The 101,506-nt window shown below is 43.8% G+C and overlaps 1 protein-coding gene across 8 annotated transcripts; it reads left to right on the forward strand.

The window, feature by feature from the left end:
* The first annotated feature begins 3,098 nt into the window (after positions 1-3,098).
* GCNT3 (glucosaminyl (N-acetyl) transferase 3, mucin type) lies at positions 3,099-83,509 on the forward strand. Of its 8 annotated transcripts, none has more exons than XM_073995921.1 (5): positions 3,099-3,343; positions 80,176-80,364; positions 80,678-80,770; positions 81,308-81,585; positions 81,678-83,509. In XM_073995921.1, the coding sequence occupies exon 5, from the start codon at positions 81,738-81,740 to the stop codon at positions 83,052-83,054; it is 1,317 nt and encodes a 438-aa protein (XP_073852022.1). In that variant the 5' UTR covers positions 3,099-3,343; positions 80,176-80,364; positions 80,678-80,770; positions 81,308-81,585; positions 81,678-81,737; the 3' UTR covers positions 83,055-83,509. The 8 variants fall into 8 exon arrangements, with proteins under 8 accessions (XP_073852022.1, XP_073852023.1, XP_045251491.2 ...); XM_073995922.1 differs by having other exon boundaries at positions 81,308-81,354; XM_073995920.1 differs by lacking the exon at positions 3,099-3,343 and adding an exon at positions 75,385-75,535.
* Positions 83,510-101,506: the final 17,997 nt, after the last annotated feature.

The following is a 101,506-nucleotide window of genomic DNA, read 5'->3' on the forward strand; positions in this document are numbered from 1 at the left end:
TTCTGCTCTGGATGAAGAAACTAGAAACAGGAGACAAACTCCATCCCAATGAATGAGCTGCTTTCTGGCTGCTCAACTGGACCATGGCCATGCTGCGGGATGCTAGAAGGTCTGCAGATTTGGGAGCCCTAGTCGCTTAAAGAAGCAAATGCCAGAGTGGGTCTTCTCCAAGATGGCAGGATCATCCTCCTTTAAGGCAAGAACTGGGCAGTATCTTCTCACCTGCTTGTTCTTAGGTGTGAGAGCATGAACCTAGGAAGGAGGAAGTCAATCAAGCAGGAGCGGTGTTGGGTATTTCTTGAGAAAGCAGACATGGTTTCTTCTACATGGATGTGTTCTGGAGGCTAGTTTGGGGACTAAGCTGGCAAATGTGAGAAAGAGATTCAGGTGGCTGAAAGAGCAGCTGCTTAAAGTGCAAAGTGGCTGGTTGAACCAGTCCCTGGGCAGATGCTGATTAGAGAAAGCCCTGTAATGAAAGTGGGATTAGGGGCTGGGCGGGGTGACTCACGCCTGTAATCTCAGCACTTTGGGAGGCTGAGACGGGTGGGTCACAAAGTCAGGAGTTCAAGACCAGCCTGGCCCAAGATGCTGAAACTGTATCCCTACTGAAAATACAAAAATTAGACCTGGCGTGGTGGTACATGCCTATAATCCCAGCTATTCAGGAGACTGAGGCAGGAAAATCGCTTGAATCCGGGAGGCGGAGGTTGCAGTGAACTGAGATCACGCCGCTGTACTCCAGCCTGGGTGACAGAGCAAGATTCTGTCTCAAAAAAAAAAAAAAAAGAAAAAGAAAAGAAAGAGGGATTAGGTTAGAGCTATGAAGAGAAGACTCCATTCTGTGTGTGTGTGTGTGGGGGGGGTTTAAGACAGAATCTCACTCTGTCACCGAGGCAGGAGTGTAGTGGCACGAACATGGCTCACTGCTGCCTTGACCTCCTGGGCTCAAGAGATCCTCCAACCTCAGCCTCCCAAGTAGCTGGACTCACAAGCGTGTGCCACCTCGCCCAACTAATTTTTAATTTTTTTGTAGACACAGCGTCTCTCTATGTTGCCCAGGCTGGTCTCTAACTTCTGGGCTCAGGAGATCCTCCTGCCTCAGCCTCCCCAGCTGGGACCACAGGTGCATGGCACCACACCCAGTTAATTAAAAAAATTTTTTTTTGTAGAGACAGGGTCTCACTGTGTTGCCCAGGCTGGCCTCAAACTCTTGGCCTTCAGCAATCCTTCCACCTCTGCCTCCCAAAATGCTGGAATTACAGACATGAGCCACTGTGCCTGGCCAATAACAAGTTTTGATGAAGATGTGAAGAAATTTGGAAACCTCATATATTGCCAGTGAAAATGCAAACTGGTGCAGCCCCTTCAGTTTCATTTACTTATTTTTGAGATAAGGTCTCACTTTGTTGCTCAGGTTAGAGTGCAATGATATAGCTCACTGTAGCCTCAACCTCCCGGGCTCAAGTGGTCCTACCCACTCGGACTCCCAAGTAGCTAGGAGTACAAGTGCATGCCACCACACCCAGCTATATATGTGTGTGTGTGTGTGTGTGTGTGTGTGTGTGTGTGTATATATATATATATTTTTTTTTTTTTTTTTTCTTAGTAGAGGCAGAGTCTTACTATGTTGCTCACGCTGATCTCGAACTCCTGACCTCAAGTGATCCTCCTGCCTTGGTCTCCCAAGGTGATGGGATTATAGACATGACCCACTGTGCCACACCCTGAAAAAGAGTGTGGTAAACAGGTAGTTCCTGAAAATGTTACGTATAGAGTTACCATATGACCCAGTAGTTTTACCGCTAAGTTTATACACCAAAGAATTGAAAACCTAGGTCCACATAAAGACAAGAATATTCATAACATGGCAAAAAGGAATTTGAGGAAATCTAAAAAAAAAAAAAGAATATTCACAGTTTTCACAGTAACATTTTCATAGTAGATAAAAGGTAGAAACAACACAAATATTCATCAACTGATGAATGGATAAATAAAATGTGGCACATAAATACCTGGATCACCTGATGTCAGGGGTTCGAGACCAGCCCTGGCTAGCATGGCAAACCCCGTCTCTATTAAAAATACAAAAATTAGCCAGGCGTGGTGGTGTATGCCTGTAGTCCCAGTTACTCGGAAGGCTGAAGCCTCAGAATCATTTGAACCCAGGTGGCGGAGGTTTTAGTGAGCCAAGATTGTGTCACTACACTCTGGCCTGGGAGACAGATTCTATCTCAAAGTAATGACAGTTAAAAAAAACAACAGCCACTAACCATCACTAAGCACTGTGCAGACAGGGCTGCAGCACTGTTCTACACACTGTATATGCTTTTCCTAATTTAATTCAACCCTTTCAGTAACTTTAAGAGATACTACTGCATCCTTCCTCCATTTTCCACATGACGGAACTGAGGCACAGAGAAATGCGGTAAATTTTCTGAGGTGACACGGTTAATAAATGCTAGAATTAAGATTCAGATCGAGGTCTGACTCCAGAATAGAACTCCTAACTGCTATTCTGTAATGCCTCAAGCTGATAATGTGGATGGCTGCCCAGAGTGGTTAGGACTTAAGCCTATGACTAGAGAAGCTTGAAGGAATAGACCATGTCCTGTCTTTCTAAGACCATGGTTTCAAAGGTAGAGCCTGCATGTGAAGGCTCTGCCGCAGCGCTCTCAGCCCTGGTTGCACACTGGAATCACCTGGAGAGCTTTACAAGGCTGCCGACGCCTAGACCACACTTGCTGATGTAATTGGCCTGGGGTGCTGGTGGGCCTTGGGATGGTTTCCAGTTTTCCAGGTGATTCTAATGTGCGGCCGTGGTTGCCAACCTCTGCTCTAATTTTTCAAACATTAAAGAGTATACGGTGCATCTGTGGATCTTGTTGAACTGCAGAATCTCATGCAGGTGGTCTGGGCTAGGGCTTCTAACAAGCTCCAGGAGATTCCAAGTAAAAGGGCGATCCGAAGCGGAAGCTTTGCTACTCAGTGGCAGCAGACCTGCAGCATCGGCCTCACCTGGGAGCTGTCAGAAACTCAGACTGCCAGGCCCCACCCCAGACCTGAGGAATCCAAAAGTGAGTACTGATGAGAGCCCAGGTGATTTGAAGGCATGTTAAAGCCCGAGAAGCAGTGTGAGCCCAGCACATGATTAGAGAGGAGTGAGTAAGATAGTGAGGGGATTGAATGCGGATGTGTCTGAGCAGAGGTGAGAGGAACTGGACATGGTTAGTCTGGAGGAGACAGGAAACAACACAGTAGCTATGCCCAAGTGCCTTAACCCTGGAAGGGCTGTGCCGAGGAAGAGGCGGGGGACTGACTGCGGTTCCAAGGGCAGGACAGGAAGGTAAGGAGGACTCATTTCCGTGCCCAGGAGCTGTGGTGGGGTCTCCCTGGGCTGCAGGAGCTTCACCTCCTTTCTAGTCAGAAAGGACAGACTCCACTAACGGCGGCAAAGGGGATTCAAGCATTGTGAGGATTCAATGACACGTATGCTCCCTGATGACTCTGAAATTCTGAGGGTATAAGGCTGCAGGGGGAGGATGATGGGGCCACTGGGGACACCATCAACGGCTATGGAGCTGAGTAAGATGAAATGCAGCTGAACTTGGGTTTGAGGTCAGGAAAAGTGCAGTGTCTAGAGTTGAAACTGATAAAAACTGAATGTCGAGGAGACGCCCATAGAGGAGAGTCAAGTACTTTTCACAAACGTGCATGGGAGGAGACTCTGGACATGCTGAAGTTCGGCATATGTGACCCAAAAGACCCCTCAGCCATTGTGCTGTTATCTGATATCTACGGTAATGACTGAGCAGAACACCTTTGGGGCATAATGAGTGTGAAAAGAGAAGCCAGGAGGCTAAGAACGGGGTGGGGTATTCATCCTGCACAGGCAGAGGAGGTCAGGTGGCCTGGTGTTGGTCCTTCAGATGGAAACTGGAAATGAGAGGGTGAACTCACCCAGGGCTTCCTTGGGTGGAAGGACTAGAGTCAAGTTATTTCAAGCAATGCAGGATCATTATGAGGGAACCTTGAGGAGAGGTCTGGGCCCCAGGTGCCTCCACTGATGTCAGCGGCCTGACTTAAACATTTTTCTTTTTTTTTCTTTTCTTTTTTTTTTTAAATACAGACAAGGTCTTGCTCTGTTGCCCAGGCTGATCTCAAATTCCTGGCCTCAAGTATCCTCCCTCCTCGGTCTCCCAAAGTGCTGGGATGATAGGCATGAGCCACTGTGCCTGGACAACAGCCTGACTTTCTAGATCCTTCTTGGCTTTGTCTTTCGTGTGACTCGGTTTTTCTTTGTGGCTCTCTGATCTCTGTCAGTTGGTTCCCCAGCCTTTTTCCAACTTCCACAGCCCTGGGAGGTGGCTGGGAGAGAGTGGGGGAATCAGCAAAGGACCCCCACAGCAGTGTGTCAAAATCCTCTTCGTACCGGGAAAGTGACCTATTCCCAGCTCTCCCAAACTAGATGGAGACCTTGGGCAAGTCACATTCTTTAAACCCAGAGGAATTGCCTGCATGTTAAACACCCAGGACAATTGTTCTCTTCCACAGAGGAATTTCCTCTTTATTTTTCTTGAAACATGAAGCACTCTTGGGAAACCACGCACCTTATTTGGTGGAGAGGGAAATTGAGAGAACTTTTACTAAGTTTCCAGGCACCTGTGTCCTCATGAGAGCTCAGCCAGGCCTGGGCCTCTTTCTGGAGCTTTCTCTGCCCTCCTGCCATGGAGGCTTCTCCGGGCTTTCTCCTTGGTCGGGGGTGTATTTGGGCAAGGGCCGGGCACTGAGGGGCGTCGGGGGCACGGATGCAGCTGACTTTCCTTAGAAACAAGTGAATGGAGCCGTGGAGTAGGTTTCACTGGCCTTGTTCATGGACAGAGACGTTTTGGACTTCCTCAGGCAGTACCTTTGGACTGACAGGCAAGTCAGAAAGCACAGCAGTCAAGTGTGCTGGAGAGACGGCAGGCTGCCCTTGGTCAACTCGTATGGAGCAGGGCAAAGGACAACATGAATTGAGTCCCCATTATAAACTGGGCTGTGTTCCTCACTTCATAATTTCATTGACTCCTCATAAAATCCTCAACTGAAGGCCAGGCACGGTGGCTCACGCCTGTAATCCCAGCCTTTGGGTGGCCAAGGCGGGTGGATCACCTGAGGTCAGGAGTTTGAGACCACGCTGGCCAACATGGTGAAACCCCGTCTCTACTAAAAATACAAAAAATTAGCTGGGTGTGGTGGCACGCACCTGTAATCCCAGCTATTTGGGAGGCTGAAGCAAGAGAATTGCTTGAACCTGGGAGGTGGAGGTTGCAGTGAGGTGGAACCCCGTCTCTACTAAAAATACAAAAAATTAGCTGGGTGTGGTGGCACGCACCTGTAATCCCAGCTATTTGGGAGGCTGAAGCAAGAGAATTGCTTGAACCTGGGAGGTGGAGGTTGCAGTGAGGTGGTCTCTCGTGCCATTGCGCTCCAGCCTGGGCAACAAAGCGAGACTCTGTCTCCAAAGCAAAGTAAAACCCTCAATTGAGAGATGAGTAACTGTGACTCCTAGAGGAATGACTTGCCCTGGGTTACCCGCCCAGTGGGTGGCAGCGCTGGGGTGCCTGGGGCCCTCTTCCATTCTATACCAGTCCTTCTTAGATACTTGGGCCACCTGTTGAGGGCACTGCCTGTACAGGTGCCCTAATTGCTGGGATGAGTGGAAACACTTTCGGGCCAGTAAAAAAGGGCTATTGTTCTCCAGGGTCCCCTGGCTCTTAACCATTTTTTCAGTGGATTATGATAATCACAGGAATTGGTTTAGTTACTTTCCGGTGACTTCTGGAACTAGCCTTGCAGCTAATTTATCTTGGAGGGCTTACGAGGAAGTGGTTGCGCTCAGAGCTGTGTTCGGTGCGCAGCTAAAAAGGAATGGGATGACAGTTCTATACCTGCTGCTTGCATGTCTTCCGGCCAACAGTTGCTGTAGCCCTGCTCAGGGAATGCCCTGTTGAGGTTTTATGTATTTTTCTTACGTTCATTGCAACACTCTTCATGCCTTTGTTTGTTTTAGAGAGGGCTAGGGGAGGGGTGACTGTGTCCTCAGGCACCGGTCGTGGCGCCTTCCTGAGCAGAAGTAAGTTGTAAAAGATTCCAAACAGGCATGCTTTTGACATGCCCTCCTGGTGGATGAAAGTTCCAGGGCAACTCCTAGAGGGTGGAAGTTCGGAGGCCATCCCCACAAGGTGAAAGTTCTGAGGCCTGGTCCTGGAGTCGAAAGTTCCGTTGCAGGTCTGCCTTGGTGGTCTGCCCATGGACTATCAGCTCTCAAGGAGAGATCTGTCTTGGAGCACAAGGTTAGAATAACTTGCTGCATAGGGAATCTTTGGTGAGGATAGAGGTGAAAGTTTATATTTGCATTTCTGAAGGGCTTAGGTGGGAGACAGGGAGCCAGGGAAGCAAAAGAAGAGAGAGAAGAATAAACCACCTCTTAGATAAATTGGGGTAGTCGGTTACAGTTCCCCAACCCCAAGTTCCCTCCCATTTCTATGGGATCTGGATGCCATATTCATTCTGGCTGCTTTCTGCTGAAAGGAGGGTGTAGCCATTGGACATCAGAATGGAACTGATCTACTTGGAGTTGGGAATATTCACAAGTACATGAACTTACAGATGATACTGTTAGGAGCATTATGGTGTGAGGTCTAGAACAGCGGTCCTCAGCCCTTGGGTCACAGACCAGTACCTGTCTGTGGGCTGTTAGAAACCAGGCTGCACAGCAGGAGGTGAGTGGTGGGCTAGCGAGCATCACCGTCTGAGCTCTGCCTTCTGTCAGATCAGCTGCAACATTAGATTCTCGCAGGAGCACAAAACCTACTGTGAACTGTGCATCCGAGGGATCTAGGCTGTCTGTTCCTTGTGATAATCTAATGCCTGATCTGAGGTGGAACATTTTCAACTCAAAACCATCCTCCCCTCCCCTTCACCCCATCCTATGGAAAAATTGTCTTTCATGAAACCGGTCCCTGGTTCCAAAAAGGTTGGGGACTGCTGGTCTAGAAGGTCTCTGAAAGAGCTTGCCTTGTTTTCCCATATAGAAGATGCAACAGCAGTAAGCTCCACAATGGAGGGATATGCCGATCCTTGCAATTGGGGCCACTGTTACAAGTAGCTTTACCACCAGAATGGTCCTGTCCTGAGTCAGGATGCTAATCCTTGGTCTAGCGCCAATGTGGGGTCAGACATAACTTTAATTTGTTTGTACATGTCTTTCAGGGCTGTTGGAGGCATTTCCCAAATTCCTAGTTGTCAGGTATGTTCCCCACTGCCAATCATAACCAGATACGACAGGCTGGCTAAGTATATATGTTTAACAGGCTACAGAAAGAGCTATGAGTACTCATGAAGGTGGTCATAGCCCTGTCCAGTTTTTGAGAATGGATCAGCTTAAACAGTAATAGCTGTGTCTCATTCAGGAGGTGGCATTGCAGATGGGCTAGACTTTTGCCTGTGATAAGCCTCAGCACCCCAGGTCTAGTGGGATGGGTTCCTCTCACCTCTGCAAGTTGCCAGTCAAACTGAATTGTTTCCAGCCAGAGGGAGCAAGGGGTGCCTGCTGCCCAGAGGAGTAACACTGTAAGTGACTGATAGTGTAAGTAAAGCTGATAATGTGAAAGGAAAGTATCTTGGGCCCCTTCAAGCTGGGAACTGCTCCAGGCAAATCTGTCCTCCATTCTATTCGAAGTCATCCCTCTGCTCGCTGAGATAGATGCATATTCTGATTGCCTTCTTTGGAAAGGCTTATCAGAAACTCAAAAAATGCAGCCATTTGTCACAGGGACCCGAGACCTGGAAGCCCCCTCCCTGCCTTTCTGGATGGAACCAATGTACTTCTTACATATATTGATTGATGCCTCACGTCTCCCTAAAATGTATAAAACCAAGCTGTGCCCCGACCATCCTGGGGACATGTTGTCAGGACTTCCTGAGGCTGTGTCATGGGCCTGTGTCCTAAACTTTGGCAAATAAATCTCCTAAAATGATTGAGACTTGTCTCATTTTTCTTGAATGACAGTAATTAGAAGGGTGAAGTTGAAGATAGAAAAGAAATCGGGGCCCATACACAAAGCCATACATTCACACAAACAAATGGTGCACTTCAAAACAAAATCCCTGGCTGGGTGAGAGCCTGAATCCTCCAGTCCATTTCCAAAATGGCTCCATGGACATCTGAGTCCCATCTGAGCAGAGCTTCTATGGTGCTACATGATAGAGCAGGAGCATCACCATCTTGGACAAACACTGCCATTTTAAGTTCCCCTCGATTAAAAACCACCTAAATCGAGCCCCCAAAAATCAACCTAATGGCTCATGCTGGCAAGATCATAAACCACAGATGATACCTCTGACCAGAAACATTCTAAACCCGAAATAAACCCCCCTAAAACTGGAAATATGCCAACCCTGCAATAAAACTTTCTTCCACCCAGAAACATTCTGAACCTGTGACAAGCTCTCCCTCACTAAACCCTTAAATACCCTTAGTCTGTAAGAGAACGCCCTGACCTACATTGGCCAGAAGCCCCTCTCAGGTTTATTCTCCATGATAAACCTGTCTTTGACTGTTGAGCCACTTTTTGTCTCCTTTCTTTAACCCTTACTCTGTATATACAAACAAAAATATTCAAATGGTATCACTAGCAGCCAGGTCCTAAGCATGTCAGGGTTTCAGTGACATCCCAAAAGAGGCAGAGGGTGGTCGGGGGCACTCCTGACCGAAAAAGAGGCAGAGGGTGGTCGGGGGCACTCCTGACCGACTTAGTTCTGAAGTTTACCAGCTTTTTGTTTTTCTTTTTTGGAGTTCACTTGCTTTGTATCAGCAAAGTGTTGAAGGCAGCAAATATCATGCAGGGAGGCAATAGGGAGGTGCCCCCAAAACAAAAGCATTTTTGGTAGGTGCTGGGAAATTCCCTAATGTTCCCATCTTGGGGTTCACTAGCCACCAGCAGCTGGTACTCCCAGGTAACCTCATACCTTGCCCAGTAGCTCAGGAACAGGCCGACCTGTAGTGCACAGTGCTTCCCTGTACAGGCTACCAACATCATAACTGAAAGGTGGGTTAGTTGTTGACATGCAGAGTCCAGTTAACAAGAACGAGGCCTGATACAAAACAAATGAATTTATTCTGAAGCTACTATAGCTTGGGGGAAACGTACAGATGTCCTGCTCTGTGGCTTCACTTGTGGAGCAGAAAGCAGGCATTTTTAAAAGGTAAGGAAAGAAATGGGCAAGGGTGGGGTTTCCCTGCTAGCTTGGTGTTTTAGCCATGGGGCAGTTGAGTTGGCGCTTTCCTAGGCAGAAGTAAGTTGTAAAAGTGGCCACAGCAGATACGCTTTCAAATGCCTGCTTGGAGGGTGGAAGTTCCCTGGTGAGCATGCTTTGGTTTGCAAATCTGTCAGCTCTCCAGGAGAGATCTGTCTTGGAACATAAAGTTGGAAGAACTTGCCCTGTAGGGAATGTCTGGTGGGACAGGAGGTGAAAGGTTATATTTGTACTTCTGAAGTACTAATTAGGAAACAGGGAGCCAGAGAAAGGGTGGGGGAGGGGAAGTAATGAAAGCTTTGTGAACCATTGTGAAGTCAATGAGACAGATCTCAATTTAGCAAGTTTACTTTGTCAAGGTTAAAGATGTACTGTGACAGCCTCAGGAGATTCTGATGACAGGTGCCCAAGGTGGTCAGAGTACAGTTTGCTTTTACACATTTTAGGGAGACATAATACATCAGTCAATATGTGTAAGATCTACGCTGGCTGGATCTGAAAGGGTCATAGGTAGATTGGTAGTTGGTTGAAAGAGTTATCAGTAGAAAGGAATGTCTGGGTTCCTATGAGGGATTGTGAAGACCTAGGTTTTATGCAGATGAGCCTCCGAGTATCAGGCTTAGTGAGAATAGACTGTAAATGTTTCTTGTCAGACTTAAGGTCCGTGTTGGTGTTAATGCTGGAGGGATATAATGAGGCATATCCTGCCCCCTCTTCCATCATGGCCTGAACTAGATTTCCAGGTTAACTCTAGAATGCCTTTGGCTGAGAGGAAGGGTCCATTCAAATGTTTGGAGGGGGCAGCCTTAGAATTTGTTTTTGGTTTATACTCTAAAAAAATGGGGGGTACTTGGAGACAGGGCACAGTGACTAATGCCTATAATCCCAGCACTCTGGGAGGATCACCTGAGGTCAGGAGTTCAAAACCAGCCTGGCCAACATGGTAAAACCCTGTCTCTACTAACAATACAAAAATTAGCCGGGCATGGTGGCGTGCGCCTGTAATCCCAACGACTTGGGAGGCTGAGGCAGGAGAATCGCTTGAACCCAGGAGGCGGAGGTTGCAGTGAGCCAAGATCGTGCCATTGCACTGTAGCCTGGGCAACAGGAGCAAAACTCTGTCTCAAAAAAAAACAAACAAAGTGGGGGTGCTTGGTCACACTCTGAAGTACCTACAGTGACCCTATAGGGTCCATGTGATTTGTCTTGCCCGTCTACCATTTCCTCTTTCTCTTAGCACTTCTCCACTCCTCCTTGCTGTTTTGCTCTGGGCAAGTTAACTCCTGTGCTGTTCTTCCAGCAAGGCAAACCACTCCTTACGCCAGCGCCTCTGCTCTTGCTGTTTCTTCAGATAGCTACAGTTCCCTGACCTTTCAGGTCATTACTCAAATGTGACCTCAGTGAGGACTTCACTGGCTCCATAAAAATTTCCTTCCTCTAGCACTCTCTTGCCTTTTCTTGCTTTATTTTCTGTAATACTTACCGATCTGATATACCATATAATTTTACTTATCTATTGCCAGTTTCATTCTCCTAGAATTTAAGCTCCTGAAGTAGGATGTGTTGTTCGTTTATGTAGAAGAGTGCAATAAAAGGTGCTCAAAAATATCTGTTGAATAAATAGATGAGTGTCTCGGGTCTCTAGTGCAATGCCTTTAGGACCCAGTTATGTAACATTAATGTAGGAAGCCACAGTATTAAGAACAATAGAGGAGGAGGAATGGAGGCATGCTGACCCCTCCTAAGTGTATTGACTTTAAAATAACAGCAGTGGCAAAATTGCAAACACAGTCCCAGCTAAACAAACCTTGCCTATGAGTTACAAGTTTGCATAGGATATGCCAGAGCAGCAGATGTCTGGGGCCTGGACTTCCATAGAATTGCTGATGATAAATGGCTCTGGCAAGATGTGGTGCCTCATGCCTGTAATCCTAGCACTTTGGGAGGCCGAGGTGGGAAGATGACTTGAGCCGAGGAGTTCAAGCCTAGCCTGGGCAATAAAGTGAGACCCTATCTCTATAGAAAATAAAAAATTAGCCAGGCCTGGTGGCATGTGCCTGAAGACCCAGCTCTCCAGAGGCTGAGGCAGGAGGATCGTTTGAGGCCAGAAAGTTGAAGCTGCAGTGAGTTATGATCATCATGCCACTGTACTCCTGCCTGGGCAACAGAGCAAGACTCTGTCTCAAAATAAAAGGCTCTATGGAGATAAGCCTATGGTTTTCCTTGAGGAATCTTCGAAGTTCTGTGACACCTGTCACTTTACCCATTCTAAAGACATTGTTAATTGTTGAGATATTGTTCATTTTATCTAAAAAAAAAAAATCTATCTTGGGTTGGCATCAGGTCACGTATGTGTTTCTCAGTTTTTTTTAATCAGACCCTGAGATGTATGTTTTCATAGTTTTAAGCTACAAAATTTATAGTTGAATTTGTGGCCTGCTTTCTTAACCCATTTATGCTGGAGGTTGCGATTTTTTGAATTGCAGATGTGAAAAATCAGAGCTTGGTGGTGACCTTGAGCAGTAGGATATCAACAACTCCCACATGCTTAGTGTTCCAATAATGGAACACCAGGCATACATGGGTTAACGGAACACCACTTCTTGGTATGTGTTTTTGCATTAGCCACATTTTTTATTCCGTTTTGTATTCTGTCCCTATTGATAAAAACTTCAGCTGAATTTAAAGGAGTTTAACTGATCAATGAACACTTCGTGAATCGAGCAGTCCCCGGAATCACAGCAGATTCACAGAGACCCCAGCGCCGCCACGTGGTGGAAGATTCATAGACAAAGAGAAATGGCGTACAGAAAGTGGAAGTGAGGTACAGAATGGCTGGATTGGTTACAGTTCGGCGTATGCCTTATTTGAACACATTTTGAACCCTCAGCAGCGTATGAATGGTTGAAGTATGGCCGCTTCTTGTCACACTTGGATTGGCCAAGACATAGCTATTGTTACAGGCTCCGACTCCTAAGTTAGGTTTTCAATTCTGTCTGTTAAGCTAGGTTACAGTTTATCCACAAGGACTCAAATATAGAAGTACGGTGTCCTTGGGCCATATTTAGTTTGCTTTAACACTTTTGTTCCTTTGTTTCATCTTTCCTCTGGGTTTTGTTGCCTTAGTGTATTTTATGTATATTTTAGTTAAATCTTCTTTTTAGATAAGCTTGGATGTAAGTAAATTAATTAACTAAATGAATACTAATTTGTTCAGACTCCAGAAATGGAAGACGCCCAGAGGAAATAGTTTCCTTCCTTCTTCCGCTTTCCCTCTCTTGCCCTACGTCCCTCCCTCCCTTCCCCCTCCTTCTCTTCTCTCTCTTTTAACTAATGTTTCCAACTCAAATGTGTCGCATGCTGTGATCGTCGCTGGAAATGGAGAGAGAATTAGAAGTGAGAGAGGAATATGACTGGACCTGAGAGGGAGGAGAGGAGATGGAAGAGGCCAAAGAGGAAGGTGGACATAATGGTGAGAAAGGGGGAATGCATGACAGATTTTTCTTTCTTTCTTTTTTTTTTTTTGAGATGGAGTCTTGCTCTGTTGCTCAGGCTGGAGTGCAGAGTGCAATGGCGTGATCTTGGCTCACTGCAACCTCCACCTCCCAGGTTCAAGTGATTCTCCTTTCCCAGCCTCCCGAGTAGCTGGGATTACAGGCACCCACCACCACACCCAGCTAATTTTTGTATTTTTAGTGGAGGCGGGGTTTCGCAATGTTAGCCAGGCTGGTCTTGAACTCCTGACCTCAAGTGATTCATCCTTCTCGGCCTCCAAAAGTGTTGGGATTATAGGCGTGAGCCACCACACCTGGCCAGACACAGCTTTTTCCAAAGCAGACCCCAAGCAATACAAAAACTATTCCCACAGTGACCTGGCTGTGACCATAGGTGCCGTGTGCGCATGTGTTGAAGGAAGGGTAGCTTCCTATTGGGTTGTTTAGGAGTGTCTGAATTGCCTTTCCTCATAATGCACATGGGTGGGGCGCCTGCACAGTGGTGACCGACTACACCATCCCAGGAAGACACTCACTCATTAATGACTGCCATAGGCCCTCCCATTGTTCATTTCTCAGGAACTTCTCAGGGACTTCACTGGACTCCCATTGTTCCTTTCTCAGGTACTTTATATTTGTGGTCAGAGCAGATTCAACTGTGTGTCCTGCCATGAGCTAGGCAAACAGAGTTGTGAAACTGAAGGCAACCCTGACACCAGGGATAGAGTCCAGTGGAGTTAACAGAGGAGAGGCAATAATTGCTCGTAATCTGTAATCTGTGTGTACACAGCAAAATCCCTAGTGTCTCCCCAACTTCTGTGCTCTGCTAATGCATGTATTGTGAGCACAAGGTAAATATTTAATCTTGCCTTCTTTATCCTCCTCTATATCTGTGTTTATTCTAATACCTATATTGATTCCGGGATCACTGAAATCAACAAATGTTCCTCCATTCACGGATATAGCTCCTGAACTTTCCTGACAGCTGGAAGGCCCCCCCTCTTTTTTTTTTTTTTTTTTTTGAGACAGTGTCTTGCTTTGTCACCCAGGCTGGAGTGCAATGACGCGATCTCGGCTCACTGCAACCTCTGTCTCCCGGGTTTGAGCAATTCTCCTGCCTCAGCCTCCTGAGTAGCTGGCGCCACCACACCTGACTAATTATTGTAGTTTTAGTAGAAACGGGGTTTCACCATGTTGGCCAGGCTGGTCACAAATTCCTGGCCTCAAGTGATCCACCTGCCTTGGCTTCCCAAAGTGCTGGGATTATAGGCATGAGCCACCACGCCAGGCCGATTATAGGCGTGAGCCACGATGCCAGGCCTGGAAGCCCTTTTTCACATTTAGTGGCAATTGTCTGGCTCACATCTGCCTACAAACTCTTCTCAGCTTAGGTAAATGATTATATTACCTTTTCTGTCTAGCTTCTCTTCCTGTTTTCGTTAAACATGTGTGTGCAGGCAAATGCACCCCTCTGATTTCAAACAGCAGCCCCCAAAGTGTGGTGTCACACCAACCTACTCAAGTTCTTACTCTCTTTCCTTTGTGCAGGTAGTTAAGTAAACTAGTTCAGTTATGTTAGTCAATTTCCTTGTGGCTAGAATTTAGTAAAAAAAAAATACTTTTTTTGAGACAGAGTCTCACACCGTCACCCAGGCTAGAGTGCAGTGGCACGATCATGGCTCACTGCAGCCTCAGTCTTCCAGGTTCAAGTAATTATCCCACCCCAGTCTCCCAAATATCTGGGATTAGAGGTGTGGGACCCCATCATCTGGCTATTTTTAAACATTTTTTTTTTTTTTAGTAGAGATGGGGTCTTGCTATGTTGCCCAGGCTGGTCTCGAACTTCTGACCTCAAGTGATCCTCCTGCTTCCATCTCCCAAAGTACTAGGATTACAGGGGAGTAATCTGCACCCAGCCCAGTAACAAATAATTGTCAAGTACCTACTATGTGCTACATACTGTTCTAGGCACTGGGGATACAGCAGCAAACAAAACCGACCATCCCTGCCCTCATGGAGCACATTTTGCAGTGAAGCAAGACAGGCAATAAACAAGGAAAATATAAGTGTTATGGAGGTAAATGGGGCAAAGGGGATAAGGGGTGTTTGTGTGTGTGTGTGTAGGGAGGTAATTTTAAAGTGAGTAATCAGGCGAGGCACAGTGGTTCACGCCTGTAATCCCAGAACTTTGGGAGGACAAGGTGGGTTGATCACTCTGAGCTCAAGAGTTCAAGACCAGCCTGGGCAATATAGCTAAACCCCGTCTCTACTAAAAACACGAAAAAATTACCTGGATGTGGTGGTGCACGCCTGCAAACCCAGCTATTTGAGTGGCTGAGGCACAAGAATAACTTGAAGTCAGGAGGCAGAGGTCACGATGAGTCAAGATTGTGCCACTGCACTCCTGGGTGACAGGGCTGGACTGTCTTATAAATAAACAAAATTACAGTGAGTAATCAGAGCTGGGTGTGGTGGTACAATGCACCAGTGGTCCCAGCTACTCTGAAGGCTGAGGTGGGAGGATTACTGGAGCCCGAGAGTTCAAGGCTGCAGGGAGCTGATCGTGCCATTGCGCTCTAGCCTGGGGAACAGAGCAAGACCCTATCTTAAAAACAACAAAAATGGTGAGTGGCTCAAGCCTGTGATTCCAGCACTTTGGGAGGCCGAGACGGGCGGATCACGAGGTCAGGAGATCAAGACCATCCTGGCTAACACAGTGAAACCCCATCTCTACTAAAAAATACAAAAAACTAGCCCGGCGAGGTGGCGGGCGCCTGTAGTCCCAGCTACTCGGGAGGCTGAGGCAGGAGAATGGCGTGAACCTGGGAGGCGGAGCTTGCAGCGAGCCGAGATCCGGCCACTGCACTCCAGCCTGGGCGACAGAGCGAGACTCTGTCTCAAAAAAAAAAAAAAAAAAAAAAGGTGAGTGATCAGTGAAGGCTCTCCTGTGAAGGTGACATTTGAGTAATGATGTGAAGGAGCCATTTGATAACCGAGGAAGACTGTTCAGGTAATGGGAGCACATGTGTGTGCAGAGGCCTGAAGAAGGTGCTGGTGTGGCAAGAATAGTCAAGAGACCCATCACTAGACCCAATGGGGAGAGGAATAGAAGAAAATGTCTGAGAATTGGAAGAGATGGAGGGCAGGTCATGTAGGGCAGGTCATGTAGGCCCTATAAACAATTTGACTTTGGCTGAGGTGGGAGCCATTAGAAGGTCCTGAGCAGAGGAGCAATGTGATCTGACCTCTTTTAGCTTGTTCCCTGTAGCTGCCTTGTGGAGAACAGCCAGAGACAAGGCTAGAAGCAGGGAGCCCAGTTAAATGGTGGCAAGGCCTCAGGGCAGTGAGGTTTGATAGTAGTGGTAATATCTTCAGTGTCAAGAGAAGAAACTTGAATTTGACTTGGTCCAAAGGAATGAGAAGCCATGGAAGATGAGGGTTGGTTTGGAAATTTAAATAATCAGAAACACCTGTTCTGTTTCAGGTGGTAATGGGGGGTGTGTGTGTGTTTGCAAATTTGCCTTAATATTTTAGGATATTGCCTGAAAGGCACATAGAGCCCATGTTGTCCAACCCTTTAAGTTTGATAAGGAATCCAGAGCTGGGCGCAGTGGCTCATGCCTATAATCCCAGCACTTTGGGAGGCCGAGGTGGGTGGATCACCTGAGGTCAGGAGTTCAAGACCAGCCTAGCCAAAATGGTGAAACCCTGTCTGTACTAAAAGTACAAAAATTAGCCAGAAGTGATGGCAGACACCTGTAATCCCAGCTACTTGGGAAGCTAAGGCATAAGAATCGCTTGAACCTGGGAGGTGGAGGTTGTAGTGAGCCAAGATTATACCACTGTACTTCAGCCTGGGTGACAGAGCAAGACTGCCATCTAAAAAAAAAATGGAAACCAGGGCCCAGAGGGAGGAGAGGGACCTTCTTGCCTTAGGTTACATCGGTGGCACACAGAGCTGTGGACTGGACCTCTCGTCTGAGCCCAACTGGGGCATGGGCCATGCCATACCAGTGACTGTCTGAGCAATGCTCTTGCCTCACTGTCAGCTTCCCAATGGCCTCTAACATTGGAAAGCTGGGGAAGAGCAGTGAATTCTGCATCAGGAGGTCAGAGTTCTAATTCCATCCTGCCCCTGCCTGAGGCTCTCAGACTGGCAGTTTTCATATAGTGAAATGAAGACATTCGCTTAGAACCTTTGTGTTTCTCCCCTACCTTGACAATCTGACAATCTGAATCGTATTTTCGTATATTTTTGAAAAGCCCTCTTGTACATATTAACTCATTGAATCCTAAACAGTGAGTGTAGATGGATGAGATGTTCCTTGATGTTCTAGATAAGGGAACTCATTTAAAAAAGAATTGAGTGACTTTTTCTGGTGTGTTCAATGAGTAAAAAGCAGAACCCAAGTTTTCAAATTCTTCCAGTGCCTTTACACTATCCTATACCACTGAAAGAAAATGATTTCTCTTTAGCTGTCTGTTTATTAATTGAAAATTCTTCCAAATGAGATCCACCTACACCTAAATAGGGGTTAGCATGGGCTTGACCCATAGGAGGGACTCAGCAATGGGGTTAAATAAAAGAGGAAGTGAAAAATACGTTTTGGAGAAAATTAGCCACTTGGCTCTCTGGCTTTACGATTGATGTTCTTCCTGCGTTCCTTTCCAGTCTGTGCATCTGACCCTGTTTATGTGCCATTGTTTGTTACTCTGCTTGTGTCCATTAAATTCAATGGAAAAATATATTTGTAGTGTCGTCACAACCTTGTTTAATAATATGTCTCTCTCGTTGAAATACACTTTCATTGCCTTTGGATGGGGCAAAGTAATACAGTGGGGGAAAAATACAACGCAAGAATAAACTGAAGGCTGGGTGCGGTGGCTCACGCCTGTAATCCCAGCACTTTGGGAGGCCGAGGCAGGTGGATCACCTGAGGTCAGGAGTTTGAGACCAGCCTGGCCAACATTGTGAAACCTGGTCTCTACTGAAAATACAGAAATTACCTGGGTGTGGTGGTGCGTGCCTGTAGTCCCAGCTACTCGGGAGGCTGAGGCAGGAGAATCGCTTGAACCCGGGAGGCAGAGGTTGCAGTGAGCCAAGATCATGCCACTGCCCTCCAGCCTGGGTGACAGAGTGAGACTCAGTTTCAAAAAAATAAAAAATAAATTGAAAGTGTTATTAGGTATTACTTGCAAACCAACTTCTTGGTTCAACTAATTTTAGAATTTAGTGGAACTTCATAACCAGCACTTTTTGGTACAAGAAACATGCATCTTTAGTTGACTAATCTGAAAACCAAAGAACACAGTACTGACCTGGGGCCTCTTAGAGATTCGAGGCTGATCTGTGACTTGGGTTACACATTTCCTGTTCTTCAGCAGAGGAATCAGGCTCTCCTTACTTTCACTGAGGGCAGAATGCATTGCAGAAAGAGAAATACTGTTTATCAGGACACAGAATGAGGTTAGCTTGAAATAATCTCCTCTGGGCAATAAATTATTAACCTTGCTGTTGGAAAATTCGAATTGAAATGCAAAGCAAAACTAGCAGGTAACCAACAAGAGACTATCAAATAAATGGTCAGGAAACTGGGTTATGCTCAGGGAGAGTATTAAGTTGGATCCACATCTTACGTTATTGACCAAGATAAATTCCAAATGGATTGATGATTTCAGTGTAAAAACTGAAGTTGTAAAAGTACTAGAAGACATGGGAGACTATCTTCCTCCCACTCCCCCTTCTTTCCTACAGAGTTACCTGCCAAGGGAGAATTCCTGTATATGCTTAGAATGGGGAAGACCTTTCTAGCTATGACTCAAAAGCTAGAATCTGAAAGTGAAAGTTTGTAAATTTGACCACATTGCAAAAAAAACCAAAATCCCTCCGCTTGGCAAAACAAAATATATACCATAAGGTAAAAAGCAAATGGCATAGCTGGGTACAGTGGCTCACACCTGTGATCCCAGCACTTTGGGAGGCTGTGGATTGCTTGAGACCAGGAGTTTGAGACCAGCCTGAGCAACATGGTGAGACCCCATTTCTACCAAAACAAAACAAAAGCAAATGGCATCCTGGGGAAAAATAGCTGTAACTCATCATAGAGTATGGAAGAAGAGCTAATCTTCCAAATACAGAAAAGAACTAGAAACAAGAAAAGAACCAAAACTCCAAAGAAAGATGTGCAAGTAATGTGAACAAGGCTAGGAATGGTGACTCATGCCTGTAGTCCCAGCACTTTGGGAGGCTGAGATGGGAAGATCGCTTGAGACCAGGCATTTAAGAGCAGCCTGGGTAGCATTATGAGACCTTGTCTCTACAAAAAAAAAAAAAAAAAAAAAATTAGGTGCGGGACTGAAAAAATAATCCCAGCTACTCAAAAGGCTGAGGAGGGAGGATAGCTTGAGCCCAGGATGTCAAGGCTGCAGTGAGCTATTATCAGAACACTATACTCCAGCCTGGCTGGCAGAGCGAGACCCTGGCCTCGAGAGATCCTCTTTCCGTGATCTGCCCGAGGTGCTAGGATTATAGGCATGAGACACTGTAGCTAGCTTGGTGTTGCCTTATTTGATCATGATTTGAACAACTGGCCATTTTTGATTAGCTGAAACTTGGTGATCGGCACAAGAGCAGGTTATAGTCTGTTTACACACCCAGTTAGGTTACAGTTCACTATGAAGGAGGCAGCTTTAAGCTAAACATTTTATTATTATTTTGAAACAAGATCTTGCTCTATCTCCCAGGCTGGAGTGCAGTGGCATGATCACAGCTCACTGCAACCTCCACCTCAGCCTCCTGAGTAGCTGAGACTACAGGCATGTGCCAGCACAACTGGCTAACTTTTGTATTATTTGTAGAGGTGAGGTCTCACCATGTTGCCCAAACTGGTCACTAATTCCCAGACTCAAGTGATCCTCCCACCTCGGCCTCCTAGGTAGCTGGGACTACGGTACGTGCCACCAAGCCTGGTAAATTTTTTGTATTTTTAGTAGAGATGGGGCTTCACTATGTTGTCCAGGCTGGTGTTGAACTCCTGGACTCAAGCAATCCGCCTGCCTCAGTCTCCCAGAGTGCTGGGATTACAGGCATGAGCCACTGCGCTCAGTCTGACAATATCTTACAAATGTACCCATGCTTTGTCACAGCAGTCTCATTTCTGGGGGCTTATTCTACTGATATATGTGCTTTCATATAAAATTATGTATATGAAAACTTACTGATTGTATCTTTGCAATAGTGAAAGAACAGATACAACCCAAATGTCCATTAATAGAAGAGGTCTAGCTATGGTAGATAAAATGGAAAACTATGCAACTGTAGATGTGTAAAGATCTCCAAGATCTATTGTTGACTAAAAGACAAACCAAAAAAACCCAACCAACCCTCAAAAAGGTAGAGAAAAACAATATCCTTATATCTTAGGTATAAGAAAAGATGCAGGGTGGCAGTGGTAAGAATATATTTGCTTGAGCCCAGGAGTTTGAGGTTATATAGTAAGCTATGATTGTGCCACTGTACTCCAGCCTGAATGACAGAGCAAGACCTGCAATTAATAATAAATAATTTAAAAAATATAAATATAGATAAGTACCTATAAATATAAAATTTAAAAAACATTGGCCTAGAGCAGTGACTCAAGCCTGTAATCCCAGCACTTTGGGAGGCCAAGGTGGGCTGTTCCCTTGAGATCAGGAGTTCAAGACCAGCCTGGCCAACATGGTGAAACCCTCCCTCTACTAAAAATACAAACATTAGCTGGGTGTGGTGGTGTATGCCTGTGATCCTAGCTACTTGGGAGGCTGAGGCAGGAGAATTGCTTGAACCCGGGTGGTGGAGGTTGCAATGAGTCGAGATCAGGCCATTGCACTCCAACCTGGGAGATAGAGGGAGACTCTGTCTCAATCAATCAATCAATCAATCCTTACGTGCATTTAAAACATTTTGGAAGGATAGATAGCAAACCAATAAAAGTGGTTTTATGTCAGGGAGGATGTAGGAAACGGATGGTAGGAGAAAAGGGTAAGGGGCAGCAGGATTTTTCACTGTATACCTTAATACAACACCTTTTGGTGAAATAGACGTGGGAAAGAATAGAACATATAGTGCTTTGCTAAATAAATTATTAAGTCAACACTATAAAGCCATTATCCAGATCAAGAAATAGAATGCTGCATGGCTGGGCATGGTGGCTCACGCCTGTAATCCCAGCACTTTTGGAAGGCCGAGGCAGGAGGATCACTTGAGGCCAGGATTTGATAATAGCCTGGGCAACACAGTGAGACCACATTTCTACATATTAACTTGGTGTGGTGGTGCCCAACTGTGCCTGTAGTCTCAGTTACTTGGGAGGCTAAAGTGGGAGGATTGCTTCAACCTGGAGTTGGAGGTTGCAGTGAGCTATGATCACACCACTGAAGTCTACGCTGTACTACAGAGTGAGACCCTGTCTCAAAAAATAAAAAAGAACACCGTATCACCCCATAAATCATGTCCTCTCTATCACAACCTCTCCCCAAAGGTAAATTCTATCCTGATTTATGGTCATCGCCTCCTTGCTTTATAGTTCGGTCACCTAGATATGCAAATCCAAAGACCATTTTTTGCATGTCACGTTACTAGATTCATATTCCATGTCCTTTTGTAATGGTTTCTTTTTGTTTAATATTTTTTGGGTTAGATTCATCCATGTCGTGGATGAAATGTGTGTGCTTATTCTCCAAGATACATGTTTAAAAAAAAAAGTTACAAGCGCCCTTATCATTAATAGCCCCAAACTAGAAACAACTGAAACGTTCATCAATAGTAGAACAAGGGCCAGGTGCGGTGGCTCATGCCTGTAACCCCAGCACTTTGGGAGGCCGAGGTGTGCGGATCACCTGAGGTCGGGAGTTCAATATCAGCCTGGCCAACATGGAGAAACCCCATCTCTACTAAAAACACAAAAATAGTAGTTCTCTCGTTTGTGTTGCTGGGTATACTCTTGTGTGAATATTCTGTAATTTATATATCTGTTCTGTTTTTGCTTTTCTTTTTGTTCTGTTTTGTTTTTGTTTTTGAGACAGAGTTTTGCTCTTGTTGCCCAGGCTGGAGTGCAATGGTGCAATCTTGGCTCACTGCAACCTCCACGTTGGGTTCAAGCAATTCTCCTGCCTCAGCCTCCCAAGTAGATGGGATTACAGGCATGCACCACCATGCCTGGCTGTTTTTGTGTTTTTAGTAGAGATGGGGTTTCTCCATGTTGGTCAGGCTGATCTCGAACTCCCCACCTCAGGTGATCCGCCCACCTTGCCCTCCCAAAGTGCTGGGATTACAGGCATGAGCCACCGCGCCTGGCTCTTGTTCTTCTATTGATGAACGTTTTGTTTGTTTCTAGTTTTGGGCTGTTAAGGATAAGGGCGCTTGAAACACTTATTTTTTACATGTATCTTGGAGAATAAGCATACATGTTTCTGGTGGTTATATACCTAGGAGTAGAATTGCTGGGTCTCAGAATGTGAATCTCTTTGATTTCAGTAGGTGCTGCCACCTGTTTTCAAAGTGGCTGTACTAGTTTATAATCACAGCAGCAGTGTGCTAGAGTTTCTATTACTACACATCCTCTCTAACACTTGGTTTTGTTGGTCTTTTGTACTTTTACCCCGGCTGACCTGTAATGGTATATCATGGTGGGAGGTTTTAATTTACATTTTCCCGATTACTAATGAGATTGAGCACATTTTTATGTTTATTGGGCATTTGAATTTTCTCTTGTAAATGCCTGTCTCTTTCCATATTTTTTTAGTTTCCCTTTTTGCATTGCAAAAGAGTGTTTCTTTTCCTCCCATGGAACTCTGCTTGATAAAGTGTTTTGTGATATGTGTTGCAAATATCATGTCTGCCTCTAACTAGTCTTTTCATTTTCATTATTTTACTCTCACTTTCTTTATCTAGTGACATATACATACTGTTCTTTTAAAATATATCCTGAAAATCTTTTCAGTATCTATACATAAAGAGCTCCTCCTGCCTTTTAAAAAATAGTTGCATTGCATGAATTTCCTATAATTTTAATTAACTTTCCCTATTGATGTATGTTGAAGTGACTACTACTTTGCTATTGCAAACCATGCTTCAATAAATAATCCTTATACTAACATAGTTTTAAATACATTCAAGTACTTCTATAGGGAAAATTCCTAGAAATGGTATTGTAGGTCAGAGAGTAGGCACGTTTGTTATTTTGACAGCAAGGGTCATATTACTCTCCATGGATGCTCGCTCCTTGCCTGAGTACCTGTTTCTGCATAGTCACATCTGTGTGGCTCTGTCAGACTTTTCTTTTTTCTTTCTTTTGTTTTTTTCCTCCTTTTTTGGAGACAGAATCTTGCTCTGTTGCCCAGGGTGGAGTGCAGTGGTATGATCTTGGCTCACTGCAACCTCTGCTTCCCAGGTTCAAGCGATTCTGGTGCCTCAGCCTTTTGAGTAGCTGGGCTTACAGGCACCTGCTCAGCTAATTTTTGTATTTTTAGCGGAGGCAGGGTTTCACCATGTTGGCCAGGCTGATCTCAAACTCCTGACCTCAAGTGATCCACTGTCCTCAAGTGATCCACTTTCCTCGGCCTCCCAAAGTGCTGGGATTACAGGTGTGAGCCACCACATCCGGCCTAGGAGACTTAATTTTGATTAAGTCCAATTTATCTATTTTTTAATGTATTGTGTTTTTGATGCCATACTTAAATTTTTGCCCAACCCAAGGTCACATTCTTCTGTGATTTCTTCTAGATATGATAGTTTATATTTTCAGTTTAGTTCTATAATTCATTTTGAATTAATTTGAGGTATGTGTCCAAGTTTTATTTTTCTTTTTTTTTGCATATGGAATTCCAGTTGTTCCATGATTGTTGAAAAGACTTGCCTTTTTCCAATGCACTGACTTGTGTTAACTGACGTGTATAAAAAACATCAGCTTCTCATATGTATATGGATTTATTTCTGGATGCCATTCTATTTCATTGATCTATTTGCCTATATTTATACTGATACTATGTTGTCTGGATTACTGTAACTTCATAACCTTGTAATCAGGTACTGTTAGCCCTTCAACTTTCTTTTTCAAAGTTGTTTTGGCTAATATGGGTCCTTTAAATATATTTTATCAATTTTAGAGTAAATTTCAGAATCAGCTTGAAAATTTCTACAGAAAAGGCAGCTGAGATTTGGATTCAGATTGATTGCATTGAATCTATGTATTAATTTGGAAAGCAAATTTTAATTGATGCTTTTATTCTTCTGATAATCTTAGGATCTTAAAACACTTCGAGTTCATTTTATATCCCACTCAACTTATATGCTATTGTTGTCAAGCATTTTATTTTATTTATTTTTTTAATTTTTATTTTTTTGAGACGGAGTCTTGCTCAGACGCCCAGGCTGGAGTGCGGTGGCATGATTTCGGCTCACTGCAAGCTCTGCCTCCCGGGTTTACGCCATTCTCCTGCCTCAGCCTCCCAAGTAGCTGGGGCTACAGGCGCCCACCACTGTGCCCGGCTAATTTTTTTGTATTTTTTTGGTAGAGACGGGGTTTCACCGTGTTAGCCAGGATGGTCTCGATCTCCTGACCTCGTGATCCTCCCACCTCAGCCTCCCAAAGTGCTGGGATTACAAGCGTGAGCCACCGCACCCGACCAAGTATTTTATTTCTTGTGCATTTTAAACACCACAAGACATTGCTATTGTTTGATATTCATTTAGATTTCTGCCTTTGTTTCTCTTTGTTCTTTCCTTTATTTCTGTACTTCTACCTGGGATCTACCTGGGATCAATTTTGCCTATCTGAAGATTACTCTTTAGAGTGTCCTTTAGTACAGTTTGCCAATACCATTCCTTTAATTTTTGCCTAGAAATTATTTTACTTCCATTCTTGAAGGAAAATTTTATAAGTTATAGAATTCTAGTTTGGCAGCTATTTTCTTTCAGAAGTGTGATATTTCTCCATCATCTTCTAGTTTCTATCATTTAGGTTGAAATGTTAGCTCTTGGTCTAATTGTTTTGAAAGCAATACTTCTTTTTTTCCTCTGGTTGCTTCTAGATCTTAAGATTTTTCTCTTTGCCTTTGGTTTTCTGCAGTTTTCTTTTTTCCCTTTATTTTTTATTCATTTTATTTTTTGAGACAACACTTTGTTGTCCAGGTTGGAGTGCAGTGTCATGATGTTGGCTCACTGCACCCTCTGCCGCCTGGGTTCAAGTGATTCTATTGCTTCAGCCTCCCAAGTAGTTGGGATTACAGGTGTCTGCCACCACTTCTGGCTAATATTTGTATTTTTAGTAGAGAGGGGGGTTTTACCATGCTGTCCAGGCTGTTCTCAAACTCCTGACCTTAGGTGATCCGCCTGCCTTGGCCTCCAATAGTGCTGGGATTACAGGCATTAGCCATTGTGCCCCAACTGCATTTCTGCAGTTTTCTTATGTATTTTGATAAAGGTCTCTATTCTGCTTGGAGTTTATAAGACTTCTCAAATCTGTAGATTAATATCTTTCATCAGTATTGGAGGATTTTAGGTAATACCATTTTGAAGATTGTTTCTCTTCCATTCTCTCTCTCCTCTCCTTCTGGGACTGCAATTAAACATGTGAGACCTTTTCACTGCATCCTTTATTTCTCTTACCTCTCATCTGCACTTTCTATCCTTTGACTCTCTGTGCTTCAATATAGATATTTTCTTCAGAACCAGTGGTGTTGTATAGCTTGATTACACAAGTTTGTGAGAGCCTATTACTAAATTTTTTATAAAGAAAATTTATGAGATCATTGTTAAACCATTGGTAACTTGAAATGGGGGCATGATAGGAGTATTTATACTATGGAAACTGGCAAATAGTATAAATTAGGGGTTCTACCCCTTAGAGCTGCTTTACCAGCAGCATACCATTACTTCAGACTAACTTCTGATTTACAAATTATCTCTTCAGCTATGCCTGATCTAATGGTGGATCTATTCATAAGTTCTTTTTTTTTTTTTTTTTTTTTTTTTTTGAGATGGAGTCTCACTTTGTTGCCCAGGCTGGAGTGCAGTGGTGCGATCTTGCCTCACTGCAACCTCTGCCTCCCAGGTTCAAGTGATTCTCCTGCCTCAGCCTTCCAGGTAGCTGGGATTACAGGCATGTGCAACTGAAAATTAGCCTGGCTAATTTTTTGTATTTTTAGTAGAGACAGGGTTTCACTGTGTTAGCCAGGATGGTCTTAATTTCCTGACCTCATAATCTGCCTGCCTTGGCCTCCGAAAGTGTTGGGATTACAGGCGTGAGCCACTGTGCCTGGCCCCGTAAGTTCTTAATTTTAACTGTTACATTTAGAAATTAGAATTTCTAAGTCTAATTTTTTCAATAACAGGTTTTTTTGTTTCAGTTTCCAGGTCTCTGCCAACATGTTTAATTTGTCTTTTATCTCCATGGTCAAGATAAGCAAAGCAACTTTATAGTCAGTATTTGATAGTTCCAATATTTGGAGTCCTTTGTACATCATTTTTAATTATTTGTAACTTCTGATAATTTTTTAAAAAATTTTTATTTTTGAGATGGGACCTAGCTATCTTGCCCAGGCTGGAGTGCTGTGGCTCTTCATAGGAGCAATTATAGTACACTACAGTCTTGAACTCCTGACCTCAAATGATTCTCCCACCTCAGTCTCTTGAGTAATTGGGAATACAGGTGCATGCAACCATGCCTGGCTTCATCTTCTGCTACTTTTTGTGTACGTGTTCTTGGCTCCTTGTATGCCTGGTCATCTTTGATTGTGCCACTGGACTTTATTTGTTAAAACAACTTGAAGCCCAGGAAAATGTTATTTTTCCCAGGCAGAATTTTAATTTGCCTCAGTCATCTGCCTGGGGCTTTACCTTTATCCAGTTCCAGAGGATTTCATTATCTGGATCATTTAAATGACTCAAAGATAGCCTGCAATGTATGTGTTAACTCTTACAGTTAAGATGTAGCTCTGAAGGGCCACAACCAAAATCACATAAGAAATTTTGATCAGTCTCTACTTTTGTCATATTCTGTTCCCCTAGTCCTGAAAGTTTATCTCTGTGTCTCAGATTCTGCACATGCCACCTGGGTGGAAGCTGTCCCAAATGATAGGCTCACCTTGTAGGCTATTCATCCATTCCTGATTCCTAGTCCAGTAATTCTTCACTATGTCTTTAGCTATTAGATGTTTTAAGCAGATTGAAAAAAAAATTTTGTTCATCTTTTCTAGTTGTTCTGAACAGAAGGGTTAGTTCAAATGGTCGAATTTGCCATTACCACATATGGAAGTCTTTGTAGGCTTTTTGTACTGTTAAAATTTTAAACTGCGTGTATTATTTTTTTTAATTAAATTTTAAAATTCTTTAAAAAAGAAAACTAATTTTCTCAATGAATTCAGGTGTATTTCTCTGATTTATCAGCCTTCAGCAAAAGCTCTTGATTGCATTAAATGGCTGTTTCAAGTCCAGAAATTCTAAAGGGAATTAGTCATGTACTGCTTTATGATGGAGATACATTCTGAGAAATGTATTTTTAGGTGGTGTAATCATTGTGGAAACATCACAGCATGTACTTACACAAACTTAGATGGCATAGCCTACTACACACTTAGGCTTTATGGTATGGCCTATTGCTCACAGGCCTATTGATTCTGGTGGTACATACCTGTGGTTCCAGCTACTTGGAGGCTGAGGCAGGAGGATTGCTTGAGCCTAGGAGTTCAAGGCTACAGTGAACTAGGGTTGAGCCACTGTACTCCAGCGTAGGAGACAATGAGACCCTGTCTCAATTGAAAAAAAATTTGAAAATGGTACACCTGTATTACAGGGTACTTACCATAAATAGAGCTTGTAGGACTGGAAGTTCTTTTTTTTCAGAGGTGGAGTCATGCTCTGTCACCTAGGCTAGAGTGCAGTGGCACTATCTCAGCCCACCCGGGTTCAAGCAATTCTCACGCCTAAACTTCCCGAGTAGCTGGGATTACAGGTGCTCGCCGCCACACCCGGCTAATTTTTGTATATTTAGTAGAGATAGGGTTTCACCATCTTGGCCAGGCTCGTGTTGAACTCCTGACCTCATGATCCACCCGCCTCGGCCTCCCAAAGTGCAGGGATTATAAGCGTGAGCCACCGCGCCTGGCCAGAACTGGAAGTTCTTTGGGTGAGTCAGTGTGCCAGTGCGTGGTGAGTGAATGTGAAGGTCTAGGACATTGCTGCACACTACTGTAGGTTTTATAAACACTGTACACTTAGGTCACACTAAATTTGCACAATTTCTTTCATTAATTAACCTTAGCATACTCTAACTTTTTCCTTATAAACTTTCAAATAAAAAACTTTTTAGGCTGAGTGCAGTGGCTCACGCCTGTAATCCCAGCACTTTGGGAGACCGAGGTGGGCAGATCACCTGTGGTCAGGAGTTCAAGACCAGCCTGGCCAACGTGGTGAAACCCCGTCTCTACTAAACACACACACACACAAAGCTGGGAGTGGTTGTGTGTGCCCGTAGTCTCAGCTACTCTGGAGGCTGAGGCAGGAGAATTGCTCAAACCGGGGAGGCAGGGATTACAGTGAGCTGAGACTGCACCATTGCACTTCAGCCTGGGTAACAGAGCAAGACTCCGTCTCAAAAAAAAAACTTTTTGATTCTTTTGTAATAATACTTAGCTTAAAACACAAACACATTGTAAAAGTGTTAAAAAAAAAAAAAAAGGTTTTTAAAATATCCTTTATAAGCTTTTTTCTATTTAATTTTTTTTCTTTTTAAACTGTTGTGTTAAAAACTAAGACACAAACACACATATTAACCTAGGCCTACACCGGGTCAGGATCATCAGTATCACTGTCTTCCACCTCCATATCTTGTCCCACTGGAAGGTCTTCAGGGGCAAAAACACGCATGGAGCTGTCCTCTCCTATGATAACAATGCCGCCTTCTGGAACACCTCCTGAAGGACCTGCCTGAGGCTGTTTTACAGTTTTTTTTTTTTTTTTAATAGAAGTACATGCTAACCTAACAATACTAAGTTTTTTCTTTTAAAGCAGGAATGCCACTAGGTCAGAACTCATTCAGTCCAATCTACAGTGTGTTTAGGTACAGTTTGTACAATGATAGTTGATGTTAATCATCAGGATTTTAACACATAAGATCAAAGAAAGATGTGCCATTTAATTATAATATAATGTCATTCTATTTTGATAGATTCATTGTTGAAAAATAAATTACCAATGTGTAGTGAACATAGGAAATCTCCATTAAATAGAATTTGTAGAAAACCAGGGCACATGTGGTTTTCTCAAATTTCTAAAAAATTTTAAACAGATTAGTGTATTAACAGTGTTAATGCACCAAGTAGAAATTAATAGATTGGTCTGGTGTGGTGGTTCACGCTTGTAATCCTAGCACTTTGGGAGGCCGAGGCAGGTGGATTGCCTGAGTTTAGGAGTTTGAGACCAGCCAGGGCAACACGGTGAAAACCTGTCTCTACTAAAAATTCAAAAATTAGCTGGGCGTTGCAGCCACGTGCCTGTAATCCCAGCTAGTTGGAAGGCTGAGGCAGGAGAATCGCTTGAACCTGGGAGGCGGAGATTGTAGTGAGCCAAGATTGTGCCACTGCACTCCAGCCTGGGTGACAGAGTGAGACTCCGTCTCCAAAAAAAAAAAAAAAAAGAATAGATCACCAAAAGACAACTGTAAGGGAAAGAAAAAAAGAACAATACTGGAAAGTCAACTATAATCCTGTGCCACACAACAATGCCTGAGTCAACAAGGGACTGCATCTACAATGGTGGTCCCCTAAGATGATAATGGAGCTGAGAAGTTTGTATCACCTAGTGAGGTGATAGCTGTGGTAACATCATAGCACAATGCATTACACAGGTGTCTATGGTGACGCTGGTGTAAACAAACCTACTGCACTGCCAGTTACATAAAAGTATAGCACACATAATTATGGACAGTACATAAAACTTGATAATAAATGATATCATCAGTTTATATATTTACTATACTTTGTATTGTTAGTTTAGCATGTACTTCTATTAAAAAAAAAACAAAACTGTAAAACAGCCTCAGGCAGGTCCTTCAGGAGGTGTTCCAGAAGGCGGCATTGTTATCGTAGGAGAGGACAGCTCCATGCGTGTTTTTGTCCCTGAAGACCTTCCAGTGGGACAAGATATGGAGGTGGAAGACAGTGATACTGATCATCCTGACCCTGTGCAGGCCTAGGTTAATATGTGTGTTTGTGTCTTAGTTTTTAACACAACAGTTTAAAAAGAAAAAAAATTAAATAGAAAAAAAGCTTATAGAATAAGGATATAAAGAAAAAACTTTTATAAAAAATACTTTTACAATGTGTTTATGTTTTAAGCTAAGTATTATTACAAAAGAATCAAAAAGTTTTTTTTTTTTTTTTTTTTAGACGGAGTCTTGCTCTGTTACCCAGGCTGAAGTGCAATGGTGCAATCTCGGCTCACTGTAACCCCTACCTCCTGGGTTTGAGCAATTCTCCTGCCTCAGCCTCCAGAGTAGCTGAGACTACGGGCACACACAACCACTCCCAGCTTTGTGTGTGTGTGTGTGTGTTTAGTAGAGACGGGGTTTCACCACGTTGGCCAGGCTGGTCTTGAACTCCTGACCACAGGTGATCTGCCCGCCTCGGCCTCCCAAAGTGCTGGGATTACAGGCGTGAGCCACCGCACTCAGCCTAAAAAGTTTTTTATTTAAAAGTTTATAAGGAAAAAGTTAGAGTATGCTAAGGTTAACTAATGAAAGAAATTGTGCAAATTTAGTGTGACCTCAGTGTACAGTGTTTATAAAACCTACAGTAGTGTGCAGCAGTGTCCTAGACCTTCACATTCACTCACCACGCACTGGCACACTGACTCACCCAAACAACTTCCAGTTCTGGCCAGGCGCGGTGGCTCACGCTTGTAATCCCAGCGACTCCCTCGTCCTACAGCCTCATAGTCCCTGCGCGCTGGAGTCAGAAGGATGGCATCGTCTCTTTGCTCTCCACATCTGCTTTCAGACAGTGGTTTGATCGCTTCCTCTTAAGCCACCGCCAGCCAGCCCTGTTGCCTGCTGTGTATACTTACTGCCACCGCCTCCGGGTCTCTTCCGGATGCCCTGAGCATATTGGTCCCTGGATCTCAGGCTTGCCCAGTACTCAGTCCCTGGCAGTCATCCGGAGCATCTCCAGTGTCCAGATGAGTGACTTATCCAGCATCTGGCCTTACGGTGTCTTGACCCTCCTCCCCGCTTCACATTAGTAACTCCTGGACAGGTCCTTTTGTAGAACCTAGAATTATAAACCCTGGAGTCTTCCTTTCTCCAACATTGACCTGAAATTACAAACCCCGAAGCTCCTTTCTCTGATGTTGATCTTTTATAGTTTCTGTATCCTTATTTCTACTAAACCTGCCTTGTGATAACATCTCAACCTCTAGGTTCCAACCTTTCCTTATTCTCTCAGCGCCTTAGTGACCTCTGGCTTCATTTGTTTCCCTGTCCGGGTCAACCATTTCTCTGTCTCATAAACTTCCTCCTTTCTTCTCACCCTTGATTTTCTTTTCCAGAGCCAATCTTCAACCTCATGTAAACCTAGCTGCAAATTTCCTGTACATGTGTACCCAAGCTGTCTAAATAGTGCTAGCAACACAGTAACCAAAAAACAGAACCATGTTGCTTGACTTCATTACAAAATTGTGCGATCAACCTTTAGCTGGATCCTAAAGACTGCTTGATTATTTATTCATCCCTGGTCTCTCTCTCATTCTCTCTTGCTGTTTGGAATTATATTGATTTGCATCCTGATTCTTGTAACATGATTCTTTCGATCTCATTCTTCTTTGTGCCGTTACTCTCACTCGGTGATCTAGCCTTCCACCTCTGTGAGAAGATTGTGGCATAAACTTTCCCATGGCTCATTGAAATGTCACCACGCCTTCATGTATTCTTTACGAGCACCTCTGTATCTCAAATGAGGAAATAACCCTCTTGCCCAAGACTGTCCTGCTTACCCAAGCCCTCGTTTATCCTACCTGTCCTCAGTAATCACCCCTTCTTTATCGTGTCTTAAATTCACCCCCATTCCTCCAACTCTACCATAATTGAACCCAATCACCCTCATCTTTCTTTTCTTTTTTCTTTTGTTTTTTCCTTTTGAGACAGTCTCACTCTGTCTCCCAGGCTGGAGTGCAGTGGTGCCATCTTAGCTCACTGCAACCTCTGCCTCCTGAATTCAAGCGATTCTCTTGCCTCAGCCTCCCGAGTAGCTGGGATTACAGGCGCCCACCACTATACCTGGCTGATTTTTGTATTTTTTGTAGAGGCAGGTTTTGCCATATTGACCAGGCTGGTGTCGAACTCCTGAGCTCTCAAGCAATCTGCCTGCCTCAGCCTCCCAGTGTGCTGGGATTATAGGTGTGAGCCACTGTGCCTGGCCCATCTTCGTTCTTAAACACAAATAAAACTCTCTTTCTCTGTTCAATTTGCTTTTCCAGAGCACATTGCTTGGACTTTTATTTAGCATCTATTTTCACTCTGACTTTATTATAATAAGCTGATTTTGTTATCTAGATCCCCTATTATATTTTAGCTTCTTTTTTAAACTTTTTTTTTTTCCCCAGAGAGAGTCTTGCTCTGTTGCCCAGGCTGGAGTGCAGTGGTGTGATGTTGGCTCACTGCAGCCTCTGCCTCTTGGGTTCTAGCAATTCTCCTGCCTCAGCCTCCTGAGTAGCTGAGATTACAGGCCCATGCCACCATGCCCAGCTAATTTTTCTATTTTTAATAGATATGGGGGTTTCACCATGTTGTCTAGGCTGGTCTCGAACTTCTGACCTCAGGTGATCCACCCGCCTCGGCCTTCCAAAGTGCTGGGATTATAGGCATGAACCACCATGCCTGGTCATGTTTTAACTTCTTGAGTACAAAGATTTTATCAATTTTGTATATTTACCATCTCCCTACCTCAGACTAGATCATGGGAATATCATTTATATTTTCCATGAAGTGCTGGTGCTCTGAGTGTGGCCTTGATATAAAACAATCCAAGGTCACCATGCTGCACTGGAAGCTGCTGAGGTTTGTCTTGAGACCTAACTGTTGTGTGACAGCAAGTCTTACGGGGAGAGAGGCAGTAAAGCTTATTGTTCGGAGGACATTATTGCAAGAAACAGCAGTGAAGTACCATTTTTATCCTGGAATCATCATGGAACAGGAATGCTAACAAGGGACTTGATAACAGTTTTCAAATATTTAAAATTACTGAGTGTCTATACTGGCTACTTTTTTTTTTTTTTTTTTTTTTTTTGAGACGGAGTCTCGCTCTGTGGCCCAGGCTGGAGTGCAGTGGCGCGATCTCGGCTCACTGCAAGCTCCGCCTCCCGGGTTCACGCCATTCTCCTGCCTCAGCCTCCCGAGTAGCTGGGACTACAGGCGCCCACAACCGCGCCCGGCTAATTTTTTGTATTTTTAGTAGAGACGGGGTTTCACCGTGGTCTCGATCTCCTGACCTTGTGATCCGCCCGTCTCGGCCTCCCAAAGTGCTGGGATTACAGGCGTGAGCCACCGCGCCCGGCCCCTACTTTTTTTTTTTTTTTGAGATGAAGTTTTGCCCTTATTACGTAGGCTGGAGTGCAATGGTGTAATCTCGGCTCAATGCAACCTCTACCTCCAGGGTTCAAGTGATTCTCCTGCTTCAGACTCCCGAGTAGCTAGGACTACAGGCACCCGCCACCATGCCCGGCTAAGTTTTTGTATTTTTAGTAGAGACGGGTTTTACCGTGTTAGCCAGGATGGTCTCGATCTCCTGACCTTGTGATCTGCCCACCTTGGCCTCCCAAAGTGCTATGATTACAGGCGCGAGCAACCGTGCCTGGCCTAATTTTGTATTTTTAGTAGAGATGGGGTTTCTCCATGTTGGTCAGGCTGGTCTCGAACTCTTGACCTCAGGTGATCTGCCCACCTCAGCCTCCCAGAGTGTTGGAATTACGGACATGAGCTACCTTGCCCGGCCTACTTTTTATCCTCAAGCAGAGGAAAGAATGGGTCATATCGCAGTGGGATTCACTGCAGACATATGCTTCACAAGGGGCTATGTATGTATGTATGTATGTGTGTATGTATGTGTGTATGTATGTGTGTGTGTTTGTTTGACAGAGTCTTGCTCTGTTGCCCACACTGGAGTGTAGTGGTGCTATCATAGCTCACTGCAGCCCCAAACTCCTGGGCTCAAGTGGTCCTCCCATGTTGACCTCTCAAAGTTCTGGGGCCAGACAGCAAGGATTGTTTATTTAGACAGAGGAATCTCAGTAGTGAGAATAATTCACATTAGCACATTTGGAAAGGATGGGCTTTTAAATGCTTCACGGAGGCAGCTGTGTTGAGCTGGAGGGATGTAAGAAAATGCAATAGGTTATGTATTCTGTTCAATGAAGAAATGTAAATATCTGGCCGGGCATGATGGCTGGCGCCTGTAATCCCAGCACTTTGGGAGGCCAAGGCAGGCGGATCATCTGAGGTCAGGAGTTCGAGACCAGCCTGGCCAAAATGGTGAAACCCCATCTCTACTGAAGGAAAAAAAAAAAAAACCGGGCATGGTGGCAGACACCTGTAATCCTGGCTACTCAGGAGGCTGAGGCAGGAGAATCAGTTGAACCCGGAGGCAGAAGTTGCAGTGAGCCGAGATCGTGCCATCACACTCCAGCCTGGGGGACAAGAGCGAGACTTCATCTCCAAAAAAAAAAAAAATAAATAAATAAAAAATAAAGTAAATATACTGCATAAACAGGTCTTTTTATTGTGAGGATCAAATTACATGAAGTAGGCTGAGCATGGTGGCTGACACCTGTAATTTCAGCACTTTGGGAGACTGAAGCAGGGAGGATTCATTGAGGCAAGGAGTTCAAGACCATTCTGGGCAACACAGCGAGACTCTGTCTCTACAAAAAATATAAAAATTAGGTGCAGTGGCACATGTCTGCATTCCTAGCCACTCAGAAAGCTGAGGAGGCAGTGGGATCACTTGAGCCCCAGCGATCAAGGCTGCAGTGAGCTATGATTGCGCCATTGTCCTCCAGCCTGGGTAACAGGGGAAGACCTTGACTCAGAAGCAAAACAGATCACATGAAGCAATTGATTAATAAATGAATCCTATGATTCAACAAGATTTTGAGTTCCTATTATAGACGGGGCTCTGCTCTAGGCATTAGGGACACAGCAGAATCAAAACAGAGTCCCTGACCATAAGGCCTGGGTGCAGAGGGGGCGTTTGTTGACAGACCTCAGTGAAATGGGGAATCAAGCAAAAGGGTATGTGGGGCAAGAGCATCCAAAGGAAGGAAACTGCATGTGCAAAGGTCCTGAGGCAGAAGATGTTAGTTTTTGAGTAGCAAGGAGACTAATGAGCGAGGAGGAGGAAGAGGGTCACTGGAGACGTAGTTGGAGATGTGCGGGAGCAGCCAGGCCCGCAGGCCAGCCTGAGCATGTCATATGTGTGAAAGCACTTTGTAAGTCCCAGTTGCTGCTAAAGGGATTCAAATAGAATTAAGTTGTTCAGTCATTAATTAAAATCAAACTGATTTATTCTGTTTATCTTATACATCCACTCAATGACTTTCTCACAACCCTGGTACCCATATAACCCCTGTACCCATCTGAAGACAACAGTATAAGCAGGTCTGGAGACATATCCCTGTAAGTTTCAGCAGGCCATGACAAGCTCTAATTGTCATACAGAAGTTCTGTTTATTATGAACAGTAAGTGAACATTTTCTCCCTGGGTTACTGTTTATCATTTGAATCTACTTGGGTTGTCTTTTGCCATATTGAAACGTCTAATTTTTATACTGTCAAATCTCAGGGTTTATTTTGTGTTTACAGCATCTGTGTGTCTTGCCTTGCTTTATTTTTATTCTTATTTTCTTTAAGCTTATAGCACCCAGTATTCCCAGGCAGTATCCCACCGAAGTACTAACCGGGCTCGATTCTGCCTAGTTTCTGAGATGAGACAGAGATTGAGTGCGTTCAGGGTGGTATGGCTGTAGGATCTTGTCTTGCTTTGAAAGATCACCTAAACCCTTAAGCAATGTAAACATTCTCCATTTTCCCTAACATTTTCATAACAAAACTATAGTAGATTCTAAATTTATTTTGACCATGGCATGAGGTGGGGACCTAACTTTAATTTCTTCAAGAAAAACTATTTATTTGGTAAATAAATAGCTATTTATTAGACAAGTCTCTTGCTGGATATATCAATATGTATTATTTAAAAAGAAAAAAATGATAACGTTTCGGTTTACTTAAAGGCCAGGCTAACCACACGCTAATAATCACTCCAAAAATACTTTTGAGAACCTTCTCTTATTTTTAAGTTTTATTTATTTTGAGACAGAGTCTCACTCTGTTGCTCAGGCTGGAGTGCTTGGCTCAACTGCAGCTTCTGCCTCCTGGGTTCAAGCGATTCTCCTGTCTCAGCCTCCTGAGTACTTGGGACTACAGGCATGCGCCACTGCACCCAGCTAATTTTTTGTATCTGTAGTGGAGACGGGGTTTCACTGTGTTGGCCAGGCTGGTCATGAACTCCTGACCTCAAGTGATCCGACTGCACCCCTCCTCAGCCTCCCAGAGTGTTGGGATTACAGGTGTGAGCCACTGCACCCGGCTGAGAGCCTTCTAGATGTAAGCCTCTGTGAATGATACAGTTGTCTTCCTTTATCCACCAGGGGCTACGTTTCAGATCCCCCCATCCGCCGCCCACTGCCCAGTGGATGCCTGAAACTGCAGTTAGTTCTGAGCCGTATATTTAAAAATATATGCTATGTTTTTCCTTGACCTGTGGTCAAGTTTAATTTACAAATTAGGTACAGCAAGATATCAACAACAATAACTAATAATAGAAGGACTATAACGATGTGCTATAATAGAAGCTGTGTGAGTGTGGGCTCGCTCTCATGCGCTCTCTCTTACAACATCTTATTGTACTGATTCACCTATTTTCGGACCTCAATTGACCAAGTGTAACTGAAATCGTAGTGAGACCATGGATGAGCTGTGCCTCCCTGTGCTAAGGAACTTAGCCTGTCATTGGAAATGGGGCATGCATTTAAATGGCTCATCCTTGCCTCTTTTGCTGGACCCTCAACTATTGGGTCCAGGGATTCCTTTCTCGGCTTTTGTACTTTAGAAACTCTGTGGACCGTTAATCATGGCCTCTATTCCCCATCTCTGCAGATAAAACCCCAAACCATTCCTTCCCCAGGCCCACCTGCATGTTCCACTTCAGACTCCAGGGAGCACATCACCTACCCTCCTCTCCTCACTGCCTCCCTCCTGCCTGTTACTCCTCTTGTATTTCCTTATGTCTTAGCCCATTTGGACTGTCAAAATACCATAGACTGAGTAGCTTATACAAGAAATTTCTTTTTTCTTTTTTATTCTAAAGAGCCAGTCAAATTTAGCAGTGGGGGGTTGTATAGCAATTTCAGTGACACTAATATTAATATGTTCTGATAACCCATTACCTGTGGACCAGGCAAGAAATGTATTTCTCATAGCTCAGGAGGCTGGGAAGTCCAAGATCAAGGTGCCAGCAGACTCAGTATCTGGTGAGAGCCCAGTCTCTGGCTCCTAGATGGCACCTTCTTATTGTGTCCTCACGTGGGGGAGTGGATGAGCTAACTCGCTGAGACCTTTGATAAGGTTATTGACCCTAATCATGATGGTTGCACCTCATGACCTAATCACCCTCCAAAGGCCCAACCTCCTAATACTATCTCCTTGAGGTTGGGGTTCCAACATGTGAACCAAATTTGGATTTATATAGATTATATGTGCCTTATTTCTCTACCAAACATCCGAGTAGTTAATACTGGACTTGGTCTATCCAACGTGATTAAATTCAATCCCTACCAGAACTGTGAGTTATAGATAGTCCCACATTGAAATAAAAAGGGGGAGGTAAAAATTTATTGCATTTTTTTCTTACCTATTCACATGGGCCCCATGTGTCAGTCTCTCAAGCAAGTGCTTAACACACAGTACTTAGACATCTGAACACTGAAGTTAGAAAACCAGAATTCAAATGCCAGGTCTGTACCATTTAATACTTCTAAACCTCCATTTTCTCGTCTGTAAAATGGGAATAAAAATAATAACTTCGTAAGATTGCTATGGAGCTAAATGAGAAAAGCATTTAGCAGCAATGTTCAGTCCATAATAAGCATGCAGGAAGATTTAGTTAACACACAGATTTTTTTTTTATTTATTAGCAGGATAGGAGTCTATAGCCTGCTAATAGCCCCTCAGATTCTGAAAACACTTGGTCAGCAATCAGAAATGATTTGTGAATGATCAAATGAATGGTGGTTTCTCTGGGATCACTAATTCTTCCCCAGCATCAGAAGTTTCTTTGAAGAGAAGAGTTGGCCAGGTACAGTGGCTCATGCCTGTAATCCCAGCACTTTGGGAGGCTGAGGCAGGAGGATCACTTGAGCCCAGGAGTTTGAGACCAGCCTGGGCAACACTGCAAGACCTCATCTCTACAAATTAAAAAAAGAAAAAAAAAATGAAGAGTTGAGTTAGACTTCAAAACAGTATCTGATTAATAAAGACCAACATTTATAGAGCTGTTACTTTTGTCCAGGGGCTGATTATATTACATACACATATTAATTTTATTTTTGAGACAGAGCCTTGCTCCATTGCATTGGCTGGAGTGCAGTGGCATGATCTCAGCTCACTGCAACCTCTGCCTCCTGGATTCAAGTGATTCTCCTGCCTCAGCCTCCTGAGCAGTAGGGATTACAGGTGCATGCTACTGCACCTGCCTAATTTTTGTATTTTTAGTAGAGACAGAGTTTCGCCACATTGGCCAGGCTAGTCTTGAACTCCTGACTTCAACTGATCCACCTACCTTGGCCTCTCAAACTACTGGGGTTACAGGCATAAGCCACTGTGCCTGGTCGTATCTTTATTTTTTTACTATAACTCGGAAGTAAGAACTCATTCTTTTTTATTTTTAGACTTTGTTTTCAAATTGTTAAAATGTTTTGTAGAGATGGGATCTCACTATGTTGCCCAGGCTTGTCTTGAACTCCTGACTTCAAACTATCCTCCTGCCTCTACCTCTGGAAGTGTTAAGATTACAGGCATGAGACACCAGGCCCAGCAGGGAACTATTTTTTGTTTGTTTGTTTTGTTTTAAGATGGAGTCTTGCTCTGCTGCTCAGGCTGGAGTGTAGTGGCACCATCTCGGCTCACCACAAACGTCGCCTCCAGGGTTCAAGTGATTCTCTTGCCTCAGCCTCCTGAGTAGCTGGGATTACAGGTGTGTACCACCATGTCCAGCTAAATTTTGTATTTTTAGTAGAGATGGAGTTTCACCATGTTGGCCAAGGCTGGTCTCAAACTCCTGACCTTATGATTTGCCTGCCTCAGCCTCCCAAAGTCCTGGGATTACAGGCGTGAGCCACTGGCCCAGCCTTGCTCTGTCATGCAGGCTGAAATGCCGTGGCAGCGTTACAGCTCACTGCAGCCTCAACCTCCTAGACTCAAGTGATCCTTCTGCCCCAGCCTCCCAAGTAGCTGGGACCACTGGCAAGTACCACCACACCCAGCTAATTATCTTTAGTAGAGATGAGACCTCACGATGTTGTCCAGGTTGTTCTCAAACTCCTGAGCTCAAGCAATCCTCCTGCCTTGGCCTCCAAGATGCTGGGATTATAGGCATGAGCTACTGTACCTGGCAGAATTCATTCTTGGTAAGGAAATTGAGGCACAGAGAAGTTAAGTCGCTCATCGAATTAAGTTATACTGCTAAGAAGTAGCAAAGTTGGGATTTGAGCCCAGGGCCTATGGTCCCCTGTGCCTGCGACACCACATTGCATTGAATAAGGCTGCAGTGTCCCCACTGTGGCCAGGGCTCTGAATCTCCAGAAGGTGCTGCATCAGAAATGATGATTTGGCTGGGTGCAGTGGCTCACACCTGTAATCCCAACACTTTGGGAGGCTGAGGTGGGTGGATCATGAGGTCAGGAGTTCGAGACCAGCCTGACCAACATGGTGAAACCCAGTCTCTGCTACAAATATAAAAATTAGCTGGGCATGGTGGCATGTGCCTGTAATCCTGGCTACTCGGGAGGCTGAGGCAGGAGAATCACTTGAACCTGGGAGGCAGAGATCGCACCACTGCACTCCAGCCTGGGCAACAGAGAGAGACTCCATCTTTAAAAAAAAAAAAAAATTCACATGTCATTTTGGACTGGGGAAACTCCATTGGAAAGGCTTAAACTGGACTTGAAGGAAGTACACAGTGTGGGGAGTCAGTGAGGGAAGGAGGGACAGCTGAGTTCGCCCCCAGCCTGGTGCTGGGATCATCTGTTGGACTGACTGAGAATGGAATAAGCAACATTTTGTTTTGGGTGGGGGAGGTGAGGAGCAAGGCGATGAGGAAGAATTCCTACCGCATTATGGGAGGGTGAGATCTGAGTGGTTGTATTTATAATTTCTTATCTGACTGGGAGATGCCCTGATTAGCCATCAACCACGGAACGTTAAGCCTGTCAACGTATTTGCTCAAGGCTGGGAAGTGCAACACCTTAGTTTGTGCAAAATTCTCACCCAGGCCAAACCCATGGTCTAAAAGGAAATAAAAACAGTTATTGACTCTTCTGAGAAACCTGGAAATAGAATAGAGAAATTATAATCCTTGAGTAGTCAAACTTATCTTTTTCTGCTGGTTGTTTTTTCTGTATTAGTGCAGTAAAATTCAAGACCAGCTATCAAAAGGAATAAAGGAATTGTACTGTTCAGAGGATGAGGTCCTCATTCCTCTTAACTCCAACTCCTGGCCCCTGCCTGACTATGCAAACAAGCATGTAGTAAGGAAATACTGTCCAAGAGTGGATCTGTGGATGAGTCCTGTGGGCCATAGGATATCTTTGGACTGGAATCCTCATGTTTCCATTCAAGTGATGTTTACAAGGGACTCTTCATGGCACGAGTAATTGCCTAGCATGTATTACAAAGTGAAAAGAACAGGCCACATAGTAATATACATAGCATGACTTCTTTTTTTTATTATTATACTTTAAGTTCTAGGGTACACGTACAGAATATGCAGTTTTGTTACATAGGTATACACATGCCATGGTGGTTTGCTGCACCCATCAACCTATCACCTACATTAGGTATTTCTCTTAATGTTATCCCTCTCCTAGCCCCCCAACAGGCCCCGGTGTGTGATGTTCCCCTCCCTGTGTCCATGTGTTCTCATTGTTCGACTCCTACTTATGAGTGAGAACATGTGGTGTTTGGTTTTCTGTTCTTGAGATAGTTTGCTGGGAATGATGATTTCTAGCTTCATCCATGTCCCTGCAAAGGACATGAACTCATCCTTTTTTATGGCTGCATAGTATTCCATGGTGTATATGTACCACATTTCCTTTATCCAGTCTATCATCGATGGACATTTGGGTTGGTTCGAAGTCTTTGCTATTGTGAATAGTGCTGCAGTAAACATAGTGTGCATATGTCTTTATAATAGAATAATTTGTAATCCTTTGGGTATGACTTCTTTTTATTTTATTTTTTTTGAGATGGAGTCTCGCTCTGTCACCCCGGCTGGAGTACAGTGGCGCGATCTCGGCTCACTGCGAGCTCCGCCTCCCAAGTTCACGCCATTCTCCTGCCTCAGCCTCCCGAGTAGCTGGGACTACAGGTGCCCACCACCACGCCCAACTAATTTTTTTGTGTATTTTTAGTAGAGACGGGGTTTCACCGTGTTAGCCAGAATGGTCTTGATCTCCTGACCTCGTGATCCGCCCGTCTCAGCCTCCCAAAGTGCTGGGATTACAGGTGTGAGCCACCGTGCCCGGCTGGGTATGACTTCTTATGCATTAAAGATTGAAGCCTGCCTGTAGTCCCAGCACTTTGGGAGGCCAGCAGTGGGACTACAAGCAGGACCCAGTGGAGAATTGCTTGAGCTTAGGAGTTTGAAACCAGCATGGGCAACATAGACCCCCATCTCTATGATTTTAAAAACAAGACTGGAAGGAGACCAAGTATGATTTTGAGTTATGAAAAAATGGGTGAAAATTTTCTATTCCTTTGTCCTGAATTCCAAGTTTTTACAATAAGATCATCCATGAACCTTTCAAGCTCTTTCTTCTGTGAACTTCTAGCAGCATTGGCCACTCCTTTTTCTTGAAATGCCTTCTCTAGGCTTCCATGACATCACATTCCCTTGACTTTTTATTTTTATTTAGTTTTTTTGAGACAGGGTCTTGCTCTATCGCCTAGGCTGGAGTGCAGTGGCACAATCTCAGTTCACCGCAATCTCTACTTCCTAGGCTCAAGTGATCCTCCAACCTCAGCCTCCAGAGCAGTTGGGACTACAGACATTAGCCACCATGCCTGGCTAATTTTTTGTATTTATTTTTTTGTTGTAGAGATGGGGTTTTGCCACATTACCTAGGCTGGTCTTGAACTCTTGAGCTCAAAGTGACCCACCCGCCTTGGCCTCCCAAAGTGCTAGAATGACAGGCATGAGCCACCATGCCTGGCTTACATTTTCTTGACTTATAAGAAAATCTTCTCAAAAGCGTCTTTTAAAGTTCTCCCTAGAGTCCTCTTTGTCTGCCCTTCTTCAAAATAGCTAATGCTATTCTCCGTCTCTTTCCCATGCCCTCCATGAGCATTCTTACCCAGTCGCTCTTATTTCTATAACTCCTGTCAAGGCCTGTCTCCTGGGCTCCAAAACTGTACATTCAACCCCTTACTGAGCATCTCTACTTGGATTTTCTTTTTTTTTTTTTTTTTTGGAGATGGAGTCTCGCTCTGTCACCCAGGCTGGAGTGCAGTGGCGCCACTGCAAGCTCCGCTGCCTCCCGGATTCATGCCATTCTCCTGCCTCAGCCTCACTAGAAGCTGGGACTACAGGCGCCCACCACCATGCGTGGCTAATTTTTTTGTATTTTTAGTAGAGACGGAGTTTCACCATGTTCGCCAGGATGGTCTCGATCTCCTGACCTCATGATCCGCCCGCCTCGGCCTCCGCCTCCGCCTCCCAAAGTGCTGGGATTACAGGCGTGAGCCACTGCGCCCGGCCTCTACTTGGATTTTCTACTGTCCTCTCAAACTCAGCAAGTTCAAAACTCTGCTCGTCGTTTTGTCCACACAGACACTAACCATCTTCTGTGTACCTTTGCTCAGTGAAAGGCATTGTCATCCATCCAGTTTCCCAAGCTGGATATTTAGGAGTCATTCTTTGTTCTTCTCGCCGTCATACCCAATCAAGCACAAAGTCCTGTGGGTTCTGCCTCATAACTATCTTCAGAATCTGTTGTCCATTTTTCTACCTTCAGGAAAGGACATATAATGGTTAAGAGTGCAGTGAGTGAATGTGACTCTGTCCTCACTGCTGTGTGACCTCAGGCAAATTGTTTAACTTCCCTCTGCCTCACACGTAGAATGTCATAATGCTTCTCATGGGTGTCTTTTTTTTGAGACAGAGGTTTGCTCTGTCGCCCGGGCTGGAGTGCAGAGGTGTGATCGCGGCCCACTGCAACCTCTGCCCACTAGGTTCAAGCAGGTCTCCTGCCTCAGCGTCCCGGGTAGCTGGGGTTATAGGCGACTGCCACCACGCGTGGCTAATTTTTGTAGTTTTAGTAGAGATGCAGTTTCATCATGTTGGCCAGGCTTCTCTCAAACTCCTGACCTCAGGTGATCCACCGGCTCTGGCCTCCCAAAGTGCTAGGATTACAGGCATGAACTACCATGCCCGGCTCCTCACAAGCTTCTGTGAGGGTGAATGATCAATACATGTAGAGTGCTTAGAACTGTGCCTGCCTATGCAAGTGTAAGTGTTAGGCAAATGCTGATCGTGTTACTCTCGCAGGTGGTTTTATTTCAGTGTGAGCTAGCTCACTACACGACCACTTGGTCTCCTTGCTTCTAGTCTTACCCCAGTCTATACCCAACCCAGCAAATGGGTGGATCATTCTAAAGCTTGTATTCTGTCCTCTCCTGCTAACTGCAGTCTGGGAAAAAATGTCCAAACTCCCTAGCTTATAAAGGTTTTTTGTACACTGACCACCTATTCACCTTTTCACCCTTATCCCTTGCTGTTGTCCCAACTTGAAGTCTGTACTCCATAATCTACTGGAGTGCAGTGGCGCGATCTTGGCTCATTGCAACCTCTGCCCCGTAGGTTCAAGCAAGTCTCCTGCCTCAGCCTCCCGAGTAGCTGGGATTATAGGTGCCCGATTGCGCCACTGTACTCTACTGTAACCTACAATCTGTCCTATTTGAAGCTTCCATCTCTCCTTTCACCTTCAAAGCTTTCTATATGCTCTCCCTTTATCTAGAAAATTCTTTTTTTTTCCCCATTTGAGACAAGGTCTTGCTCTGTCACTTAAGCTGGAGTGCAGCAGTGCAATCTTGGCACACTGCAGCTTTGACCTCCTGGGCTCAAGTGATCCTCCTGCCTCAGCCTCCTGAGTAGCTGGGACTACAGGCATAGGCCACTACACCTAGTTAATTCATTTTTATTTTTAGTAGAGATGAGGTCTCACCATATTACTCAGGCTGGTCTTGAACACACTGCTTCAAGCAGTCCTCCCATCTTGGCCCCCCGAAGTGCTGGGATTACAGGTGTGAACCACTGCACCCATGATTCTTTCCTCCTCTACTCAGTTAATGCCCCCTTTCCCTGGAATGCTTCAGTTCTCAGTTTATGTCATTTTCCTGGGAAGACTTTCCAGGTTCCCACCTCCTTACTCCCTCCTACCTCCTTTCTTCCAAATAAAACTTAGCATGCTTACAAAGTTTCTGTGAGGAACACAGAATCCTTGTGTGTCCAGGAAAGTGCCACCCTCTAACCCCCAGCCCATGCTGCACCTGAAGGGGTGATAATAGGACAGGTATACCTTGTGGGGAGAGCTACTTGAGGGATTTTGACCTCCATACTCTTTGTTTTTTTTTTCTTATAGAACTCCTCAGTGGGGCCGTGCTATTTCTCTGTGACTAACTGGACATTCCTTGGACACCCACTCTGTTATGTGAGGCATTTTGGGGTTCCCTTCCAGCCAGATACACAGCAGTGCAGCACAAATCTTGGTCTTGTACTGCTGCAGGAGACCCATTCTGTAACTAGCCTGGTGATCCAATCTGGGGCAGGAGTTCAGATAATTTGGGGTTGTCTCTTCCTTCTGCCAGTTTCTTGAGCCCAAATTCGGCTTGGTCTAGGGGTTGACCTAGTCCAGCTCTTCCCAAATATAGGGGCAGATCTGCTCACATGTAGATTCCCTTCTTCATTCCTGAGTTAGAGATTGTGTATGTAGATCCATTGATAGAAGCCAGGCAGGGGAAAACTAAGGGCACCGACTGTGCATATCAAACCCACAAGCTATAATGGGGCCCATGCCACCCTCTGTCTAGATAACCCAGAACCATGGCTTGAAGTTGGTGTTCAGTCCCTGACTTAGGCACTGGGAAGGGCCAAGGTTGAGCGCTGGAAGCAGCATGGACGCAGTGTCCCTGAGTCTCTGCTTGTCCTGAGGGAAGCACTCCCAGGTCCCACGGGGCACTTTTATCATAGTCATTGCAGAAAATAGCACCAGAGCACAGAACTGCTGACACCCAGGAGCATGAAGTACATCTCCTGGCCTGGTCTTTTCTACCTGAGGGTTGGCCAGTACCCACTGAGGTTCTGGCTGGCACCTGCAAGCACTGCAGACAGGTCTTAGAGACATTTCCCGGGTAAGAGAAGGGGCCAGAGTCAGGGCCCAGTCTTACTCCCTGCCCATCTCACTGCTATCCTCATCTTCAATCAAGTAGCCATATTCAGTAAAAAATTAAAAATGTGATTGCTTTGCAGAATAATGTCTGCATTTATTATATTGCCATGTATTTTAGAGTATAATTTATGGCTACTAAACAGTGTAAAGTTTGGCTATAAGTTACTTAATTGACTATCAAAATGGCTATTTAGTTATTGATAATATTCCTGAATATACCATCCATGTCCTTGCAGAGGACATGCTCTTGTTCCTTTTTATGACTGCATTAGTATTCATGGTGTGTATGTACCACATTTTCTTTATCTGGTCTATCACTGATGGGCATTTGGGTTGGTTCCATGTCTTTGCTATAGTGAATAGTGCTACAGGGAACATTTGCCTGCATGTGTCTTTATGGTAGAATGATTTTATAGTCCTCTGGGTATATACCCAGTAATGGGATTTCTGGGTTGAATGGTAGTTCTGTTTTTAGTTCTTTGAGGAATGGCTATACTGCTTTCCATAATGGTTGAACTAATTTACACTCCCACCAACAGTGTGTAAGTGTTTTTTTTACTCTACAACCTCGCCAGCATCTGTTGTTTTTTGGCTTTTTAATAGCCATTCTGACTAGTGTGAGATTATATCTAATCATGGTTTTGATTTGCATTTCTCTAATGATCAGTGGTATTGAGCTTTTTTTCATATGCCTGTTGGTCCAATGTATGTCTTGGAACTTTTTAAGAACCTCAGATTAGACTTTGAAGAAGCCTCTTGAAGGCCAGGCACGGTGGTTCATGCCTATAATCCCAGCCCTTTGGGAGGCTGAGGCGGGTGGATCAGTTGAGGTCAGTTGGAGTTCGAGACCAGCCTAGCTAACATGGTGAAACCCCGTCTCTACTAAAAATACAAAAATTAGCCAGGCATAGTGGCCCTCACCTGTAATCCCAGCTACTCAGGAGGCTGAGGAGGGAAAATCGCATGAATCCAGGAGGCACGGAGGTTGCGGTGAGCTGAGATAGAGCCACTACACTCCAGCTGGGTGACAGAGTGAGACAACATCTTCAAAACAAAACAAAACAAAACCTCTTGAGGCTTAGGAACCAAGGAACCAAGTCAAGAACGTGCAATCAGATTGTGCCTGTAATGCCTGTATGGATTGAGTGATTTTCTCTCTTTCCAAGGTCCCCCAAATATCTTGAGTTTCATGGGTATTTGAGAAAGTGATATTATTTACTTACCACAAGGCCAGGAACACTGTAAGGTAGACATGTGGACAAGATATAAGGCCAGTTTCTCCAAGGCCTTCTATAGGCTTTATAAAATCAACCTCTGTTCCTTATAATTTTCTGGTCGTGGTCTGGGCATGATGGTTCATGCCAGTAATCTCAGCACTTTGGGAGGCCAAGGTGGTAGAGTCACTTGAGGCCAGGAGTTTGAGACCAACCTGGGTAACATAGTGAGGCTCCATCTATACCAGAATTTTAAAAAATTAGCTGGGCGTGGTGACAAATGCCTGTAGTCCCAGTCTCTTGGGAGGCTGAGGTGGGAGGATGGCTTGGGCCCTGATGGTTGAGGCTTCAGGGAGCTATGATTGTACTATTGCCCTGCAGCCTGGAAGACAGAGTGAGACTCTGTCTCAAAAAATTGTCTGATTATATTCAAAGATATGACATTTCAGGGAAAGTCTTGATAATATAACTAGTGTTCTCAATTTCTTCTACAGGAACAGATTCTCATGGAATGTATGGAGATAACTATAATGCCATAAAAGGAGAATAATCATGAATAGTTTCCAAATTGTGTAGGAATCAGGTAGGGAGAAAAGCAAATATCAAAAATATACTTCAAATTGCTGTAAGCTATAGATAGCTTAAAAGAAAAAAAACACATAACAATCAGCAGTATTTCAAATAAAAAGTCAAAAGATCATCATCTTTCCTTAGTTTAGTCCCATGTAATGAATTCTTATCTTGCTTAATGTCATGTTAGCATTTTTGAGTCCAGATTTTATTAGAGTTCTGGAAGTTCAGGCCAATGGTATGAACTCAAAATTACTAGAAACCTGTTATTTGTCAGAGTTCTTTTTGTTCTTTTTACATATCTTCTGAAGACATAACACTTTAGGATTTGTAAAGGGCTTTCAGGAACGAAAGCATCAGAATGAAGTAATTGTGGACATGCTGATTTAAAATGACCATGTTTAAAGATCTGATGAGAGCTCATCATAATAACATAATTGACAAGGATATTTGGTTATTTTTGTGGCCTGTAACAATTTAACATAACCAGAAGTATGATCTATAACGTATACCAAGACATAAAAGATTTCTAGGCATCTCAGTTTTGGAACACATATGTTAACATTTCCATACAAATATAACTCAAAAAAAGTTAAACCTCATCTTTTATTTGACAGTGTTTCCTACATAATTTTAACATATCAAATATGCCTATTGGTTTAATGTCCTCCTTTTGCACTTTTAGGGGTCCTTCTGGAATGTTTAAAAAGTTAGCTTGAAGTCAAAAAGACGATTTTGATTCTGGGAAGTTTGTCAGAAATAAAGGTTTAAAACACTGTATCAAAAATAGGATCACAGATCATTATGAAATAATCATTTAACTAAAGTGATAATTAAAAGAATTTAATAGCAAATCTGGGAAGCTACACAGTTGTAGAAACACCTTTATTCTTCTAATATTTAGCTGCCCTAAGTAATCAAAGACCCAATAAAGAAAACATAGGCTGGGTGCAGTAACTCATGCCTGTAACCCCAGCACTTTGGGAGGCCAAGGTAGGAGGATCACTTGAGTCCAGGAGTTTGAGAACAGACTGGACAATGTAGCGAGACTCTGTCTCTACAAAAAATAAGAAGAAAGAAAAAAAGCCAGGTGTGGTGGTACACAACCTTAGTTCTAGATACTTGGGAGGCCAAGGTGGGAGGACTGCTTGAACCCAGGAATTGAAGGCCGCAGTAAGCTGTGATCCTGCCACTGCCCTCCAGCTTGGGAGACAGAGGAAGACCCCATCTCAGAAAAAAAATAGGAAGCACAGGAAGCAATCTTGATAAATATACTCTTTCTCTGTGTAGTTTACTCAGAAGGTGAACAAAATTCTTTTACTTACCCATACTGCACAAACATCTTATTTTTTTATTTTAAAAGTTTATTTTTAGGTAGTAGACAGGGGAAGTAGAATATACAATTAGCAGGGACTCAAGAAAAGGGATTCAGTGTACTGGGACGTTCCCTGTGGGAGAAGCACATCCAAGAGAGAAATACAGAGGTCTTTTTGAAAAAGCACAGGGTTTCTTTCTTTCTCTCTCTCTCTCTTTCTTTCTTTCTTTCAAATATACCTATTGGTTTTTTAATATATGTAGTATATAGTATATATTTATATACTATTTAGTATACATACATGAAATATATATAGTATACTAAATATATCAATATATAGTATAGTTATATATACTAAATTATAAGTATACATAGTATATATATAGTATATAGTGTATATATGTGTGTATTTATATATATATAGAGAGAGAGAGCGTGCACGCGCGCACTTTGGGAGAGACAGAGGATTGAGAGATGGGTTCAGAGAGACCTTGAGGCTGCTGCTTTAGTTCAACATGTCAAAATGTCAAATTTCTGAGCCCCAGCAGTTACCATTCCCATCATCCATCTCCACAACTTTGTCATCATCCTGCCTGGTACAGGTAGGAGGAAATGATGACTCACCAGAATGATCAGGACACTTGTGGTTGAGACTTCTTTGTACAAATCAATATTCAAACTCGCTCTGGAACATTTTTATGGGCTTTTCCTGCAATGTGATTAACAAGGTTACATACCTAGCCCTTGATAATTTCTACCACGCAAGAGAGTTTTACTCTCATATATCAATAAATGCTTATTGCTTCCCGGTTCATTTCTGAGATTGATGCACAGCACTTGAGGGAAGATGATGGGTTCAGATTGCATCAGCTGGGCCTGTCATTGGCACCTGTCTTCTCCCTGCTGTCCTCCCTGTAACCTGTACCTCTGCCCCTCCTGCCAGCTTTCCCCAATTATATATGAACTACTTAAAAAAAATTTTTTTTGTTTGTTTTCTTTGACTATCCTTGTTTTGAAGAAATCTATGGGCACTACCACGCTTCCTGGAAACATTGCAGCCTTTGAGTAACTACTGCCGTAAGAGCTCAGTAAGATAGACTTCCCAGGAAATGGGGGTGGTTGTCTTGCTGAATCGATTTTTTTCTGATGTCCTTCGGATTAGGTAGAAAACCTTTTAAAAAATAATCAGGTGAGGGCTGAGGGGATGGTGGCTCACTCCTGTAATCTTTGCAGTTTGAGTGGCTGAGGTAGGCGGATCACTTGAAGTCAGGAATTTGAGACCAGCCTGGCCAACATGGTGAAACCCCATTTCTTCCAAAAAATACAAAAATTAGCCAGGTGAAAAAATTAGCTGGGCATGGTGGCACATGCCTGTAGTCTCAGCTACTCAGGAGGCTGAGGTGGCAGAATCTCTTGAGCCTGGGAGGAGGTGGAGATTGCAGTGAGCTGAGATCCTGCCCCTGCACTCCATCCAGCCTGGGCAACAGAGTGAGATCCTGTCTCAAAAAACAAACTAACAAAAAAACAAAACAAAACCCCAAACAAACAAAAAACAAATAAAAACTCAGGTGAAATATTTGTGAAAGGGAGATATCTACTTTCCTTGGAAAACAGATGGTTGAACATTACCATTAAGAAAAATTATTTAAAAGCCGGAAATAAGAAAGCTGGGCAGCATAGCCTAGTCTTGCAACATCATGTAAGGGCATCTAAGGATTTTTTTTTTTTTTTTTTTTTTTGGGACAGAGTCTCCCTCTGTTGCCCAGGCTAGAGTGCAGTGGTGTGATCTCAGCTCACTGCAAGCTTCACCTACCGGTTTAAGTGATTTTCCTGCTTCAGCCTCCTGAATAGCTGGGTTTACAGGCATGCGCCACCACACCTGGCTAATCTTCTTATTTTTAGTAGAGATGGGGTTTCACCATGTTGATCAGGCTTGTCTCCAACTCCTGACCTCGTGATCCACCCGCCTGGATCTCCCAAAGTGCTGGGATTACAGGCGCACAACCATTATTATTATTATTTTTTAAGATGGAGTCTTGCTCTGTCACCTAGGCTGGAGTGCAGTAGTGCACTCTTGGCTCCCTGCAACCTTTGCCTCCCAGGTTCAAGCGATTCTACTGCCTCAACCTCCCGAGTAGCTGAGATTACAGACACTTGGCATGATGTTGGGCTAATTTTTGTATTTTTAGTAAAGATGGGGTTTTGCCATGTTGGCAGGCTGATCTTGAACTCCTGACCTCAAGTGATCCACCCACCTCGGCCTCCCAAAGTACTGGGTTTACAGGCGTGAGCCACTGTGCCTGGCCCTAAGGATGTTTTAATTATCTAGAGCAAAGCTTCTCAGTCTTCACACCAGTAACCTTTTGAGCTGGATAATTCTTTGTTGTAAAGAGCTATCCTCTTCATTGTAGGATGTGCAGCAGCATCTATGGCCTTCACCCACAATATGCCAGCAGATACCACCTCCTACCCTGAGCTGTGACCACAAATGTCTCCAGACAATGTCAAATGTACCCTAGGGAGGCAAAATCACTGCTGGTTGAGAACCATTGATCAGGGAGAACGCACCTTTGACTTTGCTATTTGTTAATAAGAAACATGTTAAATGGCCAGAAAGCACTGTGTCTAGCTTAAAAAGCTAGCTCAAACTCAGTAAAATACATGTGAACTTGCAGATCTTGTTTGGTAGAGATACAAATCATGTATACCCAGTAGAAGAGAAGTGCTCAAATGTTACGATTTTGTCTTGCCCTATAAGGCATTAGCCCGTTCTATGTCTAAGCTAGGAACTCTATTCCAATGTTCTTTAATAATTGACTACAAGTACTTTGTTTCTCAAGGTGCCCTTTGAATCAGCTTTACTATCTTACTGCTTCCCTCATTAATTAGTAAGTTGAGTAAGTTTTTGACATCTTCAATGTATATTTGTAAAGAGTCAAGTTTTAAACTTTTGTGAAAATTATAATTTAGCATGATTGACTTCTTCTCTCTGGGCTGACATGAGCTGGGGCTCCCAGTCATAATAGTTGCACATTTCTCTTCTGGGCATACATTATTTGTATCTCTCCCAAACAAGATCTTCAAGCTAACATGTAATGTTGCTGAGTTTGAGCTGACTAAAGCTGGACACAGTGCTTTCTGGCCGTTTAGCATGTTTACTAACAGCAAACAGCAAAACCAAAGGCACATTCTCCTTGATTAATGTTTCTCAACCAGGGGTGGTTTTGCCTCACTAGGGTACATTTGACATTGTCTGGAGACATTTGTGGTCACAGCTCGGAGTAGGAGGTGATATCTGCTGGCATATTGTGGGTGGAGGCCATAGAAGCCGCTGCACATCCTACAATGAACAGGATAGCTCTTTACAACTAAGAATTATCCAGCTCAAAATGTCATTGTTGGCCAGGCACAGTGGCTCCCAGAACTTTGGGAGGCCAAGGCTGGCAGATCACTTGAGATCAGGAGTTCGAGACCAGCCTGGCCAACATGGTGAAATTCCACAAAAATTAGCTGGGCGTGGTGGCGTGTGCCTGTAATCTTAGCTACTCAGGAGGCTAAGGCAAGAGAATGACTTGAAGCCTGGAGACAGAGGTTGCAGTGAGCCGAGATCACGCTATTGCCCTCCAGCCTGGGTGACAGAGCCAAAAAAGAAAAAAAAAGTCATTGTGAAACTTGGATCACAAGGCTCGTACCTTTCAGATTTGGCTTTCAATTTTTCTGAAATCTGTGTGGTGCTTTTACATTCTTCTTGTCTGTCACAGCCCTCTCAGCTCATCCCTAGCATCACTGGTCTGGTAGGGTCCTTATCATTTCTACCTGGACTATTGCAGTATCTCCCCAACTGGCCTCTTCACTTCCTGCCTTTATTTATTTATTTTTTTTTGAGATGGAGTCTCGCCCTGTCACCCAGATTGGAGTGCAGTGGGGCTATCTCGGCTCACTGCATCCTCCGCCTCCTGGGTTCAAGCAATTCTCCTGTCTTAGCCTCCCAAGTAGCTGAGACTACAGGCATGTGCTACCATGCCCGGCTAATTTTTATATTTTTAGTAGAGATGGGGTCTCAGCGTGGTGGCTCATGCCTGTAATCCTAGCACTTTGGGAGGCCAAAGCAGGTGGATCACGAGGTCAAGAATTTGAGACCAGCCTGGCCAATATGGGTGATACCCCGTCTCTACTAAAGATACAAAAAATTAGCCAGGCATGTGAAAGCCTATCTCTACTAAGGATACAAAAAATTAGCCAGGCGTGGTGGCATGTGCCTATAATCCCAGCTACTGGGGAGGCTGAGGCAGGAGAATCACTGGAACTTGGAAGGCGGAGGTTGCAGTGAGCCAAGATCGCGCCATTGCACTCCAGCCTGGGCGACAGAGCGAGACTCTGTCTCAAAAAAAAAAAAAAAAAAAAAAAGGTGGGGTTTCACCATTTGGGTCAGGCTGGTCTTGAACTCCTGACCTCAGGTGTGGTCTACCTGCCTGGGCCTCCCTAAGTGCTGGGATTACAGGTGTGAGCCACCACACCCAGCCACTTCCTGCCTTTTGTGCCATTCTTTCATCCCAGCTGAGCTCTGCTACCAACTAAGGATTCTCAAACCATGGTTCTGACATGTTTCTCCCAGACAAAGATGCCAGGCAGCAGCATCACAGAATTTCTGATCTGAAAGAGCTAATCTTTTAGATTTAGGGTTAGGAGTTCCAGTTTCTACGCCCTGAGGAAACTGAGACCCAGAGAAGACAAGTAGCTGATTAAAGTCACACAGGGAAGAATATTGTATAGTCAGGTTGAAAGTGCCCTAGACAGTCCTAGAAATTGACATTGTGCATAAATCCCAGATGTTATTCTGCTCCCCATTCATTTTGGTTGGAAAGTACAAGGCAGAAAATGTTTCCACTAAAGGAGTGTGGAGAAAGGGGTGCCAACCAATTAAGGCTTTTCTGGTTTCAATCAACACCTCCTAGATAAGTTTTATTATGAAAAACCACACACTGCTTAATCTGTCTTCCTTTGGCCTTAGGATCCTGCCTGCTTTAACCTCAACAAGCTCTGAGTTCCTTATTCTGCCACTCATTTGATTGTGCAGTTGGTTTTTCCTGATACTCCCATAATTAATTCTGTTTGCTTTTCATTGTATGTTCCTTCTTTCTTCCGGCTCTCTGGCCTCCCAGTCTATTTCTGTCTTTCTGTACTAACAATGCCTGCTAACCTCTGCTTTTTTGGGTTTTCCCACAAAGAACTAACAAGTTAAGTCCCTTAATTACTTAATTAACATTTTTAAAATCTACATATATAATTGACTCAGCTTGGTATTAGATGCACTTTATTTTTGCACAGTTGCACAGACTGTAATAAGTATCCCATTGGATTGCTGGGGAACAGGAAGCTGACTGGAGCCCACAAGTGTATCTTATGTAAATAGCACCCAAAGTATGTGGACTCTGCCACTCAGAATGTGGCCAAGATTAGATGTTTCCCATTCGAGGTCATAAAATTCTATGTATACATCAATTAAGATTGGGTGGTTTATAAATGAATTAGATGATTTTTTTCCCCTACAAAATCACTGGCAGCGTGTGGTTATTCAAAATCAATGACTGGTGTTTTACATTATCCAAAAACAAATGTGTTTTTGGAACCTAGTGGCATGTCAGGGCAGCTCTGTTTCTTTAGGTCTGCATCCTTCTCTCCACTATTGGTATTTGGCATTTTCTGGAAGTGCCAAGCTAAAAGGCCAAAAGCTTTATTTCTTTTTCTTTTTTCTTTGCTTCTTTCTCTCTCTCTTTTTTTAATTATTATTTTTTATTTTTATTTATTTATTTTTATTTATTTATTATTATTATACTTTAAGTTCTAGGGTACACTTTCTCTCTCTCTCGTTCTTTTTTTTTTTTTTTTTTACAAGGTCAACATTAAGTGAAATTTATTAAAAGTAGACTAAATATCCCAAATGGATTTAAATATGAAAACAAGACACATGGCATATATTAACATATACTGAATTGCTTCTGAGATTGATATTCTGTTTTTTTTTTATGATTATACTTTAAGTTCTAGGGTACATGTGTACAACGTGCAGGTTTGTTACATATGTATACATGTGCCATGTTGGTGTGCTGTACCCATTAACTCGTCATTTACATTAGGTATATCTCCTAATGCTATCCCTCCCCCCTACCCCCTCCCCACAATAGGACCCGGTGTGTGATGTTCCCCTTCCTGTGTCCAAGTGATCTCATTGTTCAATTCCCACCTATGAGTGAGAACATGTGGTATTTGGTTCTCTGTTCTTGCAATAATTTGCTGAGAATGGTTTCCAGCTGCATCCATGTCCCTACAAAGGACATGAACTCATCCTTTTTTATGGCTGCATAGTATTCCATGATGTATATGTGCCACATTTTCTTAATCCAGTCTGTCACTGATGGACATTTGGGTTGATTCCAAGTCTTTGCTATTGTGAATAGTGCCGCAATAAACATATGTGTGCATGTGTCTTTATAGCAGCATGACTTATAATCCTTTGGGTGTATCCCCAGTAGTGGGATGACTGGGTCAAATGGTATTTCTAGTTCTAGGTCCTTGAGGAATCACCACACTGTTTTCCACAATGGTTGAACTAGTTTATAGTCCCACCAGTAGTGTAAAAGTGTTCCTATTTCTCCACATCCTCTCCAGCACCTGTTGTTTCCTGATTTTTTAATGATTGCCATTTTAACTGGTGTGAGATGGTATCTCATTGTGGTTTTGATTTGCATTTCTGTGATGGCGAGCGATGATGAGCATTTTTTCATGTGTCTGTTGGCTGTATGAATGTCTTCTTTTGAGAAGTGTCTGTTCATGTCCTTTGCCCACTTTTTGATGGGGTTGTTTGTTTTTTTTCTTGTAAATTTGTTTGAGTTATTTGTAGGTTCTAGATACTAGCCCTTTGTCAGATAAGTAGATTGCAAAAATTTTCTCCCGTTCTGTAGGTTGCCTGTTCACTCTGATGGTAGTTTCTTTTGCTGTGCAGAAGCTTTTTAGTTTAATTAGATCCCATTTGTCAATTCTGGCTTTTGTTGTCATTGCTTTTGGTGTTTTAGACATGAAATCCTTGCCCATGCCTATGTCCTAAATGGTATTACCTAGGTTTTCTTCTAGGGTTTTTATGGTTTTAGGTCCTTACTCCTTATACGAAAATTAATTCAAGATGGATTAGAGACTTAAATGTTAGATCTCTTTCTTACTTTCTCTCTCTCTCTCCCTCCCTCCTTCCCCCCTCCCCCCACTTTCTTTCCTTCCTTCCTTCCTTCCTTCCTTCCTTCCTTCCTTCCTTTTTTTTTGAGATAGAGTCTCACACTGTTGCCCAGGCAGGAATGCACTGGCACAACTCCGCTCACTGCAACCTCTGCCTCCTGGATTCAAGCGATTCTCCTGTCTCAGCCTCTGGAGTAGCTGGGATTACAAGCGCATGCCACCATGCCCGGCTAATTTTTTGTATTTTTAGTAGAGACAGGGTTTCACTGTGTTGGCCAGGCTGGTCTCGAATGCCTGACCTCATGATCCTCCCGCCTTGCCTCCCAAAGTGCTGGGATTACAGGCGTGAGCCACCATGCCCGGCCTCTTTCTTTTTTCTTTCTTTTTTTTTTTTTTTCAAATGAGACAAGGTCTCAGTCTGTCACCCAGACTGGAGGGCAGTGGCATAATCACAGCTCACTGCAACCTTGACCTCTCAGGCTCAAGTGATCCTCCTACCTCAGCCTCCCAAATAGTCAGGACTATAGGCATATGCCACCCTACCTGGCTAATTTTTTAGTTTTTTTTTTTTTTTTTTTGTAGAGACAGGTTTTTACCATGTTGCTCGGGCTGGTCTCAAACTCCTGGCCTCAAAGGGTCCACCCACCTCAGCCTCCCAAAGTGCTGAGATTACTAGCATGAGCCACTGCACCCTGCCCCAAAGCTTTATTTCAAAGCATAGCTGTTTTGTTCTAGCATAATCATTGCCTTTCCTACTTCATTTCATACATCAAAATATACTCTGGGTGGATCCAAAATTTCAGTATTAGAACATCATAAAAATTGTTAAAAGAAAATGTGAGTGAATACGTGTATGACTCTGGAATGGAAACGGGTTTTCTAAGCATTATATTGAAGCTCAGAAGCCGAAAGGAAAGTATGGATACATTTGACTACATAAAATCAGTGCAATCTTCTCTATATTAATTGTTGCCCCTAGGAAAGAACCCCATAAAACATAGTCAAAGTTGAACAGTACACTAGGATACAATGTCTACAAAACCAGAACAAAGAGGGAATAGCCATGAAACTGAAAGAACTCTCACAAATTAATAAAAAACAGCTAACAATCCAATAGAAAAATATGTAGTAAAAAGTCAATAGTAAAGAAATTTAAGAGGCCAAGGTGGAAGGATTGCTTGAAGCCAAGAGTTCTAGACCATCCTGGGCAACATAGCAAGACCTCGCCTTTGCATATATATATTTTTTAAATTAACTGCGTGTGGTGGTATCCACCTGTAGTCCCAGGTACTTAGGAGGCTGAGGTGGAAGGATGGCTTGCGCCCAGGAGGTCGAGGCTGTAGTGAGCTGTGATCTTGCCACTGCACTCCAGTCTGAGAGACACAGTGAGACCCTGTCTCCGAAAAGAAAAAAATAAGAAATGCAAATGGTCCCCCAAATTATGAAAAAATGCTCAAGCTTACTACTAATCAAAGAAACATAGATTAAAACTACAACGAGATATCATTTTTTAATTTATTGATTGTGGAAAGACAAAAGTACAAGATGATACCAGAGGATGACAAGGGGTAAATAGGTAGTTTATTTTTATTTATTTATTAAATATAATTTTTTTTTTTTTGAGAGAGAGGGTCTCATTCTGTCACCCAGGCTGGAGTGCAGTGATACAATCTCAGCTCACTGCAGCCTTGACCTCCTGGGCTCAAGTGATCTTCCCGCCTCAGCTCCCCGAAGTAGCTGGGATTACAGTTGCATGCCACCACGCCTACCTCTGCCTCCCACAGTGCTAGGATTACAGGTGTGAGCCACCATGCCCGACTAACAGGTACTTTTGTATTAAGTGGATAAAACCTTCTGAGAAATATCAAACATTTTTAAAGCTGTGACCCAGAAATTATACTTCTAATAATTCTATAGAAGCTGCACAAATATATATACACATGTATTTTATAAAATTTAAATGTTGACACAGCTTTCAATATATGTGTATATTTTAATACAGCTATTTTTGTAATTAGAAATGCACTGTAAATAACTACTTTTTATTAAAAACAGGATTATTTAAATACACTGTAACTCAAGCATAACCAAAGGGATAATCTGTGGCCATTAAAAGCAAGGTAGTTTTAGTGTGTTGTCCAGCATCTTGAAAAAATGACAAAAGAAAAAAAGAAAAATGTAGCTTTCAATGTACTACCATGGAATGACTTTCAGTATATTGTCAAGAGAAAAAGTTTCAAAAAAGCAGGTAAAATACTGAGTTTTTGCAAAATGGTATGTTGGCTGTTGTTGACGTGCTTTTTTCTGTAAGTTTCTTCACAAGGAGAGCGTGAGTCACTAGGATACTGAATGAAATGTGTCTTAGAATTCAGTGATCCTTCCTCCTTCAGAAGCTGGGCAGGCTCATCCATCCAACCACTTCCTCACACATTCCACAAACAGTTACATGTTCCCCAGGCAATGAGTGTGAGGCTAAGCAAACTGACCTTGAATCCGGAGTTCCTGAGCATGAATTCATCACTGTTACTTTGGGCAAGTTACTTTGTCCCTTAGACAGGATCCACTTTATCTATCTTTATGGTTGAAGAAACAGGCCCAGAGAAGAAGAAAGATTATATCCAAGGGAAGTTCCCCAGCCAGAGCCTGATCTAGAATTGTACTAGGAGTTGGCCAGCCTGACGAGGAATTATTTTACTTGTAGTGTGGGCAGCTGGAGTGGAGTGGAGAAATGGGTAGGCCTAGCGCTTATCTGCCAGGGTATAAATTCTGGCCCTGCCACCTACCGGTTGTTATAACCTTGAATAAGTTACTCAGTGTCTCTGTGCCTTATAGGATTTGCTATGAGAACTAAATGTTAGGTGCTTGGAACAGCATTTGGCACATACTCAGCCTCAGCATATCTTAGTTGTTATTTGTAAGATACTAGGGATTAAAAAGTGAAAAAGGAAGCATAATCCTTGTACTGGAGGAACTGACAACATAGCCAAGAATAGAGTGTGGGTAATACTATGATGAGGAAGCATTTCAGGATGTTATGAGAGCCAGGAAGAGGGGTCGGGCATGGTGGCTCAGGTCTGCAGTCCTAGCACTTTGGGAGGCTGAGGCGGGTGGATCGCTTGAGCTCAGGAGTTTGAGACCAGCCTGGGCAACATGGTGAAAGCCCATCTCTACAAATAAAACAATTATCTGGGCATAGTGGCACACACCTGTACTCCCAGCTACTTGAGGGGCTGAGGCAGGAGGATGCTTGAGCCCAGGAGGTGTGGAGATCGCTGTGAGCTGAGATCATGCCGTTTCATTGCACTCCAGCTGAGTGACAGTGAGACCCTGTCTCAAAAAAAAAAAAAAAAAAAAGAAAAAAAAAAAAGAGATGCCTCCAACCTCCAACCCAGGAGAGGGTCATGGGAGGCTGCCCAGAAGAAGTTGCAGGCAAGCTGAAGCGGCAGAGGGAACAGCCTGAATCAAAGTCCGGAGATGATGAAGAGCCTGGTTATTTTCAGAAGCTGAAAGGAAGGCGAGATAAATACCTGAGCACACATTGAGACAAGGCCAGGCATTGTGACTCGAGGCTGAGGCCATTGTGTTGGACCTTCAGCTCAGTGGTTCCTGCTTCTCCTGCTGTTTGTCTGGCTGATCTCTGCTCACCCATCAGGTATTAGCCTAAATGCCACTTCCTCCAGGATGTCTTCCAGGAATCCAACCTTCCCACAGGGCTTTATGTCTTTCTGCTGCAGGAATCATTGGTACTTTTGGTGCTTTTTGTACTTTACTGTTTATTGCTTGATTGTTGCTCTTCCCCTCTACGAATGCCTACACAAGTGTATTTCATAGCACTTGTTTACTAACACATACCCATTAGTATTCTCAAGTCATAAGTGAGATAATAGAGGCAGAGGGAGAATCTAGGAGTTTCCCAGGGACAGGATTTTCCATAACCGTTCTAACATGGGCTCTAGTCCACAACCAGGCCAGACTCCAGCTGCTGTTCTAGAGCCGCCTGGGCAGGGCCATGGCAGGAAACACTGCTCAAAGACAAAGCTCATCTCTGATGAGCTGAAACTATATTATTTGACAGCTGGAAGGTACTGAGAACTAAATCAGTCTGTTCGACCTCCCACCTGTGCAGTCTTACCCTGTGCCTCCCCGGCAGGGAGAGAAGAGAAGTAGGCCCATGATTGGCCCCTATAGGTCTGCCCTCTTCCTCCTCACCTTCTTCTCCTCTGTTCCCCACCTAGAAAGGTAGACTGTCTGCCCATGCCCAGCACAAGGTCTTGATCCATGCCTGAAGGATGGCAATGACCACAACCACACATATGCACCTTTCCAGGGATCCAGAGTGAGCAGTTGATACGACATTACAGGTTGGGGAGCACTTTTCTTGTTTGATACTGTAGGGGCCTTGGGAAAGGTTTCCTTCCACCCACTAAAGGTTTGTGGACAGTGAGCTGACAAAAGGTAGATTAATAGGAGAAAAAGGCACATAAAACATTTAATGTGTATATGGACATAGAAGCCATACACAATGTATGAGACTCAAAAAGGGGCCAGATAGTTGAGGCTTAAGTAATGTCTTCGTAGGGGAAAGACGTATGGACCCAAGAGGAGATATTTTATGAATGATTCTCTTTGGGAGCTGATTGAGACAAGTTAGGGGAAGGTGAGGGGTGGAACTGCAGAGGAACAAAGGTTGTCTTACTATGCAGATGAAGTCCCCCAGTTGACAGCTGGAAGGTACTGAGAACCAAATCAGCCTGTTCGACCTGCCACCTGTGCAGTCTTACCCTGTGCCTCCCTGACAGGTAGAGAAAAGAAGTCTTCCACTGGAGGACTTTTTTCTTTTTCTATTTTATTGTATCATATTTTTAAATTTCAATAGGTTTTTGGGGAACAGATGGTGTTTGGTTACATGAATAAGTTCTTTAGTGGTGATTTCTGAGATTTCAGTGCACCCATCATATGAGCAGTGTACCGTGTACCCAATGTGTTGTCTTTTGTCTCTCACCCACCTTCTACCCTTTCCCAAGTGCCCAAAGTCCATTGTATTATTCTTCTGCCTTTGTGTCCTCATAGCTTAGCTCCTACTTATAAGTGAGAACATACGATGTTTTGTTTTCCATTTTTGAGTTACTTCACTTAGAATAATGTTCTCCAAGTACATCCAGGTTGCTGCAAATGCTATTATTTCTTTTTTTTTTTTTTTTTTTGTGATACATTCTCCCTCTGTCACCCATGCTGGAGTGCAGTGGCACAATCTCAGCTCGCTGCAACCCCTGCCTCCTGGGTTCAAGCAGTTCTCCTATTCAGCCTCCCCAGTAGCTAAAACTACAGGCACATGCCACCACACCTGGCTAATTTTTGCATTTTTAGTAGACACGGGGTTTCACCATATTGGTCAGGCTGGTCTCAAACTCCTGACCTCGGGTGATCCACCTGCCTTGGCCTCCCAAAGTGCTGGGATTACAGGCAAGAGTCGCTGCACCCAGCCCATTTCATTCCTTTTTAATGGCTGAGTAACATATATACACACACATACACACATACATATCTATATATACATATATACACATACATATATACATACACATACATATATATACATATATACACACACGTTTTCTTTATTCACTTATTGATTGATGGGCATTTGGGTGGTTACATGTTTTTGCAATTGTGAATTGTGCTGCTATAAACATGCATGTGCAAGTATCTTTTTCATATAATGACTTTTTTCCCTCTGGGTAGATACCTAGGAGTGAGATTGCTGGATCAAATGGTAGATCTACTTTCGGTTCTTCAAGGAATCTCCATACTGTTTTCCATAGTGGTTGTAATATTTTACATTCCCACCAGCCAAGGTAAAAATATTCCCTTTTTACCACATCCATGCCAACATCTATTTTTTGATTTTTTTTTTTATTATGGCCATTCTTGCAGGAGTATCGCATTGTGGTTTTGATTTGCATTTTCCTGATAATTAGTAATATTGAGCATTTTTTCCATATATTTATTGGCCATTTGTATATGTTCTTTTGGAATTGTCTAGTCATGCCCTTAGCCCACTTTCTGATGGGATGTTTTTTTCTTGCTGATTTATTTGAGTTCCTTGTGTATTCTGGATATGAGTCCTTAGTTGGATGTATAGATTGCAAAGATTTTCTCCCACTCTGTGGGTTGTCTGTTAACTGTGCTGATTATTTCTTTTGCTGTGCAGAAGCTTTTTTTTGTTTAGTTAGATGAAAAGTCTATGTGGGTGTGGCAACAACTCCCAATGTCTTCTCCCCGGTTGATTTTTTTTTTTTTTCTTGGTTATTTGATGAGATTCCTGGGATGGGGATCTTAAGACAACTGGATTTCTTTTGGGCAGAACATTTTTCTTTCCTTTTATTTTGTTTTCTTTTTTTTTTTTTTGAGACAGAGTCTCGCTCTGTCACCCAAGCTGGAGTGCAGTGGCGCGATCTCGACTCACTGCAAGCTCCACCTCCCGGGGTCACGCCATTCTCCTGCCTCAGCCTCCCGAGTAGCTGGGACTACAGGCGCCCGCCCCCACGCCCGGCTAATTTTTTATATTTTTAGTAGAGACGGGGTTTCACCGTGGTCTCGATCTCCTGACCTTGTGATCCGCCTGCCTCGGCCTCCCAAAGTGCTGGGATTACAGGCGTGAGCCACCGCGCCCGGCCTTGTTTTCTTTTTTTAAGATAGAGTCTCCATATGTCACCAGGCTAGAGTATGGTGGCATGATCATAGCTCACTGCAGCCTCCAATTCCTGAGCTCTCAAGAGATCCTTCCTCCTCAGCCTCCAGAGTGGTTGGGACTATAGGTGTGCACCACTGAGTGCTCAGCTAATTTTTAAAATTTTTAGTTGAGATAAGGTCTTGCTTTGTTGCTCAGGCTGGTCTTGAACTCCTGGCTTCAAGTAATCCTCCTGCCTAGATCTCTCAAAGTACTGGGATTACAGGTTTGAGCCACCACAGCCAGCCTGGAAAGATTTTTTTTGGTTTGTTTTTTGAGGCGGAGTCTCGCTCTGTCACCCAGGCTGGGGTGCAGTGGTGCGATCTCGGCTCACTGCAAGCTCCGCCTCCCGGGTTCACGCCATTCTCCTGCCTCAGCCTCCCGAGTAGCTGGGACTACAGGCGCCCACCACCTCGCCCGGCTAGTTTTTTGTATTTTTAGTAGAGACGGGGTTTCACCGTGTTAGCCAGGATGGTCTGGATCTCCTGACGTCGTGATCTGCCTGTCTCGGCCTCCCAAAGTGCTGGGATTGCAGGCGTGAGCCACGGTGCCCGGCCGGAAAGATGATTTTAGATAAGGAAATTGCAGAGAGAGAGCGCGTTCCTCTCAGTGCTTCAGGAAGGAGAATCAGAAAGACAGGGAGGCAGGGAAGGTCAGAGGGAGACCTTTGTTCTGGGACTTATATATCAATTTTCAAAGCACTCAGTATGTCAAGGGGCAATAGTTTGGGGAATCATTTTCTGTGCCCCAACACTACCAAAACGGATGGCATGAAGAGCCAGTATCTGTTACTTGTTTTAATATCAATAAAACTAATATGGTGTCACATGTTATTTCATTCAATGCATTTTTATATTTTTATATAATGGTTGGCTTGGTGATCATTTTCCCTTAAAAAAAGACAATATCCTTTTTTTTTGAGATGGAGTCTCACTCTGTCACCCAAGCTGGGGGTGCAGTGGCACCATCTTGGCTCACTGCAACCTCTGCCTCCCGGGTTCAAGTAATCCTGCCTCAGGCTGTGGAGTAGCTGGAATTACAGGTGTGCGCCACAACACACAGCTGATTTTTTTGTTTTTAGTAGAGACAGGCTTTTGCCATGTTGGTCAGGCTAGTCTCAAACTCCTGACCTGAAGTGATCCACTCACCTTGGCCTCCCAAAGTGCTGGGATTACAGGCGCGACCCACTGCACCTGGCTCAATATCCTTTTGATAAGATGAGTGAATGAAGTGGCAATTTGTGAGTGCTAGGTGACGCAAATGTTTGAATTGCATTAAGTTGCTATCATTATAAAAACACTTGATTTTTTACATTCATAAAAATCACCTTTGCAACTGCTAGAGTAACTGCCCAATGGGTTCTTCTTGCCTAGAAACAGCTGATTTATCAAGACAGGGAAATTGCAACAGAGAAAGAATAATTCATGTAAAGACGGCTATACAGGAGACTTCAGTTCAAAGTCAGTCTCCCTGAAAACTTGATGATCTGGGTTTTTAAGGATAATTTGGTGGGTAGGGGCCAGTGAGTCAGGAGTGCTGATTGGTTGGGTTGGAGATGAAATCATAGGCAGTTGAAGCTGTCATTTTGTGTTGAGTCAGTTTCTGAGTGTGGGGGAGGGGGAGCAGGGGAGCACACCAGGAGACCAGATGAACCAGTTTATCAGTCTGTGTGGTGCCAGCTGATCTATCAAGGGCGGGGGTTACAAAATATCTCAAGTAATTATCTTAGATTTTACAATAGTGACAGTATTCCCAGGAGAAATTTGAGAAGAGTCAGAATCTTATAGCCTCCCAGCTGCATGACTCCTAAACTATAGTTCCTAATCTTGTGACTAATTTGGTAGGTCTACAAAGGCAATCTAGTCCTCAGGCAGGAAGGGGGTTTGTTTTGCGAAAGGGCTGTTACTATCTTTGTTTCAAAGTTAAACTATAAGTTCGTCCCACAGTTTGGCCTCCACCCAGGAATGAACAAGGACAGCTTAGAGATTAGAAGCAAGATGGAGTGAGTTAGGTCAGATCTCTTTCACTGTAATAATTTTCTGAGTTACAATTTTGCAACAGCAGTTTCACTAGTATCCAGTTAGATATAAATACACTCATACACACTGTGGGGGCCATAGGCCCTTGGTCCCCTAAAGGTTCACTGAAAAATTACTGATGAGGCAGATTGATTAGAAGGAGAAAAAGGCATACAAGTTTGCTTAACATGTATACATGGGAACCTTCAGACTGAAGATCCAACCTTTTAATAAACCACAGAAGCTTATATACCATCTTGAGGTTACAGAAGGAATAGGGGCTTGAATCCTGGTAAAAAAGATTATGGGACAGGGGAGAAGAGGAATTCTAGGGAGGGTCAAGAATGAATGGATTTGGAACAGAGTTTAACTTGTAGTTTTCCTTGGAGGCTGGGTGTGGTGGCTCACACCTGTAATCCCAGCACTTTGGGATGCCAAGGCAGGTGAGTCACCTGAGGTCAGGAGTTGAAGACCAGCCTGGCCAACATAGTGAAACCCCGTATCTACTAAAAATACAAAAAATTAGCTGGGCATGGTAACAGGCACCTGTAATCCCTGCTACTTGGAAGGCTGAGGCGGGAGAATTTCTTGAACCTAGGAGATGGAGATTGCGGTGAGCTAAGATTGCACCATTGTACTCCAGCCTGGGTAACAAAAGCAAAACTCTGTCTGAAAAAAAAAAAAAAAAAAAAAAAAAAAAATATATATATATATATAGTTTTCCTTGGAATTTAAATGATCCTTGGATACAGTCATTATACTTTTAAAAGGGTATGCTCATTTGTGGTCACATCTAGAGAAAAAAATGTATGTACATTCTAGATAAGTTGTCCAGTGGATTTATTTTTACCTGCTGCCCAGATACAGCCAATTTATCAAGACAGGGGAATTGCAATAGAGAAAGAGTAAAGTGTGTGATGCACATAGAGCCAGTTAAACAGGAGACTGGTGTTTTATTACTCAAATCAACCTCCCTGAAGCAGAGGCTAGGGTTTTTCAAGGATGGTTTGCAGGGCAGGGAGGTTAGGGGAATGGGTGCTGTTGATAGATTGAGGATGCAATCATAGGGGTGTGGAGAATGGCCCTTGTTGCTGAGTCCACTGCTGGGTATCAGCCAGAGGAGCAGTTAAATCAAGATTCTTGGGTCTTTTGTGAAACCAAAAGACAATCTTTGGTTTTATAATACTGATGTTATACTGCAGGAGTAATTGGGGCAGTTGCAAATCTTGTGACCTCTTGAATAATGGCTGGTAATCATTTACACCTACATCTTAGCAGAATCCAGTCTCCTTTCATCCTGCTAACCTGGTATCTTTCATTAGTTTTACAAAGCTGGTTTAGTTTTGGGAAAGGGCTGTTATAATTTAAACTATAATCCAAATTTCTCTGAAAGTTAGCTTGGCCCAAGCCTAGGAATGACCAAGGGCAGTTTGGAGAGTAAAGGCAAGCTGGGGGTTGGTTAGATCAGAGCTATTTCACTGTCATCATTTTCTCATTGTTATAATTTTTGCAAAGGTGGTTTCAAAAATATTTTGGGGGTACTAGTTTCTGAGCTCCAACACACACACACATCCACTTACACACAATTCTTTCTTTAATAAAGACTAGATGTGTTTGCATAGGCCTGTGAAGAGATTTAAGAAAAAAAAGTTGACTCCTGTAATCAAAGTACTATTTTGTATTTTCTAAAATGATTTTAAAATAACTTAAACATAATGCTAAATGATGATGTAGGGCTAGAGAACAAAAAGCATGTGCATTCTAGATAAGTTGCAAAACTGATGAAACAGGCAGTAATCACAGAAGTCAGTGATTAATGTTTTGACGCATTACTTTCTGGACTTTTTCCTGAAATGTGTTCTTAAAAATAAGAAACAAAAGATGGTTGTAGTGAAACTGCCTTTGCAAAAATTACAGGTAGTAAGGGAAAGCAAACAAAATTTACTCCATCTTGCTTCTACCAGGCTAAATTGCTTTTGCTCATTTTTTGTGGAGCCATAATAGTCCTTTCCTTAAACTTATCCCCTCTTGGTTGAAAGATTGAAATCGTATTAGTAAAGACTAATAAAAGGCCACAAGATTAGAATTATGGTGTTATAGGAAAGGGCTCCCAATCCAGACCCCAAGAGAGTGTTCTTGGATGTCATGGAAGAAAGAATTCAGGCGGAGTCCACAGTGCAGAGCGAAAGCAAATTTATTAAGAAAGTAAAGAAATGAAAGAATGGCTACTCTATAGACAGAGCAACCCCGAGGGCTGCTAGTTCCCCATTTTGATGGTCGTTTTGTGATGATATGCTAAACAAGGGGTGGATTATTCATGCCTCCCCGTTTTAGACCATATAGGGTAACTTCCTGATGTTGCCATGGCATTTGTAAACTGTCAGCACTGGTGGGATTGTAGCAGTGAGGATGACCCGACCAGAGGTCACACTCATTGCCATCTTGGTTTTGGTGGGTTTTGGCTGCCTTCCTTACTGCAACCTGTTTTATTAGCAAGGTCTTGATGACCTGTATCTTGTGCTGACCTCCTATCTCATCTTGTGACTTAGAATGCCTTAACCGTCTGGGAATACAGCCCAGTAGGTTTCAGACTCATTTTACTCAGCTCCTATTCAAGCTGGAGTTGCTCTGGTTCATATGCCTCTGACAATGGTAGGGCCTGAACTTTGCTAAAAAATAGGAATGGTTAAACAATGCCCATTAATTGTTGCTTAGCTTTCTTTTCTATAGCTGCCTGCTGTCCCAGAGTCATAAACCAGAGGTCACAAGATTGTGACTTCCCAAACTGCTCCTATAGATAACATCACTATTTTGAGACCTAAAGGGCTGGTCTTTGAGATATTTTTCAGATTTAGTATTTTGGTAGACCAAGAGATATCACCTGGACCTGTGACCAAGAAATTAACTCAGCTGGTTTTGTGACCTACAGCTGGGAATTGACTCAGCTGTAGCTTTGATACCCCTATAATTTCATCCTTAACCCATCAATTGTTTCAGTTCCCCATCCCCCTACCCACCAAAATACCTTCAAAAACCCTGTGATAGGGTTTGGCTTTGTCCCCACCCAAATCTCATCTTGAATTCTCATGTGTTTTGGAGGGACCCAGTGGGAGAAGATTGAATTATGAGGATGGATTTTTCCTGCACTGTTCTCATGATACTGAATAAGTCTCATGAGATCTGATGGGTTAAAAAGGGAAGTTTTCCTGCACAAGCTCTATTCTCTTGTCTGCCACCATGTGAGACTTGCCCTTCATCTTCTGCCATGATTGCGAGGGCTCCCCAGCCACACAGAACTGTAAGTCCAGTAAACCTCTTTGTTTTATAAATTGCCTGGTCTTGGGTATGTCTTTATCAACAGCATGAAAACAGACTAATACAACCTACCTCTGAATTTTTGGGGAGATGGATTTGAGAAATATCTCCTGTCCTCGTGTGGCTGCCCTGCAATTGTTAAACTCTTTCTCTATCTCAATACTTGCTGTTTTTGGTGTGTTGACTTTTTCAGAGTAGTAGGCAAAAGCAACCCATTGGGCTGTAATAGTGGTGTAGAGTGGAGGAAGTAGTGGTAGAGAGAATGAGAACTAGAGTCTATGTTCTATACTCCATAGGCCTCACTCTAGGTACTCTTTACTCCTCTGAAACGTAATCACCCAATGGCTTATTCCTGCCTACTGTACAGACAAGACCAATTCACTGAGACCATGGCACTGCAGTAAGGGAAGCATTTAATTGACACAAGGCTGGCCATGCCATGCAGGAGACACAGTTATTGCTCAAATCAACCTCCCTGAAGGCTTGGAGGTTAGGGTTTTTCAAGGATAGTTTGGTAGGCAGGGGGCTAGGGAATGGGGAATGTTGATAGGTTGAGGATGCCATCATAGGGTGTGGAAAATGGTCCTCATGCGCTGAGTCATGAGTTGTGGGTCTAGGTGGGGAGTCAGCCAGTCATCAGAAATGCAGAAGTCAAAAAAGACATTTCAAAAGGCCAATCGTGGGTTCTATGATAGTCATGTTATCTACAGGCATAATTGGAGAAGTTACAGATCTTGTGACCTACAAACAATGGCTTGTTAAGTACACCTACTTTTTAGCAGAATTCGGGCCCCTTTCATAATCCTAACCTTGTGGGCTTTCGTTAGTTTTACAAAGGTGGTTTAGTTTTTGTAAGAGCTGCTGTCCTTACTTTAAGGTTAAACTATAAACCAAATTACTCCCATGATTAGCTTGGGCTACACCCAGGAATGGGCGAAGACAGCTTGTGAGGCTAGGTGCAAGATGGAGTCAGTCATATTTCATTTCTTTGCAAAAGCCGTTTCAGAAACATGTGCTTTTTTTTTTTTTTCATACTTGTGATTCTAAATGTCCCTGCATTAGGACATGGCATCTCTATGATTTAGGTACTTATGAATGACTGCTCATGTCAGAGACCTGACAATGTAATGGTTCCATCAGGGAGTATTAGGTTTAGCCTAAAACTGCCTTCTTACATGGTTAAGTTTACCCTGAAGGTTTCTCTGTACATAGTGAACTGTAACCTAACTGAATGTGTAAACAGACTATAACTTACTGTTGTACCCATCACTGAGTTGTGGCCAACTGTTCAAACCGTATTCAAATAAGGCAAATGCCAAGCGGTAACCAATCTGACTCTTTCTGTAGCTCACTTCCGTTTTCTGTAAGTCACTTTGTTTTCACTGTCCGTAAGTCTTCAATGATACAACAGCGCTGGCGTCTCTCGAAGTCTACTCTGGTTCAGGAAGCTGCCTGATTCGTGAATTGTTCTTTGCTCAGTTAAACTGTTAAATTTGTCTAAGGTCTTTATTTTAACAGTAAGAATTGTTTCTCTCTTACCCAAATAAAGCCTAGGAGGAGGCAGTTCAGAACTGGTGAAGTGGCTCTATGGCATTACTATCTTTTAGCTCATGGCTTCTTTTTTTTTGAGGTGGAGTCTTACTCTGTTGCCCAGGCTAGAGTGCAGTGGCGCAATCTTGGCTCACTGCAACCTCTGCCTTCCAGGTTCAAGCAGTTCTCCTGCCTCAGCCTCCTGAGTAGCTGGGATTACAGGCACCTGCCACCATGCCTGGCTAATTTTTTTTGTATTTCTAGTAGACATAGAGTTTCACCATGTTGGCGAGGCTGGTCTCGAACTCTTGACCTCAGGTGATCCATCCACCTTGGCCTCCCAAAGTGCTGGGATTACAGGCATGAGCCACTGTGCCCGGCCATGGCTTCTATTCTTAATGTTGCCTCATGGTCCTAGATAGCTGCTGGAGTTCAACCATAACGTCTGCATTCATGGTAATGAAAGAAGGAGGGAAAAAGAACTTAGCCTCTCGCTTTTAAGGAGCTGTCCCAGAAGTCCCACTGTATACTTTTACTTTCAACTATATTTTGTTTCATGATTTCTAAACAGTTAAATGTCTCTCTCTCTCTCTCTTTTTTTTTTTTTTGAAACAAGGTCTCGGTTGGTTGCCCAGGCTGGAGTGTAGTGGCAAGAACATGGCTCACTGCAGCCTCGACCTCCTGGGCTCTAATAATCCTCCTGCCTCAGCTTCCTGAGTAGCTGGGACCACAGGCGCATACTACCACCTGTGGCTAAAATTTAAATTTTTAGTAGAGACAAGGTCTCACTATCTTGCTCAGGCTGGTCTCAAACTCCTGGGCTCAAGCAATCTTCCCACCTTGGCCTCCCAAAGTGCTGGTATTACAGGCACAGGCCACCATGCCTGGCCTTCTCTTTTGTTTATAACTTTCTGATCTTGGTATAATACTAAAAGGACCTTCCCAACTTGGGTATCATAAAACTATTCTATACATTTTACATTTTCTTTTTTTTTTTTTTTGGAGACAGAGTTTCACTCTTGTTGCCTAGGCTGGAGTGCAGTGGCATGATTTTGACTCATTGCAAGCTCCACCTCCCAGGTTCAAGTGATTCTCCTGCCTCAACCTCCCAAGTAGCTGGGATTACAGGCATGCGTCACCACACCCAGCTAATTTTTGTATTTTTAGTAGAGACAGGGTTTCACCATGTTGACCAGGCTGGGTCTTGAACTCCTTACCTCAGGTGATCCACCTCAATTGGCGTCCCAAAGTGCTGGGATTACAGGTGTGAGCCACCATGCCCGGCCTATTCTATACATTTTCTAGAAATTTCAGAACTGTGTTTTTAGATTTAAACCTGAAACTTATTTATGTTTATAGTGTGGGGTAAGGATACAACCTTCTTTTTCCAAATGGCTGCCCCAAGCGGGTATTTTCTTAACCTCTTATAGCTACTAGCCAGAACTTTTCCCTAGAAAATGCAGGAGGCACCTGCATTTAAGTCTTACTCTTTCTAGACTTCACAAAGACCTACGTTCATTTGTTTGCACTATTTTTTTTTTTTTTTTTTTTTTTTTTTTGAGACGGAGTCTTGCTCTGCCGCCCAGGCTGGAGTGCAGTGGCCGGATCTCAGCTCACTGCAAGCTCCGCCCCCCGGGTTCCCGCCATTCTCCTGCCTCAGCCTCCCGAGTAGCTGGGACTACAGGCGCCCGCCACCGCGCCCGGCTAGTTTTTTTGTATTTTTTTAGTAGAGACGGGGTTTCACCGTGTTAGCCAGGATGGTCTCGATCTCCCGACCTCGTGATCCGCCCGTCTCGGCCTCCCAAAGTGCTGGGATTACAGGCTTGAGCCACCGCGCCCGGCCAAGTTTGCACTATTTTTTAATGATTCCCTCTGGGCTTTCAGTATATTCAATGCATCTCTCTTTGCATTTGTAAGTGGCATCATAAACACAGGTGGCAGCTGGGTGTGGTGGCTCACACCTGGAATCCCAGCACTTTGGGAGGCTGAGGTGAGTGGATCACTTGAGGTCAGAAGTTCTAGACCAGCCTGGGTGATATAGCAAAACCCTGTCTCTTAAAAATTTAAAAACTAGCTGGGCATGGTGGGGGGTGCCTATAATCCTAGCTACTGGGGTGGCTGAGGCAGGAGAATTGCTTGAATCTGGGAGGCAGAAGTTGCAGTGAGCTGAGATCATGCCATTGCACTCCAGCTTCGGTGACAGAGCGCGACACTCTGTCTCAAAAAATAAAAATAAATAAATAAAATATAGGTGGCATCATAATGACCTTTTTGCAAATATCTTTTTCCACACAAGGCTGTCAACTGCTTGAGAGTAGGAACTGCCTCTATTAACTTTGTATCTCTGGTATTCACTATTTAGTAGTTTCCTCAATAAACAATTGTGTGTTTTGTTTGTTTGTTTTTGAGATGGAGTGTTACTCTGTTGCCCAGGCTGGTGTGCAGTGGTGTAATCTCAGCTCACTGCAACCTCTGCCTCCCAGGTTCAAGTAGCTGGGACTACAGGCTCCTACCACTATGCCTAGCTAATTTTTATATTTTTAGTAGAGATGAGGTTTCACCATGTTGGCCAGACTGGTCTCAAACTCCTGACCTCAGGTGATCTACCAGCCTCAGCCTCCCAAAGTGCTGGGATTACAGGTGCGAGCTACCGCACCTGGCTAATAAATAATTGTTAAATGGAATTTATAAATTAATAAAACATGGCACCATCTTACGTACCATTTGTTATTGGTTGCATTTAGAAGTTGATTCCTAATGACACAATAGGAGGCATCTTTTTAAACAAAATTTGTTCTATTTTAAAAGATAGGAGTCTTGGTATGTTGCCCAGGCTGGTCTCAAACTCCTGGCCTCAAGTAATCCTCCCACCTCAGCCTCCCAAAGTGCTGGGATTACAGGGGTGAGCCACCACACCCAGTCATCATGAGGCATCTTAATTTCATTAGCATGTCTGTAAATCCCATCTCAAACTGAGAATGGTTCCTAAACAAAATTAATCCCTTTAAAAATGTTGTTTGGGGGCCAGGCACGGTGGTTCATGCCTATAATCCCAGCACCTTGGGAGGCTGAGGTGGGTGGATCACCTGAGGTCGGGAGTTCGAAAGCAGCCTGACCCACACGCAGAAACCTGTTCTCTACTAAAAATACAAAATTAGCCGGGCGTGGTGGCACAAGCCTGTAATCCCAGCTACTGGGGAGGCTGAGGCAGGAGAATTGCTTGAACCCGGGAGGCAGAGGTTTCCGTGAGCCGAGATCACGCCATTGCATTCCAGCCTTGGCAACAAGAGCAAAACCTCTGTCTCCAAAAGAAAAAAAAAAAAAAAGTTGTTTGGGTTTCTATTAGCTTCAGCTCTGTAGCATCACATTTTTGCATATAGTTTACTTTAGGGAACTTCTATCCATTAATTCTAGTAGCTTCTGTGAAGGCCAAGGGAAAGCTCCCTATCCTTTGAGGGTTCACTGCAAAATCATCTCACAGCTCACAAAAGGCAGGTTCATTGGGGTCTGCAAACGGTATTAACTCACACCTGGGGAGAATCACAGAGTGGTTAGCACCCTGCAAGGAGATTCTGAAGATTATATGCCACCCTGCCAACATAGGTTATGGGAGGGGAGAGGAGAAGAAGAATTCTGTTGAGGGGTTTACTAGAGAGAATGAATGGATCAGGGAACAGAGATTAACTTGAGCGTTATCGTGTGAACATGTCTGTTCAGGTGTGGTTACACCCTTGGTCTTCAGGGAGGGGAAGAGAAAAACAATTGTTCTTGGTGGGCCTGGATTTTTGGCAGATAATAGAAATTCAGCTTCAGAGATGGTGGGAGGGTTGGAAATTGAGGCTCCTTCAGTAGGTCAGTGTGTCATTTTTGGAACATCAGCTTCTGACCCCCAACATTACCAACAATCCATATTTCCACGATTCCAGCACAGTAGTCCCCCCTTATTCTATTTCACTTACCATGGTTTCAGTTATCCGCAGTCAACAATGGTCCAAAAACACACACATAACTTTTACTACAATATACTGTTACAATTGTTTTATTAGTTATTGTTAATCTCTTGCTGTGCATAATTTATAAAGCTTTATGACAGGTATGTATGTGTCAGGCTGTTCTTGCATTGCTATAAAGAAATACCAGAGACTGGGTAATTTATAAAGAAAAGAGGTTTAATCGGCTCATGGTTCTGCAGGTTGTGCAAGTGTGGAGCTGGCATCTGCTTAGCTTCTGAGGAGGTCTTAGGGAGGTTTTACTTATGGCAGAAGGCAAAGAGGGAGCAGGCTTCTAACATAGCAAGAACAGGAGCTTATGTATTACGTGGAAAAAGCAGGAATGAGTGAGAGAGAGGTAGAGAGGTGGGGTAGGTGCCATGTACTTTTTAACAACCAGATCCAATGAGAACTCACTCACTATTGAGAGGATAGTGCCAAGCCATCACGGAGTAACCCTCCTGACCCAAACATCTCCCACCAGACCCCAACTCCAACGTTGGGGATTGCAATTCAACAATAATTTGGCAGAAACATATGTTCAAACTATGTCAGTATGTATAGGAAAAAAACAGTATACATAGGGTGTGGTACTAGCTGCTGTTTCAGGTATCCAACTGGGTGTCTTGCAGTGTATCCCCCGTGGATAAGGGGAACTTCTGACTTAGACGACCTTCCCAAGGACAGTGAGGTAGCTTTCTTCCCTCCTCTTTCCCTCCCTCCCTCCTTCCCTCTTTTCCTCTCTCCCTCTCTCCCTCTCTCCCCTCTCCCCCTCTTTCCCCTCTCTCCCCTCTCTCCCTCCTTCTCTCTCCCCCCTTCTCTCTCTTCCCCCTTCTCTCTCTCCCCCCTCCCTCCCCCTTCCCTCCCTCCCTCCCCCTTCCCTCCCTCTCCCTTCCCTCCCCCTTCCCTCCCTCCCTCCTCCTTCCCCCTCCCCCTTCCCTCCCTCCCTCCTCCCTCCCCCTTCCCTCCCTCCTCCCTCCCTCTTCCCTCCTTCCCTCTCTCCCTCCCTCCTTCCCTCTCTCCTTCCTTCCCTCTCTCCCTCCTTCCCTCCTTCCCTCTCTCCCTCCCTCCTTCCCTCTCTCCTTCCTTCCCTGTCTCCCTCCTTCCCTCTCTCCCTTCTCCTTCCCTCTCTCCCTCCTCCTTCCCTCTCTCCTCCTTCCCTCCTTCCCTCCCTTCTTCCTTCCTTCTCTCCTTTCTTTTGTTTTCTATCTTTTTTCTCTCCCCCCTCCCCTCTCCCTCCCCTCTCCCTCCCCTCTCCCTCCCCTCTCCCTCCCCTTCTCCCTTCCCTCTCCCTCCCCTTCTCCCTCCCCTCCCTCCCCTTCTCCCTCCCCTTCTCCCTCCCCTCTCCCTCCCCCTCTCCTCTCCCTCCCCCTCTCCGTCTCCCTCCCCTTCCCCTCCCCCTCCCCTCCCCTCCCCCTCCCCCTCCCCTCCCCCTCCCCTCCCCTCTCCCTCCCCCTCTCCGTCTCCCTCCCCCTCTCCCTCCCCCTCTCCCTCCCCCTCCCCTCCCCTCCCCTCCCCTCCCCTCCCCCTCCCCCTCCCCTCCCCTCCCCCTCCCCTTCCCCTCCCCCTCCCCCTCCCCTCCCCCTCCCCCTCCCCTCCCCCTCCCCCTCTCCCTCCACTCCCCCCTCCCCCTTCCCCTCCCCCTCCCCCTCCCCCTCTCCCTCCCCCTCTCCCTCTCCCTCCCCCTCCCCCTCTCCCTCCCCCTCCCGCTTCCCCTCCCGCTTCCCCCCCTTTCTTCTTTAGTGCCTTCAGTCTTTTTCAAACTCTAGCTCCAGCCTAATCAGTGACACATTAACTGGGTTTTCCTGTTTATCCTCTCTCATTGCTTCTCTGAGTCAGAGCCTCTTCTCTATAAGTCACTGGAACTGCCCTTGTACTTGTGACCTGCCCTGTACTCAACAGTTTTTGTTCTGGGAAGCCCTGGGATTCTGCTAATACCGATCACTGTAGTTGCTGAATGGAAACAGATAAAGAACATGACCTCAAGGAGCTTCTTGTCAATGAGAAGACCAAGCTGATGCCTGGCAAAGGTAAATGCCACCATCACAAAATAAGTAAAAGCATGCATTAGCTAATTTGTAAATTCAGCTTAAGATGAATCCTACCTCTTGGGCCCTTCTCTGATGCTGGTGTTGGGACTGTAGAGTTCCTTGAGCCTCCATCAAGGTCAACATCAAATCCCACTGGCTTCTGTCAGCACCACCTTGATGACCCTAGCTTAATTTCTCTCTTTCCCGTGACTGGAACTCTTAGACCGTTCCACAGACGTACAAGGATTTATCATTCAAAGCTAAAGGGATGAAGTTAAAGCTATTGGCCCATAGGAAGCCTGAACTCATGGTTAGGAGAAAAAGATTGAGGAGTCTGAGTGGGAAGAGTTTGCTATTTCAAAGACAGCATCATAGTACTAGTCATTGTGGGAAAACTCAGGACTGGGTTGGACTTACTTATACTATGTTACTTTTATATTTTGGTTACTGAGGGAGGTGAAGGTCATCCTTTCAGTTCTTGGGATGTCTAAATAGCTTCATGACTCCTGGGCTCTTGGATAAATTTGCTTTCAGCATCATCTGGCTGTACTTTTTGTCCTTAGCAGGGGTAAAAGGAACCCTTTGAAAAGCCACATACCCCAGGTTTAAGTTTTTGCCTTGAAATGTGCCTGGCATCCCAGGCAGTTTGGGACTGCGCCCTTCCTCCCTCTTGCCAAGTGTCCTGTATGTTCTTCAGGGCTAGCATGGAATTAAGGTGTGGAAGCTGCTGGCCATCTTTCTGAATGCTTGCCTGATCTCTGCAGGTTGCCTCACCCCCGATCTTCCTGTGCCCTTCTGCAGCCATTCTGTCCCTTCTCCTGTACCTCCCTGGGGTCAGCTGCAGCTCATCCCTGGTCTTGTTCTCCCTGAGGTGCTGATGGTGACAACTTACAATAGGGTCTCTCCATAGAGCACAGAGATGGAGGGCAATTCTTAGGCCTTTTCCTCACTACATCATAAGCATTAACACTTCTGCTTGGTCCAGAGCTCAGGAATGCTACTTGTAACCACCTTGAGTAATTTTGTCAGTAAAATAGGTCTTTGTGGGCTAGCACTGGATCTATTTAATGATAACCTTCACTGAGGGGCTGCCAAGTACCAGGCTACATTTGTCTGGTCCTTCATATGTATCTTCTTTAATCTTTTCAATAGTCCTACAAAACCAGTGTTAGTATTAGCCTCTATTATGCAAAGGAAGTCACTAAAATACAGATTGATGAATGAATTTGCTGCAGATCATTCAGGTTGAATGCGGTAGAGCCAGGATTCAGACCTAGCTTTTTCAGGCTGAGTCCCACACTGGGCTTTACGACTAGGTACTTGGCATTACTGTAAGGTAGATCATCTCAACAAAATAGAGCCACGATTTGTTAATGTGATATTAACAAATATTTAACACATAAGCAACTTATTTTGGTTACCTTAAAAATAAAATATTTGACTGGGCATGGTGGCTATTGCCTGTAATCCTAGCATTTTGGGAGGCTGAGGCAGGGAGATTGCCTGAGCTCCTGAGTTCAAGACCAGCCAGGGGAACAGTGAATCCCATCCCTACAATCAATCAACCAATCAATCAATCAATAAACAAGCAAGCAAGCAAAACACAGCTCTTCAGGAGGCTGAGGTAGGAAGACCGCTTGAGCCCAGGAGGCAGAGGTTACTGTACTCCAGGCTGGGCTGTACAGCCAGACCTTGTCTCAAATGACAACAAAAATAGGTCCAGCGCAGTGGCTCACATTTGTAATCCCAGCACTTTGGAAGCCCAGGAGCTTGAGCCCAGCCTGTGCAACACAGTAAAACCCCGTCTCTACAAAAAATAAAAATTAGCCAGGCATGATGGCGTGTGCCTGTAGTCCCAGCTACTTGGGAGGCTAAGGTGGGAGGATGGCTTGAACCCGGAGTTTGAGGCTGCTGTGAGCTATGATCTGCCACTGCACTCCAGCCTGGGTGACAGCGAGACTCTGTCTCTAAAAACAAAAACACAAATACAAACAAAAGCCCTCAAGTATTCAAAGTGTTTTCTCTTACTGAGAGACTCTGTAACGCAGTTTTTATAGACAAGGTGAGACTTGAGGGGGTCACCAAAGAAAAGTAAAATATGAAGAAAGTGGAGGGGTTGTCTAGATTTGAATACTGAAGCAAGTGCTTATCCCATAATCATTCTTGTCCCAGAGATTTTACACTCAACAATGGAAAGTCACTGAGAATCCCAGTACTGCAGAAAACAGCCTGTGGAGCAGGGCCCAAGTAGGGGTGCAGATGACTGTTACCAGAAAAGGGTCCCGATCCAGATCCCAAGAGAGGGTTCTTGGGTCTTGCGCAAGAAAGAATTCAGGGCGAGTCTGTAAAGTGAAAGCAAGTTTATTCAGAAAGTAAAGGAATAAGAGAATAGATACTCCATAGACATAGCATCCCTGAGGGGGCTACTGGTTGCCCATTTTAATGGTTATTTCTTGATGATATGTTAAACAAGGGGTGAGTTATTCATGCCTCCCCCTTTTAGACCATATAGGGTAACTTCCTATTGTTACCATGGGATTTGTAAACTGTCGTGGCACTGGTGGGACTGTAGCAGTGAGGACAGGAGGTCACTCTTGTCACCATCTTGGTTTTGGTGGGTTTTAGCCAGCTTCTTTACTATAATCTGTTTTATCAGCAAGATCGTTATGACCTGTATCTTGGGCCGATCTCCTCTATCTCATCCTGTGACTTAGAATGCCTTAACCATCTGGGAATGCAGCCCAGTAGGTCTCAGCCTCATTTTACCCAGCCCTTGTTCAAGATGGAGTTGCTCTGGTTCAAGCACCTCTGGCAACCCTACATGACTTTCTTGTCTTTGCTGTGGCTTCATCTACAGTCAGAGGCCAGGGGGGAGAGGACCAAAAAAGAAAATACCTAAATTCTCTGCACTGAAAGTCTTGGAGGTGAATGCGTGTAAACAGTTCATGCACCAAGAAGGCAATTCTGACTCGTCTCCATTATTGCCTCATTATCTTCAGAAGAAACCCACCCTTCTCAACTCTACTTTGTAATGCTGGAGATTATTCATGCCTCTTGCAAACCACGTTTCTGCTTAAACTCCGCCGATAAAGGGCAGTAGGAAGACAGCTGGCTGGAGGAGGGACTTCCTGTTTGCTTCCTATCTACTTCCTGCTTCTGTGACCGTCATCATGTCAACGCCTATTTACCTCTCAGTGGCTGTTTCTTTGTGTAGCTGCACTACATTCAGTTTACAGTAGCTATCAGCAGAGATAACATTTGCCTCCTGAGAGGTCTGGATCTCAGCCCAGAGGGCCCTACTCTGAGCTCAGAGACCTCAACATTAGTTGAGTGGTCCCCACTCTTCAGAGCTATGAGTTTTAGCTACTTTGGTGTCCCTCCACACAAAATTTCAATTTAATAATTTCCAATTCCTCCCTTAATTTCCTCAATCTAGGAGTGGTAGCTACCTCCAACAATTGCTAGTACCTTAATAGAGCCCGCCTTCCCCAACACTGTATACCTTAACTTTATACCTAGTTAAGTTCTTTATATTAAATTTGCTCTGTTCAGGCTGGGCGTGGTGGCTCACTCCTGTAATCCCAGCACTTTGGGAGGCCAAGGTGCGAGGATCGCTTGAGCCCAGGAATTTGAGACCAGCCTGGGCAACATAGCAAGACCTCAACTCTACTAAAAATAATTTTTAAAAAATTATCTCTGAGTGGTGGTGTGTGCTGTGGTCCCAGCTACTCGGGGTGCTGGGGCAGGGGGATGGCTCGAGCTCAGGAGGTCAAGGCTGCGTTGAGCCGAGATCGCGCCACTGCACTCCAGCCTGGGTGACAGAGCCAGACACTTTGCAAAAACAACAAAAAACTTGTTCTGTTCAGATATTTGGCTAGGAATGTTGATTTTTAGGAGGAGCAGTTGGGGACTGGGTGGGGGAGAGACTAGCAATGTCAGCAGCTTTGAGGAAGGCACTTTGTAGTCTATAACATGGCCAAAACTACCCCATGGGGCTCGCACTGAAGTCCAGCAGCCCATAGTGTAATCCATTCCTTAGACTGCCAACAGCTCTAGACTCACAGACGTTAGTGAGCAAGCTCTACAAACTGGAACCCTGTGGGTATTTCTACAACCTACAGATTATTAATAGTCGTGCAAAGACAGGCAAATGGATGTTTTCTGGCGGGGGGCCAGGAGGGAGCAGTTGCATTTGAAGAATGAACTATGGTTTTCATTGATTTTCTTTCTTTTAAGAAAAGTAAAATAACAAAAGAAAAATCCTTGAAGGGTATTTTTATTCCCACCTCCTGTAATGTTCAGGGAACATGAGTGACATTTGGACTCCCAAACAAAGGAAGGCAGGGGCATATCTCTGTGTTTCTATGGTTCCTTGTTGAGGGAAAAAGGCTTTCAAGTCTTACGTGAGCACTGACAGGCTTTTATGAATAGTTCATGATACAGGTACAAACTGGGCTGGTCTGGCTGAAACATGCTTGCCTTCTCGGATATTGCCAGCATTCTTTGCTGTCTCACTCACCTCCCTGAATGACTTGGGCTTGAGAATGTTTCTGCATGATTTATCTAGGCTTGCTGTCTTATCTGAGAGCAGGAAGTCAAAAGGTGAGTGATGGAGCCACCTGCTGCTCTCTACTTTATAGATATTAAAGAGGAGCCTGAAACGGTTCCTTGGACATCTTATGAATGTCAGAAAATACCTTTTGGAGGGTTAGAAGATCAGGGGACGTGGTGGTTCACATTTGCTGCCATGGAATACGGCCAGTCTTCACTTGGAAACAGAATCACACGTTGTGGAGAGATCATCCCTAAGCAGGAGAGAAGCTATTAAGGTGAGATTTTTCTTCATTTTTGATTTTCCTTCCTCTTAGATTCCCATAAAGGCTATTACTAAAGAGAATACAATCTTGTGTTTAGAAAGAGCTACAACAAGGGAAAATAATCATTGCTTGAAGGATGTGGCACATTTTGTTCCTCTCCTTTTAGGGATTATTTTCTATAATATCTGGTTTTCTTTACTGGTATTCAGTACCCTTTGTTGTAATTCTTTTTTCTTTTTTGCTTTTTTTTTCCCCATATTCATCTTAGGATTTCATTGTACAATGTTTTTTCTTTTCTTTATTCTCTTTTTTTTTTTTTTTAAAGGGGCTTCCTGATCTTCATCGGACAGTGAAATTTGTTTGGGTGTCCAAACAAAATATGAAAGAGCTGTAATACTTCCTGTAGTGTATTTCAAAGGTAGGTGTGGTTTGCTACAACAAGCATTAGGCTTGTAGACAGAAACACTGGGGGAGAAGAAAGAGTGGAGAGGAATCCTGGATTTGCTTCCTAAAATATGTGGGTATGTGGCAAGTTATTTAGCTTCTGTTTTCCTATCTCTAAAAGAGGCTTAACAATACGTTTCAGATTGGTTGTGAAGGTTATTAAATGGGACAATGGAAATAAATATTTCTCAAGAAAAGAAATATTTCTCACCCACTAAAGGTCCTCATTAAATATTGCATGTACACAGCTTGTGTGCAAGTATATTTTAAATTTGGATGGATACTCTGAATGATTTCAATGCAATTTTTGGATGATATCCAGTTATTTTTACTTCTTTAAGAACATTTTTTAAAAAGTGTGGCTAGATGTCACATCTGACCAGTATATATGGTGAAAAGCATTCTAATGCTATATAAATTGCCACAATAGAAGCAAGAAATGTTTTAAAAGGACCTTTAGGTTTCTAGAACCGATGCCAAGAGTCTGAATTTTATGAATTTTTCTCTCCAGATCTATCAGAAATTCCAGACCCCAGAGAAGAGCTACATTCTAGGGTGGTAAGGCATGAGAAGAAGAATGAGGAATGAAGGGTGGGTGGGGACTTGCTCTTACTAATGACACTCCATGGCAGCAGGGGCTCAGTTCTTTCTTTTCTCCTGGGGTGGAGGTGGAGCCAGATCCAGACCTTAGTGTGGTCAGCTAGTTTGTAGGGTCAGGTTACAGATCTCCATCAACGAACCAGATGTAAGGGGTTTCTAGGCAGGTCTTTACTAAGGATACTTGTCCAGGTAAGAACTATTTTTTGCCATCAGTTTGGAATTGAACTTGATGTTTCTGGGAATGATGAGTTTGTAACTGGAGTCATTTTGTTCTGTCCAAGGATTGTGTCCTCCTCTTCCTTCCCTGTGGTCAATCTCCACCTGTCTACCCTTCCGTGACAATGGTTCAATGGAAGAGACTCTGCCGGCAGCATCACTTGTGGGCCCTGGGCTGCTATATGCTGCTGGCCATTGTGGCTCTGAAACTTTCTTTAAGGTTGAAGTGTGACTCTGACCACTTGGGTCTGGAGTCCAGGGAATTTCAAAGCCAGTACTGTAGGAATATCTTGTATAATTCCCTGAAACTGCCAGCAAAGAGGTCTATCAACTGTTCAGGGATCACCCGAGGGGACCCAGAAGCCGTGTTTCAGGCTATTCTGAATAACCTGGAGGTCAAGAAGAAGCGGGAGCCTTTTACAGACACCCACTATCTCTCCCTCACCAGAGACTGTGAACGCTTCAAGGCGGAAAGGAAGTTCATACAGTTCCCACTGAGCAAAGAAGAGGTGGAGTTCCCTATTGCGTACTCGATGGTGATTCATGAGAAGATTGAAAACTTTGAAAGGCTACTGCGAGCTGTGTATGCCCCTCAGAACATATACTGCATCCACGTGGATGAGAAGTCCCCAGAAACTTTCAAAGAGGCAGTCAAAGCAATTATTTCATGCTTCCCAAATGTCTTCATAGCCAGTAAGCTGGTTCGGGTGATTTACGCCTCCTGGTCCAGGGTGCAAGCTGACCTCAACTGCATGGAAGACTTGCTCCAGAGCTCAGTGCCATGGAAATACTTCCTGAATACATGCGGGACGGACTTTCCTCTAAAGAGCAATGCCGAGATGGTCCAGGCTCTCAAGATGTTGAATGGGAGGAATAGCATGGAGACAGAGGTACCTCCCAAGCACAAACAAACCCGCTGGGAATATCACTTTGAGGTAGTGGGGGACACATTACACCTAACCAACAAGAAGAAGGATCCTCCCCCTTATAATTTAACTATGTTTACAGGGAATGCGTATATTGTGGCTTCCCGAGATTTTGTCCAACATGTTTTGAAGAACCCTAAATCCCAACAACTGATTGAATGGGTAAAAGACACCTATAGCCCTGATGAACACCTCTGGGCCACCCTTCAGCGTGCACGGTGGATGCCTGGCTCTGTTCCCAACCACCCCAAGTACGACATCTCAGACATGACTTCTATTGCCAGGCTGGTCAAGTGGCAGGATCATGAGGGAGACATCGATAAGGGTGCTCCTTATGCCCCTTGCTCTGGAATCCACCAGCGGGCTGTCTGTGTTTATGGGGCTGGGGACTTGCACTGGATGCTTCAAAACCATCACCTGTTGGCCAACAAGTTTGACCCAAAGGTAGATGATAATGCTCTTCAGTGCTTAGAAGAGTACCTACGTTATAAGGCCATCTATGGGACTGAACTTTGAGACACACTATGGGAGCATTGCTACCTGTGGGGCAAGAGCAAGTACAAACATGCTCAGAACTTGCTGGGACAGTGCGGGTGGGAGACCAGGGCTTTGCAATTTGTGGCATCCCTTAGGATAAGGGGTCTGCTATTAGAGTGTGGGTAAGGAGATCTGTTGCCTTAAATTGCTGCCTGGGTGAATGCTGCTTTTTCTGTCACCCCTAACACTAGCAGTTCCTTCATTAACTTTCTCACCGAGTGAGAATGAGAACTGCTGTGATTGCAAGAGTGAGGGAGGGATGTGTGGTAGGGGACTTGATTTCAGTTGAATGCCTGCTGGTAGCTTTTCCATTCTGTGGAGCTGCTGTTTCTAATAATTCTAGGTTTGGTAGCGTGGAGGAGAACTTTGATGGAAAGAGAGCCTTCCCTTCTGTACTGTTAACTTAAAAATAAATAGCTCCTGATTCAAAGTAATTTTTTGCCTAGTATTTTTTTTTTTTTGCCTAGTATGTCAGAAATAATATAAATATAAGCAGATAAAGTGTGTGAGACTTTTTCTCATAACTATTGGTGACATTTAAAATCCCTAGGGGCTGGCAAGAGTTCTCATTATTCTGAAACGGTCCTGACAAGCTGCATGAGTAGCAATTTTTTTTTTTTTTTTTTTTGAGACAGAGTCTTGCTCTGTCTCCCAGGCTGGAGTGCAGTGGCACAATCTCAACTCACTGCAACCTCCGCCTCCCGGGTTCAAGCGATTCTCCCACCTCAGTCTCCTGAGTAGCTGGGACTATAGGCATGCAGCACCATGTCTGGCCAATTTTTGTATTTTTAGTAGAGACCAGGTTTCACCATATTGGCCAGGCTGGTCTCGAACTCCTGACCCTGTGATTCGCCCACCTCGGCTTCCGAAAGTGCTGGGATTACAGGTGGGAGCTACTGCGCCTAGACTATGAATAGCAAATTCTAATGAAGACAGGGGAACAGGGCTGGTTCTTTCATTGTTGAGAGCCATCCTCATTTTGTTTATATTGCCATGTTCGTGACTTTTCTATAAAGGAAAGGCAGGGCGATTTAACCAGTTTGACCACCTGTATTCTTATAGGAAAATTGCAGCACTAATTCTAATTTTGTCCGCTTCACAGCCAAAGCTTAACTAATGTTCCATAAAGGAGACAATAGCCATTCAGGTAAGGTAATGTGTAATTTATTATTCAAAGTGGAACATGTTTTTGTAGGGGGAGAGTCTGCACTATTAATAATTATATTGAGAAATAAAAATAAACTAGGACTATTTGGCTAAGCCAGGATGTCTTGTTATTCCATGTTTAGGCCTATTGAGTCAAAACTGGTTTTTGTTTTTTGTTTTTTTTTTTTTTTTTTGAGACAGATTCTCACTCTGTTGCCCAGGCTGGAGTGCAGTGGCATGATCTCGGCTCACTGAAGTCTCCGCCTCCTGGGTTCAAGTGATTCTCCCACCCCAGCCTTGCAAGTAGCTGGGATTACAGATGTGAGCCACCATACCCAGCTAATTTTTGTGTATTTTTAGTAAAGATGGGGTTTTGCCATGTTGGCCAGATTGGTCTCGAACTCCTGGCCTCAAGTGATCCACCTGCCCCAGCCTCCCAAAGTGCTGGGATTACAGGTGTGAGCCACCACGCCTGGCCCCCTCTTGAATCAAAACTCTTATTTCATAATGTGAATGGGAGGATCACTATTTGCGATTCTGCAGATTACACATTTCCTTGTGGGGAGACAATAAGGTATGTGTAAATACATATACTTAAGTATATGTGTGTATATGTATATACACATACAGCACACTACCTCCCACGTGTTACCTAGCGAAACAGTTTCCTTTCTGAAGCTCCAGAGATAGTTGTTGGCTAAGTTATACTCTTCTGTGATGGGCAGGGGATGCTATAAAAACATAGGCAGTGCCCTTTGAATATAGTACAGCTCATCTCCTGCATATAATATACCTTGGAAAAGAGATTTATATGCAAGTTAATTTGTGTAATCTGAAGGATGTTCCCATTAATATGTCATGATATCATTAATATGTTTCTTCCTTTCTGATTTTTTTTTTTTTTTCCACCCAGGCTGGAATGCAACTAATGGCGTGATTTCAGCTCATTGCAACTTCTGCCTCCCAGGTCCAAGCGATTCTCCTGTCTCAGCCTCCCGAGTAGCTGGGACTACAGGCGTGTGCCATCATGCCCGGCTAATTTTTTTATACTTTTTTAGTAGAAACAGGGTTTCGCCATGTTGGTCAGGCTGGTCTTGAACTCCTGACCTCAAGTGATCCACCTGCCTCGGCCTCCCAAAGTGCTGGGATTACAGGCGTGAGCCACTGCACCCAGCCCTTTCTGATTGTTGTCATTTAATTCATCAAGTTTTCTCTCATGATCAACTTTCTCTGTGCAAACCCAGTAACTCTGAGAGTTATCACTGTGTCTGACACAGTGAGTTTTTAATTTATAAGTTAGTTACTTTTGGCCAGGTGTGGTGGCTCATGCCTGTAATCCCAGCACTTTGGGAGGCCAAGGTAGGGAGATGACTTGAGGTCAGGAGTTCAAGATTAGCCTGGCCAATGTGGTGAAACCCCATCTCTACTAAAAATACAAAAATTAGCCAGGCATGGTGGCGGGTGCCTGTAATCCCAGCTACTTGGAAGGCTGAGGCAGGAGAATTGCTTGAACCCAGGAGGCAGAGGTTGCAGTGAGCTGAGATCGTACCACTGCACTCCAGCCTGGGCAATATAGCGACACTGAGTCTCAAAAAAAAAAAAAAAAGTTACTTGTTTTTGGTTAGGTTGTACTTTTTAGGTAATGGGCATTGTCACTACCAACTTGCCTGCATTGTAATAGAGTCCTATTTGCTTTGCTCCCAGCCCCACCACGGAGATGACTGATGACTAGTTATATACATGGTGGATGTGCACTGAGAGGTCTGTTGCCAGCAGTGGTGATCGAGGCTGAGGTGGGAGGATTATTTGAGTGCAGGAGTTTGAGGATGCAGTGAGCCACGATTGTGCTACTGCACTCCAAACTGGGCATGACAGCAAGATTCTGACTCTTAAAAAAAAAAAAAAAAAAGGAATATTGGGAATGATACTAAGAGGAGTTAAAAAAAAAAAAAAAAGATAGAATAATTAAATACCTTGCCTGCTAGTCTGCTTTAAGCACCTTACCTTACCCAAAGATCTATTTTTCTTTTTTCTTTTCTTTTCCTTTTTTTTTTTTTTTTTTTTTTTTTTTTTTAATTCTTCTTACTTTTTAAAGATGAGATCTCACTATGTTGCCTAGCCTGGTTTCGAACTCCTGGGCTCAAGCAATCCTCTTTCCTCAGCCTCCTGAGTAGCTGGGATTACAGGCAGGTGCCACTGCACCTCTCCCCAGGAATCTGATCTTACTGCTTTCATTTAGTTTTTTTTTTCTTTGAGATGGAGTTTTGCTCTTCTTGCCCAGGCTGGAGTACAATGGCATGGTCTTGACTCACTGCAGCCTCCAACTCTGGTGTTCAAGTGATTCTCTTGTCTCAGCCTCCCAAGTAGCTGGGATTACAGGTGCCCGCCACCATGCCTGGCTAATTTTTGTATTTTTAGTAGAGACAGGGTTTCACCATGTTGGCCAGGCTGGTCTCGAACTCCTGACCTCAGGCGATCCACCTTCCTTGGCTTCCCAAAGTGCTGGGATTACAGGTGTGAGCCACCGCACCCGGTCCATTTAGTCTTTTATTACAAAGATGAATAAGATATGGTTCCTGCGTTTACAAAGCTTGAATGTACTGGCAACCAATGAGATAACTTCTTCATTCCAGAACTATTGAGCTCTTACTGTTTACCAGGAATTGTTCTTGGCACTGGGGATACATCAGTCAAAACACAGACAAAAATTCCAACACTTGTGTGCATACTAGTGGGAAACTGTATTATTATTATAAGGAAGCAAATGATAGAGGTCAAAGGAAATGATGGAGAACTTGTGAGGATGATGGAGTAGAAAGGGAAGATACTTAAAATTTCAAATAGGGTGGTCTGGGCTGGGTGTGGAAGCCCATGTCTGTAATCCCAGCACTTTGGAAGGCTGAGGCAGGAGGAAAGCTTGAGCTGTGGAGTTAGAGGCTGTAGTGAACTGTGATCATTGCGCCACTGCATTCCAGCTTGAGCGACAGGGTGAGACCTTGTCTCAAAAACAACACACGCGCGCACACACACACACACACACACACACACACACACACACACATATGGATGGACAGGAAATGTGTGTGTATATATATGTAATATATAGTATATATAGTATATATACTATATAATATATAATTATATATTATATATGACATATACAATATATCATCTATAATATATCGTATATATATTATATGTTATATATCATATATTGTATATTATGTTATATATAATATATTGTGTATATATTATATATTACAATATATAAAATATATAGTATATTATATATATAATATAGATATGTAATGAAAAGGTGATGTTCAAGTAAACATCTGAAGGAATGTCAGGCATGGTGGCTCACGCCTGTAATCCCAGCACTTCAGGAAGCCAGGGAGGAAGGATTGCTTGTGCCCAGGTGTTCAAGACCAGCCTAGGCAACATGGCAAAACCCTATCTCCACAAAACATAGAAATATTAGCCTGGTGTGGTGGTGCACACCTGTAGTTCCAGCTACTTGGTAGACTGAGGCAGGAGGATTACTTGGGCCCAGGAGTCGAGGATGGAGTGAGCAATGATTATACCACTCACTATACTTCAGCTTAGGTGACAGAGCAAGACCCCATCTCAAGGAAAAATAAAAACATGTAAGGAGATGAAGGAATGATCCATGAGGATTAAGGGGGAAGAGCACATTCTAAGCCAAGAGGAAAGACTTGCAAGGCCCTGAAGCAGGAATCCACCTGCCATGTTTCAGGAACAGCAAGGAAGCTGTTGTAAGTGGATTAAAGGAGGAGAAGAACAGGAGTTAAGAGGGGCATACAGAAGACGCCAGAGAGGCTTTTGTAAGCTGTTGTTGGAGTTTTTCTCCTTTGAGTGAAATAGGCCATTGTGGGGGGTTCTGAGCAGAGATCTCACATTTTAATGGGATGACTCTAGCCTGCTGCATTGAGAACAGAGTGGCTTAAGGGCGAGGGTAGAGCAGGGAGGCCAGTTAGGGAACTATAGCAATAATCCAGGCACTATGCAATAGTGGCTTGGACCAAAGCAGTAGTAGTAGAAGTGGTGACAGTGGCCAGATTCTGGATTTTTTTTTTTTTTTTAAATACAGGTTGGAGTGCAGTGGCATGATCTCAGGTCACCACAGCCTCGACCTCCTGGGCTCAAGTGATCCTCCTACCTAATCCCCCCAAGTGGCTGGGACTACAGGTGTGTGCCACCATGCCCGGCTAACTTTGGTATGTTTTGTAAAGATGGGGTTTCACCATGTTGCCTTGAACTCCTGGACTCAAGCAATCCCCGCATCTCAGCCTACTGAAGTGGTGGGATTACAGACATGAGCCATCACATCCAGCCTGAAAGTATTTTGAAGGTTCAGTGTGAGGAGTTGCTGACAGATTGAGTTTGAGAGAAATAAAGGAGTACATCACTGCAAGGGTTTTATCTTGTTAGAAGGATGGTGTTGCCACTAACTAAGATGGGAAGCCTGTGAAAGACTGGTTTTTCAGGCATTACAGGCATGAGTCACCATGCCTGGCCTTCCTTCAGAACTTTACTTTTCAGGACTTTGTGAACATACACAACTGCAGATGGCTGTTAGATATCCAAGTAGAGATGTTGAAGGGATGAATGTATATAGAAGTCTGAATTCGGGAGAGAGATCTGAATCAGAGATACTTACCTGGTGTTTAACAGCTTATAGATTGTGTAAAGTCATGAAATGGATAAGAGCCTTAAAAGAGAGAAAATGGAATAGAGGCTACTAAATGAGTTCCAGGTTCCAAAATGCAGAGGGCAGGGAGACAAGGAGAAACCAGCAAAAGAGAGTAGGAAAGAAGCAACTAGTGTGGCAGAAGGAAAGTGGGGTGAGTGTGAGGTTCTGGAAGTCATCAGGAAAACGTGTTTCAGGAAAGAGAGAGCTGATGATTACACCAAAAGCTGCTGAGACTCGCATATGATGAGGATGAAGAAGTCACTATTGGATTTAACAGCGTGGAGGTGACCTTGATAAGGTCAGTTTTTGTGGAGTGTGGAGGTGAGCACTTGATTGGAGGTGGTTTAGGGAGAATGTTGGAACAAAAGTGGAGGCTAACACGGTGAAACCCCGTCTCTACTAAGAAATACAAAAAATTAGCCGGGTGACGTGGCGGGCGCCTGTAGTCCCAGCTACTTGGGAGGCTGAGGCAGGAGAATGGCATAAACCCGGGAGGCGGAGCTTGTAGTGAGCTGAGATCCGACCAATGCATTCCAGCCTGGGCGACAGAGCGAGACTCCATCTCAAAAAAAAAAAAAAAAAAAAAAAAAAAAAAAGTGGATTCAGCAAGTATAGATAAATCTTTTGAGGGGTTTTACTTTAAGCCAAGAGAAGCAGGGAAAAAGTACAGTAACTGGTTAAGAGAAGGTTATCTTGAAAATGTATGAAGTGATAACCCATTTGTATATTGATGGGAAAGATCTAGTCAAGAGGAAAAGATGTAGGAACGAGTTGGGAGGCTTGCCAGAATGACATCTTTGGAAAGAAAAGAGGGATGATTATTTAAGGGCACAAGAAGGAAGGCTTGGTCTTTGATGGATGTGTGAACAGTTCACCCACAGTAACAGGAGTGAAGGCAGCGTGGATGGACTCAGCTGTAGTAGATGGGTGGATGTTGTGGGATTTGTGGGATTCTCTCATGTGTCGCCTAGACTGGAGTACAGTGGCATGATCAGGGCTCACTGCAGCCTCAATCTCCTGGGCTCAAGTGATCCTCCCACCTCAGCCTGTCAAGTAGGTAGGACTACTGACATGCACTATGATGCCTTGCTAATTTTAAAAATTGTTTGTGGAGATGGGGTTTTGCCATGTTGCCCAGGCTAGTCTTGAACTCCTGGCCTCAAGCAATCCTCCTGCCTCAGCCTCCCCAAGTGCTGGGATTACAGGTGTGAACCACCATATCCAGCCTCTTTTTTTCAACTAACATCTGAGGTATAATATCCATGTGCAAAAATACAAAAATTCCAAATATCTAACTCAAGAATTTTTACAAAGTGAGCACACCTGTGTAACTAGAACCCCGGTCAAGAAAGAGAACATTCCCAGCTACCTAGAGTATCTCTTACATTCCTTTCCAATGACTTTCCAAAAATAACCATTGTTCTCACTTCTAACATCCCAGATTATTTTGCCTGGTTTTGAATTTTATATAAGTACTATGTTCTCTTTTGTTTATGGCTCCTTAAACTCGACATTGTATTTACAAGATTCGTCTATGTTGTATGTAGCAGTTCAGTGATTGGGGAAACTCAATATGTTGACAAGATTCATCTATGTTGTTTGTAGCAGTTCAGTGATTCTCACTGCTGTGTAATATTCCATTGTATGAATATACCATAGTTGATCCATTCTATTGATGGATATTTGGGTTGTTTCCAACTTTTGTCCATTATAAGTTGTGCTCCTATGGACCTTCTTGAACATGTTTTGTAGTAAACATATGTATATAGGCATATCTCAGAGTTATTGTGAATTTGATTCCAGGCCAATGAGTAAAGCAAATTTTGCAATACAGCAAGTCAGACAAATTTTTGGATTTCCCAGTGTACATCAAAGTTATGTTTACACTGTATCTGTGCAATGGCATTATGTCTAAAAACACAATGTACATACATTATTTTAAAAACACTATTGGGCAACCAGTGCAAAAAAAATACTTTATTGCTAAAAAAATTCTTAATAATCTGAGCCTTCAGTGAGTCATAATCCTTTTGCTGATGTAGATCTTGTCTCAATGTTGATGGCTGCTGACTGGTCAAGGGTGGTGGTTTCTGAAGGTAGATCGCTGTGGCAATTAAAAAAAATAAGACGGCAATGAAGTTTGCCACATTGATTGACTCTTCCTTTCATGAAAGATTTCTCTATAGCATGCCATGCTATTTGATAACATTTTACTCAAGGAGAAGTTCCAAAATTAGAGTCAATTCTATTATACCCTAGTGCTACTTTATCAACTAAGTTTATGTAATATTCTAAATCCTTTGTTGTCATTTCAACAAATGTTCATAGCATCTTCGCCATGAGTGGATTTCATCTCAAGAAACTCTTTCTTTCTCTCTTTTTTTGAGGCAAAGTCTTGATTTGTCGCCCAAGCTGGAGGGCAGTGGCATGATCTTGGCTCACTGTAACCTCGGCCTCCTGCATTCAGGTGATTCTTCTACCTCAGGCTCGTGAGTAGCTGGAATTACAGGTGCACGCCACCACACCTGACTAATTTTTGTATTTTTAGTAGAGATGGGGTTTCGCCATGTTGGCCAGTCTGGTCTCGAACTCCTAAACTCAAATGATCCACCTGCCTTGGCCTCCCAAACTGCTGGGATTACAGGCATGAGCCACCATGCCTGGCCAAGAAACCGCTTTCTTTGTTCATCTGTAAGAAGCAACTCTTCATTTGTTCCAATTTATCATGAGATAAAATTCTAGTTCTCTTGCTATTTCTACCACATCTGCAGTTACTTCCTCCACTGAAGTTTTTTTTTTTTTTTGAGATGGAGTCTCATTCTGTCACCCAGGCTGGAGCGCAGTGATGTGATCTTGGCCCACTGTAACCTCCACCTCCCGGGTTCAAGCAATTCTGTCTCAGCCTCCCGAGTAGCTGGTACTACGGGTGCACGCCACCATGCCCTGCTAATTTTTGTATTTTCAGTAGAGATGGGGTTTCACCATATTGGTCAGGCTGGTCTTGAACTCCTGACCTCAGGCGATCCACCTGCCTCGGCCTCCGAAAGTGCTGGGATTACAGGTGTGAGTCATGCGCCTGGCCTACACTGAAGTCTTGAACCCCAAAAAGTCATCTATGAGAATTGGAATCAACTTCCTCCAAACTCCTGTTAATGTTGATATTTTGGCCTCCGCACCATGCATCACAAATGTTCTGAAAGGCGTTTAAAATAGTGAATCCTTTCCAGAAGGTCTTTTTTTTTTTTTTTTTCCTTTCTTTTTTAATTTTTTTGAGACGGATTCCCTGTCACCCAGGCTGGAGGGCAGTGGTACGATCTCGGGTCACTGTAACCTCTGCCTCCCCGGCTCAAGCAATTCTCCTGTTTCAGCCTCCCGAGTAGCTGGGACTATAGACACACACCACTATGCCTGGCTAATTTTTGTATTTTCAGTAGAGATGAGGTTTCACCATACTGGCCAGGCTGGTCTAGAACTCCAGACCTCAGGCGATCCACCTGTCTCGGTCTCCCAAAGTGCTGGGATTGCAGGCATGAGCCACTGCGACCAGCCTCCAGAAGGTTTTTCTTTTTCCTTTTTTTTTTTTTTTGAGACAGAGTCTTGCTCTGTCACCCAGGCTGGAGTGTAATGGCGTGATCTCGGCTCACTGCAACCTCTGCCTCTTGGGTTCAAGCGATTCTCCTGACTTAGCCTACCAAGTAGCTGGGATTACAGGCATGAGCCACCATGCCCGGCTACTTTTTTGTATTTTAGTAGAGACGGGGTTTCACCATGTTGGTCAGGCTGGTCTCCAACTCTTCAGCTCAGGTGATCCACCTGCCTTGACCTCCCAAAGTGCTGGGATTACATGTGTGAGCCACCGTGCCTGACCCAGATTTTTCAGTGGACTTTGCTCAGATTCATCAGAGGAATCACTATGACAGTTACAGCCTTATGGAATGTTTTTCTTAAATAATAAGACTTGAAAGTACAAATTACTCCTTGACACATGGGCTGCAGAATGGATGTTGTCTTAGCAGCCATGAAAACAACATGAATCTCCTTGTACATTTCTATCAGAGCTCGAGTGACTAGGTATATTATCAACAAGCAGTCATATTTTTAAAAATCTTTTTTTTTTTTTTTCCTGAGTAGTAATTCTCAACAGTGGGCTTAAAATATTTAGTTATCCATGCTGTGAACAGATGTGCTGTCATCCAGGCTGCATTCTTAAGGGTCCTAGGATTTTCAGTGTGGTCAGTGAACACTGGCTTCAACTTAAAGTCACTAGCTGCATTAGCCCCTAGTCAGCCTGTGCTTTGAAGCCAGGCATGGACTTGTCCTCTGTAGTTACAGAAGTCCTAGAAGGCATCTTCCAATGGAAGGATGTTTGGTCTACAAGGAAAATCTGTGGTTGAGTATAGCCATCTCCACCAATGATCTTAGCTGGATCTTCTGGACAACTCGTTGGAGCTTCTACCTGAACACTTACTGCTCCATCTTGCATTTTTATGTTCTGAAGATGGCATCTTTCCTTAAACCTCACAAATCAATCTCTCCTAGCTGCAGACTTTTCTTCTGCAGCTTCCTCACCTCTCTCAGCCTTCGAAGAATTGAAGAACGTTAGGACCTTGCCTGGATTAGGCTTTGGTTTAAGGGAATGTTGTGGCTGATTGGATTACGCTTTGGTTAAAGGGAATGTTGTGGCTGGTTTGATCTGTCCAGAGCCTTCAAACTTTCTCCATATTGGCAAAAAGGCTATTTCACTTTCTTACTCATACGTTCACTGAAGTAGCACATTTTTTTGTTGGGGGGTGGGGGGGATTCTGCAAATGGAGTAAGGAGTAGCACTTTTACTTTTCTTCAAGATTTTTTCCATTGTGTTTATGACTTTGCTGACTTTGACACAAGAGGCCTAGCTTTTGACATGCCTTACTCTCTAAGCTTGATCATTTCTAATTTTTGTTGTTGTTGTTGTTTGTTTGTTTTTAAAGATAGTATTTTTAGTCTGTCATCCAGGCTGGAGTGCACTGGTGCCATCATGGCTTTCTGCAGCCTTGACCTCCAGAGTTCGGATGATCTTCCCACCTCAGCTTCCCGAGTAGCTAGGACTACAGGTGCCTGCCACCATGCTCAGCTAATTTTTTATATGATTATTATTTTTTAATAGAGATAGGGTTTTGCCATGTTGCCCAGGCTGGTCTTGAACTCTTGGGCTCAAGGGATCCTCCTGTCTCGGCCTTCCAAAGTGTTGGAATTACAGGCATGAGCCATTGCACCTGGCCAGTGCTTTCAGTTCTTTTATGTATGTACCCAAAAGTGGAATTGCTGGATAATTTGGTAAATATACATATATATATATATATATATATATATATATATTTTTTTTTTTTTTGAGATGGAGTCTTGCCCCATTGCCCAGGCTGGAGTGCAGTGGCACAGGTATAGCTCACTATAGCCTCGAACTCCTGGGCTCAGGCAACTCCTGGGCTCAGGCAATCCTGCCTTGGCCACCCAAGTAGCTGGGACTGCAGGTGCATGTCACCACACCTGGCTAATTTTTTTGGTGCAGACAGGAGTCTCTATGTTGCCCAGGCTGGTCTCTAACTAGTGGCCTCAAGCAATCCTCCCGCCTCAGCCTCCCAAAGTGCTGGAATTACAAGTGTGACCTGACATGCCTGGCTGGTAATTCTATTTTAATTTTTTGGGGACCATCATACTGTTTTCCTTAGTTGTGCGAGTTTTCTCACCAATACTGTACAAGAATTCCAATATGTCTATATTCTTATTAACACTTGTTATTTTTTTTCCCTGCTAGTAGCCATCCTTGTGGATGTGAGGTGACCCTCAGTATTCTTAAGGTTTTATTTCATTGTCTTCTAGCTGCATAGCTGTTAACAAGTAGTCTTTGGAAATCACTATGTTTGTTTTTGTAGGTATAAAGTGTCTCTTACATCTGACTGCTTTTAAATTTTCTCTTTATCACTGTTTTTCAGCAATTAGATTTTGATGTACTATGGTTATCCTGCTTGGAATTAAGCTTATTCGTTGTTGGTTTGTAGTTTTTATCAAATTTGGAAAAACGTGGCCATGGTCTCCTCAATTTCATTTTTCTGCTCTCCCTTCCGTATATAGCCACTCGATATTATTCCAAAAATCTCTGAGGTTTGCTTCCTTTTTTTCTGTAGTTATATTCTCTTTGTGCTGCATTTTAGATAAAATTTGTTTTTTTCAATTTCACTGATCTTGTTTAGTATCTAGTCTGCTATTCAGTTAAATTTTCTTTTCATATATTGTATCTTTCATCTCTAGAAGTTCTGCTTTTTAAAAAAATATTTCATTTTTCTCATTAAGTACTTGTATTAATATAAAAACATCTGTTTTAACATCCTTGTCTGCTAGCTCTATCACCCCTGTCATTTCTGTGTCTGTTCCTGTTCACTATTTTTTGTCCTCATTATGGTCACATTTTCCTGCTGCTTAGCATGTCTAGTAATTTTTCTGTTAGATGCAGGACATTGCAACTCTTAAGTTATTGAGGATCTGGACTTTGTTTACTTGTGTTGGGCTTCATTTTGGCAACTATTTGTGGAACAGTGTGATCCCCTTGAGTCTGTTTTCAGCTTTGCTAGGGTGAATTTAAGTTAAGCAGCCTTCATTCAAGGGATGTTGATGCCTGCTACCAAGGCATGACCCCACTGGGGTCTCTAATGTCTTGGGAGATTACAGAGGACTCTTCCCTCTGTCATGCCCCAGTGTGAGCTTCGGGAATTGCTGTTTCCAACTCCCCACTCTTAGCTTGGCCTAGTGGAGTGTCACTGCTTCTATGCAGCCAGGCACTCAGTAAGGACTCGAGGGGACTACGGTATAGATTCCTGGATGTATTTTTTCCCCTCCACAGTGGTCTCCTTTCTAGAAATCTGCTTGCAGCTTCAACTATCTCACCTTCCCTCAACTCTGCGAGGCTGCCAGCTTCTGTTTGGGTTTCCTTTCCCTGTGCCTGCAGCTTGGATATTGCCTCCATGAAGAGAGCTGGGATGATTACAGGGTTCAGCCAATTTTTTTCCTTTCTCAGGGATTACAGTCGTGTCACAGCTGCCTGTGGTCCAATATATGGAAAACATTTGTTTCATATACTTAATCTACTTTTCTGGTTGTTTATAGAAGTTAAGTCTCATCCTTCTTACTCTGGCATGACTAAATGCGGAAGTCTGCAGATAGAGTATTCATATCAGGGACTAGAGGGAGCAGAAGCAGGAAAGAGAAATGCACAAAGCTTCTGTGTCCATCCCTTAACTTGGCCGAGGAATCAGTGTGACCCATACGTCTCCAGAAGTAGAAAGAACACCTTCACATCTCGGCCTCCAGGCAAAAGAACCAGTTTTGAAGCCTATTTCTCTTGGAATAGAATTTCAGGAAGTTCACGGAATTAGATAATAAGAGTTGGGATATTCAACAGAAAATTCCGTTGACCATATTTCTACACAATGCTCTTTTGAACTCATTCCCACTAAATACTTTACTGCGTGTTGCCAAGTTCCTGTACCTCTTATTAGGTAAAATGCTTTGCCCTAAACCTCTTGCAGATTCTGCCTCCCTATGTACTAGAAAAATAAGATCCCATTCTTACTACAGCATGCAAAAAATAGATGGATGAATATTCATCAAATTAGAGAACATTTTAGGATGGATTGACAAAACAAAAGCTACAAATTAATTCTGGAGGCTCTGTAAGGAGAGGGCAAGTAATCATCCAGAGCAGCTGAAACTGTTATGAGACTTTACTATCCATGTTGTCCTACTATGATGGCATGTACAGGACCTACATGCCATGATAGTTAAGACAACATGGACAAAGAAAACAAGCCTCAAATATAATATTTTAGGCTAAGTGCTGCACATTGTGGGAATTGATTTAAAAAAATCTCAGAATTGACCGGGCATGGCGGCTCACGCCTTTAATCCCAGCACTTTGGGGGGCCGAGGCAGGCGGATCATCTGAGGTCAGGGGTTCAAGACCAGCCTGACCAACATGGTGAAACCCCGTCTCTGCTAAAAATAACAAAATTAGCTGGGTGTGGTGGCGCTTGCCTGTAAGCCCAGCTACTTGGGAGGCTGAGGCAGGAGAATTGCTTGAACCTGGGAGGCAGAGGTTGCAGTGAGCTGAGATTGTACCATTGCACTCCAGCCTGGGCGACAGAGTGAAATTCCTGTCTCAAAAAAAAAAAAAAACCTTTGAATTTTATTTTTTTTTGAGATGGGAGTCTTGCTCTGTCACCCAGGCTGAAGTGCAGTGGTGCCATCTTGGCTCACTGGAACCTCTGCCTCTTGGGTTCAAGGGATTTTTGTGCGTCAGCCTCCTGAGTAGCTGGGATTATAGGTGCCCATGCAGCCAATTTTCATATTTTTAGTAGAGACAGGGTTTCTCCATGTTGGCCAGGCTGGTCTTGAGCTCCTGACCTCAAGTGATCCACCCGCCTTGGCCTCCCAAAGTGCTGAGATTACAGACATGAGCTACTGTGCCCGGCTGAAAATTTTAAACATATATTCAAATAACAATATGGGTATAATGAATTTCATTTACCTATTAACTGAGCTTCAACAACTATCAGTGCATGGTCCATTTTGTATTACTGAAATCCATCTTTCTGCCTAATTATTTTTGAAGTGCTAAATGCCATTTCATTAAAAATTTTAGTAGTAAGCATTGATTTTTTAATCTTTTGTGTTCTCATTTAACTGCATATAGTGTGCATGTAGATGAGTAGTAGCAGGAACTTATTTATTTTATTACTTTTTGAGATGGAGTCTTGCTTTGTCACCCAGGCTGGAGTACAGTGGCGCGATCTCAGTTCCCTGCAACCTTCGCCTCGTGGGTTCAAGCCATTCTCTTGCCTCAGCCTCCTGAGTAGCTGGGATTACAGGTGCATGCCACCACGCCCAGTTAATTTTTGTATTTTTAGTAGAGATGGGGTTTCACCATGTTGGTCAGGCTGGTCTCGAACTCCTGACCTCGGGATCCACCCGCCTCAGCATCCCAAAGTGCTGGTATTACAGGAGTGAGCCACTGCGCTCGGCTAGCAGGGACTTATTTAAAGGTGCTTAAATAACTAACTGCTATAAATGACAGCTTTTATTTTCATGTAGTCTAGTTTTATAATTTGGGAGGTTTTATACTCAGTTTTCCTCCTGATTGGACTTTTGGTCCTGGAAAGGTGAATCCGTGTCTGGGTCTTAATTTTCTTGTGTGCTGAAAGAGGAGGTTGAAGTCACTGGATCATCTTTGAGGTTCCATTCAGCTTTGAAAGGTTCTGATCTCTGATCATGGGTTAGCATCTTGGCCAGTAAATTCTGACAAATGTTCATATGTATGTTAACCTGAACTCCAGGCTCCAGTTTTCATTGGAATTTGAATTTCCCTGATCTGGGCTTTCTCATTCCCATAATTACATCCCTAAACCAGTCTGATTTTAACTTCTGCCTGGATACTCCTATCTTTCTGCATGTTTCAGCTTTGTTTCATGTATCTCCCATCCTCAAAGACCTCGAAAGGCCTTTTGATAATTTCCTTGCCCAGCTTTCAAGGCCTCCTGTAATCTGCTCTCATACTAACAAATCAACTGTATTTTCCACTTGAATCCAAATTTCATAAATAATGTTACAAATTGCTTCCCCAGTTGATCCAGATATATCATTTTAAACATATGTACCTTTAAAATGTTCAGAATTTTACAATTAGTATAAATTCGTGATCCAGTCAAAACTGAAGGCAATAAATCAGTGTGTTGTGAGTGACGGATCATCTACCGAGAGGAAACACTTTCTTTCTCCCCATGTAAATGTGAATCATAATAAGCCAATCAGTCATCAGTCTGGCATGAAGCCCAAGGAAGAGGCTATTCTTTGTTCACTCTTTGGGTGTTAAAATAGCAAATAGCTGTGAACCTAGAGGACTGACTACACTATCAGAAAAAGCTCAGCTTTCTTTTCACTCGTAATCTTGAAATAAGTGAATTAATGGATTTCTTCCTCTTCCACATTAATAGACAACTAAGATTCCTTTTTTAAATTTTGCGGTACATGTGCAGGATGTACAGGTTTGTTACATAGGTAAACGTATGCCATGGTGGTTTGCCATACCTATCAACCCACCACCTAGGAATTCAGCCCAGCATGCATTAGCTATTTTTCCTAATATGCTCCCTCCTGCTATGCCACCCCCCGACATGCCCCAGTGTGTGTTGTTCCCCTCCCTGTATTCATTGTTCAGCTCCCACAAGTGAGAGAACATGTGGTGTTTGGTTTTCTTTGCGTTAGCTTGCTGAGGATAATGGCTTCCAGGTCCATCCATGTCCCTTCAAAGGACATAATCTTGTTCCTTTTTATGGTTGCATGGTATTCCATGGTGTGTATATACCACATTTTCTTTATCCAGTCTATCATTGATGGGCATTTGGGTTGATTCCATGTCTTTGCTATTGTGAATAGTGCTGCAGTGATGAACATACGTGCATGTATGTGTACTAAAATGATTTATATTCCTTTGGGTATATACCCAGTAATGGGATTGCTGGGTCAAATGGTATTTCTGGTTCTAGATCTTTGAGGAATCAACAGGCAACTAAGATTCTATCACTGAAACCTGTGGCCAGCTGGGACAACCTGATAACATGCACTTGCTGTGACCCTTTTAATTCCAGTGGTTTGAGTAACACTATGGTAAGATTGGAAGACACACCACAGTGCACGTGTCAGTCATGTGATGTGTAAGCAATAATTAGAAGTGACAGGAGGAAATGCCAGGCTTTGACTTCTGCTCCTCTGCCCAGGCAAAAGTGGAAGTGTATTTATGTATGATGTCTACGCTAAATATGAAAACTGGTTTCAATGGATGAAATGTAAAAATCCTAGGTGTATTCCATACAGGTTACCTAAATGAGTACTGTAACATTATAACTGACTCAACTTCGGTCAGCCTGAAACAAATACCTGTCCCATCACAGAGATGGTCTCCCACTAAATAATGCTGAGCAAAGCTCTAGATACAGAGCACTTCATAATACAGAGCTATGTTTAAAGTCTGGGCTGGGTGCGGTGGCTTATGCCTGTAATCCCAGCACTTTGGGAGGCCGAGGTGGGTGGATTACCTGAGCTCAGTTCTAGACCAGCCTGGGCAACATGGTGAAACCCCGTCTCTACTAAAATAAATTAGTCAGGCATGGCGGCATGTGGCTGTAATCCCAGCTACTCAAGAGGCTGAGACAGGAGAATCTCTTGAACCTAGGAGGTGGAGGTTGCAGTGAGCCAACATCGTGCCACTGCACTCCAGCCCAGGTGACAGAATGAGACTCCATCTCAAAAAAAAAAAAAAAAAAAAAAAAAAAAGGAAAAGTCTGGATTGAACTCCATATTCTACTCCAATAGCAGTTTTCTAGTCTGTGTGCCTGGCATATTTGGGTTTAGTAAGCATTTGTGAGAATACTATTCAAAGGTTAGCTGTAATACAAAATAAACGTATCTGAATGATTATCCTGCCCTCCTCTGGGAGAAGCATGTATTACTGTCTCTGTTCTCAAAAAGGTTTATATTCTGTCTTTTATTGTTTTTTCATGAATTTTTGAGACAGAGTCTCACTGTCACCCAGGCTGAAGGGCAGTGGCATGATCTTGGCTCACTGCAACATTCGTCTCCCTGGCTCAAGTGTTGATGCTCCCACCTCAGCCTCCCAAGTAGCTGGAACCACAGGCATGCACCATCATGCCTGGCTTTTTTTTTTCTTGTAATTTTTAGTAGAGAGGGATCTCATCATATTGGTCAGGCTGGTTTTGAACTGCTGAGCTCAAGCAATCCACCTGCCTTGGCCCCCTAATGTGCTGGATTACAGGCGTGAGCCACCGTGCCCAGCCTTTTCACGTATTTAAATCACTCATTTGTAAGAGGTCAGAAAGGAAGAAATACGGATTACACTCAAGATACAACTGGGTTTAAGTTTTGGAGGATGGGTAGGATTTTGATGCTGACAGGAAAGGCATGAAAATTGGAGGAAATAGCAGAAGCAAACATTAAAAAATCATAGGTCTCGTTGGTTTCTTTCTCAAGCTTAACTGGAGCAGACTATGTAATGGGTAGTAGTGGAGGTCAGGAAGGGAACCTGGAAATACATGCATAGAATGAGCTGGAGGATGAAACAATTTTATTTTCGTTGTGAAGACAGTCTATGTTGATCAGGCTGGTCTCATCCTCCAGCCTCGGCCGCCCAAAGTACTGGGATTACTTACAGGTGTGAGCCACCAGTACCTAGCCAAAAAGTTTTAACATGAGAGTCAAGGCCTACAGTGGCATGCTGACTAACAACTGCAGGGGCATCCAGGTAACAGCAAAAATCTTGTACTCCAATTGGGTCAATCCAGTCAACCACGTAAGAAACTCCTCACCTAGGGTCAGTATGCTACTTCTGTATTTCTGCAAGCACAATCCACTGACATAAAGGCTAATGTATCATGTACATGATAAAATGTATGAAATTTGGAGCAATATGGTGAGTTGAAATAATTTACCCGTCATGTGGTGGTGGGACTATTTTGTTGTTTTTTTT

The sequence above is a fragment of the Macaca fascicularis genome, chromosome 7 (assembly GCF_037993035.2).
Source record: "Macaca fascicularis isolate 582-1 chromosome 7, T2T-MFA8v1.1".
Classification (NCBI taxonomy): domain Eukaryota; kingdom Metazoa; phylum Chordata; class Mammalia; order Primates; family Cercopithecidae; genus Macaca; species Macaca fascicularis.

What these genes read in the sequence shown, in the direction of transcription:
- GCNT3 (XM_045395556.3), top strand. Translation starts at nt 81,738, where the DNA reads ATGGTTCAATGGAAGAGACTCTGCCGGCAGCATCACTTGTGGGCCCTG.